Source organism: Schistocerca americana, chromosome 7 (assembly GCF_021461395.2).
Source record: "Schistocerca americana isolate TAMUIC-IGC-003095 chromosome 7, iqSchAmer2.1, whole genome shotgun sequence".
NCBI lineage: Eukaryota > Metazoa > Arthropoda > Insecta > Orthoptera > Acrididae > Schistocerca > Schistocerca americana.
The window spans coordinates 76,702,192-76,846,370 of record NC_060125.1 but is presented as its reverse complement, the minus strand read 5'-3'; the positions used below and the strand labels follow the sequence as shown (position 1 = coordinate 76,846,370).

At 42.7% G+C, this 144,179-nt stretch overlaps 1 protein-coding gene across 1 annotated transcript; it reads left to right on the top strand.

The window, feature by feature from the left end:
• The first annotated feature begins 46,957 nt into the window (after positions 1–46,957).
• On the top strand, positions 46,958–130,930 carry LOC124622722. The gene is made up of 6 exons (XM_047148512.1): positions 46,958–47,054; positions 68,645–68,771; positions 97,399–97,571; positions 107,466–107,573; positions 117,773–117,868; positions 130,771–130,930. The coding sequence occupies exons 1-6, from the start codon at positions 47,041–47,043 to the stop codon at positions 130,928–130,930; spliced, it is 678 nt and encodes a 225-aa protein (XP_047004468.1). The 5' UTR covers positions 46,958–47,040.
• The last annotated feature ends 13,249 nt before the right edge of the window (positions 130,931–144,179 follow it).

Genomic DNA, 144,179 nt, shown 5'->3' with positions numbered 1-144,179 from the left:
ATGACCACAGATGTTAAGTCCCATAGTGCTCAGAGCCATTTGCCATTTGTTACAGCGTGACTACCTGTAAATACCACATTAATGCAATAAATGCTCACAATGATGTCCGTCAACCTCAATGCATTCGGCAATACGTGTAACGATATTCCTCTCAACAGCGAGTAGTTCGCCTTCCGTAATGTTCGCACATGCACTGACAATGCGCTGACGCATGTTGTCAGGCGTTGTCGGTGGATCACGATAGCAAATATCCTTCAACTTTCCCCACAGAAAGAAATCCGGGGATATCAGATCCGGTGAACGTGCGGTTCGTGTTATGGTGCTTCGACGACCAATCCACCTGTCATGAAATACGCTGTTCAATACCAGTTCAACCGCATGCGAGCTGTGTGTTGGACATCCATCGTGTTGGAAGTACATCGCCATTCTGTCATGCAGTGAAACATCTTGTAGTAACATCGGTAGAACATTACTTAGGAAATCAGCACACATTGCACCATTTAGATTGCCATCTATAAAATGGGGGCCAATTATCCTTCCTCCGATAATGCCGCACCAAACATTAACCCGCCAAGGTCGCTGATGTTCGACTTGTCGCAGCCATCGTGGATTTTCCGTTGCCCAATAGTGCATATTATGCCGGTTTACGTTACCGCTCTTCTTGAATGACGCTTCGTCGCTAAATAGAACGCGTGCAAAAAACCTGTCATCGTCGCGTAATTTATCTTGTGCCCAGTGGCAGAACTGTACACGACGTTCAAAGTCGTCGCCATGCAATTCCTGGTGCATAGAAATATGGTACAGATGCAATCGATGTTGATGTAGCATTCTCAACACCGACGTTTTTGAGGTTCCCGATTCTCGCGCAATTTGTCTGTTACTGATGTACGGATTAGCCGCGACAGCAGCTAAAACACCTACTTGGGCATCATCATTTGTTGCAGGTCGTAGTTGACTTTTCACATGTGGCTGAACACTTCCTGTTTCCTTAAAGAACATAACTATCCGGCGAACGGTCCGGACACGTGGACGATGTCGTTCAGGATACCGAGCAGCACACAAAGCACACGCCCGTTGGGCATTTTGATCACAATAGCCATACATGAACACGCTATCGACGTTTCCCGCAATTGGTAAACGGTCCATTTTAACACGGGTAATGTATCACGAAGCAAATACCGTCCGCACTGGCGGAATGTTACGTGATACCACATACTTATACGTTAGTGACTATTACAGCGCCATCTATCACAAAGCGAAAAACATGGTCCAACTAAAACACTCGTATTTTTTTACTTACTACACGAATATGTAATAAAAATGGGGGGGGGGGGGTTCCTATTTAAAAAAAACGCAGTTGATATCTGTTTGACCGATGGCAGCGTCATCTAGCGGGCCAACCATAGCGCCATCTGGTTTCCCCCTTCAATCTAGACGAGTTTCGTTCTTTGTAGTTATTTCGTTTGATGCTTATTTCGTGACATATTTGGCCCGGTCATTATCAATGGACCACCCTGTATAATCCAATTCGTTACAATTGCATTATGTAAATACACGGTCCATTCCCACTAATGTGATCACCACAGCAGGTGGCAGCACTAGCAGTAGCGCGGGCATACAAAGCGCGTCTGGCGGTGAAGATGGGGGGGGGGGGGGGGGGGGGGGGGGAGACGCGGGAAACAGTGCAGTAGTTGTAAAGCGGAAACAGAGCGATTTATCAGACGTCCAAAGGAACATAATCACTGGCTTTCCGGCCAAGGATGGAAGCATTTGCGAAACGGTTAAATTTCTAAACTGAGAACGAAGCCTTCCGTATATCTTAATGCACAGAGTTTTCGTCATCCTATTCAGAAGAGAGCCGTTTTGAACACGTTGGTATATAGGGCAAAAGTTGTTTCTGACGAGGACCACTTGAAGTCCAATTAACCATCCGAAACACGTGTTCCGAAAGAATGGCTATGGTGCACGCGATGTAAATGCAGCGTTCTCCAAGAAAAGAAGCGTGAAAATGTAGCACACTGACAGGATGAAGCTCCGACTGTGGTTCTATCTTTTTGTGACGCTATATCCAGTAACATAGGAAGACTCCTGGGTAGACGGGGTTTAAGACCGATTTTCCGTCCTCCTGAGAAAATTAAGGAGTTGATATGCCCTGTTAAGGATAGTCTTGGCTTCAGGGTCCCTGGAATTTATAGTATCCGCTGTGAGTGTGAAGCGGTTATACAGGTCAGACCATTCGTACCGTTTGCTACCCTGTACAGAGCACAACAAGAAAAGCTTTAACCGTGATAGAGGATATTATCTGAGCTGTGCATGTAAACGGCCGCTCGATGCAGAGAAGCAGCAGAGACATTCCTTGCAGTGTTTCCCAGGGAAGCGGTGGCGCCACCAGCGCAGGCATTGACACCGTCTGCGACAGCAGTTCGTAATCGCCGACCAATCACAAGCGACCAATCACATGCCTTCCACGGGCTATATAAGACCAGCAGCAGTGAAGACAGTCGGTTGCTCCTGACGATGATGATGGAGGCTATGGCCGAAAGCTCGAGATTTTATCCCGAATTGACGCGGTAAGAAAACCGAGAATGTTTTACACAAATTTCTAAACTGTAGACACCATCCAAAACAGGGAGCTGAGGGAACTATGTGGAACCACGGGCCAAGGGAGACAGGTATAAAGATGGTATTTGTTCTTTCGGACATGTCCGACCGTGCAGCTCTCTAGAATTAAACGATAATTAAATCAAGACCCTAAGCTGACGACAGGCGTTGATATACATAAACGGGGACAGTGGAAAATGTGTGCCCCGACCGGGTCTCGAACCCGGGATCTATATCTACATCTACATGATTACTCTGCAATTCACATTTAAGTGCTTGGCAGAGGGTTCATCTCCCTACCATTCCACTCCCGAACAGCGCGCGGGAAAAACGAACACCTAAACCTTTCTGTTCGAGCTCTGATTTCTCTTATTTTATTTTTATGGTCATTCCTACCTATGTAGGTTGGGCTCAACAAAATATTTTCACATTCGGAAGAGAAAGTTGGTGACTGAAATTTCGTAAATAGATCTCGCCGCGACGAAAAACGTCTTTGCTTTAATGACTTCCATCCCAACTCGCGTATCATATCTGCCACACTCTCTCCCCTATTATGTGATAACACAAAACGAGCTGCCCTTTTTTTGCACCCTTTCGATGTCCTCCGCCAATCCCACCTGGTAAGGATCCCACACCGCGCAGCAATATTCTAACAGAGGACGAACGAGTGTAGTGTAAGCTGCCTCTTTAGTGGACTTGTTGCATCTTCTAAGTGTCCTGTCAATGAAACGCAACCTTTGGCTCGCCTTCCCCACAATATTATCTATGTGGTCTTTCCAACTGAAGTTGTTCGTAATTTTTACACACAGGAACTTAGTTGAATTGACAGCCTTGTGAATTGTACTATTTATCGAGTAATCGAATTCCAACGGATTTCTTTTGGAACTCATGTGGATCACCTCACACTTTTCGTTATTTAGAGTCAACTGCCACCTGCCACACCATACAGCAATCTTTTCTAAATCGCTTTGCAACTGATACTGGTCTTCGGATGACCTTACTAGACGGTAAATTATAGCATCATCTGCGAACAACCTAAGAGAACTGCTCAGATTGTCACCCAGGTCATTTACATAGATCAGGAACAGCAGAGGCCCCGGACGCTTCCCTGGGGAACACCTGATATCACTTCAGTTTTACTCGGTGATTTGCCGTCTATAACTACGAACTGCGACCTTCCTGACAGGAAATCTCGAATCCGGTCGCACAACTGAGACGATACCCCATAGACCCGCAGCTTGACTAGAAGTCGCTTGTGAGGAACGGTGTCAAAAGCTTTCCGAAAATCTAGAAATACGAATAACTTGAGATCCCCTGTCGATAGCGGCCATTACTTCGTCCGAATAAAGAGCTAGCTGCGTTGCACGAGAACGATGTGTTCTGATACCATGCTGCTTACGTATCAATAGATCGTTCCCTTCGAGATGATTCATAATGTTTGAATACAGTATATACTCCAAGACCCTACTGCAAACCGACGTCAATGATATAGGTCTGTAGTTCGATGGATTACTCCTACTACCCTTCTTAAACACTGGTGCGACCTGCGCAATTTTCCAATCTGTAGGTACAGATCTATCGGTGAGCGAGCGGTTGTATATGATTGCTAAGTAGGGAGCTATTGTATCAGCGTAATCTGAAAGGAACCTAATCGGTATACAATCTGGACCTGAAGACTTGCCCGCATCAAGTGATTTGAGTTGCTTTGCAACCCGTAAGCTATCTACCTCTAAGAAACTCATGCTAGCAGCTGTTCGTGTTTCAAATTCTGGAATATTCCATTCGTCTTCCCTGGTGAAGGAATTTCGGAAAACTGCGTTCAATAACTCCACTTTAGCGGCACAGTCGTCGGTAACAGTACCATCGGCACTGCGCAGCGAAGGTATTGACTGCGTCTTGCCGCTTGTGTACTTTACATACGACCAGAATTTCTTCGGATTTTCTATCAAATATCGAGACAATGTTTCGTTGTGGAACATATTAAAGGCATCTCACATTGAAGTCCGTGCCAAATTTCGCGCGTCTATAAATTTTAGCCAATATTCAGGATTTCGCGTTCTTCTGAACTTCGCACGCTTTATCCGTTGCCTCTGCAACAGCGTTCGGAACTATTTTGTGTACCATGGGGGATCAGTTCCATCACTTAGCAATTTATGAGGTATGAATCTCTCAATTGCTGTTGCTACTATATCTTTGAATTTGAGCCACATCTCGTCTACATTTGCATAGTCAGTTCGGAAGGAATGGAGATTGTCTCTTAGAAAGGCTTCTAATGACACTTTATCCGTTTTTTTTAAAATAAAATTATTTTGCGTTTGTTTCTGGTGGATTTATCAGTCATAATGGTCTCTATTAGCTCTGGATTGTTTGTGGCCATGAGGTCAAGTGTGTTTTCGCAACCATTTACAATTCGCGTGGGTTCATGGACTAACTGCTCGAAAAAATTTTCGGAGAAAGCATTTCGGACAATCTCGGAAGATGTTTTCTGCCTACCACCGGTTTTGAACAAGTATTGTTGCCAACATATCGAGGGAAGGTTGAAGTCCCCACCAACTATAGCCGTATGAGTGGGGTATTTATTTGTTACGAGACTCAAATTTTCTCTGAACTGTTCAGCAACTATATCATCGGAGTCTGGGGGTCGGTAGAAGGAGCCAATTATTAACTTCGTTCGGCTATTAAGTATAACCTCCACCCATACCAATTCGCACGGAGTATCTACCTCGACTTCACTACAAGATAAACTACTACTGATAGACACAAACACTCCACCACCAATTCTGCCTAATCTATCTTTCCTGAACACCGTCTGAGACTTCGTAAAAATTTCAGCAGAACTTATTTCAGGCTTTAGCCAGCTTTCTGTACCTATAATGATTTCAGCTTCTGTACTTTCTATTAGCGCTTGAAGCTCATGGACTTTCCCAGCACAACTACAACAATTTACAACTACAATTCCGACTGTTCCTTCATCCAAGCACGTCCTGTATTTGCCGTGCACACTTTGAGATTGCAGCCCACCCCATACTTTCCGGAGGCCTTCTAACCTAAAAAACCGCCCAGTCCACGCCACACAGCCTCTGCTACCCGTGTAGCCGCCAGCTGAGTGTAGTGAACTCCTGACCTGTTCAGCGGAACCCGAAACCCCACCACCCTATGGCGCAAGTCAAGGAATCTGCAGCCAACACGGTCGCAAAACCTTCTGAGCCTCTGATTCAGACCCTCCAGCCGGCTCTGCACCAAAGGTCCGCAGTCGGTTCTGTCAACGATGCTGCAGATGGTGAGCTATGCCTTCATCTCGTAAGCAAGACCGGCAGCCTTCACCAAATCAGAGAGCCGCTGGAATCCAGAGAGAATTTCCTCAGATCCAAAGCGACACACGTCATTAGTGCCAACATGTGCCACCACCTGCAGCTGGCTGCACCATGTGCTCTTCATGGCATTCGGAGGGTCCCTCTCCACATCAGGAATGACTCCACCCGGAATGCACACGGAGTGCTCACTGGATTTCTTCCCCTCCTTAGCCGCCATATCCCTAAGGGTCCCCATTATGCGCCCAACATTGGAGCTCCCAACTACCAATAAGCCCACCCTCTGCGATTGCCCGGACCTTGAAGTCTGAGAATCATCCTCTGAAACAGGGCAGGCAGCTGCATCTGGCTCAGCCAGCGACAGTACCTGAAACCTGTTTGTCAGACGCACCGGGGAGGCTTTCCGATCAGCCTTCGGGGACGTCTTTCGCTGCCTGCCACGCCTTGGAACGACCTCCCAGTCAACCACAGGCGAGGGCTCAGCCCCACTGAGGGCAGCAACCGGGGCAACCACAGCGGCAGACCGATCTGGGGACAGACGGGACGAGGTTGACATCCCCGTGATACCCAAGTCCGGTTCCCCACAGTGGTGCCCATTGGCAACAGCCTCAAGCTGTGCGACCGAAGCCAGCGCCGCCTGCAGCCGTGAGCGAAGGGATGCCAACTCAGCCCTCATCCGAACACAGCAATCACAGTCCCTTCCCATTCTAATCGATGTTGAACAACAGTTACTGAAACAAGAGTCCATGCCTAGATAACGCAAGGGAAACAAGCAAAGAATGTATGAACTAACCTGTACAAATGCCTAACGAATGCGCTACAATCTGCCTGAATTTACGATTACGGTAACTAAAACTCGAAATTACACCTCCTATACGAAACTAAGAAACAAATAAGTGAGCTAGGAGTATACGACTTGCTGCTGGCAGCTGCTTATCCAACGGCGGCAGGGAGCACACTGCTTACATATCCGGAAGAACAGATACCATCTTCTTATAGTTAAGGCTAACCGGCCATTGACCCTCTTCTGTGCGGATGCAAACGCATTGCCCGAACTCTCATGCGAGTGTAATGAGTGTAATGGGCAGGGGCGCTACGAATGTAGTGTGTGGACATTAAGTTGGGGATGTGGGTCTCACGGGGAGTATGCAAGGGATAAGGCCCTGCAGTCGCACTATCCTCTGTGCCCTCGGTGGCTCAGATGGATAGAGCGTGTGCCATGTAAGAAGGAGATCCCGGGTTCGAGTCCCAGTCGAGGCACACATTTTCAACTGTCCCCGTTCATATATATCAACGCCTGTCGGCAGCTTAGGGTTTTGATTTAATTATTGTTTCATTCAAAGGCGACAGGGGTGAAGGACATGCAACTGTTGAGCAATTCCTGTCCAGATTGATCAAGGGGAAAGGAACAATGCCTCCTCAACGAACGTTGCTGTGTACTGTTCTCTGGAACAGACAGCTGGTTCATACAATATAGGCTTTCACGGCCGGTACTGTCTTCACTTAAAACTTCCAGGCTGATAGGCCGTGCCGGCCAGGGTGGCCAAGCGGTTCTACGTGCTTCAGTCTGGAACCGCGTGACCGCTACAGTCGCAGGTTCGATTCCTGCCTCGGGCATGGATGTGTGTGATGTACTTAGGTTAGTTAGGTTTAAGTAGTTCAAGTTCTAGGGGACTGATGACCTCAGACGTTAAGTCCCATAGTGGTCAGAGCCATTTGAACCAATTGACAGGCCGTGGTCGAAGTATAAAACTCTCCCCTGACGTTTCGTCTCCGACTGCGCGAGACATCCTCGGAGGTGCAGCGGCGAACTGCGAAGAGAACTCGAGTTTTATACTTCGACCACGGCCTATCAGCCCATAAGTTTTAAGTGAAGCTGGTTCATGCACGCATGCTGACCTCTGTCCATCGACGACGGAGGCTGGAAATCGCACGCCAGCACACCGGGCCCCAAAGATGTAGCGCGTAGATCGATAGCAGGCGGTGGATCGAGCGCGCCTATTACGAGAGAGGCCAGAGGCACACCGACAAGCGACAATCCGCCAACACCCTCTCGACAACATGCACTTAACCGGCGCCGCTGACCGGAGAGGTCTAACTCACTGTCGCTAACTCACTGACTCAGCATCCACACTGCCGCCTGCCAGTTTGTTGCAGTGCGGGCTCAGTTCACATCATGGCGTATGACAGTGCATAGCGACCGGATTAGTGACTAAAGTTTGTAATAGCAAGATTATCAGTAGTGCCTGCAAGAGGACTATTACGGATGAGCTTGTACCACGAATGTGGACTCTGTTCAAGATAAATAAATACTTCAAGTTAACGTAAATAAAGAACCGTGATAACCCACGTGTCCATTTATGTTATAGGAAGAGGATACTGTCCACCCTCAACAACTCAGTTCCGCACTGTCGCTTGCTACAAAAAGTGCACGCTTACGGTCTGTCCAATGACATATGCGGTTGGATAGAAAGTTTTCTAACAGGCTTTACGCTTTACATAAACGATCTGTTTGATGGTATTAACAGCGGCCTTAGACTGTTTGCCGATGATGCTGTAGTCTACAGGAAAGTAGTATCACACGAAAGTTGTGAACAGATCAATGAGGATTTGCAAAAAATAAATACGTGGTGTAATGACTGGCAGTTATCTCTCAGTATTAGTAAGTGTAACCTACTGCGTATATCAAGGCAAAAATCCCCATTAATGTACGACTACAAAATAAATGTTCAGTCTTTGGAAGCGGTAACATCCATCAAGAATCTTGGTGTGACTATTCGAAATGATGTCAAATGGAATGATCAGATTACACAAGTAACGGGTAAGGCGAACTCTAGATTTCGGTTTGTTGGTAGAATCCTGAAGCGTTGCAGTCCTTCAACAAAGGAAGTAGCTTATAATACGTTAGTTCGTCCAGTCTTAGAGTATCGTTCGTCTGTATGGGACCCTTACCAGTTGGGTCTGATTCAAGAGATTGAGAAGGTCCAAAAAAGAGCGGCAAGATTCGTGACTGGTACATTTAGCCATCGCGAGAGCGTTACGAATCTCACAGAAAGTTTGGAGTGGGACACACTTGCAGATAGACGGCGCGCTAAACAGAAGGGGCTGCTCACAAAATTCCGAAATCCAATCTTCACCGAGGATGTAGAGCATATATTATTACCACCAACTTTCAAATCGCGTAATGATCATCATTCAAAGATGAGGCGTTCAGACAGTCGTTTTTCCCTCGCGCGATCCGCGAATGGAACAAAGGGGGGAAAATTGACTTTGGCGCGAATTGTGCCCTCCGCCACACGCCGCTTGGTGGCTAGCGGAGTATATATGTAGATGTAGATCCACTTCCTTGCTTCCTTGGTACAAGACTCCGCAGTGGCAACGAGGACACTACAAGTACCACAACTTGATGTCTGCTGTGTGGCGACAGGTAGCCTTTTCAGATGAATCACATTTCGTGCTCCATCGGACTGAAGGAAAGCACCGTGCCAAAATCGTCAGCAGCGTACAGGCCAGAAGAAAGAACATTACGGTCTGCGGAATGTTTTAGTGCCCTTCCTTGGCTGATCTCGTCATTCTCAAAGGCACAACGGAACGGATCAACACAAATATGTATCTATCCTTGTGGACTATGTCCACACCTACTAGCAGTTTGTTAGCAGAACAACGCTACGTGTCACACAGCTCGCCGTTCTGATAGTACCAGGATGGGTTTACCGTACTCTCCTGGCCACCAGACTCCACAGATTTAACTCAATTGGAAATTTGTGCTACCACCTCGACCGAGTTGTTCGCGTCACGGATCGTCAGCCGAGGAACCTATCGCAAGTGGCCACGGCACTCAAGTCGGCGTGGTTCCAAGTCCCACTCGCTGACGTCCGGAACCTCACCGAATCACTTCCTGGACGTTCCGCCAACGTCTTCGTTGCGTAAGGTGGTTATTCCGGCTTTTGACAGGTGGTCACATTGATGTGACTCGACCGTATACTCGTATGTGTGTGTGTGGTCATATTTTTATACTTTGGACTTCATGATAGTTAAAGCAATGTGTAGAAATTAATTTAACTTAATCTTACCTCAGTCCTTGTAAAATACCTTTCGTAGTTTTTTTGTAATGTGAAAAGATGTAATTTTTATAACTTCCATTCAAACTAGAACGTAGTGATTTGTATAATATTAGAAGAATTGTCATCTTATTTTGTCACAATTGTAGGCAAGTTAAATAATAACTTAATTTTGTTTAAAATTAACATTTTGTAATACTCACGATGTAGTCTTTGGAACAGAGACCGCTTCTATTTGTCAAAACAGTCCATAAGAGTTATTTTTATGTTTCTCAATGTGCGTGATGTTACGCTTAAATAATTTCATGTGTGTCTTTCCTAATCTCAAATTGATTGAAATATTATCTCCTATAGCGTCTGTTATATACGTAACGGCGACTGCGACCGCATGACAGCGGTACTGTGAGTGTAGTTGTTGTTTTTGTAGTTACTGTTTGAGAGTCACTTCACGACGGTTGCTATTGTACCAGAAATTCGGCAGTGCGTATTTACCACTTGTGTTCTGGCAGTGGAAGTTGTTTTATGCGTCTTTGGAGGAACGGAGGCAATTGGTGAAGTTTTTTCATGAGTAAAATGTACAACTGATTACACATGGAGTTCTCCTTCTTCTTCCGAAAAACTTACTATCGCCGAACACAAAGTAAAATACTGGCATATTTCTGCAACAAGAATTCGAGCTATTTGTATCGATCAGAAACTGACATCATTTTCAGACGATTCATTACAACACCTAAGTACAAATTATAAATGTGACTTCATCCGTTCTAATAATTTCTAATTTATATTGTACACATGTTGCGCTCACAACTTGAAGCACACTCAATCAATAAAATAAAAATTTAGAATTTTATTAATTTATTCTCATGACTTGCTTAAGAACTAGGAATGTTTACACTCCACAGCTGAATAATGTAAATGTTAATAAAATCCACCACACTTCAGATCCATTAATTACGCCATCCGTTAATTACGCCATTCGTTCCAAATTATTTCAGTCTGGTCGTCCTGTCCCACACTGCTATGTATGGCGATTTATTGAATTTGAGTCATGACACCTAGAAATTTCTGCAACTCTGTGAGAGTTTTTTACGAAGACTGTTGCTAAATTTTCAACCGCCTAAAGATTTTCTTTGAGAAAGGAACCTGTTATGGCGCAGTGAATACAAATTTAGTTAGTCCCTAGCCTCACCTCCCACCGTCCCTCCAAATATAAATTTTCGGCATCACCACCTTACTTTTAACGAGACAGAGAGGCCCAAGACTTTAAAAATAATAATAATAATAATAATAATTCCCGTGGAGGCCCGGGAAAAGAATAGGCCTCCGGTATGTTCTGCCAGTCGTAAAAGGGGACGAAAAGAACAAACCACTAATAGGGCTAACTCCCGTTGTAGTGTGATTAGTTGGTACAGGACAGAACTAAAGAAGCCTCGGACAAGCGCCGTCATGGTCGGGGACGACGCTTGAACCCTATGCCCGCCCACAATGGTAACGACACTGCTAGCCAACTGGAAAATGATTCAAATCCAAATAGAGGTGTTTTGCAGGATATGCTTCCTGCAACCACCCTAGAAGGAAAACAAAGGCAGAGGATGAGATGGTCAGATGAAGTTAATCGACACCTCATGTTCTGTTATTACCAAGCAACAAACCTAGGAACCAACACAACTGGATACAGATCACAAGTATACACAACATTTATTACCAGATACCCAGAATTAAAATTTTTAACAGAACAACGACTAGCTGATCAGATCCGTGTAATAATCAAAAATAACAGGATACCCCAGTCAGAATTAGAAAACATCAAACAACAAGTACAACAAATACTGGAACAAAATAATGTGCAATCAGAAGACGAAGAAAATACAGTAATGGATTCAAACATCCAAGAGCAAAAAAACAAAGAACAACACACATCAATTAAACAGTCAGAGGAAAACGAAATCTTAAGACAGCCACCAGAACAAGCACAAATAGAACACGAAGTGACACACATGTTAGATATAGAAGAAAAATTTCAGCTGACATATATAGAATACAAAGACACAAATACAGACATTAGACCATTCTTGCATAGACCGCCAAATAACCCACAAGTCGAAACAACAATAAAAACTATCAACACAATCTTACACAACAAAATAAATGAAAACACAACTATGGAAGAGTTACAACTACTGGTTTATATAGGAGCACTCACTACACTAAATATACACACAAGGCAGAGATCAGAACCAACCAACACACAGAAGAAACCCACAAAACCAGCATGGCAACACAGGCTACAGATCAGAATAGAAAGACTGAGAAAAGACATCGGACAGCTAACACAATTTATAAGAAATGAAATGACAGAAAAAAACGAAAAAGGTTAGGTAAAATCTCACAACAAGAAGTGATAGAGCAATTAGATGAAAAGAAGCAGAAATTACAAGCATTGGCCAAACGACTTAGAAGATACAAAAAAAGTGAAAATAGAAGGAAACAAAACCAAACATTCAACACAAACCAAAAGAAATTTTACCAGACAATAGATAAGACACACATTAAAATAGACACTCCACCAAACATAGAAGACATGGAACACTTCTGGAGCAACATATGGTCAAACCCGGTACAACATAACAGGCATGCACGGTGGATACAAGCAGAAACAGATACGTACAAGTTGATACCACAAATGCCTGAAGTGATAATTTTGTAACATGAAGTCACCCAAGCAATTAATTCTACTCACAATTGGAAAGTCCCTGGAAAAGATAAAATAGCAAATTTCTGGCTAAAGAAATTCACCTCAACGCATTCACATCTAACTAAATTATTTAACAGTTACATTGCAGACCCATACACATTCCCTGATGCACTTACACATGGAATAACTTATCTGAAACCTAAAGATCAAGCAGACACAGCAAACCCAGCTAAATATCGCCCCATAACATGCCTACCAACAATATACAAAATATTAACTTCAGTCATTACACAGAAATTAATGACACATACAACACAGAACAAAATTATAAATGAAGAACAAAAAGGCTGTTGCAAAGGAGCACGAGGATGTAAAGAGCAACTGATGATAGACGCAGAGGTGACATATCAAGCTAAAACTAAACAAAGGTCGCTATACTATGCATACATTGATTACCAAAAAGCTTTTGATAGTATACCCCACTCATGGTTACTACAAATATTGGAAATATACAAAGTAGATCCTAAATTGATACAGTTCCTAAACATAGTAATGAAAAATTGGAAAACCACACTTAATATCCAAACAAATTCAAATAATATCACATCACAGCCAATACAGATTAAGTGTAGAATATATCATGGAGACTCATTAAGTCCTTTCTGGTTCTGCCTTGCTCTGAACCCACTATCCAACATGCTAAATAATACAAATTATGTATACAATATTACTGGAACATACCCACACAAAATCACACATCTGCTACACATGGATGATCTAAAACTGCTGGCAGCAACAAATCAACAACTCAACCAATTACTAAAGATAACAGAAGTATTCAGCAATGATATAAATATGGCTTTTGGAACAGACAAATGTAAGAAAAATAGCATAGTCAAGGGAAAACACACTAAACAAGAAGATTACATATTGGATAACCGATGGAAAAAGCAGATGCCTATAAATATCTAGGATACAGACAAAAAATAGGAATAGATAATACAAATATTAAAGAAGAACTAAAAGAAAAATATAGACAAAGACTAACAAAAATACTTAAAACAGAATTGACAGCAAGAAACAAGACAAAAGCTATAAATACTTATGCTATACCAATATTGGCCTACTCATTTGGAGTAGTGAAATGGAGTAACACAGACCTAGAAGCACTCGATACACTTACACGATCACAATGCCACAAATATAGAATACATCACATACATTCAGCAACTGAAAGATTCACATTAAGCAGAAAGGAAGGAGGAAGGGGATTTATCGACATAAAAAACCTACATTATGGACAGGTAGACAATTTAAGAAAATTCTTTATAGAACGAGCAGAAACTAGCAAAATACACAAAGCAATCACTCATATAAATACATCGGCTACACCACTGCAATTTCATAGCCGCTTCTACAACCCTTTAGATCACATAACATCGACAGATACGAAGAAAGTAAATTGGAAAAAGAAAACACTACATGGCAAGCACCCGTATCATCTAACACAGCCACACATCGATCAAGACGCATCCAACACATGGCTAAGAAAAGGCAATATATACAGTGAGACGGAAGGATTCATGATTGCAATACAGGATCAAACAATAAACACCAGATATTACAGCAAACATATTATTAAAGATCCCAATACCACAACAGATAAATGCAGACTTTGCAAACAACAAATAGAAACAGTAGATTACATCACAAGTGGATGTACAATACTAGCAAACACAGAATACCCCAGAAGACATGACAATGTAGCAAAAATAATACATCAACAGCTTGCCTTACAACATAAACTTATAAAACAACATGTTCCCACATACAAGTATGCACCACAAAATGTACTGGAGAACGATGAATACAAATTATACTGGAACAGAACCATTATAACAGATAAAACAACACCACATAACAAACCTGACATCATACTCACCAATAAAAAGAAGAAATTAACACAACTAATCGAAATATCCATACCCAATACAACAAATACACAAAAGAAAATAGGAGAAAAAATTGAAAAATACATCCAACTGGCTGAGGAAGTCAAGGACATGTGGCATCAGGATAAAGTTGACATTATACCAATTATACTATCAACTACAGGAGTCATACCACACAATATCCACCAGTACGTCAACGCAATACAGCTACATCCAAAGTTATATATACAACTACAGAAATCTGTAATTATTGACACATGTTCAATTACCTGAAAGTTCCTAAATGCAATGTAACATATACCGTACAGTTAAAAGGAAGTCACTCTCCATTTTCAACCAGACATAACGTCTGAGAAAGAAAAGAATAATAATAATAATATATTATTAGTGTATTAAGACAGTTTGTATAATTTGTTTACATTAGTGCTTACTACATCGCTTCAGCATAATTTTAAATGTATTGCAACTGAAATAAATCAGTTGAGTAGCATTTATTGAAAAGAAATTGAGAATTAATCTCTGACATGCCGGAAAAAGCTTTCACATCTCTGACAATAATTTATGCGGTATATATTTGATCTGTGCACTCTCCTTTACCAGTATTTCACTTTGCTCTAATATTGTGAACACAGGTCTACAGATTTCGGCTGGGCGTACACATAAACCATCGTACGAACGCCGGAATGGCAGATATTGACACAAGCGATCACGGAATAGAAAGGTAACTACAATCGCTTAGTAGTGGAAAGGAGTTTGGATAAGATACTCGTAAGATTGTGTGAAATAATTTGCTCCCTTCTAGTAACAGTTTATCGTGGATCGCTGGGCAAAGAATTGCATCTGGCGGCTGGAGAAAAGCTCAAGTCACTTCCATTTCCAAGAAAGATCATAGGACAGATGCATGTAACTCAAGGCTTACATCTGGTGACGTCAATCGGTTGTAGAATTACGGAACATGTTTTATGCTCAAGTATTTCGGCGCTTTTGGTGAACGAAACAGAGACCGCGGGAAACTCAGCTCGCTCTGTTCCTCTGTGAGATACAGTACGCTGTAGACACTGGCGCGCAGATTCATGGCGTGTTCCTTGACTTCATGAAAGCGTTTGGCACAAACCTACTCTATCGTTTGGTCACAAAATGCGAGCTTACCGAGAATCGGACCATATTTGCGATTTGATTCTCGACTTTCTGGCAGATAGAACTCAACATGTCACTCTTAACGGAACAAGATTGACAGATATAAAAATACTCTCGGAGTATCCCAAGGAAGTGTGATAGGCCCGTTACTGTCTACAGTGTATACAAATGATCTGGCACAAAGCTTCGGAATCTCTTTAAAGCTGTTTGCAGACGATGCCGTTGTCTATAACAATATAGAAGCTTTAGAAGACAGTATCGATTTGGAGACTGACCTACAGAGGGTTGATAAATGATGCAGTCTCTGGCAGTTGACTATGAACGCAAAAAAAAAAAATACAGGGTGATTCAAAAAGAATACCACAACTTTAAAAATGTGTATTTAATGAAGGAAACATAATATAACCTTCTGTGATACATCATTACAAAGAGTATTTAAAAAGTTTTTTTTCACTCAAAAACAAGTTCAGAGATGTTCAATATGGCCCCCTCCAGACACACAAGCAATATCAACCCGATACTCCAACTCGTTCCACACTCTCTGTAGCATATCAGGCGTAACAGTTTGGATAGCTGCTGTTATTTCTCGTTTCAAATCATCAATGGTGGCTGGGAGAGGTGGCCGAAACTCCATATCCTTAACATACCCCCATTAGAAAAAATCGCAGGGGGTAAGATCAGGGCTTCTTGGAGGCCAGTGCCACATTTTCATCACTCGTTCTCGGCCGTCCAGAACTTTTCCCTTTGCACAAACACCCATTCTCTGTAAATTGTTTATACCAACGTTTAATACACCACCTATCAGGAGGTTTAACACCATACTTCGTTCGAAATGCTCGCTGAACAACTGTCGTCGATTCACTTCTGCTGTACTCAATAACACAATAAGCTTTCTGTTGAGCGGTCGCCATCTTAGCATCAACTGACGCTGACGCCTAGTCAACAGCGCCTCAAGCGAACAAATGTACAACTAAATGAAACTTTATAGCTACCTTAATTCGCCGACAGATAGTGCTTAGCTCTGCCTTTTGTCGTTGCAGAGTTTTAAATTCCTAAAGTTGTGGTATTCTTTTTGAATCACCCTATATATTGCGCATATATACGAAAAGAAATCCACTACTGTACGACTATACTACTGATGAAAAATTGCTCAAAACGGAATCTAGCGTAATATATCTTGGTGTAGAATGAGATTTTCACTCTGCAGCGGAGTGTGCGCTGATATGAAACTTCCTGGCAGATTAAAAGTGTGCCCGACCGAGACTCGAACTCGGGATCTTTGCCATTCGCGGGCAAGTGCTCTACCAACTGAGCTACCGAAGCACGACTCACGCCTGGTACTCACAGCTCTACTTCTGCCAGTACCTAGTCTCCTACCTTCCAAACTTTACAGAAGCTCTCCTGCGAACCTTGCAGAACTAGCACTCCTGAAAGAAAGGATATTGCGGAGACATGGCTTAGCCACAGCCTGGGGGATGTTTCCAGAATGAGATTTTCACTCTGCAGCGGAGAGTGCGCTGATATGAAACTTCCTGGCAGATTAAAACTGTGTTCCCGACCCAGACCCGAACTCGGGTGCTAGTTCTGCAAGGTTCGCAGGAGAGCTTCTGTAAAGTTTGGAAGGTAGGAGACTAGGTACTGGCAGAAGTAGAGCTGTGAGTACCGGGCGTGAGTCGTGCTTCGGTAGCTCAGTTGGTAGAGCACTTGCCCTCGAAAGCCAAAGATCCCGAGTTCGAGTCTCGGTCGGGCACACAGTTTTAATCTGCCAGGAAGTTTCATATCAGCGCACACTCCGCTGCAGAGTGAAAATCTCATTCTGGAATCATCCCCCAGACTTGGCTAAGCCATGTCTCCGCAATATCCTTTCTTTCAGGAGTGCTAGTTCTGCAAGGTTCGCAGGAGAGCTTCTGTAAAGTTTGGAAGGTAGGAGACTAGGTACTGGCAGAAGTAGAGCTGTGAGTACTGGGCGTAAGTCGTGCTTCGGTAGCTCAGTTGGTAGAGCACTTGCCCGCGAAAGGCAAAGATCCCGAGTTCGAGTCTCGGTCGGGCACACTTTTAATCTGCCAGGAAGTTTCATATCTTGGTGTATCTATCCAGGGCGACCTTAAGTGGAATAATTTCACTAAGCAAATACTAGGAAGAGCAGAAGCCCAACTGAGGTTCATGGGAAAAGTCTTAATGAAATGCATTTCGTCCACGAGAGAAGTGGCTTACAAAACATTTGTTCGGCAAGTTCTTGTGTATAGCTAATCAGTCTGGGAGCCCCACCAGATTGTATTAATAGAAGAGATAGGCAATGCGGTGTCTACGGTTCTATGTCGACTGCACACGCTAGCTACAGGGCTCGTCGTATTCTTCTGGGTGGCGCTACGGTCGCCATCAGAGAATGTCGCCGTCAATTCCACTTGCTTCATCCAAATGTATTCGTCCGCTCGTCTTCTTACGACGACGCTCACCAAACTCAGCATTCAGATTTCAGGAGACTCTCACATACAACGAATAGTGCACGTCACTCCTAATCTTCAGACTTTATTCAAAACTACCATTTAGCGATCGAGGATTCATAGACATTATTGGAACAGACTCAGCCCGTCGAGTTTGTGTATATTTCATTTTCCGTACATGCTGTAAATAAAAAAAGATGTACTAAATGACTGCAGGGTTCATACAAGGTGAGATTCAAAAGTTTCAAGACTTAACCCAGAACTAGAAATTTATTGGACATTTAAGTACAGCGGAGTAATATTCTTCAAAATATGATACTTCACCATCAACACAGCACTGTTAGTGCGTCTTCCACTGTTATCAGCCCTTCTGGAAGGTCTCGGGCGTCATGGTGTCAAGGGCTCTCGTCGAAGCCTGCTGGAAGGCGTCGATGGAGTCGAATCGCTTCCCTTTTAGGCCTGTCTTTATTCGGGGAAAGAGGAAAAAGTCACTTGGAGGCAAGTCGGGGCTGTAGGGTGGCTGCGGCAGTGTTGTCACGTTGAACTTGACCAAAACTTTGGCCGCGGCGAGCGGCGTGTGAGAGGGCGCGTTGTCGTGTTGGAGGATCCAATCGCCCTTGATTGCCGGGCAGACGCGTCGAACTCGATCCCTCAAGACGATGGTCATTGTTTAAATGTTCCCGCACTCTCTCCACATTTTGATCCGTTCCGCTTGATGATGGCCTCCCAGAGCGGTCGTCGTCTTCAGCATTCCCGCGGCCATCTTTGATACGTTTGTGCCACATGAAAACCATAGCATGGGACATGGCTTCTTCTTTAAAGGCCTCTTGAATCATACTGCGAGTCTCTGTGATGGTATTGTTCAGTCGCACGCAAAACTTAATCGGATAACGCAGCTCCAAGTGCTGCTCCATTTCCGCCTCTCCCACTTTACGACCGAGATCAATGAAACGCACTCACGCTGCAAGTGACGCGCACTCTCCAGGGTTCCGGAGGCAACTGCCGCAGCTTCAGTTCGTTCCCTGAGACACCCCACTACTTCCCCCACCCGGCGGAACCAGTCCGCACGCGCTCCCCTCCTCAGAAATGAATCAGTCTTGAAACTTTTGAGTCACACCCTATAGATAGATGGGCCACCCAGTACCAACTACATCCCACTACAGACAAGATGCAATGCAGACTGGCACATTACATCACAGGATCATTTAATCAGCGCGAGGGCAGGACGGAGATCATACGTAGCCAGGGCACCCCATCACTGGATATTTTATTCAGTCTGAGGGCGTTATACAGATCACAGTTACCCTGCCACCTCAAACAAACTGCGGACCCAACAGATAAGATCCAACATGCAGCAGCGCGTTTCATTACTGAATAGTTATTCAATGTGAGGGCATTACAGAAATTATAGTTAGTCAGCCCATACCATACCAACTACAGAGATCACAGTTAGCCAGGTCACCCCACAACAACTAAGGACACAACAGACAAGATCCAACGTGGACTGGCATGTTTGATGATGGGATTCTTTACTCAGTGTAATGGTGTTATGGAGATCATAGTAAGCGAGGCCACCCATTACCAACCATGGGCACGGCACAATGTGGAGCGGAATGTTTAATGATGGGATTGTTTGTTCAGAGCTAGGGTGTTAGAAAAAAAATGGTCCAAATGGCTCTGAGCACTATGGGACTTAACATCTGAGGTCATCAGTCCCCTAGAACTTATAACTACTTAAACCTAACTAACCTAAGGACATAACACACATTCATGCCCGAGGCGGGATTCGAACCTGCGACCGTAGCGGTCGCGCGGGTCCAGACTGAAGCGCCTAGAACCTCTTGGTCACAGCGGCCGGCTATGGTGTTAGAGAGATAATAGTTAGCCAGGCCACCCATACCATCTATGGACACAAGAGACAAGATCACATGTGGAGCGGAATGTTTGATGGTGGGTTATTTATTTAGTGCGAGGATTTTATAGAGATCATAGTTAGCCAAGCCACCTCATACCAATAACGGACACTATAGACAAGATCCAACTTGGAGTGGGATGTGTAATGATGGAGTAGTTCATTCAGTGTGAGGGTGTTATGCAGATCATAGTTAGCCAGACCACCCTATACGAACTGCAGACGCCACACTCAAGATCCAACATGGAATGGCCTGTTTCATCATTGTATAGTTCATTCAACATGAGAGCATTATGGAGATCAGAGTTAGTGAGGCCACTCCATGCCAACTGCGGATACAACAGACAAGATCCAACGTAGACTGGTGCATTTCATCGGGAGTTCGTTTATTCGGCACTAAGGCGTTACAGAGATGCTCGAAAACTCCAGTAACATACGCTGCAAGAGAAATGCTGTGCATCACAGGAAGGTCTACCATTAAAACTGCTGTAGAGCACGTTCTCGGAAGAGTTGGACAAAGATGTAACTTCGTTCGATATACGTCTTGTGAAATGATCGCAATGAGGAAATACGATTTTCGTGTGCATCTGTCGATTCAAGGACCAATTTAGATTTGTAATTGGCAGTAGCTATTGTCAATATGCGAATGGGAAATTTTCCTGCTTGGAATGTTGTTTACAGACAGTTTGGTCGGAAACCGATCCACTTTTGCTAATCCCTAAATGAATAGTATCCTGTATTAAACGAAGTTTGTATTTTTTCCGAATTTCTTCTCACTTTCGAGACACATTTTTCTCGCAATACCGTATTGTCCGAAAGTTAGCTAAATAAATTCGAAATTAATATATCTAAAAAGATAAACGCTTTTAGCACAATGTAGATCGGCGGAGGATCACCATGTCAGTCCTAACCGTCATGTCTTTCCCATTGAAGCGCGCTTGAGCGACTTTCACACGACCACCAGCGACTGAGGCGATTGCGATCGTACAGTCTTCCGCTCGCTACTCCCGTATGCTGCAACTACGCAGCCCTATTAGGAAATAGATAACCGTGCAATAAAATTTCAGAGGCAGCAAGGAGAGAGTGCAAATTTGCTTATTGTGCGATTCGCTATGTCGGTCAGTGTTGGCTTGGTAGCCGTCAGAGATGGAAGTGTTCATCGCCGCTCCCACCAAGTGTGATGTTCGAGCAGTACTCCGATTTCTCCACGCAAGAAAGTTACAGCCTGTGGAGATTCATGGGCAACTGACTGAGGTGAAGAGTGCATGTCCATTCAGCACGTCCACAAATGGTGCAGGGCTTTTGCTGAGAGTCGCACGTAAGTTCACGATGAAGAATGGAGTGGAAGACCGCCGGTTTCGAATGCGATTGTCCAGAAGACCAACAGTCAGCTGCTCAAAGATCGGAGGGTCACTGTGAGTGAACTTGTTGAACGCATTTCTAAAGCTTCCCATGGCACAGTTGAAAGAACTTTAACAGAGACGTTGGGTTATTGCGAGGTGTGTGCTCGCTGGGTCCCCCAGATGCTGACTGATGGACACAAAGAGCAACGCCTCGACTGTGCTCGTAAGTTTCTTCAACAATGTGAGGGGGGAGGCAACAACGAGAACTTGTTGGACTCTGTTGTCACAGGAGATGAAACGTGGGTGTTTCATTACCTCCCCCGAAACAAAACAACAATCTCGTCAGTGGCTTCACTCTGGTTCACCGCCACCAAAGAAATTCAAAGAAACGCAATCGGCAGGAAAGTTTATGGTGACTGTGTTTTGGAATCTGAAGGGGGTACTCCTCATCGATTTCATGCAACCTGGGACGACAGTAAACTCAGACAGATATTGTGAACATTGACCAAACTCCGGCGAACAATCCAGACTCGCTGGAGAGGACGACTGACGGAGGGAGTACTGCTTCTTCACGATCATGCTCGACTCCACGTCGCTCGTCACCCACAGAGGTTTTTGAAGAAATTTTGGTGGACTGTTATGCCCCATCCCCCAAACAGACCGGACTTAGCTGCCAGCGATCATCACCTCTTCCCCAAACAAAAGGACACTTAGGTGGCAAACGCTTCAAGAGCGTCACACGCTTCCTCAACCGGTTGGCGGGAAACTTCTTCGACTTAGGAATACAAAAGCTGGAGCATCGTCTTCAAAAGTGTGTCGAAAAAAGTGGAGACTATGTTGAAAAATAGACAAAAGTAAGCTTTTCAAAAATGTATAAATTAATAACAATAAACAACGTCTTCTATTTGTAAAAAATATGGGAACCTTACTTTTGGTACAGCCCTTCTATCTTCCATTAGTCTACCTCCTCCTTCCCCCAATTCTCTGTCCATGTCCTTCGTCCCTCTCTGTCCATCTCCTCCACTTCCTCTGTCTGTCCACCTAGGCCACCTCTCCCCAACCTTCCCACTCTCTGTCCATCTCTTACTGCTCCTACCCCTGTTCATCACCTCCTTGTCCCTCTCTCTGTCAACTTACTCCTCCCTCTTCCCTCTCTCTGTTCGTCTCCTCCTCGGCCCTGTCTGTGTCCATTTCCTTCTTCCCCCCTCTCCCTCCACATTATCACACTCATTCTAATAGGATTCTGGTGGTTTTTATCCCTGCAATACTTCTTTCCAGATCGTAATTAATATGTGTAGCAAATGTAGTTGAAATTGTTCCAGGTATTTAAAACGAGCTTTTCACCCGTGGCTTTGCCCATGTACACAGCTGTCACATATATTTCTCATATATTTAACAATTTTCACACGTATTTGTGCACATATTACACCTGTATCTCTAGCTAAATTGCGCCCAGCAATTTCATTTTCACGCACTCAACGTTTTTGATGTTGTATCTCTTGCACTACGTGTGGTACAGTGATAAATTTTTGTAGATTCATTCATCGAATATGTGGATAGTGTCTGAAAAATGTGACACTAATTAAGTTGGGAAGAAGGGGCAACATGCGGTTTATATTGTTGGAAGATAACGTTACTCAAACCTCCAAGTTAGGGCACAGCCACTGTCCTAAACTCGTTAGACATGTGGCGCCTGCTATCCAAATCACCTGCTTTACGATCCTGTTGTGTACCCGCTGGCACCCTTTACTATCAAGGCAGTGATGAGCCGCTGTGCCTCAGGTACCCAAGAACCAACAACAATGCTGTATTCCATTTGTTTACGTATACTGCAACATATACAACACATTACCGAGCATCATCGGAGGTGAAAATTTTGTACCTAGAGGACAATTTACTTGGGTACACATGATATTTTTAGTCTGTACTTCAGTCCAGTTACTAATTTTAGAATCGCATGAAGGATTTCGTACTAGATGCCACCCTTAACAGTTTCCACGATTTTCTATAGTTTTTGTTGTTGCTGGACACAGGCTGTGTTTCGTGCAGGATTCCTAAATATTTCGAGTTCTATTCATTTAACTGCTTTACATTGTGTTAAAGCTATTTGGAACATATTATATCCTCAGTTACGGAATATTATGCTAAGTAAAATTCTATGTGTGGAACATATTATATCCTCAGTTACAGAATATTATGCTAAGTAAAATTCTATGTGTTCTTAAAACTAGTTATATAATGTGTGCACAGTAAAGCCATACACGGTTTGTCGTGCGCCATGTTATACCTTGAAACAGAAGAAGGTCTTTTCCCATAGAACACTGGATAATTGCAAATTAACAGAGTTTGAATAATGCCTTAACTGTTTCATCTGTCTAAAAATGGAAATTTGGGTTAGTTTCCAATAGCTGCAGTTTGAAAATGTATTTAACTTGTAACTGGTTTTCGATAGTAATTCTACTTAATTTGATTTCATTTATTGATTATTGATGTGTAACAGACTAATAATGTAACAGGTAGACGTCTAAATAGAATAATATTAATATTTTCCCGGGTGCAACGCTTTTGAACTTCAATAGAATATTCGTTCCTAAGCACATGACCGTGTTGTACCTTGGAACCTTAATTTGATGGAGTAACTTTCGTAATTTCAGAAGAACACTGCAGCACATAGAAAGTGAATGACATCATTTAAAAAACTGGCCCGGTGCGAGTAAGACTCGAGAACTGAGGGTTCTGTACAAACTTAATTGTGTACATAGTTTATATGTTCAGGGAGATCGAGGACACTGACAAATTTCGCCTGTTACCGACACTGACAATACTAAGATATCTGTCCCAGGGATGCCAAGACTTCCGAGAATGTTTTAATTTCAAGTTTGAGGGTCGGACAGCAAATGAGAAATATTTTCTCATGTGATACAATCGCAAATTAACAATTTTCGGAATTTTCCCTTTACTTGTACTGTAAAATCTTGCTTCTTTCAAAGTTTCATGACTCTAGGTCTACGGGAAGCGCCCTATATATTTTGATGAATGAGTTTTTGAGTATCAAAGTATGTCATATAATTAGTCAACTGTTTTGACTGGATGGACTAGAAGCTTAAAATTTTTACACGGCCAAGGGCGCATCCATTTAGCATTTGATATAAATTAGAATTTGATACACCAATGTGTTACAGAGAAAAAGGGACAGTCGGACAGACAAACAGATAAACGGATAAAAAAACAAAAAAAATCTTTTCGCGTTATATAATTGCAAACGGACAATTTTCTGATTTTTCCTTAACTTGTTTTGTGAGAAATTGCTTCCTGCCAAATTTCATGATTCTAGGTCAAAAGGAAGCACCCTACAGGTTTTCATGAGTATGTGACGTAAACAGCCTCATATTTCGATTGGACTATACCACGAAGGGATCACAGACCTTAATATGTGACATAAATCTGAACTTGATACATCGATTCTTTCCTGGTAAAAAGTGTTATTAACAGTTGGACAGACATACAGATGGACAGATGGACTAAAAGGCGATCCTATGATGGTCCCGTTTTTATAGACTGAGACGTAATTGAAAACGGAAACCACGTGTGTACGTGTATCTCACCCCTCATGGTAATGTACATGTGCGTCAGTGAAAAAGACCAGTAAAAGGTGTTAGCATGTGGACGTAATGTGCTGTTCCAGTCTCTGCTGTACCTAAGGTCCATCACCGTTCCCTTTGGATCCCTACGTAATTCGGTGCTCTCCGATACACACGATCGAACAGCGGAGGAGTGGTACTCAAGCGTCAACTTTAGGTTACAATATCTCCGAATGTAATTAACATTTTACAATGCAGCAAACGGCAATGATTACGTATTTGTTTATACGTTCAGATGTGCTAACAAAACTAACGGGGTGCCATTTAAAAAAACGTAGGTTTGTGTTAAAAAACATACTTTCGTGCATTTTTTTATGGTTTGCATTAACCAATTACACCAGCCCCTCTCCTCACGTTCGGTCTGTGGAATCGATTCGTCAGTATTTGATGTGGTTTACGAGATATATCAAGCGGTAATGTTAGGTGATTCACCCTGTATATGGAAAGCTTTGGCAGCATACTAAAAGTTAAATTCAAGAAGAAGAAGAAAAAGGTGATCAACTGCAAGTGATGGCGAATCTTGAAAAAATGAAGCCTGCAACTTTTTAATGTGACAAATAACAAAGAAATCTTTATGTCTTACTTAATGTGAATATGTCAGTATTATGTGGATAAATTGTATAGTTACTATTAACAAATTATGCTTGAAAGAAAAATGTGACGATAAGGAATGCAATCTGGCAACCTTACATTCAACTAATAACTCCCACACGCAACTATGTCAGTCGTAAAGTAGCGCGCAAAACCGAGGACTGCCTAAAAATACAACATGGCGACATCATGCTACCTAAAAATACGGCATGGTGATATCACGTGCGCAATGGTGTCGTTCGGCGTACCACTGGTGGCATGCCTCTTCCTGCTGCGGAGTCAAGAGGAGCCGCAATAGTGGCCGCTGCACTAACAGCCAGTGGTGCTCCACTCCCATTAATGCTAACCTATTTTTGTTATTTGAAACGTTTGTTTGTAGCTAGACAGCATCTTCTCTCAATCTCATTCCCCCTCCCCTCCCCCCTCCCGCTCCACCATCCTTGTATCTTTCCTCCTCCTCCACTTCATATCCATTAAATGATATAATCTTTGCTTTTAAGCTTAATTGTTTTTATTGTGCTAAACGAGAAAATGGCGTTATTTAAAGTATTTGTAGAGGCTGTGGTCTCGCATTACGAGAAGTTAATGGACTTCATTCTCATGTGTTCTTTTTCTTTTTTTAAGTAGTTAAGCAGAGCAATTAGGTGTTTCATTTTGGCACCGTACAGATAACTACTTGTAAAAAAGGAACACACTTGTACTTATGAATGAGGCAAAGTATATCAATAAAAGAGAAGAATTTATAGAACAGGGCAAAATAATCAAGTTAATCAATGACCCTACCATGATTTATCAAAGGCATATACAAAAACTCTTAAAAACCGTCTAAGTCACCATCACGAAACTCGAGCCAAATAAATGACACAAGAGAATCCCAAAGCACCCAACCTCAATAGTTTACCAAAGATACATGAAAATAACTGTCCAATCACGCCCGTAATAAATTTGAAAAATGTATCATCTTACCACCTAACTAGACATTTACGTATAATACTACAGAAATTATACACTTTCACAAACAACAGAAGCATAGATAAAACAGTGAACTGATAGAAAAGATAAAAGATATCAACATACCGTCAATAGCAACCCTGGTATCTTTTGACATTACATCCATGTACACAAATGTGCCAGTAGAAGAAACAATCATCTGCAGTATCAAGAGGACATAAGGCGTGCACACATAGATGAAATAGAAACCACCCTGAAGATTATAACAGAGCAGATCTATTTCTCTTTCAAGGAGTAGTTCTATCTACAAAAGGATGGCCTACCAATGGGCTCATCCTTCAGCAGTCTAGTTGCAAACATATTTCTAAACCACATTGAAAACAAAATATTCACTTAAACCGTACATCCAAAACAGTACAAGGAAATATACTGGTACCGATATGTAGATGACATCATTTGCGTAACTAATGAAACAGCCACCCGAATAAAACAAATACACAGTGACATAAATTCAGTTCACCCAAAAATAAAATTCACCATTTAGACAGAAGAGGAAATGAAACTTAATTTCTTAAACATCACCATACACAGAATCAATAAGAAAAATAATTTTCGAATTTTCAGGAAACCTAGAGGCACAAGTACACCCATTCATATCAACTCCATCCACCCCGCAAGCACACAAACTCTAAAGATTCAGACATATGCTACATAGGCTCAACAAAACTCAGCTGGATAGACTCATCCACACACAGAGGATCCAAACACAATACACCAGATAGCCAGAGAGAATGGGTACAACACACAAATGGTAAACAAACTAAACAACAAAATTACAAGAAAAAAAAACAAATTAAAGAGAAGAAACCATGAACAAATCATCAGCCACAACAGAGAACCAAGAACACAAACTGCAGACAAACACAGGTAACCAGGAACACCCTACAAAGAGTGCAGCATGGCACATACTAAGATAGAGTAACAGAAACGTCAACAGTATGGGAAACATACTGAAGAAAGAAAGGCTACAAATATCATTTCGGACAAATAACACAGTTCAGAAAAATCTAACACTGAGAACACCTGGGCGGCCGGTGTGGCCAAGCGGTTCTAGGCGCTTCAGTCTGGAACGGTGCGACCACTATGGTCGCAGGTTCGAATCCTGCCTCGGGCATGGATGTGTGTGATGTCCTTAGGTTAGTTAGGTTTAAGTAGTTCTAAGTTCTAGGGGACTGATGACCTCAGATGTCAAGTCCCATAGTGCTCAGAGCCATTTGAGAACACCTATGCAGACAAATCCTTCCAAAGCTGAAAAATGTCAATTAACCTGTAGTCCATGTCCGCCCCCGGTAGCTGAGTGGTCAGCGCGACAGGGCTAAGGGCCTGGTTCGATTCCCAGCTGGGTCGGAGATTTTCTTCGCTCAGGGACTAGGTGTTGTGTTGTCCTAATCATCATCGTTTCATCCCCATCGACGCGCAAGTCGCCGAAGTGGGGTCAAACCAAAAGACTTGCACGCAGCGAACTGTCTCCCCGACGGGGGGCCCTAGTCACTCGACAATTTCATTCTTACCTGTAGTTCCTGCCAGTCGGTCTGTATAGGCTAAACATGCAGAAATTTCAAAACTTGGTACTCTGAACACCTTCTTGCCCTAAGAAGTGATAGTACACACTCCACCTTTGCAGGTCACCTAACGCAAGGAAACCACCATCCAAAAAATATGGGCATTGATCTTAAGATCCTTAAGGAGAACTACCACATACAAAAAGCAATAATACAAGGAAAGAGAGTCCTGAACGAAAACGGAACACTGTGCAATAATACACTGTTTGGAACACTCAATGAACTATACAAAGGCACATCCCCGCATAAAACATAACAAACAGTCTCAAATATCGGAAAAACTTAAGTTTTCAGGGTTTCCTCCCAATCCCTCTTTCCATCTCTTTACGCATTACATAGATTCTGCCGTCTCCCAGCAGCCACACCACACTCCTTCTGACGAAAAATTAGCGCCAAAACAGATACAAGACCAACGATGAACAAGTGAGCAGCGACAATAACATAATACTCTCACTGAGTGTGGAATCAAAAGTGTCTGCTCAGGCCACGTTTCGCCACATTTTATGAAAGTACATGTGTGGTGAACCAGTGAACGAAAATTTTGTGAAAAACTGTGTGGAAACAGTGCACTGAGTAGCAGTTGACAGGTACATCAACCAGAGACACGCAACAGGACGAAAAATATAATTACAGAAACGCACATAACCTCTGCCCACGAAAATGTTCTTCACTATTACACAATAATTTTCCTCATAGATAGTTTGCAGATGACATACTGTAAAAAAAAAAAAAAAAACGGTGCACACCGATGTACAATAATGCAGTTCATTTAGCGATGTAATTCTAAGGTGAGCATCTAAACCAAACAAAGCAAAATATGCACTTAAAGTGCCTCTAAGTTATCATAAATTTGACACTGTACTTGACAGAAATAAAATTTGACCTACCGAAGACGACACATAAGTGTCGAAACATGTCTGGGTAAATATAGAAAAAATAGTGTTTGCATAAGGCTGATTTTCAAAACAATCTGACGGCAAATGATGGAAACAATGTTACTAATGCGCTGTGGATGCGCAACTCTTTTCCTAAACCCCGTAATTATTTCCCATTGTGACTCATAAGTTTGAAATTTTCCTCAGCGGTGGCTACAGGCGTCCTCTGTAACGTTACAAAAGTGTATCGCCCTGCGGCGTCACCCTCTGGCTCGGCGACGGTTCGAGAAGCAAGGTGCCGACACAAAAAAAAAAAAAAAAAAAAAAAAAAAAAAAAAAAAAAAAAAAAAAAAAAAAACCTCAGAAGTTCATGCGAGGTGTAACATGTGTTAATGATGTTACATTGACACCAAATTTCACCGCATTCCTGCCCAGTGCCACCGTGGACGTGTCGCATGATGGTAAGGTCGTTGCATACCCTGTTATCCATATTTCACTCCTTCGTTAGGCCCCTCCGCGATGGAGGTTAACATCTCGACGCTCAGAGTTGAAATCACGGCCTCTTCTAATGTGTGGCCGAGGAAAACGTTTCAGACATATCGCAGCTCAGAACTGACAAGAGAAAATCTCAGGGGGTGACATAAAGGGCGTCAATGAAACAACATCTTCCGCTGAGATCTTGCGATCGAAAACGATAGTTCACAGTGAAGATGTTCTTCACAATCTTTGACATTGCTGACACTCTCGGACTTTTCAACCCTTCTCCGGACACTGTGGAGCTGCATCCCCGCTGAACATGACTGTAGCCTTTGGAGTGCAGCGGGACCGCAATGTTTACAAATCAGTGTGGAACTTCTTGGGGCCGTTGAAAATCATTCGACGAAATTTGACGTGATCCGAAGCTGTGCCTATGCCATCTGAGCCTTCCTGTTTTGCGCGTCCTGTGGCGTGATCACGGAGGGATCTGACGCTGACACATCCACGAATAAAACGGCAAAGGATCACTCTAAGACTCCCCAGTCCGGCAACACGCTCAGTGTCACCGGCTCACGTATAATGAGCACTTTAAATGTACCTGCACAGAGAAAATCTGTGACTGGAGACCTAGGCACCTGCAGGTGGGCAGATACTCGACACATCTCCATTCCAGCGTGCCTACTAGCAGGCGGCCAGGATACTCTCACGGGTTTTCTCTGTGCAGATACACTTTGAAAGTGCTCCACAAACGTGGGCGGCTGGCACGGACAGTGTTGCCGAACGGGGTGGTGTTAGAGCGACCCTCTGCCATTTTATTCACACTTGTGTCAATGTCGCATTCTCTAACACCACAGGAGAGCCCCAAACAGGATGGCTGAAAACGTATTAGAACCCTTCGCTGCTTCGGATCATGTTTAAATTTTGTTGAATGTTGTTGAATAGTCCCTAGTAGGGGGGGGGGGGGGGGGCGTTGAATCGTCCGAGTGTGTCAGCAGTGTCAAATGTCAAATGTTGTGAAGAACATCGGCACGTTTCTCACCGCACTGCGAACGGTTGTTTCGACGGCGAAATCTATGGGAATCAACGCCCCAAGGGAAGGAGTGGTTTCATTGACGCAATCTACACAACCCCCTGTGGTTTTTTCATATCCATTCTGCGCGTCGGTGCGTCTGAAATGTCTTCTTCGGCCACACATAAGAAAATCACGCGAATTGAACGTTGGGCGTCGCCGTTATGGCCAACATCCGAGAAGCGTCAGAAGGAGGTGTGAAGTGTGGGTAAGAGGAGATGTGAGTATCTTGTGATCGCGCGACAATTCCAGTGTGGCGTTGAGCAGAACTGTGTGGAAATTTGGTGCCACTGTGACACTGTTAACTCATCTTACATCTCACATGAATTTCTGAGCTCTGGCCTTTTTTTGCGCATGTGTTGACGTCTTCCTGTCTGAAGCGTAGTCGCAGGCCGTCACACTTTTGCATTATTACAGAGGAAGGCTGCAGGCACTTTTGAGCCAAATTTCAAAGTTATACATGTCAATGGGAAATAATTAGGGTGTTTCTAAAAAGTGATCTATTAATTCTGTTCCACAATGAAGGTTTATTAGTGGTGCAACATGGCCTCGGGTTGCTTCTAGGATGCAGGTCATAAGTAAAAACAGCAACTGATAAATGAATAAATACATAAATGTTCGTGTCGATACTTGCCTTGCTGCAAACAAGAACCTCCCACCAAGGCCACTCAAGTTACGTGATGTGGCTGTGTGGTCCTACACTGCTCAGCAAACAGTGTTTCGGTCTTTTCGGGCGCTAGTTGCTTGGTGCCGTTGAGTTCACGCATGCCGTGGTGTATGGCGATTCTGAATCCATCGATGGCATTTTCGGGTGGCAGTCGTGGGATCCCACCCAATGAGGGCAGCAGTACCACAAAATGATAAAGTCCTCTCTAAATTGGCCGCGTTCCTGCTGCAACACACTTTCGACAGGTGCTGGTAGACGCTTTCACTTCCCACACGAGGTATGACACTGTATCGTCACAAACAACCTACATTTACACACAATTTCAGAACTGGAAGCCCTCTGTGCAGTAATCCCATACAGGGGGGCTTATCATAATTAATGGCGTAAATGCATACATTTGAAACTACACGATACAAGAAGCAAAGAAACTCTACTAAACATATGCTGTAAATGCATACCTTAAACATCGCTTCATCTTTGATACTATTAAACAAGCTTTTTGCTTTCCATATCTTGGGAGGAGGTAATATAGACCAAAACAAGGAAAAATGTCCAGCAAGTGTGGGCTCTTAATGCATACCTCAATTGTTGTGAGAATTTGCCTAATACAAGCGATGTGTTTTACAGTAACAAATATGAGCAAGTACTTATGGCTGTGAAGTTATGCACTTTAGAGCCCATGTTTGCTAGATATTTTCTCTGAAAATGTGGAAAGTGAAGCGCTTGCAGTAAAATTTCTTTCACAATATCAAAGATGAAGAAGTGCTTGGAGCTCTTAAGGTATGCATTCAAGAATCTCTGTTTACTGAAACTTTTTTTGCTTCTAGTATCCAGTACTTTCAACCGTATGTGTTTACGGCTTTAATTATGATGCACGCTGTACACAGAACGTTATTAGCGTTCCTCCTATCTGCCTTATGTAGTTGCATATCCAACGATGTAGTATACTGCATGTGATTCAGTGTTTGTTGCGTGCTACCCTCGTGCTGTTGCAATTTTAATGGTCAGCATTGTATTAGTCTTGTCTCATTCAAACGACCTACCACATTCCACTCGTTCAACTAGGACGAAAATATTTATCTTGAGGATAAAGAGCACTCTTGTGTCCATGTTTGCTTATAAATGAACTTGATTTCAAGTAGGTTCCGCAATGAGCAATCACAGTATTTTTCTTATTTGTTTGCTGGGACATGTTTAACTGAAGATAAATGTGTCACTTTTCAGGCGCAGAACACCTTATGGATACGGACAACAAACCAAAAGGTCTCAAGACTAGCCCAATGGATTAACAGCCTCCCACAGAAACTAAGAACTGAATGACCATTTCAAACGGATCAGCTGAATCAAAGTTAGGAGCATCTGCTGCTGTAGCATATAGGCAGTGTTTAATCCACGACATTTCACTCCGTACCCGTACATATTATAAAAATGCATGTATGTGTGTATGTTCCACATCTCCTCCTAAACCACTGGGCCGATTTCTACCACAAAAGGTACACACATCCGTTACCGTCAGGCAACAATCACTGTTGACATAAGAACCACTTGCCTATCATAGTCAGGAGATAGGACGCCATAAACAATGAGATGCGTGAAAAACTGTCGCATCATGCATTAAGTTTTGATACTTTTATTGTTTCCTAATAACACACTCATACAGTAGAGTCAGCTTAACGAAACACCTGACACGTGACAGCGTTTTTGACAGCTTTCAACCGCGAAGTGCAAACGGCTGTAGGCTAAAACAATAAGCTACGTATAGAGTTACGAAGAGGCATTGCAATAGAGAGCTTCACAAAATCGTGTTGTAAACACACAAAGCAGCTGCGCCCAGTGTTCTACAAATGTTGTTTGTAAGCATGTTCTGAGTTATATGAACATTACAGAGAATTTGTGTTTTGTATACTATGTTTCTTACTTTCGATACTGTACTTACACATATGTATGTTATGCATATTTCTTTGTATGACTGCTTCAGAATCGCAAAGGCGTTTTCACGAATGCATGGAAATGAAATTTTTTCGATATTACGCAACAAATGCAGTTCATTCATTGTTTTCGTTTCTAATAGAAAATTGACAATGATGCGAAGCATAGAAACGACTGCAAAAGAAACGGGTAAGGCTCTCAGGACTGGTTGTTGCGCGGATGAAATTAATTCACACGTGTTGACATTAACTGTAGCTCATCAGAAGATCAAAACAAATTACAAAAAAAATTAGAAAAGATATGCGAATGGTGCAGAAATTGGCAACTGACCCTAAATAATGAAAAGTGCGATGTCATCCGTATGAGTGCTGAAAGGAATCCGTTAGTCTTGGACTACATGATAAATCAATCAAATCTAAAGGCCGTAAGTTCAATGAATTCACTAAATACCTAGGATTTACAATTATGATAAATTGAAATTGGAAAGAATACAGAAAATTTTCTGGCGAAGGCAAACCAAAGACTGCATTTTATTGTAACACTTAGAAAATGTAACAGATCTACTAAAGAGACTGCCTACACTACGTTGGTGCATCTGCTTTTGGAGTACTGCTGCCCGGTCTGGGATACTTACCAGATAGGATTAACGGAGTACATCGAGAAAGTTCAGAGAAGACCAGCACGTTTCGTATCATCGCGAAATAGGGGGGGCGGGGGAGTGTCACTGACATGATACAGAATTTGGGGTAGACACCATTAAAACAAAGGCGTTTTTCGCTGTGGTGGAATCTTCTTACGAAATGTCAATCACCAACTCTCTCCTCTGAATGCGCAAATATTTTGTTGACACCGACATACATAGGGATGAAACGGTCGTCAAAATAAAGTAATGGAAATCAGAGCTCGCACAGAAAGATACAGGTGTTCGAGCCTGAAGTAATAGAGAATTATTGTGAAGGTGGTTCGATGAACCCTCTACCAGGCACTTAAGTGTGATCTGCAGAGTATCCATGTACATTTAGTTTGTCCTGCTGTTCAGATGAAACGACGTTATTCCTTGTGCCAGCAATGTAGACTTCCTTACCCATTTGCAGGAGGCGTTTGTGTCCTGTAGCTGTGATGGCAATGTCGTTCATACTGAGGCATACAAAGGATGACACAGCTCCAATCTTCGGCAGAAACAACATAAAAAGCTATATTAATAAGAAGAAAAACTTGGAAATTAATTACGGCAGCGAGGACAAAACGGTACTATATTTGCCAGAACTGTGTGATCTAAATTAACGATAGCAACTAGCTGTCTAATTTACGTCCTTTCTCCAATTTTTTACTTTCATTATTTAATGGAGCTGTGATCGGGGAAAGTTTAGGAAAGGTTTGAAATTATGTTTCAGTATTGTTGGAAGTCACTAAGTGCTCCGAGAAGAAGTTTTTCGTGCATCCCAATGTTTACGACGTCGTATCTCCTGAATTAATGTGTCGTACAGTGACATAATGTTGCAGGTACGTTAAAAGGTGTGCGTGGAGACTGTCAGCAAAATGTGTTGCGCATAGCGTTTTTCTTTCATTATTTTGTCGGGGTGTCAGCGAGAAGAAGATTCCTAAAGGTTTGAAAGGACATGTCAATTTTTTTGGGAGTCACTAGGAATTTTCATTCTCACATAAAGTACTATACAAATATACTGCACTCCATGAGTTTGGCCACCGCAAGACTTACACAGTTTCTGACTTTAATATTTATCTTACTGTATTAAGCCTTTAAGAGTTCATCCTCCTCAACCGGCCTACAATATAAGCAATTTATGTGATTTTGAGAAACCTAATGTAGCAGTTAACGTAAATCTTTTTGCACATTGTTTATTGATTCTTTAAGTCAGTCATCATTTAGCCACCCTCCATCCGAGGAGATAAAACTAATCTGTCCAAAATGAGGTGGGTCCATGACGAAAGTCCTGCAGTTTGCCAATCGTATCTGAAAAAAGGAAAAATAGAAAAAAAAGGTTTTCTTAATCTATAGGATTTTGCTCGGTGTAACTGCACAGTTTTTCGAAATTTACCGGAGTAATAAGATGTCGGACGTTTGAAACAAATATGTAGTTTTGCCGCGTGTTTTTGTCACGTTTTCTGAAATAACTAATGAATAAACGAAAATAAAATAAATCGGCTAATTCAGCCAAATTTCAGAAAGATGTCTTTATTAGTTCAAGCTGATGGAAAGGATTGCTGGTCCTCTAACAAAGATAGGTTTCTGAAATTTGGCTAAGTTACTCCCCGGACATGTCTGCGAGGAGTAATGGCTAATTTATTCATTAGTTGTTGTATAAAATCAGACTAAAAGATGCAACGACTGCCATTTTACTACGTTTATAGTTCTTAATCTTTAGTAAACTGTTCAGAAACATATCCGAATAAAGTGTGATTCACCATCGGAAACATGGATTTTAACAGGATATATCAAAATGGGAATGTATAACCCAATGAAATCACCCAATCGGATGAATTCTGCTGCCCTACTGATGTTTTATGCAAACCCGCCAGGGTAGCTGAGAGCGCTAACGCGCGGCTTCCTGGACTCGGGTAGGCGCGCCGGCCCCGGATAGAATCCGCCCGGCGGATTAACGACGACGACGACATCGTCAACTATAGACAAACGGTAGATACTGTTATTCTGAAGAAGGTTGGGTTACCCCGACTGAATCCTAGGTAAATTCTGAGTAAATGGTGCTACTGAGGCTGTTCATTATTAAAATTAAAGTTAATTGTGGGATGCATTCGTTGTTTGTTCATTTGTTTATTCTGATACTGGTGGAGGTGTCTACTAACGCTGTTAGTGTTTATATTTTCCGCCGACAAGAAAGACTGAGAGAGAGAGAGATTCATTTTAAATTTTTTAATTATTCAACTTTTTTATTAATATTATTTTTTAAGTGGAGGTGATTATCTTTGTGTGTGTGTGTGTGTGTGTGTGTGTGTGTGTGTGTGTGTTGATGTGTTGGTGTTGATGTGTTACCTTAACCTCTAGAATACTTTGACTTTAAGGATTTTACGAAGGATGCTACTTCTGTGGGAGAAGTGAGAGTCATTTCAATTTTAATGACGTTATTTGTAGAGACTCGTCTCAGATATTCCATTACACTGTTTACTGAGCCCAATAACCCCAAGTTATTAGTAACAGAAACAAAGTATTTGTTTAAGAGGTTTGCAGCACTACATGTATTTGTTACAAATGTCTCATTTATTTTTAGAGCTATTTGTTCCTCTTCTTTTCTGGCTCCACCAACTCTGTCTTCACTATATCCCATGTTGCTGTGGTCTTCAGTCCTGAGACTGGTTTGATGCAGCTCTCCATGCTACTCTATCCTGTGCAAGCTTCATCATCTCCCAGTAACTACTGCAACCTACATCCTTCTGAATCTGCTTAGTGTATCCATCTCTTGGTCTCCCTCTACGATTTTTACCCTCCACGTTGCCCTCCAATACTAAATTGGTGATCCCTTGATGCCTCAGAACATGTCCTACCAACCGATCCCTTCTTCTAGTCAATTTGTGCCACAAACGTCTCTTCTCCCCAATCCTATTCAATACCTCCTCATTAGTTATGTGATCTACCCATCTAATCTTCAGCATTCTTCTGTAGCTCCACATTTCAAAAGCTTCTATTCTCTTCTTGTCTAAACTATTTATCGTCCATGTTTCACTTCCATACATGGCTACACTCCATACAAATACTTTCAGAAACGACTTCCTGACACTTAAATCTACGCTCGATGATAACAAATTTCTCTTCCTCAGAAACACTTTTCTTGCCATTGCCAGTCTACATTTTATATCCTCTCTACTTCGACCATCATCAGTTATTTTGCTCCTCAAATAGCAAAACTTCTTTACCACTTTAAGAGTCTCTTTTCCTAATCTAATTCCCTCAGCATCACCCGATTTAATTCGACTACATTCCATTATTCTCGTTTTGCTTTTGTTGATGTTGATCTTATATCCTGCTTTCAAGACACTATCCATTCCGTTCAACTGGTCTTCGAAGTCCTTTGCTGTCTCTGACAGAATTACAATGTCATCGGCGAATCTCAAAGTTTTTATTTCTTCTCCATGGATTTTAATACCTATTCCGAATTGCTATATTCTTCTTGAAGTCTGAGGGTATTTCGTCTGTCTCATATATCTTGCTCACCAGATGGTAGACTTTTGTCAGGACTGGCTCTCCCAAGGCTGTCAGTAGTTCTAATGGAATGTTGTCTACTCCCGGGGTCTTGTTTCGACTCAGGTCTTTCAGTGCTCTGTCAAACTGTTCACGCAGTATCATATGTCCCATCTCATCTTCATCTACATCCTCTTTCAATTCCATAATGTTGTCCACAAGTACATCGCCCTTGTATAGACCATCTATATACTTCTTCCACCTTTCTGCTTTCCCGTGCAAAGTTAACAGTAGGAATAAAAAGGAATGACAGTGTTACTAATTGCAATAATTGTTCACCGATAGAGCTTTTCAATATCAACATTAAAATCACCAACAACCTCTATTTCCTTTTTTTACTGTGAGATGTGAGAACAGAGCTTGCAGAGTTTTTTATGATGACGTTACAGTTCCTTGACGGTTCTCTGAGATTACTTATTGTCATAAAAGGCTTATTATGAAATACTACTCCTGCTGCACAAGCTTCTAAGTGCTGCTCTGAGGAAATCTTATTAATATCAGTATTCTTGAAATTGAAACATTTTCTGAAAAATATGGTAACCCCTGCTTTCTCTACATTTTCTCTACAGAAGTAAGACGCAAACTTAAACCCTGTAACATTTAACATATCTATACCAGTGGTCACATGATTTTCAGAGAGGCAAATTATATCAGCTTGTTTACCCAACTGTAATTCTTCAAGAAAAATAAGCAACATTTTAAGTTTACCCCCCCTCACACCCCATCGCAGAACTAACAGTCCTAAGAAATATCATACACTTTTCACTCGTGGCAAACAAATTTCAGCTTTAATCCAAATTACTCAAGAATAACTTTATAGACTACCAGATTTAGATACTAAATTTCTTAGAAAGCTTAGACCTAAAGTTTAGATGCTAACTTCCGGAGAAATAGAAACGATTAAATCCGTATTGTTTACGTGAGTAAACAAAGAACTGAGCCTAAACTATATGAACTTTTCACTTATTTACGTACTCTTTCATTTCAGCTACTTACTAATGACTCAGATGAGTTGCATGGTAGAATACACTAACAACACAAACTGTAATTTATCTAAATAATCACAGAATACGATAATGTAAACAAATCCTAGGCAGAAATTCGCGCCTTTTTCCGAAAAACACGCAAATAAAAGTGAAACTTTTATTACAGAATTGAACACCTGTCTTTACGAGAACTCTGAATGTACATGACTCCTCGACTAAAGATGTTAGTAGCGTGGAAGACCAGGAACGAAGTGCTCGGATTAAAACTGGCGTAAGACAAGGATTTATGCAGTCTTTAGTCCCTACTGTTCAATCTGTACATTCAAATTCAAGGTGAAGGGATATCAGCGATAAGATTCGCTGATGACATTGCTGTCCTCAGTGAAAGTGAAGAGGAATTGCATGATTTGCTGAATGGAATGGTCTAACGAGTGAATAATGTGGACTGAGAGTAAATCGAAGAAAGACGAAAGTAATGAGTAGTAGCAGAAATGGGAACAGCGAGAAACTAAACATCAGGATTGGTGATCACGAAGTAGACGACGTTTAGGAGTTCTACTACTTAGGGAGCAAAGTAACCAACGACAGATGGAGCACGGATGGCATAAAAGGAAGACTAGCACTGGCAAAAAAGTGCATTCCTGGGCGAGGGAATCCTAGCAGTGCTAAAGATAGGTCTTAATTTGAGGGAGAAATTTCTAAGAATGTGCATTTAAAGTACAGCATTCTATAGTTGTGAAACATGGAATATGGGAAAACCGGAAAAAAAGAGATTCGAAGCATTTGAGATGTAGTGCTACAGAAGAATGTCGAAAATTAGGTGGACTGCTAAGGTAACGAATGAGGAGGTTCTACGCAGAATCGGCGAGGAAACGAATATGTGAAATGCACTGACAATGAAAAGAGTCAGGATGGTAGGTCATCTGTTAAATCATCACGGAGTAAGTTCCAAGCTACTAGAGGGACCTGTAAAGAGTAAAAACTGTAGAAGAAGACAGAGGTTGGAATACATCCAGCAAATGATTGAAGGCATAGGTTTGCAAGAGTGCTACAATGAGATGAAGATGTTGGCACAGCCAGTCAGAAAACTGATGACTCAAAAAAAAAAAAAAAAAAGACATTGGTATCGGCAAGACATCTGTTACAGAGGTCCGAAGATTGCCCACAAAGTTTTAATTTCGAATTTGAAGCCGGATAATAAATGACAAAAGAACTACATTTTTCGTGTGATACAACTAAAAATTAACAATTTTTCTCATTTTTTCCCATTGCTTCTACTGTGAAACGTTTCTTCCTGCCAAATTTCATGATTCTACGTCATGGTAAATACCCTATAGTCTTTAACGACTGAGTTTGTGAGTATCAAAATATGTGACATAAAAGACCGTAGTTTCTGATCGCACTGACTTAAAGTCTTAACTTTTTGACACCAGCTAAAGATATAAATTTTAACTTAATACGTCTAACCTATGCTGAGAAAAGGGGACGGACAAACAGTTGAGTAAAAAAAGTTATGATGAGTGAATTTGCGAGTATCAAACAAAATATGTGACATCAAAGGCCGTGTCTTTTCATAACATTGACTTAGTCACTCCACTTTTTTACCTTGCCAAAGGACGGTAGATCTTAATATGTGACATAAATTTCAACTTGAAACGTTCCTCAAAAATGAGTTTTTACAGTCGGACAGACAGACAGAAAACAAAGTGATCTTATGTGGGTTCCGTTTTTACCGATTGAGGTACGAACCCCTAAAAACAACAACTTTCACCTAACAGCAGACAAAGACCACAAATTTTCGACACATCCACTTAACTGGATCGTCGAGCTTCTCTGATGACGTCACGTATACTGCGACAAATAACTAGGTGATAGGTGCATGCCATGGCATGTGGACCCTGTCCTTGTTTAGCACGTCGCCGAAGCAGTTACAGACGCGCTTGTTGCGTTATTACTTCGTTGAGTCTAATTTACAGTCAAATCTAACCTGCCTTTTCATCATTTGTGACTACCTCGAATCCAATTTTTTGGTTTGTTTACCATAGCAACATAAGTGAAAAGGTGCACATGGTTGTAACGGCAGACACCATTCGTAATCCGGCAGGTATCTTACACCCTTATAGAGACAGTAAAGAGAAGTTTGGAATCCAACACAGGGGACAGCTGCATCTCTTTGTAATATGGAATTTTAAGCCTCCGCCTCTCGTCCCCTTAATAGTAGGAATATTGGACTATATTCTTACCTCACTATTCGAACACCCTACCTCTACCTACTGCTGGTGATATAAACCAACATCTTTAGTGATACAAACCTAATTCTGAAACAGTATTTGTACAAAGAAATGTTAGATAAACTGCTATAAGACGAAACCTTGCAAACAAATAAAACGGCGACAAAAGCTCGGTCTTCAAACATCAACTACGAAACCACAAACCGTGAATACATCTACATACATACCGGTACTCCTCAAGTTACCGTACCGTTCGTTGCGGAAGATAGCCTGTACCACTACTAGTCAGTAACTTTCCTGTTCCACTCGCAAATAGAGAGAATGTAAAACGACTGTCTGTACGCCTCCGTGTCAGCCCTAATTTCTCATGTCTTATCTTCGTGGTCCTGACGTGAAATGTATGTTGGCGGCAGTAGGATCATTCTGCAAATCGTCTTCAAATACCGGTTCTCTACATTCTCTTTAAAATTGTCAATAGTGTTCTTATAAAACGACGTGGCCTTCCCTCCAGGGATTCCCATCTGAGTTCCCGAAGCACCTCCGTAAAAGTAGCGGTGACAAATCTAGCAGCCAGTCTATCAATTGCTTCGATGTCATTCTGTAATACAACCTGGTGCGGATCCCAGTACTCGAGAAAAGGTTGCACTAGTGTCCTATATGCTGTCTCCTTTACAGATGAACTACGTTTCCGCACCACATTCCATACATGCTCGTCCCATTTCATATCGCTTCGCAACGTTACGCTCAGACATTTAGACGAAGTGACTGTGTCAAGCAGGACACTACTAACGCTGTATTCGAACATTACGGTTTTGTTTCTTCTACTCATCCGCATTAACTTCCATTTTTCTATATTCGAGCTAGCTGCTTTTCATCACACCAGCTAGAGATTTTGTCTGAGTCACCTTGTATCAGCTATTCAACGACACACCTTCCCGTACATCACAGCATGATCAAATAAAAGCAGATTGCTGCCCAGACCATTTACGTATACAGAAGAAAATAGCAATCCTATCACACTTTCCTGGGGCACTCCGAGGTTACACTTCTGTACTAAACACCCGTCATCGAAGAAAATGTATTTACTGGATGTGGTGTCTAGGAAGTCTAATTACTCGGTGCGCTAGACAAACATTCAAACAGATCGTATTAATCAGTTTTATTACAACAAGTAAATTCCAATACTTAACTTCTGCAATTACACAGATGTGTCGCAAGCAAAGGGCGACATACAGAATAAGCAATCTTCTTCAGTATAAACAATTCCAGGTCTGTGCTACATAGAGAACACAAGCGAAATAAATAGAGTTGACGCTGCTGCACAAGTCGCTGATCTTGAAGCTACTATTGAACTGGTTCGTCACCAGTCGCTTATGTCCTCTTCACACGGGGACTGCTGCTGTCGCGTTGTCGTTCTAGAGGGAGGTCCGGTCAGCTTGCGATTGGCTGACTTCTTCCCACAGCCATCTCTTCCCTGTCGTTCCTGACTGGTGTGCCTGCGCGTGACTTTAAGCAGTAACATCGGGTTCTGTTGGTTAAGAAGTCTTCGAGACACACTCGTACCTGGTAACCTATCCCATATGCTCTTACCTACGTTAACAGTCTGGAATTGGGCAACGTGCCGAATGCTTTTCGAAGATCTATAAATGAGTCCTTCATCCACAGTTCATAGTATGTGATGTGAGAAAAGAGCAAACTGAGTTTCGCACGAGCGATGCTTCCTGAAACCTTGTTGTTTCTTGCCAGAAGCTCTTCGGTCTCAATGAAATTTATTGCATTCGAACTCAGAATATGGTCAAGAATTCTGCAGTATACTGTTGTTGAGGATATTTTGCGGGTCCGTCGTTTACTCTTCTTATATACAGGAGTCTCCTGCGCTTTTTTCCAGTCGCTTTGGATTGTCCGTTGGGAAAGGACTTGCGATAAATTTATCACATGTAAGGAGCCAATGACGTAGAGTACTCATTGTAAAATCTAATTGGGATTCCACCCAAAACTGGTGACTTATTTATTTTCAACTCTTTTAGTTGTTTATCTAAGTCAGCGTCGCCTATTACTATTCCTTCATACGGGTCTCTGCGACGGTCAAACGACGGTATGTCTGCGCGATTCTCCTGCATAAACGATTACTTAAACGCGGTTTAAATCTTCGTGTTTTCTTTTACTATCCTCTTCTGCCTCACGAGACGGGTCAACGAGAGACTGGGTGGAAGCCTTAGACCCCCTTAACGATTTTACGTGGGACCAGAATCTTCTCGTGACGGTGGTAGTTCTTATATGCTTCGCGCATAGATATTCTTATAGACACATAATTTTCTACTAACCTTCGCCTGAGGTCATTTGCACGTTCTCCTTCGAAACGAGAATGGAACAGCCTTTACTTCCTCACCTTTTTCCGAACTTTGCTGCCAAATCACTGCTAGTCTTTTCCGTCCTTAATCCAGTTACTGGGTGCATTCTTTTCCAGAGCGTGATTTACAGTCAGTTTAAACTTCGCCAATAATTCGTCTAGGTCCATCATACTGGAACTGAATGACGTCATTTCACTGTCTAAGTGCCATGCTAACAACGGGCTACCTTGCTCTTCCTAGAAGAAACATCCTGCTAGTCTTCTTTAGTGATTTCTGAAACTTTAGTAACCATAGTCACTATGATGGCATCATAATCTCCCCGTCTCTGTAGTGAAGCCTTAAGGTCCTGCCTGATTATGGCTGTAAGGTCTAAAATATTTCCATTGCGTGTGGTCTGTCGAACTACCTGCTCAAGATAGTTTTCGGAAAACGTGTACAAATGTACGTCGCAAGACTGTGTCTGTACTCCCTGCAATTAATCCGTGGAGGTAATTACAGAACGCAAAGTTTGTATTCATTACTGGTAAAACACTAAAATACATGCCGAAAATCACGCAACAAACATGACTGCAACGACAGTTCCAAGAAACGCTGTGTCCGTTTGAGTAATGAGGGGCTTTTAGAGAAAAATGTTTCGTGTTGCGTAGAGCTCACCGATAATCTAAAATGACTCGGTGTACACCATTTGTTACTGACGAGACACGTAATGGACTCCAGTGAAGAGGACCGGAATTAATTGCTTCAGACGCACATTAATGGCAGCAATTTCGGGTAAACTGCAAGTCATTTAAGTACGAGGTATTTCTTGTGTCAGTGGAAAACAGACAAATGACCGTGGCCGGAGAAATACCCTCGCGATTTTGAAGTAGAGAAAATGGGTGTTTAACACGCACTCGTTCGGCGAGGAGTCTAAGCAGTTTTTGTCGGTACGGAGACGCACAGTTATCTGCGGCAATTTATTCCCGAAAGACGTGTCACGCACAATCCTGATAGCCGCTTTATTGATCAGCTGCGAGTCGGCGTTATCACACCAGAGCTCGCTGAGTATAACGTCTTCCTTTGCCTTCATTTCCTTGTTATTTTTGTTGAACGATAATTTCTTGGTCGTAAAGTGAAACGTCTTAACTCGACAATAATTATTCTAGTTGTTCTGTTCTTGCCCAGATATTAACACGCATATATATTCTTCACTCTTTCTATCGATGTACGCTGCCAGTCCCTATCCTTGCGAAAACCAAACCACCTATTGTGCAGTATAAAAGAGTTACTTTGTAACTAAGAGTAGAGATCCCCGACAAATCCACGAACTTTTCATTGCATCAATGTCAGGGAAGTAGTACAAAAAATTATTCACTCCTTTGGGACATCACGGTAACACAGCGTTTGTTTGTTAGCAGGTATTATTGCATGTGGGGGAGAGGGCGCTTCTGCCTGCTTACCGTGAGATTTTATCCTGATATTTCACGAGGACACCCTGAAACACACGATAGTGTATCAACAGCTGTCTTGAAATAATTCAAAGTGCGATGCCTTTTATTTAGTCACCACTGTACTTGTTTACAGTAACTTCACACCATGTCCCGGATAACGGTCACTGGAGGCCAAGTGCAATAATATTGTGGTCGGTTAGACGACGCCAGTAGTCCTGAAATCCTCGCGCCGCTGTACCGTAGTACGCCGATAGAGTAGTCAAACAAACTGGCGCAGTCCATTCAAATTGGAATGTGTCACTGTACGTTTGCATTAAACATTCATATGTAATTATAGATACTTGTTGACATTTACAAGTGGTTTTCTTATTTTTTGTTTTCCTTTCAAATTGTTTAAAAAATACAGATGTGAAATGGTAATTCCTGCTCACCAAGTTTTCCACATTACAAAAATAGAAATTCTTCTACGGTATAGAAAGAGTTCTTAAGGAGACAATTTTTTAGTTGTCAGACATTTCATATCATTGGGTAAGTGAAGTTTTGGTGGCAGCATTGTGCATCTCATTTTAGGGTTTCGTATCTCAAGGGGTAAAAACGAAACCTGTGTAGGCTCGCTTTATTGTCCGGCCGCCTGTCTGTCTGATTGCTAAGAATCCTTTCTAACCGACGTCAAAACTAAAACTATCAGCAGTTCTGCATTCAGGCTGACTGAGTCGCAATGGTTAAAGTCAAACATTAGGCAAGGAACGATTTTATTGTCCATATGTCGCGTTTCTGAATTTATCCATCATGAGATATCCAGCAGCGATTACTGCTTGTAAATATGGCATTTCAACTTCTATGGGAAGCAAACATTCGCAGCCTTTGTTTCACGTACGACTTGAAACGCCATATCTACGGGCAGCAATCGCTGTTGGATATCTCATGATAGATAAATTCCGAAACACGTCATTTGAGCAATAAAGTCATTTCTTGCCATTTTACATTGCGAACCAGTCAGTCTGAACGCAGAACTACTGAACATTATAATAATGGTCGCTTGTCTCCTGAATGGCTTTATGTCATGTTTACAATATTGACATTAAAACATTCTCGAAAATCTTGAAATTCCTGTGGCCGATGTCCCGCCAGTATTACTGTCGACAAGTGGCGTAAATGGTTGAGATTCTCTGTCCTCGGAATGGATGAGCTGTCTATATACATAACTAAGTTTGTACGGAGCCCTCAATGCGCAAGCCCTGCTCACGCCTGGCCAATTTTTATTGTGCTTCAGACAGGCTTAATGTTGATAATGGTATAGCAGTTCTGTAGCTCACTGTTCCTTTTGAAGTGTAGCTGGTTGTTTCGAATCAAATTTATGAGACAATAAATATACTATGTATTAATACTGTAAAATGGCTACTCCTTAAACAGATGCCCACAAGATAATCGTGAGTAGGCAGCATACATTATTTTATCAAAACGTTTTTGAGCAACGAAGACTCTTTCTCCTTTTTACATTATTGACTGAAAGTACACAAAATACGATAACCAGTCAATAATACATCTCAGAACATTAGTTACCATGTCTTCTGTTGTTGTATCTATATTTGGATTGATTACAATAGTAGTATCACCTGGAGAAAGAGCTAATTCTGCTTATCGTATATCAGACAAAGGGTTAAACAGTAGTGGACCTAGAACTCAGCCCTGGGGGATCCCATTCAAAAACTGCCCTGCACACAATGATTCAATTATTAATCAGAACTCTGTACATTATTTTGCTCAGACCTGGCATTATCCACTCTTTTGCTGTACCATCAGTTCCATAAAAGTTTATAACTCGATTTTAATGTTATAATTAAAGATTTATGAATAGCCCTCCTATAGTGTCGGCAGTGAGGTAATTCAGTGATTGAGACACTAAACTCGTACTTGGGAAGAGCAAGAAGTAAATTCGAGTCCGACTATTCTGACGCCAGTTTTCCGTGTTTCCCCTTAAAGAATTGTCTAGACAATGGAGGAACATACCAATTTCCTATCGTATTCATTTCCATTCCGAGCTTCTACCCAACCTCTAATGACATCGGCGTCAACGAGACGTTAGATTCTAACATAGCTTTCTACTGTTCTTTAAAACTCAGGGATGAATTGCACAGCTAAACGTGCATTGAACCATTACTACTTTTCAAGAATTTAAGTAACCATCATTATAATACTGTCCGCAGCTCGTGGTCTAGTGATTGGACCTCAGATGCGGTCTCCCGGCCAAAAATTGCATACGATCATTTAGCTTTACCCCAATGTGTGGAGTCCTCCGAATCTCTTGCGCTGCAGACAAATCCAGTTTCTGAACACGCCGTCCTGACAACAACATTTAGCAAAGAGTGTTTGCTGTTCGTGACGCTATGCTGAGCGCTAACTGGTAGCGCGGCAGCGGAGCCGCTAAGTCCTAGCGCTTATTGCCAGTCACGTAGCGGTGGCTACCCGTCATGGCTGCCACTAGCTGAGGATCGGCGTTTACTACCCGTCATGGCTGCCACTAGCTGCTGATCAGCGTTCACGACCGATCATGGCTGCCAGCAGGTAAGGCTCACATTCTCTCGTTCTAGAGGCAGAAGGAGCGTTACATTTCATTGAAAGATATTGTCTCTAGTTATCAACCGGTACTGCGAAGTTCGTGTTAGACGTCGCATGAACACTGAAATTGAAGTTGCATTCGTACTGACCCGTAAGTATGTTGTGTCTTAGGAGCGCTTACGTCGCTTTTTGCTTAATATAACCCAATACATTATAAAGCGAGATGAATGTTCAACAGAAACGAGATTAATAATGGGTCTGCCTCAATACAGAGTAATAGAATTTTTAGTGTATTTTCCAATATACATTACGATTTTCCAGAGAAGGTCAGCAGCCCTGCCACGTTGCTGATGTGTTCAGGAAACTGTCGTCCTTGGACGACAGTAAGCAGTCGCAGAAAGATTGAACATAATTTCTGCTTCTTGCAAGGAGTGGCTGCTTTCTTTAAATGTAGATAAATGGAAGATAATGCCTTTAACGAAGAAACTGAATCCGGCAGTATCGAAATACAAAATTGTTGTTCTCGTGATTTTGAGCCCGAAGACTACGTTGATGCATCTCACCAAGCTGCTCTGCCCCGTGCAAGCCGCTTCATCTCCAAATAAATATTGCAACCTATATCCGTCTCAATCTCCTTTCTGTATTCATCTCTTGAACTCCCTGCACGATTTTTTTACGCACACACTTTGCTTCAATAATATACTGGTGATCCCTTTATGTCTCAAATGTGTCCCATCAACCTATCCCTTCTTTTAGTCGAGTTGTGCCACAAATTTCTTGTTTTCGCAATTCTATTCATTACCTGCTCATTAGTTACGTGATGTACCCATCCAGTCTTCAGCAGTCTGCTGTAGCAACACATTTCAAAAACTTCTGAACTCTTCTTGTGGAAACTGTTTACCATCCATGTTTCCCTTCCACACATTTCATACCATACTTTCAGAAAAGACTTTCTGATATTTAAATCGACACTCGATGACAACTAATCTGTCTTCTTCAAGAACGCTTTTCTTGCCACTGCCAGCCTACACTTTATATTCTATCTACTTCGATCATCATCTGTTATTTTGCTGCCCAAATAGCAAACTCATCTGTTACTTTAAGTATCTCGTTATTTAACCTAATTCACTGACTTAATTCATCCATTCATTTCACCATCGCCGGCCGCGGTGGTCGAGCTGTTATAGGCGCTACAGTCCGGAGCCGCGCGACTGCTGCGGTCGCAGGTTCTAATCTTGCCTGATGTTCTTAGGTTAGTTAGGTTTAAGTAGTTCTATATTCTAGGGGACTGATGACCTCAGATGTTAAGTCCCTTAGTGCTCAGAGCCATTTCACCATCTTTGTTGTCCTCTTGCTGACGTCCATCTGAAATACTTCTATCAAGATTCTGTCCATTCCGTTCATCTGCTCTTCCGAGTACTTTGCTATTTCTGACATAATTACAATGTCATTTCCAAACCTCAAAGATCTTATTTCTTCCCCCAGAACTTCAATTCCTACTTCAAATTTATTTTTTGGTTTCCTTTACTGCTTGCTCAAGGTACAAATTGAATAATATCGGGGGTAGGCCGAACTCACTCCCTTCTCAAGCACTGCTTTCCTTTCATGCCTCTCCGCTCTTATAACTGCACTCTGGTTTCTATACACGTTGGAAACACCCTTTCGCTCCTTGTATTTTACCCCTGCTACCTTCAGAATTTCAAAAACTCTGCTCCAGTCAACACTGTCAAACTTTTATGAAAGTTTACAAATGCCATAAACGCATGTTTGCCTATCCTTAACCTATCTTTTAAGTCGTAGTGTCAATATTGCCTCGCGTGTTCCTGCATTTCTCCGGAATCCAAACAGAAATTCCGCGAGGTCAGCTTCTACCAGTTTTTCGGTTCTTCTGTAACAATTAGTGTTATCATTTTGCAACCATGATTTACTAAGCTGATAGTTCGGTAATATTCACACCCGCCATCACCTGCTTTTTTTGGAATTGGTCTTATTACATTCTTATACGAGTCCGAGAGTATTTCTGCTGTATCATACATGTTGCACACCAGCGTTTTGTCATGGGTGGCTCTCCCAAGATCGTAAGTTGTTCTGACGGAATGTTATCTACTCCCGTCTTTGTTTCGACTTATGTCTTCCAGTACTCTGTCAAATCCTTCTCGCACTATCTCTATCTCCCCCTCATCTACGTCCGATTCAGTTTCTATAAAATTGCCTTCAAGTTCATCTCCCTTTTGTAGAACGCTGTATATACTCCTTCCACCTTTCGTCTTTCTCTTATTTGCTTAGGACTGATTTTCCATCTGAGCCCTTGAAATTCAAACATCTGCTTCTTTTTTCTCCAAAGTCGTCATTAATTTTTCTGTAAGTGATATCTGTATTTTCGCTAGTTATACGTATATGCTTCTAAATCCTTACATTTGTCCCCTAGCCATTACTGCTTAGCAATTTTGCACTTCCTGTCAATCTCATTATGTTTGTATTCCCTTTCGCCTACTTCATTTGCTGCATGTTTATGTTTTCTCCTTTCCTCAGTTAAATTCAAAATCCCCTCTGTTAGCCAAAGATTTATACTAGGCCTTTTCTTTTTACCTATTTGAGCCTCTGCTGCCTTCACTATTTCATCTCTTATAACTACCCATTCACCTCCTAATGTACTCTTTGCCCTGTTATAATAACCTTTGGCAAATACTCCCTTTGAAACTCTCAACAACTTCCGGTTCTTTCAACTTATCCAGGCCCCATTTCCCTAATTTTCTTCATTCCTATAATTTCTTTAGTTTGAATCTACAGTTTAATCTACAGTTCATAACCAACAAATTATTACTCTACTATTAGGTTGGTGCTCAGGTGTGTAGCGTTTTTGTTTCGGGTGTTGGTATTCCGGTTGCTACAGGTTTGTTTATCGATTGTCATAGTTTATTTGCGCACTCACGTTCGGGAAAAACGCAACACTTTGAACTACTGGAGACAGGACGTTCTTATTCACAGGACATTTACATTAGTATGTTCTGCAGAAATGATTAGCATTTCAGTCGCCTCGATTCAGTATGTGTCCTCCTGCAAGTAGGCACAAGCTCCATCATGAGTCCTGATAACTTGTTTCAAGTGTGATGGCATCGTCCTGTGACATAGCTGTGTTGCATTCACCAGGTTGTGATGGTTGGCGCAGCACCCGTCTTTTCACCGTATTCCACACCTTTTCGACTGGCGACAAGTCTGGTGATCTGGCGGACCAGGACAAAAGGCTGACATCCTGTGACACCAAGGAGGCACGTGATCGTGCAGCGACATGTGATAGTGCATTATCTTGCTGAAAAACGGCGTCTGGGGTGCTGTGTAGAAAGGGTGCGACTACAGGTCACAGGGTGTCATTTACGTAGGTCACACTGGTCACAGTGCCCTGGACTCCCACCGAATGTGATTTGTGGTTGAGTTGACGCTGTATGCCATGTGCGAACACAGTCACTGTGATGTCGCTACCCTTTGTCTGCGGCGAACCAAAATGCGGCTATCACTTTCAAACAAATAGAATCTGGACTCGTCCGAAAACAATGTTTAATGCCATTCTTGTTCCAGTGACGTCGTTACACACACTATTGCCATCTAGCATGTTTCTGCATATTCACCAAAAGTAGGCTCAGAAGTAGATATTGCGCACGTAACCCATATCGTAATAAACGGAGACGAACTGTCACTCCTGATAGGTTATGATGTGTTGTACTGTTCCAATGATGCGCCGGAGCCGAGGAGGTGTCGATCTTCTCACGGGGTGGTCTGTGTATTTTGACCTGATCCATTTCGTCGTGGTGAAGCATTCGGCACCCATTGTAATGCCGAAACACTTCTTCCCACACGGGCAGCAAGTTCCCGAATTCTTCACGCCAATAATGCGCCCTCTTTCAAACTCACTGATTTGACAGTACGGTCCGCACATACGTCTAAGAGGCATCCTGCATATCTGATCGAGTACATTGATTCATTACTTTCGGTTTATAGCGACATCGAGAGCCGCAGGCACATTTTACCGGTACTGATGTTGCACCACGATATCGATGTTGACCCTGAACCCGCAGGCCGACATGGTTCAAATGTTAATCATTTCTGCAGAAGTTATTGATGTAGATGTCCCGTGAATATGAACATCCTATCTCTGGTCATTCAAGAAGATTTTTTTTATGAGCGTGAGTGTAGTTCATTCTTGATATATGGTTTTACATTTTCTCATTTTGTCATTTGGCGATAAAGAGTGAAACTGCAGACGCTAGAAAATGATGTGCCAAGTGGAGAAATGGGAACACTTCTGACATATTCTTCTGTCTGAGTTCAGCAGAGGACTGATAACGGCAGAGGCAACCAGAAAGATTTGTGCGTCTATGGGATTAATGCCATTGGACAGAGCAGGGGAAGAAAATGGTTTTCTAGTTTTAAGGAGGATCGATTTGACTTCAGTGACTCTCCACGATCAGACAAATCTTTGGGGTTTGATGAAGGTTAATCGACAATGATCCTCATCATTGTACTCGAGCACTGGTAAATGAGATGAGCTGTGACCATTACACCACCGTGCGATATTTGCATGCAATGGGGGAGGTTCAAAGATTGAGTATCAGTACCGTATTCTCTAAGCCGAAATCACAAAAATCAGCAGGTGGCCATGTGTGTGCATCTGCTTGTTCGTCGTCAATTGGCTCGCGAACAACACCGACCATTTCTAACCTGTACCGTTACTTAGAGAAAGCTTTTGACAATGTTGACTGGAATACTCTCTTTCAAATTCTAAAGGTGGCGGTGTAAAATACAGGGAGCGAAAGGCTATTTACAATTTGTACAGAAACCAGATGGCAGTTATAAGAGACGTGGGCATGAAGGAGAAGCAGTGGCTGGGAAGGGAGTGAGACAGGGTTGTAGCCTATCCCCGATATTATTCAATCTGTATACTGAGCAAGCAGTAAAGCAAACAAAAGAAAAATTCGGAGTAGGAATTAAAATCCTTGGAGAAGAAATAAAAACTTTGAGGTTCGCCGATGGCGTTGTAATTCTGTCAGAGACAGCAAAGGAGTGGGAAGAGCAGTTGAACGGAATGGACAGTGTCTTGAACTGAGAATATAAGATGAACATCAACAAAAGCAAAACGAGGATAATGGAATGTAGTCAAATTAAATCGGGTGACGCTGCGGGAATTAGATTAGGAAATGAGACGCTTAAAGTAGTAAATGAGTTTTGCTATTTGGGGAGCAAACTAACTGAAGATGGTCGAAGTAGAGAGGATATAAAATGTAGACTGGCAATGGCAAGGAAAGCGTTTCTGAAGAAGGGAAATTTGTTAACATCGAGTATAGATTTAAAAGCCTGGAAGTCTTTGTGCAGGTATTGTGTGGAGTGTAGCCATGTATGGAAGTGAATCATGGACGATAAATAGCTTAGACAAGAAGAGAATAGAAGCTTCCGAAATGTGGTGCTACAGAAGAATGCTGAATATTAGATGGGTAGAGCACATAACTAATGAGAAGATATTGAATAGAATTGCGGAGAAGAGGAGTTTGAGGCACAACTTGACAAGAAGGGGGCGGTTGGTAGGACATGTTCTGAGGCATCAATGGATCACAGATTAAGCATTCGAGCCCAGCGTGGAGGGTAAAAATCGTAGAGAGAGACCAAGAGATGAATACACTAAGCAGATTTAGAAGGATGTAGGTTGCAGTAAGTACTGGGAGATGAAGAAGCTTGCGCAGTATAGAGTAGCATGGAGAGCTGCATCAAACCAGTCTCAGGACTGAAGACCACAACAACAACATCAACAACAATACCGTTACTGGTGACGAGAAATGGTGTCTTTATGATAACATATGAAAAAGAGGCAAATGGTTAAGACCGGACAAAGCATCATCTCCCCCTACAAAGGCCTGAGCGCATCCATAAAAGATCTGTTGGAACAGCGACGGTGTGTTCTTCTACGAATTGCTTCCCCAGGCTGTAATAATCAATGCTGACATTTAATGTCACCAGCTGAGACGTCATGCAGACGCAATGCAAGAACAACAACCAGAAAAACAGCGCGCACTGATGCTACTCCACAATACCGTCAGCATGCATTCTGCTAGACTGACAAAAACGACATTCACCTTATTCACCTGATCTTGCTCTAGCAGCTTCAAATTTTCACCTTTTCCGCTCTCTATCGACTACCTTCAATGAATTTCCTTTCTGAACGTAAATGCTCTCCGAATACGGCTCTAAGTGTTCTTCGCCTCAAAAGCAGTTCTGAGTGCAGCCTCCGTTAGTCAACTAATGCACGTACGTTTACAAAGCCAGCAATAGTGTGGGCAACAGTGTTACATGGTGTCGGCCTCTATACATGTACATTGGTGACTTACGGAAGCAGCAACCAGTATATAAAACTGACGGATTGCTCTGAAACTGTAGTGATATCACATACACTTTTAGACAGGGTTGGAAAAAATGGCCAGGAAAATAATTCGAGTACCTTAAGATAGGCAACCAGAGCTACATCTATAGCAAATGTGGTGTATAATGTAAAGTAGGTTCCGTATCTAAAGAATTTTATTTTGGTCATCCAGTGTTTGTTATAAGTGAGTTTCAGATTACTTATGTAAGATGAAACATAGCAAGTCTTTTATTTGTTTTAGCAGATCTGACAGTGTTCGACATTTGAACGAAACAAGTAATTATAAAGACCAGTGTGACATTAGATTGTAATAAAAGTATTAGCATGATAACCATTTGTATCGAGTATTATCTCCACTTCACATCACGCAAGCTTCGTTCAAGTTTAGTGCCATATCGTTTAAATATGTACGGTTAATACTAAAAGGCGAGGTGTAATGGAAGGACCGCGTAAATTCAGTGGTCGGGAAGGCGAGTGGAAGGCTTTTATTTGTTGGTAGGTTTCTGGGAAAGCGCGGTGCCCCTGTAGGGGGAAATCACATACAAGTGGGTGATGCCACCATATCTACAATATAGCTCCAGCGTTCGGAGTCCTTATCAATTCGGCATTACAGCAGACATGGAACGAACTCAGATAAGCACTGTTAGCATCGTAACAGGTCAGTACAGTGCGTATGTAAGTGTAAAATTTATGCTCAGGGGACGTGAATGGGAATGTTTAAAAGAAACGCGATGTTTTTCTCACGAAATCCTGTTTTGTATGTTTAGATAAGCGGCATTCGAGAAAAATTATGCATCATTTCTGCTGCCTCCAACGTGTCTATCGCTCAGGGATCATGAGAATAAGATGGGAAGGATTTAGGCGCGTGTATGGGCATACAGAGTGCAATTTTTTCCTCGCTGAGTACGCAAATGGAATAGGAGACCAAACAGCTAATAGTGGTACGATATACACACAGCCACGCACTATGCTGTATCTATGTAAATGTTGATCAGAGACTAGCAGTTTCTACACCAGGTATACAACTCAAATGCCGTCTTGACTGCGGATGATCGCTGACTCGCTGTTACCTTGTGTAGCATGGATTTTGCACAAAACCGGAGTCACAGCTTTATGGGAATACACCTTAGTTTATATATAATATAGAGCGTGCAGGACATCATTATATTGAAACAATATCTGAATCAGCTGACTAGTGATGGCGTCGAAATATTGTCCACTGGATCTTTTTTAAACCTCAGTATTTTCAGTAATATTTCTTCGGTAAATGACATTGTACAGTGTATATACTAGCTGAGTACTGGACGTTGTCCAGGTATGTATTTATTTCAACCTTCATGTCCTCCTTCCCCATCTTTGGTCCATCTTCTCTTCCCCCCTCTAACTCAATCTCATCCTCCCCCTCTATCTCCTCGTCACCCTCTAAGTCAATCCTCTCCTTCCCCACCTCTCCCATTTCCTTGACCTCTCTCTCTCTGTTCGTCTGTTACTGTGATTTCTAACTGTTTCCTGCTTCCCTCACCCCCCCCCCATCTCTACCTTACCCTCTAAGTGCATCTCCTCCTTCTCCTCCTCCTCCTCCTCTCTGTCCATCTCCTCATCTTCTGTTTCTGCCCGTTTACCCGTCCCCATCACTCAGTCCATCTTCACCTCCCACTATCTCTGTCCATCTCTTCCTCCCCCTCTATGTCTGTCCCCATCCTCCTACCAACTGCGCTCTCTACGTTATCGTCCCTACTCAAATAGGAGGTTGGTGGTTGTCACTCTCACTGTATTTCTTTCCATAAAGTAAGTAGTAGGTGTACCAAGTCTGCTTGAAATCGATCCAGAGGCTTAGGAGGATTTTTCCGCATACACACGTGCACACATATTTCATATATATTAAAAATATTTCACACATATTTGTACACTTGCATCTCTAAAAGATTTCGTCCCGTAATCTCGTCTTAACGCAGTTCAATATTTATGGGATCGTGTCTCCTCGATCATATTTCGTATAATGATATAATTATGTAGGTACATTTAACAGCATATGTCGATACTATTTGCGAAATACGTTGCGAATATTTTTAGTAGTAAAGAAGTAATATATTTAAATGCCATTCCTTATACGCAGTTCTTCACGCATCTCAGTATTTATGACGTCATATCCCCTGAACTATGTGTCGTACAGTGATGTAATTTCACACGTATATTCAGAGGTACGTGTGAACAGTGTCTGCAAAATATGTCACGAATACAGATAGTAGTAAAGAAGCAATAAATTAAAAGGCCACGCGTGATGCAGCAGTTTTATTACACGAAAAGCGAAAATTTGGTAAGTAATGTTACTTTAAATCCGTCTTGATTGCAAATTTTTTTTATTATTCATATGACCGGTTTCGGTTCATTCAGAGCCATCTTCAGATCTGATATTTAAGTTACAGGAGTAACCCGTCCAATTCAGCAACTTTCACATGCTACGTCAGCATGTGAAAGTTGCTGAATTGGACGGGTTACTCCTGTAACTTAAATATCAGATCTGAAGATGGCTCTGAATGAACCGAAACCGGTCATATGAATAATAAAAAAAATTTGCAATCAAGACGGATTTAAAGTAACATTATAAAATCACTGATTGCTGTTATCCCTTAAGACATTATGTCTGTTTTTGCAAAATTTGGTAAGTGATAAACGTTTTTCCTTTTATCATTTTATGGGGATTGCGAACGAGAAAAAGTTTCGCAAAGCTTTGAAATTATGTGTCAACTCTGTTGCAAGTCACAAAGTGCTCTCATTCTCAAACACTAGGTGAATGAAGTTTGGGTAACCGCGCATCGTGGGCTACACTACTTTTTCACCACCAGCGCAGTGGTAGCTTTCATTCCCACGGCGATTCTTTTCAGGCAGTAAGAGATACTTGTAACAAATCTAGCTGAAGTCGGCCTCGTGGAACATATACGCACACTTACATTTTTGTTAAATGTGTGGATCTACAAGGTGCCCCAAAGAAGCACCGACAATATTTAGGGACAGGTTGCTCATACGAAAACAAGAAAAATATCTAATAAATATGGACTGTATAATGCATACTTTAACAGCTATGAGCACTTGTTCATCTTCTTTACTATGAAACAGAACATCCTACTGCAAGAACTTTGTTTTCCATATTCTGAGAGGAGGTAATAGGGGCCAAACCAAGAAAAAAATGTCCAGTAAAGATTGAGTCTAAGCTGCACACCTGAAGAGCTATGAGCACTTTTTCATCTTCGCTAGAGTGAAACAATCTTTTTTACTGAGCAAGTACTTACAGCTCTTAAGGTATGCATTTTAGAGCCCATGATTGCTAGACGTTGTTTATCTTGTTTTGGTGTAAGGAACCTGTCCTTACAGCTTTGTCGGTGGTTTCTAGGTCAACCTGTATATACAAGGTTGCTTATAAATTTTCACTTGAGGCAAAATTATAAGTATATATAAATTTCATAAAGGGTGCAGGTCACAAAGAGTACAGAAGGTATCGTTATTACAGTGGTAAAGACTTGCATAGGGTTTAGTTGCATCGAAAGGTTTGTGAACGGCAGTGATATATCGCACCACAGATAAAATTGTTTTAAAGATACAAAAAAACATGCGAACAGTTTTTTGAAAGGTAGGATGTATCGTGGTCCTCAGACCTAAAACGCAATAGATGACGGAGATTTTGAGAGAATAGAACGCTTATATCTGATACTAATATAGTGCAAGAGATTTATCTTTAGGCGAAGTTATCTAATATCTTGATAGTGTTTTGATATTTGTACCGCGTTAAGTAAAAGATATAAAATAAAACAGCTTATCTGTGTACAACCTGGACATTATAGAGAGAAACGGATGTCATTTCCTATAGCAGCATCATGATACATTGCGCGCTTATTGTTGCGGAATAGCTAAAAAGCTAAATCCTTCTTGCTAAACTAGTATTTCATGTTGTACTCCCGTGGAAGCAGCGAGCTATGTAATTCACAGAGCAACAAAAACAGAAATCACTGACAACTGTAATTCTTTCGTTTGCAACAATAAAGAACTATCAATACAATGTTTCAATCTGTTTGCTACCTCTTCAGCCGCACAAACGTAAAAGCTACAATTATCGTATTAATATGGAGGATTTCGGAGAAATTAGGTTAACTGTACTACTACAAGTGTAACAATAATACAAGGAGGCTGTCAGCTATTAAAAACTGTAACTGTCGTCTCCACTTGTCACAGTGGGAGTGATTTAGATGTTTGTTTTAAACCTCAACACGGCAGAAATGTGGAGGCGCGCTGCGTATGAGTATCTATGATCTGGAGGGTAGACCTGAGTCATTTGTTTAACCATAGAAATATATTTAGGATCCATGTGATACATAAAAAAACCTGACCACTTTCGTTCATCCTACAAACATAAAATTATGTCGTGTGAGAACTAGTAATGTACGACTCAAAACAAAGTGATAACTACTTCCATTTTTTCTTAGTAATAGGCAACTGTACCATTGTCATACAGCTAGTTTTATTCGTCTCCGTTCAGTGGCAGCGTCAGTTAAGACTGGTAAATTGCCGATAGAAATGTATAGTTATCGATAAAGATGCTCCCAACTTTTAAGCTATGACATTCGAAGGGTGACTGGTTAGAAGTTTGCGTTGGGGCTGCTAAATGTGGAGACATATTTCTGGCCAATTTCATAATGACCTTTTGAGACGGAAAGACCCAATTGCTTAAATACATTTGGATAACAGTTTTAAACAGTAAGGTACGCACGCTTCATACTGATTCTCGGTTTGGTGGTGGTGGTGGTGGTGTGTTGGGGCTTATGGGCGCTCAACATCGAGGTCATCAGCGCCCTGACACACATTAAAAGGAACGAATGTGGACAGACCTAAGAAAACTAAAGCACACACTCAAAGAAAGCAGGAAAAGAAGGAAAATGCTACATAAGAAAGTAAAACCTAAGGAAAGGGGAAACATAGCAACAAGAATACCACAGGAAATTGTTATTGGCTGGCCACTTACTTAAAATATGGGCGAGCTTGTCGCACAGTGAGCAAATTAAAATCCTCTCCCTAAAATCTTTGTAAAAACATTTGACAGGGCACAGAACTTTAAAACTTTAACCACATTCGTCCGAGTGTTGCCTAAAAGAGATGGCAGGTCCGCTGGCAAGTCAGCCGCGACCCGCTGGTCAGAAAATAAAACGCAATCCAATAAAACGTGGCGCACAGTGACCTGGACGCCCCAAGCACCACACATTGGAGGGTCCTCTCGCCGGAGCAGGAAGCCATGCTTCGAATCTAAGTTTGTCACACACGTTGTTTAAAGTTCTCATGTAATACTTTATTTTCGTTTACGAGGAAACAATGCAAGGTAGGACGTGGTTCTAATTAAACTTTCGCTATTTGAAAGAGCCCGCATGACAAACGACTGATCGTAGGACAATGAAACTTCGTGGAAACATTTGTAAAGACATGCTGAACAGAAAAAACGAATAAACCATAGGAAGAAACACATTTTAATTTTCCTGTGAGAGCGTAACACTTGATAATCCAAGTTGATGTTCCAGGCTACACATGTTGTTGAATGTGACGACCATGCGCACCTACGAAAACCTGGAACCGCACTAGAGATGGCTCAACTGCTACCCGAAGCAGCGGTGGCCCACGGAATGGTCAGCTATCGTGCACAGGTAGTGCGCAACTTGAAGGTCGCAGAGTGCGTCCAGCATTCTCAGCCGCGACAACAATAACTTCAACATTTGTGGCGCAACTGGCCACCGGCCTCTCCGAGGGGTAATTCCTGAATCGCCAACTGAGTCGAACTTCCAAATCACGTTCTTCAACCCCGGGGAGGAAAGAGAATTTTCCCGTATTGCTTTAAGCGGCGACACTCGCGACGGGCAGCAGCCTATTGCTGTTGTTTTGATAAAACAGCGTTACGAGTGAAACCCTGCTCGCCATGTCCAGACCCGTGTTGACTGTCTGCAACTGTAATCCACACTGATCCTCGTGTTTCAAACCTACTTCGCCATAGCAATACCGGCAAGTCGTGACACTAACATTACTAACAACGCAAATCCCGTAGCGCACAGCGTGGACATCACTTCTATAAAGTTGTGTAGACATATGGTAAACAGTTTTCCAACTACACTGGCTCAAATAGCGGACGTTTAATTGTAGTCACCCTAGTAAACGAATAGTTGAACAGTAATAAGCATCGCAACAAAGTTTGTCCTTCTGGATAATCCAGAATTTTATCACATATATAAACTTTCGTGACATTTCCCGGGACGTAAGACGAGTAAAATCAAGCAATACATGCACTATCGATCCAACTAATGAACGTAGGCCTCAGGTCGCCAAAGCAGAAATGTTTATCTCATTTGTAGCATTTTTCTTTGCCAAATAAGATCAGGACAGCTTTTCAGAAAGAATACGCGTATGTTTTTCTTGCAACAGTTGAAAAGCACACAAGTTATCAACAAATAATTATTGTATTTCGTTTATTAAAGTACATACATACGTAGAAAACAGGACACTGAGTTTCACAGAATAGTTTCGCCCGTTCTGCATAATTTCCGCTTGTGTTTTGCAAGGAAAGCAACTCACAAGGCAACATGCCCAGGTGTAGATAAACAATCTTCATGAAACTCAGCAGGTATGTAGTGAAATCAAAATAACTTAATACGTAATTTTTCGTTTTTGTCCAATTTCATTTTTATGGTGTAACACACAGTCCGAAGGTAGTTTCGCGTATTAGTTTCAGAGGGAACATCTTCGAAAATATGATATACAAAGAATGTTTTCACATCAAAGCTGAAATATAATTAACGTTCTGAAAAACTATATAATCAACTTATGCAATAATTTGAAATTCTGAAAAATATCCCTCCAAAATTAACTAATTTTGAAAAATGAAATCTTTGTTGCAAGGTAAATTAAAGAAGCTTTCATTCCACATCCTTCCATGTGTAATGAAGCTGGTTTCTGAAATCCCGTTTTCGGAAAATAACCCAGAGGTATACACAATTGCTGTCAGAGTACACTCACGACAGCCATATTAAAACACCAAACCGTTCATTTATTTTACTTACTTTTGATTTATGTTTTAAACTTATTTTACGTTGTACATTCTAGTTTTTTTGTTATTTAGGTTACTGCTTCGCATGTTGTATTCCGTTAACTGAAAACAATAAGTATCTTATGAGCCGGCCGCTGTGACCGAGCGGTTCTAAGGCGCTTCAGTCTGGAACCGCGCGGCTGCTGCTACGGCCACAGGTTCGAATCCTGCCTCGGGCATAGATGTGCGTGATGTCCTTAAGTTAGTTAGGTTTAAGTAGTTCTAAGTCTGGGGGACTGATGACCTCAGATGTTAAGTCCCTTAGTGCTTAGAGTCTTTTGAACCATTATTGTGATACAAAATCATTACAGTACTGATAATCTCTACAGAAATGCTTAGAACTTAACGTTTCTTTTTACTCCATGCACACAGAATGAACGATATTTCTTCACATAATACACCTGACAGACAACACAATATGTAACAAAATTCAGCAGAATTCTCAGATTGCAGCAGGTGGCCATGTAAATATCCTGATTTGTACAAGACATGGAAATCATCAGTTAAGAGATTTCATTATATACTAGTACCTGTAACTTGATTACTTTCTTTGTCAAGTGGAGATTGACCATAATCATTCACCAGAACTAGATCCGAAAATGTTCTCACAACTTTCTTCGAACATCATAAACCATATGTGCACCATGGGTGTATACAGGGTGTTACAAAAAGGTACGGCCAAACTTTCAGGAAACATTTCTCACACACAAAGAAAGAAAATATATTATGTGAACATGTGTCAGGAAACGCTTACTTTCGATGTTAGAGCTCATTTTATTACTTCTCTTCAAATCACATTAATCATCGAATGGAAACACAGCTACAGAACGTACCAGCGTGACTTCAAACACTTTGTTACAGGAAATATTCAACATGACCTCCGTTAGCGAGGATACATGCATCCAACCTCCGTCGCATGGAATCCCTGATGCGCTGATGCAGCCCTGGAGAATGGCGTATTGTATCACAGCCGGCCACAATACGAGCACGAATAGTCTATACATTTGGTACCGGGGTTGCGTAGACAAGAGCTTTCAAATGCCCCATAAATGAAAGTCAAGAGGGATGAGGTCAGGAGAGCGTGGAAGCCATGGAATTGGTCCGCCTCTACCAATCCATCGGTCACCGTATCTGTTGTTGAGAAGCGTACGAACACTTCGACTGAAATGTGCAGGAGCTCCATCTTGCATGAACCACATGTTGTGTCGTACTTGTAAAGGCACATGTTCTAGCAGCACAGGTAGAGTATCCCGTATGAAATCATGATAACATGCTCCATTGAGCGTAGGTGTAAGAACATGGGGCGCAATCAAGACATCACCAACAATGCCTGCCCAAACGTTCACAGAAAATCTGTGTTGATGACGTGATTGCACAATAGCGTGTGGATTCTCGTCAGCCCACACATGTTGACTGCGAAAATTTACAATTTGATCACGTTGGAATGAAACTAAATTGAGCTCTTACATGGAAATTAAGCGTTTCCGGACACATGTCCAAATAACAAGTTTTCTTTATTTGTGTGTGAGGAATGTGTCCTGAAAGTTTGGCCGTACCTTTTTGTAACTCACTGTATGCACCGTCGAACCTTTTCGGATCACTGCATGAACCACTTCCAGGTCCTCAGTTACGACGCTCAAAACGGTTTTTTCACATTGACGTCTCCCCCCTACCCCCCCCCCCCCCCCTCCCCTGCTTTTCATAGTTTTAAAATTAACTGATGGAGAGTTTGAACCCAGAATTCGAGAATATCATTTTTGAAACCCCGAAGGTTGTTGTGCCAGCATCAAAAGCTGTTAAACTAACGTGCGACCGAGGCAAAACATGTTTGAAAAAAAAGCTGTATTGTTTCTAGATTCTTGGGGAGGCCAATGTGAAAGAACCGTTCTGAGCACCGTACCAGTGGACAAGGAACTTTTTCATCTGATGATCCCAAAAGTGCCGATGTGGCAAGTACATCCGTTGATGATGAATATGACATTCGATGCTGGAAGAACACTGTGAGAAGATTTTCAGGTCTAGTTCTGGTGAACGATTACGGTGTCGACCACCAGCTAAAAAACAATATGATCATTCTGCAGTCACTTTACGTAATTATTTCTGTTCGCCACGTTTCCCAGTGTACTGAAACATGCTTGATGCAAATCAGGATAAGAAGAGAATCGCCAGTCACTATTTGAGAACCCTGCTTAATTTTGTGTTATATTGTGTGCCCACCGTGTTTGTTAGGTGAAGAAACTTCGTAAATTCTTTGTTCTTGGTGCATAGAAAAGTTATGTTTTAAGCATATTTTCATAGATTATCGTTTTTGCATTGACTTTGTATCTTCATGATGAGCTACTTATTATTTTCAATAAATAAAATACACGTATAGGAAACAGTGAACTAAAAAAAAATCAGAAAGAAAACATGAATATAAAACATAAAATACCAGTTTAAAACCTAAAACGGAAGTAAGTAAAGGAAATAATTAGAATAATAGTGAATGTTTAGAGATTTCAATTAGGTGTGTTGACAATACTCACACAGCACATCTGCGTACAGCTCACGTTCCAAAACTGATATTCCAGAAGCCAGTTTTATTACACATGAATGTGCACTGATGACTCAAGACATTATGACCACTGCCCACTGCGACACTGAATGCTTCCTGGTGGTGGTGGTGGTGCGGGCACATGACGCTGTAACAGAGAGTAAGTGGAAGAGAAACGGATGGGCAGCGAAGATACGGGTCGCATATGCGCAAATCCACTGACACATCCTGTTTTTGACAAAGGTCACACTGAGGTCACATTGTCGTGGGGCTTTGGCCGGAAACGGGAATCTCTGAAACGGCGAACCTGATCGGATGTTGGCGTATTAATCTAGTGAGATTCGATGGGATATGTGGTGGTGCACCATGACAAGAGCTAACTACGTGAACTTTATTGTGGACCACCTGCGTCACTTCACGCTTGAAGTCTCCCCCAATGACGATGACATCTTCCAGGACGATAACTGTCCGTGTTGAAAGGTCATAACCGTGCTACAGTGGTCTGAGGGGGGGGGGGGGGGGGGGTAATTGGGTGCCAGCTGCTTGCCAGTAAACCCCCATCCCGTAATTTGAGCGAACTGTTTGATCTGTGCGGAGACATCTGGTGCTACACACTTCTGGAGTCCTGTCAAGGACTTTTAGAATCCATGCCAAGCACAATCTCTGTGGCACGGTGTTTCAAGAGTGCAACAACACGCTATTAATAAGGTGTTCATGATACACTCCTGGAAATGGAAAAAAGAACACATTGACACCGGTGTGTCAGACCCACCATACTTGCTACGGACACTGCGAGAGTGCTGTACAAGCAATGATCACACGCACGGCACAGCGGACACACCAGGAACCGCGGTGTTGGCCGTCGAATGGCGCTAGCTGCGCAGCATTTGTGCACCGCCGCCGTCAGTGTCAGCCAGTTTGCCGTGGCATACGGAGCTCCATCGCAGTCTTTAACACTGGTAGCATGCCGCGACAGCGTGGACGTGAAGCGTATGTGCAGTTGACGGACTTTGAGCGAGGGCGTATAGTGGGCATGCGGGAGGCCGGGTGGACGTACCGCCGAATTGCTCAACACGTGGGGCGTGAGGTCTCCACAGTACATCGATGTTGTCGCCAGTGGTCGGCGGAAGGTGCACGTGCCCGTCGACCTGGGACCGGACCGCAGCGACGCACGGATGCACGCCAAGACCGTAGGATCCTACGCAGTGCCGTAGGGGACCGCACCGCCACTTCCCAGCAAATTAGGGACACTGTTGCTCCTGGGGTATCGGCGAGGACCATTCGCAACCGTCTCCATGAAGCTGGGCTACGGTCCCGCACACCGTTAGGCCGTCTTCCGCTCACGCCCCAACATCGTGCAGCCCGCCTCCAGTGGTGTCGCGACAGGCGTGAATGGAGGGACGAATGGAGACGTGTCGTCTTCAGCGATGAGAGAGTCGCTTCTGCCTTGGTGCCAGTGATGGTCGTATGCGTGTTTGCTGCCGTGCAGGTGAGCGCCACAATCAGGACTGCATACGACCGAGGCACACAGGGCCAACACCCGGCATCATGGTGTGGGGAGCGATCTCCTACACTGGCCGTACACCACTGGTGATCGTCGAGGGGACACTGAATAGTGCACGGTACATCCAAACCGTCATCGAACCCATCGTTCTACCATTCCTAGACCGGCAAGGGAACTTGCTGTTTCAACAGGACAATGCACGTCCGCATGTATCCCGTGCCACCCAACGTGCTCTAGAAGGTGTAAGTCAACTACCCTGGCCAGCAAGATCTCCGGATCTGTCCCACATTGAGCATGTTTGGGACTGGATGAAGCGTCGTCTCACGCGGTCTGCACGTCCAGCACGAACGCTGGTCCAACTGAGGCGCCAGGTGGAAATGGCATGGCAAGCCGTTCCACAGGACTACATCCAGCATCTCTACGATCGTCTCCATGGGAGAATAGCAGCCTGCATTGCTGCGAAAGGTGGATATACACTGTACTAGTGCCGACATTGTGCATGCTCTGTTGCCTGTGTCTATGTGCCTGTGGTTCTGTCAGTGTGATCATGTGATGTATCTGACCCCAGGAATGTGTCAATAAAGTTTCCCCTTGCTGGGACAATGAATTCACGGTGTTCTTATTTCAATTTCCAGGAGTGTATTTTGGCTCATGCGTGTATTTCTGTGTCATGTTGACGTTTGGTTCAAATGGCTTTGAGCACTAGGGGACTTAACATCTGAGGTCATCAGTCCCCTAGAACTTAGAACTACTAACCTAACCAACCTACAGACATCACACACATCCATGCCCGAGGCAGGATTCGAACCTGCAACTATAGCGGTCGCGCGGTTCCGGACTGAAGCGCCTAGAACCACTCGGCCGCAACGGACGGCTTATTGACGTTTGCTGCGGCCCTCACACGCTCAGTAATATTGTACAATATCTGGCGACTATGTCAGCACTCGACTATAGGGAACTCGCGTATACTGCGACTGACAAGGGAACATTATAGGGATGGGAAAAACCGATATTCTAAGACCAATACCGGTGTTTTTGTTGTGGTTGGCAGGAGAGCCAACACCGTGATACTAGAGGAGGCCGAAATGCACGCGTTTTTGCTCACGCAGGCTGGCGTGAGGTCTGGAACAGGACAAGGAAATTAGAATTTAAAAAAACGGACGTAGCTGGTGGAATTCTTAACTTTAATCCATTTATGATGAACGTCGCTCTTGACGGTACATGATTCACAATAAATAGTAACTGAATATGGCGCCTTGCTAGGTCGTAGCAAAATGACGTAGCTGAAGGCTATGCTAAACTATCGTCTCGGCAAATGAGAGCGTATTTTGTCAGTGAACCATCGCTACCAAAGTCGGTTGTACAACTGGGGCGAGTGCTAAGAAGTCTCTCTAGACCTGCCGTGTGGCGGCGCTCGGTCTGCAGTCACTGATAGTGGCGACACGCGGGTGCGACGTATATTACAGGACCGCGGCCGATTTAAAGGCTACCATCTAGCAAGTGTGGTGTCTGGCGGTGACACTACAGTTTTATTTCCGAATTACCGGTGTCTTTCCGGAATTTTTCTGGTCTCGGTAACGAAAAGACTTTTTTAGTTTTTACTGATAACCGGCTATAAAATAAAACGGTATATAAATTTGCCACAGCAGCGGCGTTCAAATGTTTAAAGTTCAAGTAAAATTTCTTTTAATGAGGGGTAACGTTCATTCGTAAAATTTCCGTTGCTTTGAAATATTTAATTATAGAAAATGGGAAAAACATTTAGTGCTAAATTAATAACAACGTTAACGGAAACGAGACAGGAGCACGTAACATAAGAATTTCCAGCATGGCTCGGACAGTACTGTACTTCCTGCGACATGTTGTAGTCTAGTAGACAGTACGCGTTTATATACAGTATTCAAGATTTACCCAACTTGATCTTTATGACAGTTTATCGCTGTCGTCCTTGCACATGGGTTGTACTGCAAGAATGCCACGCTCTCTAGTATTGAAGTATTTTATGAAGTGCAGTAGCGATGAAGCACAATGCTCCACTCGCTTCAAAAAAATTTACAAACGGGAGGAGGCACAACAAATATACTCATATATGGAGAAAACATCCAAAATGTTCTATGGAAGAAAAGATAAACTTGGTTGATATACTTACAATATTGTTGATGTACTATAAACTTGGGACAATAATTGAATGACTCAGTCCTGTCGCCGCGCCCATCGTCTTCATCTTCGTCATCTTTGCCGAAGACACTCAGACCGATTTCACTTGATTCATTTATTCACAGTTTATAATAAAAATATCCTTATATACAGCTTATCTGTTGCCTGCGTCTACCTAATATGGCTTTATTTGCAACGTAACACGATAAATAGTGTTCATCAAAATCGGCTTTCACCCTTAAACACGGACTATTCGTAAAGACCAAATAGGAGTATGAGCCTTGATTAAATCAAGACTTTTAGGCAGAGCTCAAAAAATAAAAAAATAAAAAAACTGAAATCAGTAGAAGAAACTAGTGATTTCTTTGTAGTATTCAACTCCTCCTTACTTATCGAGATGAGCAGCGAACGGTGGACGGAGTAAGTTCTCTGTTATTTACGTACCCCTATTCGGTACTTTGAGTGCACGTATCTTTAAACGCGTAATGCTAAATTCTAAGGGAGTCTTAGAATTTTTTAATCTTTCTTCGATGTCTACGTTTATTACTGGGAACCGAACATCGGTTATTTATAAACCGGTTATTTTGAGCGGTTTTAACAGTCAGGTTAAAGTGAAAACGAAAATAACCGTTGTAACCGGAAACCGGTTGTTTCAGTGATAATCGCCATCCCTAGAATATTCGCAATTGTGAATAAACGGTCTTTATGAAACTTGGCACGTACATAGAGAGATCAAAATAAGATAATACGTAATTTTTCCTTTTTTTCCAATTTCGATTTTAAAAGGTAACTCACACCCCAAAGGTAATTTGGCGTATTAGGTTTAGAGGGAATCAGTTAACTTTCTTGTAAACTGTGTGAACAACTTTTTTAATGATTTGAAATTTTGCAAAATACCCCACCAACATTAACTGATTTTGAAAAATTAAAACTTTTGTTACAACGTATATCAAAGAAGCTTTCACGCCACGTACACGGATGGGCCAAAACGTTATGAGTACCTGTTTCATAGCGTGTTGGTCCACTTTTCAAACACAGTAAAACAGAGATCCTGCTTGGCATGGATTCTACATGTCCTTGACGGGATTCCAGAAGCAGGTGGCACCTGATGTCTACGGAAAGGTCAAGAAGTTCCCGTAAATTAGGGGGTGATGGCTTACGAGCATACAGCTTGCTCCCTATAAGTGTTCCAGTGGGTACAGACCAGATACGTTTGTTGGCCAATACATCAATGTGAGTTCACTACAATCCCCCTCAAACCACTGTAGCACGATTCTGACCTTGCAACACAAACACTGCTGGAAGATGTCATCGTCGTAGGGGGAGAATTCAAGCATGAAAGGATGCAGGTGATCTGCAATAATTTTCACGTGGTTTTCAACCGATTACCAACACGAATCCCTTGGCGCCTATCCTGAGTTACACAATGAGGAATCCTCCGACCTCTACGTTTTGTGATGGGACGTGGTCTCCAATACCATTCGGCCTGCACGTTATTCCACCGTCCTTCAAACACTTTCCATAGGTGCTCACGGGGATAGTACGCCAACAGGCGACCGGCTTCACCGTTTCAGAGATTTTCGTTTCTAGCCGCAGGACTATAACATTGTGCCCTTTGTCAATAGCGCTTATATCAGTGGATTTCTGGAAATGCGGACCGTACCTCCGTTATAATGACTGCCCATTCGTCTCTCTTCCGCTTCCATTCTATCCTTACTGCAACACCATCAGCAGGCACTCAACCTCACGTTAGGCAGTGGTCGTAATGTTTGGCTTGATCAGTGTATATAAACAGACAATGATTGATGGCACTTTGTGTTGTAAAGAACTGCTTCAGATACGATGTGGGGAGACTGTTGACCCAGATTTGCCTGTCCTGCAGGGCTCTCGCAGTGCTGGCCTCCACCTGCCTTCTGCTGTTGCTGGGACACCACCTGGTGTCCGCTTCTGCAAGGAGGACGGCCAGGAATGTGCCGCTGCTCGTCTTCCCCAACGGCGGCACTTTCAAGGTAACTGCTTTGCGCCACAAACACCTATTAACGACTCTCCGTCACCTTTCATGTGAACTCATTTTCCATGAGAAGTAATTAATCTGCTCATAATTAATAACTCCTTGAAGGCACATCCGATTTCACCATATTTAATTCTGCTACAGTGTGCTGAACTACACATCCCTGCAACGTGTAGCCATACGCCCATGTAAAAGAAATGCGGACATTTTGAGGCGTAGCGCCGTATACCGATCCTGCCTTGGAGGCGGTTAAGTGGGAGATGTGTCTCAGAGCTGGATAGTGACGGATGGTGACGCGAGACTGGACGCGCACGTAGTTTATGTATCAGCCGATAGAGGACAGTATTGGATAGGGGACTGTGATTTAGTTTCGATTGTGCCCACTAGAGTGCACTAAAGTTGGTTGGTTGGTTGGTTTGGGGAAGGAGACCAGACAGCGAAGTCATCGGTCTCATCGGATTAGGCAAGGACGGGGAAGGAAGTCGGCCGTGCCCTTTGAAAGGAACCATCCCGGCATTTGCCTGGAGTGATTTAGGGAAATCACGGAAAACCTAAATCAGGATGGCCGGACGCGGGATTGAACCGTCGGCCTCCCGAATGAGAGTCCAGTGTCTAACCACTGCGCCACCTCGCTCGGTGCTGCACTAAAGTAATAGAATGTTTTTCATAAACTGTTCTAGTATTTTCATTAAGTGTTATTATGTCTTTTTGTGTAGGTAAAATGTTATAAATGTGTTTTAGCAGTATGAATGATGCGTGAGTGTGGTTTAAGGTTAATATGAAGATAATTGTTTAACGAGTTATGTAGTGGGATTTAGTGTAGTAAAGTAAGTTTATGGTAAAGGGAAAGTTAATTCACGTATAAATAACAATAATAAATGACTTTATGCATAACCAAAACTTCAGCATATTAGATAATTACGTCGGTAAAAAGTGCAGTCGTTAGGTTTACTATTTTGCGATTGGTTATTAATGAAAAGCGCGGACTGATGCGGGAGAATGTAGTTTTGCTATTGGCTGTTGAGTAAACTGACTAATGGTAAAGCAATACTCTTCGCGCGCCTTTCTCTGCTGAGAGTATTCTAGAGAGGAGTTGGAGCCTAGCCATGAAACAGTTCGGACGTGTGTAGTAGTAGTTCCGATGGAAATGATAAGTTGTCGGATCTAGCAGTGTTTCATACATCGAAAGTGTTGTAAAGTGACGGCATAATTATTCCAATGGGTGTGTAGAAATTTCGGAATTTTTAAGTGAATTTTGTGACGTGAAAAGACATAAATTCCGCGTGGCGTATTGAGCAGGTCGGTGACTAAAAGCTGTGACTGCATTAGGTACCGACTGACTTAATATTTGGCGAGCATTTTCAATCAAAAACAATTCGTATTTTTTGTAGCTATTACGTTTTCAGGAAATGCAACGCCATAAAATTGCTAACGTGAGGGAAAGGGATTGTGAGTGACTGTGTTAAGACTAGCACGGGCTTGGCAGTGATACTTGTTCACCTAAGTTTCAGACTATATTAATTAAGGACAAAATTTCCAACCTTTCATTTCGTGTAAAAACTTTCTCCCGAATTTGGTTCACGTCGAAGTACAGTAAGTTTCGCTCGGCTTCCCTACAAATGATCTGCTGAGAGAATGTTCACAGGTAGGTGCAGGTTCGTCGTAAAGGGATGGAAGAAACCGCGCCGCCGCAATGTTGTAATGAAGATCCTTACGTTTAGTTATATTTTCATTGTAACAGATCTCTTTTTAAGAGGGGAAACCAAATTTCAGAGTCGTAAAACGTACCAGTTTGATGTGAACTTGCTGTCTGTCGATTACTCATTGCTACGAACTGGTCGGGCATGGAAGCCACAACCTGTCACTGAGCTTCGATGATTCAGCCCGCTTACAGGAAGATACTGAAGCCAAATAGTTGTATGTAGTAAAAGTATTCATTATTTCATGTTAATAGGCGGTAGTTACACGGTCGCGTGTATAACTAATAGTCAGTGATGTCTCCTTTGATCCTTATTCATTGTCGGATTCCGTGAACGATTTGAGTCAATCAACCGAAAATTCGGGTACACACTGTGAATTGTAACTGCTACCTTGCCTGCTTGAGAAGGTGGACGGAAGATAGGCAATGCAAACAAAATAGTTGTAATCACTTACCACTTCCCAGCAGAAAGTCAACTCAAGATAGCCGAGCATTGCTTGTTCATTTCTACCGTGATTTACTGTAGCTCCAGACTGATGGTCGAGAGAAATGATAACTTACACACGTAGTCAAATTTAATTTTGAATAGTCGAGTGCATAACTCGATCGGTCAGTCACGTTATGCTGTACGGTTAATTTAGTGTCGGACTTCGTTTCTGAAAAATTGTGGGTTCATTGGTGCACGACAAAAGATATGACAATTTGCCCGTCACTATTTGGATCACGTCGATGGCGGACGGGCTCCACGTCAGCGCTTTTGAATTTCATTCATGGATAGCTGCAAACAGCTGATAATTAGAAAAAATTAACAGAAAATGACACTTTTGGATTATTAATTAAATAAATCTGAAAGGTACACATTTAAATATGTGTAAAAATATTCACGATTATAAAGAGTAACAAGCTAGATGCTTACATAGAGTATGTTGAAAGACAAAAAAAAAAAAAAAAACAAAAAAAAAAAACACTGAGGATTGCGCCTTCCTTTAGTATCACAGAAAGTTTTACAAGCACTTACTAACCATTTGTGTACTCTCTGGTCCATACATTTCTTATTTTATAAACAGAAAAATTTCTTGGGGTCTTATAACAGCTACTTGCTGTCGGAGAGCGTGACAGCATGTTCTAATCTTGCAGCATTTGCTGGCTTAATTCTTCAAATTTGTTTAAAGTAGTATTTTAAACCGGGTTTACAGTGAAAAACGACGCGTAACACAAAGTGTGCGCTACGCAACTTGTGGGCGAAAAGGATCTTAGCCAACATGAGTAGCCAGACATTTAATAATCGACCTAGTCGACAGCATGCTTTGACAATAATGTTTGAACTGATCAATAGACCTCCAAAAACTCATTTAAACAAACGCACGCCATACGTTCCGGAATACTTTTTATGTAGTTGCTAGAGAGTATTTCTTCGTATGCTTGTGACAGCTTGAAGCCCATGCGAAGAATGTCATCTGTAAATCTGTTCTTTTATAATTAATTCTTGTTCCTAGGAATGTAGGTTTTCGCTACGAAACTCAAACAGAATATTCTATAACATTTCGACCACAAAAGATAAATACTTGATACAAGTAAAAATGTTTGATACAAGTAAAGGATTGTTGCAATTAGGTATAAATACATCACAACCAGCAGACTGAACACACCTCATTTCACAGAAGCAATACCAACTTGAACACAGTCTTTAGGTGACATTCAGCAGGAACTAAGTACATATACAACACACACAGAGAACTAAGGCCGTGCGTACGTCAGCTGGACATAAATGGAATGGGGACCGTGACGGTCTCTGGCGGTGATCTCTCTCTCTCTCTCTCTCTCTCTCTCTCTCTCTCTCTCTCTCACACACACACACACACACACACACACACACACACACACTCACACACACACACAGACACAGACACACACACACACACACACACACACACACACACACACACACACAAGTCAGAGGCGCCCTCTGCGGACGGGCACAGCACAGCCGCACGCAAGTCTTTTTGAAAATACGTGCACACGTCACTACAGAGACATTACGTTTGCAGAGAAGTACCACATGTACTACACAGTACTAAACTGAAGAAATTATTTTTTATCATTACAGATTTGCTGTCATCCAGTATGCTACCAAAATATTCCACTCGTGATGCGGATCATAGTTTTACCTTCTTCGGGCGCGGGTGATAAAAGCTGTTTGCTCAAAACTAATCAACGAAGTAACAATGAAAATTATTTGAAACCTTTTGTCCAAGAAAGGAATTTTTTCTCGAGTACAATACACGCAATTTTTCAAGTGGTAATAGAAAGCAACACGACGGCAATCCAAAGTCAATTTTCTAGTATAAATTTAGGGTGTACTCCATGAATTTATGAGCATTTATCCTTGGGATTTTGCGGAGCAGTCTGAATATTGACGGCATATTAAACAAATGCAAGGAACTGTGTGAGGAACTTCGTTCTTGGATTCTGTTATCCATCTGCCGAGGTTACATATTAACAGCTGCTCTGTGAGGTCTAAGTACTCGTATTTAAGCTGTTACCTCAAAATGTGGCCTATATGCGTGAATATTAGGAATGATTTTCCGGTTTTGGGCGTCTGCTGAAGTAGGTGTAACAAAGTTGTCACGAAGGCGCAAAAAAAAGGTCAATCGCAGTTCAAATACTGGGCTAAAACATCAAGACATCAAGAGCATAAAGATGGACGTACAGACAAATAAACTGCCGGAAAAAAATCAGTACATGCTTTTAGAGGTTTACAATTAATTCACAGATTTATTGTTGCAACAATGCATGTGAGGTACATGAAATGATTACCTTCACAGACCAATGGGAAAAGAGGTTCTAATGTACCATGTATCTAGCGATGCTGAAACATCCATTTGGTATGTGGTATAGCCTCCATGACGGCAATGCAGCCGATGACGCTGGCACTCGCTGAATCGTAAAGATGGCGAACAATGTCCTGGGATACGTTAGGCCACGCCTGCTCGATCTGTTGGCGAAGTTCTGTAAGAGATGTTAGTTGACGAATCGCATGAGTCACTGCTCGTACCATCATATCCCACACGTGGGCGATTGGAGACAATTTCAGAGATTGTGCTGGCCAGGGAAGTTGCTTGAGGAGTACACTAAATTTCACAGGCAGTATGTGGACGAGCATTATCCTGTTGGAACAACACATCACCTTCCAGTTACAAGAACGGAAAAATAACGGGTGTAACAACATTCTGGACATACCGAGCGCTGATTTCCATCCACTGCAGAATCACCAAAGGTGAACGGGAGTTGCAGTTCATAGCACCACAGGCCATAATTCTTGCGGCGGGCTTAGTGTGTGTTGCACGAATGGATTCTACGAGACAGCGCTCACCAATCTATGTTGTGTGCGCAGACGACCTTCTCCTGCAGGCAGAATCTGTTCTCATCGCCGAAGACCACGGCGAGCTAGTCTATCTTCCAAGCGATCCTCTGACGGCACCATTCGAACCGTGCACGTCTGAGTGGGAGACAGGCTAGAGCTGAGCGTACCCGTAGGCCCACTGCTAATAACCGGTACCGTGTTGACACTTCTGGACTCACAAGACATCTTACCTGCCACTGCTGCCCTTACAATACGGCGTTGCACAACTGACGCTGCACGTCCAACTTGTGTGGCAGTTCTTCGAAAGGGCCAGCCTCCTACACAAAAGCCACAATTTGACTCAAACTCACTCAGTTAGGTATAGGAATCAAGAACGGTCTCCATGGTATCGCTAGCTGCTTGTTTGACTCATCTGCAGCAGACTGAGACTTCTAGTTGCGCGCATTCTGTATTACAGAACGGACACAGATGGCTCTCTGGTAGCTATGCCGTCACGTTATCTGTTGGCGGACAACGTTGAAACCATTATCAAAATGGTGCAAATGGCTCTGAGCACTATGGGACTTAACTTCTGAGGTCATCAGTCCCCTAGGACTTAGAACTACTTAAACCTAACTAGAACCGCTCGGTCACCTCGGCCGGCGAAACCATTATCGTTACATCTACTATCCCCCAAGTGGCATATGTCGTCGTTGGTTCAAAATCGACTTCATGTTCCCAGGTGTACCCTTTTTTTTCTGTAAGTATAAATACTTAAAACGAGTTGATTGTCAAACTAGAATATAGGGATCCGAATGATCGCGCCTGGTTTCAAAATGTGAGGCATGGTGAGGACTGTGCTTTACCTTTAGAGTGGTCTGCCGCAGCAATAAGCGCAACAGGACAGCGAAGAGCAGAAAACTACTCTAATTAATGACGGAAAACAATCGCGAGCGCGCACATAGGTAATTGAATCTGCGGTTGCTGTTTCTGGTCCACTTAGTGCATGAGGAGGGTGGGGGAGGAGGGAATGTCAATTTTCATGTAGAGAGGTCTGCATTCTGTTGCTAGTTACACGTAACGCCAGTGGTTGGCATCATATCCCATGTCGATCACACGTAGTAAACTCCACGATAACTAGTGGAGGATAAAGGTGTAGGAATAAAGAACTGAGTTTGCTCCCCATCCCCCCTTCTTCAGCTAAATATCTTCGAAATGTATATTAGAGACAGATATATGTGCATATTTGTTGCTTCATAGCTTCTGAGCCACCTGGAGAAACTCCAGTCAAATTTAGTACACATATTATTTACTATGTCGAATGGAAAGTACTGTGGGTAACTAGTCCTGTCACTCATGGGGCCGGCCGGAGTGGCCGAGTGGTTCTAGGCGCTTCAGTCTGGAACCGCGCGACCACTTAGGTTAGTTAGGTTTAAGTAGTTCTAAGTTCTTGGGGACTGATGACCTTCGCTGTTAAGTCCCATAGTGCTCAGAGCCATTTGTGACAATAGTAATCATTCATGGGAGGCGGGGGTGGAGATGGGCTTCCAAGAAGGTTATTTAAGCAAGACTTGGTAGATCTAAGCCCAGGGGTCTGGAAGTGTCTGATTACAAGTAGACATTGACGAATTCAGACGAATGTAGCTACATTTATTACACCAGCGGTTTGACAGGACATTACAAATGTTCCGTTCTCTTAAATGGGAGTCCTCGGAGCGAAGACTACGATGTTTTCGCGACACAAAAGCAACGTTGTTTGGAGAGGTTTCATTTGCGGCAAATTGGAGAATATTGCTGGTAGCCCCAAAGTTGATCTCGCGCAACGACCGTAAAAACATAATTATGGATATGAGAGTCCATACACTGACACATACAATCTTTATTTCCCTCGCTCCATTTCCGAGCAGAACAGGAAACGGAATGACTAACAGTTCTACAAAGTACCCTACGTCATAAATTTTACGTCTACATCTACATCTACATACATACTCATCAAACCGGTGCGTGGCAGAGGCTACCCTGTAACATCACCAGTCATTTACTTTCGTGTTCCACTCGCAAACAGAGTGACAGAAAAACGACTATCTATATGCCTCCGTGTAAGTCCCATTTTGCAGTATCTTAACTTCGTAGTCCTTACGTGAATTGTATGTTGACGGCAGTAGAATCATTCTACAGTCAACTTCAAATTCCGGTTGTCTACGTTTCCTCAATAGTGTCGTTCGAAAAGAACGTCACCTTCCTTCCAGGAATTCCCATTTGAGTTCCCGAAGCGTCTCCCAAATAATTGCGTGTTGTTCGAACCTACCAGTAACAAATCTAGCTACTGAAGAATAGATCGCACCAGCGTCCTATATGCGATCTCCTTTACAGATGAACCCCACTTTCCCAAAAATCTCCCATTAAGCCTCAGTCGAGCATTCGTGTTCCCTATTACAATCCTCCCATGCTCGTTCCATTTCAGGCCGCTTTGCAACGTTACGCCCAGATATTTAAACGAAGAGACAGTGCCAAGTAGACACTCCTAATGCTGCATTCGAACATTACGCCTTTTTTTTTACGGTTGCTTGCGGAGTATGCACGTAGCTACGTATATAAATACCGAAGTTAAAAGAACCCACATTGCCACAAACTTGGAGGTACGCGTGGGAAAGGAGTTAAATGTAAGTAAAGGGTACCTACGCCGTGCAACAGTGAAAAGGTACACTGAGTGAAACTAGATAATTCTTGTCAACCAGTAAACAGACGACTCCTTAAACAACTGAAATGAGTAAATGTGTTAAATATTTGGCTTTAAATATGTAGGAAAGTGGTAAAAGTTACGGGAAGGTTTGAAATTAGCCTTAGAGACTGTTGCAAGCCGCTGAAAGCTCTCATTGTGAATCACCGGATCTATATAGCCTGCTTAAATTGCGCAGTTTTTAAGGAAAAGCTAATTATTCAAGCATATCGACGTTTATACCGCCATACCATCTGAACTATGCGTTGTACCATGACGCTAAAAGTACCCGGACAGTTGCCGAAAATGACTTACAAGTTCGTGGCGCTCTCCATCGGTAATGTTGGAATTTAATATGGTGTTAGACCACCCTTAGCCTAGATGACAGCTTCCACTGTCGCAGGCATACGTTCAATCAGGTGCTGAATGGTTTCTTGGGGAATGGCAGCCTATTCTTCACGGAGTGCTGCACTGAGGAGAGGTATCAATGTCGGTCGGTGAGGCCTGGCACGAAGTCGGCGGTCCGGAACATCCCGAAGGTGTTCTATAGGATTCAGGTCAGGACTCCGTGCAGGCCAGTCCATTACAAGGAAGTTATTGTCGTGTAACCACTCCGCCACAGGCCGTGCATTATGAACAGGTGCTCGATCTTGTTGAAAGATGCAGTCGCCATCCTCGTATTGCTCTTCAACAGTGGGAAGCAAGAATGAGCTTAAAATATCAGTGTACGCCTGTGCTGTGAGAGTTCCACGCAAAACAACAAAGGGGGCAAGGCCCCACCATGAAAAACACGACCACACCATAACACCACCGCCTCCGAATTTTACTGTTCGCACTACACACGCTGGCAGATGACGTTCACCGGGCATTCGCCATACACACACCCTGCTATCGGATCGCCACATTTTGTACCGTGATTCGGCACTCCACACAACGTTTTTCCACTGTTCAATCGTCCAATGTTTACGCTTCCTACACCAAGCGAGGCGTCGTTTGGCGTTTACCGGCGTGATGTGTGGTTTATGAAAAGCCGCTCGACCATAAAATCCCAATTTTCTCACCTCCCGGCTGACTGTCGTAGTAGTTGCAGTGGATCCCGATGCAGTTTGGAATTTCTGTGTGTTGGTCTGAATAGATATCTGCCTATTACACATTACGACCCTCTTCAACTGTTGGCGGTCTCAGTCGACAGACGAGGTTGGCCTGTACGCTTTTGTGCTGTACGTGTCGCTTCACGTTTCCACTTCACTATCACATTGGAAACAGTGAACCTAGGGATGTTTAGCAGTGTGGATATCTCACATACAGACGTATGACACAAGTGACACCCAATCAGCTGACCACGTTCGAAGTCCGTGCGTTCCGCGAAGCGCCCCATTCTGCTCTCTCACGATGTCTAATGGCTACTGAGGTCGCTGATATGGAGTACCTGGCAGTAGGCGGCAGCACAATGCACCTAATACGAAAAACGTATGTTTTGTGGGGGCGTCCGGATACTTTTTATCACATAATGTATATGTAGATACTTTGTGAAAAGTGTGTTACGAATAGCGTTCGTATAAAAAGTCGTGCGCGATGGTGAAGTTTTACTGCGTGCGATTTTAAGTAAAAACTAGTTTTCCATCCATCTCAGTGTTTTTGAAGTCATATATTCTGAACTATGATATAATTTTGGAGGTATATTCACTGTCATATGTGAACAGTGTCTGCAAAGTACGCTGCGAATGTAGTTAGTAGGAAAAAAGTAATAAATTAAAAAGCCTGTTGCTCAAGTCTGAGTGCATGATCAATGAAAATGCTTTTATCATTTTGTTCGGGTGTCAGTCAGAATAATATTCGTAAAGGTTTGAGATTATGTATAAAGTTTGTTGGTAGCCGCTAAGTGCTCTGATTCTCAAATACTGGATGAATATATTCCGGGAAGTTGCGAGCCATCTGTTACTCTGCCTCAAACCACTAACACACAGTTTCTAACTGTACTGCTCGTCTTATTGTGTTACACGTTTATCATAACGTTGAACCTCTTAATGAGGCCAGAATGAGATTTTCACTCTGCAGCGGAGTGTGCGCCGATATGAAACTTCCTGGCAGATTAAAACTAGAGTTCGAGTCTCGGTCCGGCACACAGTTTTAATCTGCCAGGAATTCTCTTAATGAGTGTCTAGGTTCTTATTAATTAAATACTTTTCATTCTCTTACGAAGCTGTAACGGGAGTATGTGATTATTGTACTGAATTACAGGCTCAACTGTTCATTTTATATGAAACTTCGTTGCACAAGCATGTTTTTATCAAAACTTACATTTATGCACGTAGAGGACGCACTCGGAGTGATTGGCCCGACACTATCTATAATCCTTACAGTAAGATGATGAAAAGCCAGACAGTGTTTGACTCGACCCTGCTGGGAGCAATGGACGAAGCCAGGGACGTATTGATTCTCATTACTGCATTTTAAAGTTTTTAATTCAGCTAACAGCTACGCGACATAATGAAAATCACGTTTTCGTTACCTCTGGGAGCCACAGATGCTTTTCAGAGATATGAAATTTAATGAAACTTTATATGGAGATTAGATGGCTGACTGGAAAAATTTAAAGAAAAATGCTTAATTTTCTTCGGAAATAATATATAAACAGGCTGTCGGTGGACTATTGGCATGTTATGAAAGTTTGGTTGCAACATGCCCACCTAGACTTCTGCTCTGTAAGTTGCGGAGCAGGTTCTGACTAACATGGCGAGCGATTTCCTCAGGATACCGCAAGTCACGGAGAAGATGTGTGCAGGGAAGGGGCTCCCTGGTATTTCGCCAGTCTGCTGCTGGGCCATTGCTAGGAATGCACCAGGCATGATTTACAAGCAACAAACGAGGGGCAAATGCGCAGGCGGTTCATAATTTGATCAAAAATTCTTCAAAATGTCAGGTCAGAACATTGATAATTGTATACGCATTTGCCGTACTCCAGTTGTCCCTACCATTGTTTTAGCTGTTCTTTATAGAGTAAGGCATTGTTTACGTATGTTTGATAATGTCTGTATACAAACACACGGAAAATTCTTGTTTCCTTTGGTTCACTTTACTAATTTTATGAATTAACGTTTACTGAATTTTATCACTGCAAGCGTTTCACATTGTTTGAGTGATACTTCATCTCAAGGATCCACAATTATTAACAATATTCCCTTATACTTAACATTTCTAGGGTATACAGGGTGTTACAAAAAGGTACGGCCGAACTTTCAGGAAAGATTCCTCACACACAAAGAAAGAAAATATGCTATGTGGACATGTGTCCGGAAACGCTTACTTTCCATGTTAGAGCTCATTTTATTACTTCACATCATATTAATCACGGAATGGAAACACACAGCAACAGAACGTACCAGCGTGACTTCAAACACTTTGTTACAGGAAATGTTCAAAATGTTCTCCGTTAGCGAGGATACATGCGTCCACCCACCGTCGCATGGAATCCCTGATGCGCTGATGCAGCCCTCGAGACTGGCGTATTGTATCACAGCCGTCCACAATACGAGCACGAATAGTCTCTACATTTGGTACCGGGGTTGCGTAGACAAGAGCTTTCAAATGCCCCATAAATGTAAGTCAAGAGGGATGAGGTCAGGAGAGCATGGAGGCCATGGAATTGGTCCGCCTCTACCAATCCGTCGGTCGCCGTATCTGTTGTTGAGAAGCGTACAAACACTTCGACTGAAATGTGCAGGAGCTCCATCGTGCATGAACCACATGTTGTGTCGTACTTGTAAAGGCACATGTTCTAGCAGCACAGGTAGAGTATCCCGTACGAAATCGTGATAACGTGCTCCATTGAGCATAGGTGGAAGAACATGGGGCCCAATCGAGACATCACCAACAATGCCTGCCCAAACGTTCACAGAAAATCTGTGTTGATGACGTGATTGCACAACTGCGTGCGGATTCTCGTCAGCCAACACATGGTGATTGTGAAAATTTACAATTTGGTCACGTTGGAATGAAGCCTCATCCGTAAAGAGAACATTTGCACTGAAATGAGGATTGACACATTGTTGGATGAACCATTCGCAGAAGTGTACCCGTGGAGGCCAATCAGCTGCTGGTAGTGCCTGCACACGCTGTACATGGTACGGAATTGAGGAAGTACAGTACATACTGACGAAACTAAAATGAGCTCTAACATGGAAATTAAGCGTTTCCGGACACATCTCCACATAACATCTTTTCTTTATTTGTGTGTGAGGAATGTTTCCTGAAAGTTTGGCCGTACCTTTTTGTAACACCCTGTATTACAACTAGAATAAGTATGTGTTATGACAGTATAGAACAGGACACGTATTTCTGAAACTGGAACTAAATTTTTAATTTAACAGCTGTTTTTGATCACGTTATATGTAAATAAATGTAGAAACCTTAAATACAGTGCAAGTAATTTGCAAATTTTCAGGGACAATTTGTTGCACAATGTTGTGGAACACATCCAGCGATTTCAGCCGAATAGTAAAGATATTAGTTACAAACTGAAAAAAAATAATGCCTGGGAAAGGGGTGGAGGAGGAAAGACGATGACGTGTGAAAACAAATGTAAATACGGAACCTTCCATGACACACACATGACTTACTTACTGAGATACTGCGTGAGTGAGATACTGGTTGCACCTCTTTGAGTGGGAAAAGGAAGGGAGTGCCGTACGCAAATAATTGAGCACCAGCGATGTTGGTGTCGACTCCCTAGTTTTGATGCTCGCTGCGCTAATTGTGAACACGCCACAATACATTTCATTCCTGGAAATGGAAGTGGGAACGGCAGCGTCTAGAAGGCATCGAAAATGACCGATTTTAGTGTCGTGTCCACATTTGTAGAGTTAGTAATAATCTCAGTGATACTAAAGTACATGTTTCATCGAATCGAACGCTGTAAAACATTTCTGGACTTTTTTTTAAATAGATAGAAGCAAACTAGACATACATTTCACTCTCCCTTAAAGTTCTCGGAAATAATTCGCCTTTCTATAAACAAAGATACACCGGTATTTATATAAAGAGGACTGTCGGATAGAAGTAAGGAGCCGTTGTTATAATCAGTTAATTTTCTGTGCCGAAATACTAGGTGTATTGTACGTGGGATTTGATGTGTGTGGAAGCGTTGCCTACAGAAATTGTATTTAATTTATAGACGAAAGTTTTTCTTCCAGTTTTTCTTTAGCCAATGATTTAGTCAAAAAACAGTAACTCCACCCCGAGTCTTTAAAGCACTAAATTCTCATATGTAAAAGAGCTTCAAAGGTCTGATTGCTTTACAAATGAGTTAATGTGTTAAATATTTAGTACTCAATTTTTTTTGAAGACGTAATTTCGTACGTATCTTCAGTGTTACGTGTGAATACTATCTGTAAAATGGGTAGCGAATATAGTGACCAGTAAAGAAATAACAAATAAAAGCGTCATGCTTGATGCTGAAACTTTACCACATGAACGACGAATATTTGGTAAGTGATCAAAAGATTTCTTTATTTTGGAGACCTATAAAAGCAAAAATCTTAAAAAGGTTTAAAATTCTGTGTAAATTTGAAGCACGTCGCTCAATACTCTCATTATCAAACAGTGAATGTGTCTATTCCGGGTGATTTGGGCTTCGTTTTAAGAAAAATCTAGGTTTTCAACGTCTCAACGTTTATGGATTCACATCTCCTGAACTATCCGTCGTACAAAAATATAATTTTGCTGGTACATTCAGCAATATACGTGGATACTCTCTGCAAAATATCGGGTGACTAAAAGGTAAGTATAAATTTGAAAACTGAATAAATCACGGAATAATGTAGATAGTATAAATTTGAAAACTTAATAAAAACCATGGAATAATGTAGATGTAGAGGTAAAAATTGACACACATGCTTGGAATGACATGGGGTTTTATTAGAACCAAAAAAATACAAAGTTCCAGAAATGTCCGACAGGTGGCGCTTCATCTGATCAGAATAGCAATAATTAGCATAACAAAGTAAGACAAAGCAAAGATGATGTTCTTTATAGGAAATGCTCAATATGTCCACCATCATTCCTCAACAATAGCTGTAGTCGAGGAATAATGTTGTGAACAACACTGTAAAGCATGTCCGGAGTTATGGTGAGTCATTGGTGTCGGATGTTGTCTTTCAGCATCCCTAGAGATGTCGATCGATGACGATACACTTGCGACTTCAGGTAACTCCAAAGACAATAATCGCACGGACTGAGGTCTGGGGACCTGGGAGGCCAAGCAAGACGAAAATGGCGGCTGAGCACACGATCATCACCAAACGACGCGCGCAAGAGATCTTTCACGCGTCTTACAATACTTTTTTTTGTTCTAATAAAACCCCATGTCATTCCAAGCATGTGTGTCAATTTTTACCTCTATATCTACATTATTCCGTGGTTTTTATTAAGTTTTCAAATTTATACTGCTGACTCTTTGATCACCCGGTACATTGCAAATAGACCTACGGCACTCGTAAAGAATTAATAAATTAAAAAGTCATGCCAGCTGACAAAATTTTACTTAATGACCAGCGAAACTAGAGTAAGGGATAAAGTTTTATGGTTTTATGGATTATCAGAGAGAATATGTTTCGAAAAGTTTTGGAATTACATGTGAAACCTGGGAGTAGAAAAGTGCTCTCATTCTCAGATAGTGGACGAATGCGGGGTGTTAGGGGTACAAGTGCAGATATTTCTGTTGCTGACTGCCGACAGTGTTCTGAACAACATGACATCAGTATTCACGTCAATTGCATGTGGCAGAGCAAACCATTAATGCTTATTTTTCCCTCCCAGCACATCAGGTATTGAAGTGTCGATGCGTGGACAGACAACGGTTAGTCTGTACTGACAGGCATAGTCCTCTAGTGGTGCAGTACGATCGTGCAGAAAATATCAGATTGTAAAGGCTGTGACATGTTTGTGGGAAGACAGTTCGATGCAGAGAAAAAAGAACCATCACACTGACGTATGTACGTACTAAAGTAGTACATATAAAAATGTCTTTGCTTATACCTATACTGGTGGCTTGCACGCCACGTGTCAATGCTGTCTCAAGACGTAAGAAATATACAGTGTTTCTAATGATAGCATGAATTATTGTGTCAAACCTTTAATGTTAGATTATACTACCGAGTGACTTCATCATGACAGTATTTTATATTTTAAATTCTGTATATAATCATATTTCATTATCCCAGGATGCCACTGCATATGCCACCTTTAACTGGGACTGAGCGTTCTCCCTAACCCTTTAGTAACACGTATTAATATCAGTTATATTCTTTGTATACAAACATGACTTTCGGAAACTATTTTTATTGTTAACCGGAACCGGTAGCTGCGTACAGATGTCCCAACAACAAGGTGCTGCGCAGGACACTTCCTGGTTCGTGTTGAAAGTACGTGCAAGGAAAGCTATGTGACTCTCACTCACTCCACGACATTCACCATGCAGCGCTCTAGGCCGAGACCCCTTCTCGCTTCGTTTACCACAGAAATATTTCATACGTTTGGCGTCATTTAAAGGAAGCAGCTCAACAGAATGTTTACAGTGTGATAATTTCACGTTGGAACTAGTAGGTTTTATATTTTTTCTTCTTTGCCAGATGTGAGCTAAACAAAAGGAAGGTCGATAAACACTGATTTACGTGAAAAATGGTACCAATATTTTGATTCTATCCGTGTGTCACCACTACGAACAGATCTCGCTGTTAGCAAGCAACAGAGGAAACCAGAGAAAAATTTTGAGAAGGAATTAAAATTCAGGAAGAAGAAACAAAAAGTCTTTGGCTTGCCGATGAAATTGTAATTCTGTTACCGATTGCTAATGATCTGGAAGAGCAAATGAACAGAACCGATAGTTTCTTGAAAACAGGTTATAAGGCGTACATCAAGCCGGCTGGAGTGGCCGAGCGGTTCTAGGCGCTACAGTCTGAAACCGCGCGACCGCTACGGTCGCAGGTTCGAATCCTGCCTCGGGCATGGATGTGTGTGATGTCCTTAGGTTAGTTAGATTTAAGTAGTTCTAAGTTCTAGGGGACTGATGACCACTGCAGTTAAGTCCCATAGTGCTCAGAGCCATTTGAACCATTTTATTTTTTGCGTACATCAACAAAAATGAAACAAATGTAATGGAGTGTAGTCGAATTCAATCAGGTGAAGCAGACGAAATTTGGTTAGGACATACGAAACTAAAAACAGTAAATGAGTTTTGCCATTTGGGCAACAAAATAATTGATGGTTGCCGAAGTAGAGATGATGTAAAATGGAGACTGCCAATAACAAGGAAAGCGTTTCTGAAAAGAGGATTTTGTTAACAAACATTATAAATTTAAGCATTAGGAAGTCTTTCCTGAGGGTATTTGTCTAGAGTGTAGTCTTGTACACAACTGAAACTTTGACGCTAAGCAGTTCAGACAAGAGGAGAATAGAAACTTTTGGAATGTGACGTTGAAGATTACATTGGTAGTTTGCATAAGTAATGACGGGTTACTAAATTGAACTGGTAAGATAAGAAGTTTATGGTATAGCTTGTCTAAAAGAAGAGATCAATTGACAGGATACATTCTAAGACACAAAGGAATCTTCGATTTGGTATTGGGGGAAGGTGAGGGGGGTCGTTTTGGGTAAAAATTGCAGAGGGATAGCAGTGGATGAATACAGTAAGCAGATTGAAATGGATATAGGTTTCTAGGTTGGTGCGGAGTAGACTTCTGTGGGGAACTGCATCAAACCAGTCTTCCGACCAAGACGAGTTACTGGGAATCATAACGGATATGACTATGTTAAGCAGGGAAGGAAAAGAGTCAGACAATTTTTATCCTATGCGTAACATTCATCCAAATAAGATCTCCCTTTTAACTAAAAGATACAAAATTTTTGAGAAGGAGAGAGAGCTGCATTCTCGGCCAAGACTAACAAGTTGCATTGGTGATATATTAAGTACAGAGGAGTATTATCCACGAACAACTTAATGTTTTTTGCTGAAGACTTGGTCTTCGCTAAGGCGAGTGCCGTAATGGCGCGTGTGAAGAGGCCCAGACCGTTTCACTCCTCCATCCCTGTCTGGTGCGAGTTCGTCCTTCCTCTCCTATGACGCCGTTGTTGTGTATATGAAGTCAGACTATGTAAATTCTGTCTCATGGACTCTCAAATTTAATAATGGTTTACGGTATTTTAATGTTCATCAAATTTCCTTCCTTTAGAAAAACGAATATTTGTATGGGTTATAGTTGATACAGAGTGCAACAAAAGACTTTTTAATGTCCCACTTGCGGCATATGTATTGGTTTTTTGTATTTGTGAGGATCCACAGTCCATAGATGCTTAATGAACGTAAACATAGTCCGTAGTAGGCTGTAATGAGATGTTTATTTAATCGTGCGATTGGCTAATTTCGATTAACCGTCATCATCAAGCAGTTCTGTAACATGTGTACGTCATGCCATTTTCAAATAGTTCAAACGGCTCTAAGCACTATGGGACGTAACATCTGAGGTCATCAGCCCCCTAGACTTAGAACTACTTAAACCTAACTAACCTCAGGACATCACACACATCCATGCTCGAGGCAGAAGTTGAACCTGCGACGGTAGCAGCAGAGCCGTTCCGGACTGAAGCGCCTAGAACCGCTCGGCCACAGCGGCCAGCCATGCCATTTTCATATCACTCTTAATTACAATTAAAAAGTAGCCATAATCCGTCATTTTACGAAAGGATCCACACTAGAGTGACACCTTTTAAGATCGTATTCCGAGCTTTGCTTTACGTACAGCATGGTAACTCAGTAAATGTGAAGCATATTGTCAAAAGTTGCAAAATATCTGGTAAAGTATACGAAGACATCGTAAACATACTGTACAAATTTTGTTTGTGACACCACTTTAGTACATTAACGCAGCGAGTCATATATTAATCTTTTCATTATGATACAGGCCGGGAAGTTGTTATTTCCCTGCTTCTCAATTTGATGTCTACTGTTAATTTCGTTGTTTCCGATGATGGAACATACTTAATAAGGCAACGTTTCTGATTCATTTATGAAAGATTAAGTACTATAAACGGATTAAACTTAAATAGGCATCCCAAAGATATATAATTACACTGCTAATTACACAAAGAAAGATTGAAGAGAGATGGATAAGTATGGCAGAAGTAACGTACAGCTTGGTACAAAAGCACCGTCTAACTCGTGGCCAATCCTAACCTGTGTTTTTGACAGTAACATTCTGTTTGCTAACAGTCGCCCGAAGCTCTGAGAGGGAACGAATGTCGATTACGTGGCTATCGCCTGTCTGGATACCTTCCTGATGCATGCGTGTAAAACATTGATAGGGGCAGCTGACTCACCGTGTCCTCGTATGTACTGCATTGTGGTCAGTAAAATGCGTCATTAACCTTAAGCTGCAGGGAAATACACTTACATGATGACAGGCATGTGACTAATAGTTCACACATATTCGCTTGCCTTAACCAATAATTTACGAAGTAATGGAGGCTGTAACGTAATGAAAATAACTACGATAATGTTGCACCCGCACCCAATTCAACGAAATGAGCTTTATTGTTGCCACTTACTGCTGGGGACTGTTTTATTGCACTCGAGAAAATATATCGCTGTTAGATTCATTTCTGCACAGTGCGCGATGGGCAGTGAAATGGCCCTGAGCGTTAATCTTAGAGACATGTCTGCCTGGTAATGACAGTTGGAATTTGCCATTCGAGTCAGAGCTCGATGTTTTGGGTCAACGGCTAACCAAAGCGCGTTTTCATAATTTTCTCCGCCAGTTTCGATGAATGGTGTCAGGAAAGAAATTACACTTGGGGAAATACTGGCAACTCAAACGATAGACTCGTCGGGAAATAGCGAACACATATCAGACTGGAGAAACAAAACAGTTAAAAACTCTTTCCAAAGCTATGTGCAGTTTGAAGTTGGAACCTCTTCTACACTCCTGGAAATTGAAATAAGAACACCGTGAATTCATTGTCCCAGGAAGGGGAAACTTTATTGACACATTCCTGGGGTCAGATACATCACATGATCACACTGACAGAACCACAGGCACATAGACACAGGCAACAGAGCATGCACAATGTCGGCACTAGTACAGTGTATATCCACCTTTCGCAGCAATGCAGGCTGCTATTCTCCCATGGAGACGATCGTAGAGATGCTGGATTTAGTCCTGTGGAACGGCTTGCCATGCCATTTCCGCCTGGCGCCTCAGTTGGACCAGCGTTCGTGCTGGACGTGCAGACCGCGTGAGACGACGCTTCATCCAGTCCCAAACATGCTCAATTGGGGGACAGATCCGGAGATCTTGCTGGCCAGGGTAGTTGACTTACACCTTCTAGAGCACGTTGGGTGGCTCGGGATACATGCGGACGTGCATTGTCCTGTTGGAACAGCAAGTTCCCTTGCCGGTCTAGGAATGGTAGAACGATGGGTTCGATGACGGTTTGGATGTACCGTGCACTATTCAGTGTCCCCTCGACGATCACCAATGGTGTACGGCCAGTGTAGGAGATCGCTCCCCACACCATGATGCCGGGTGTTGGCCCTGTGTGCCTCGGTCGTATGGAGTCCTGATTGTGGCGCTCACCTGCACGGCGCCAAACACGCATACGACCATCATTGGCACCAAGGCAGAAGCGACTCTCATCGCTGAAGACGACACGTCTCCATTCGTCCCTCCATTCACGCCTGTCGCGACACCACTGGAGGCAGGCTGCACGATGTTGGGGCGTGAGCGGAAGACGGCCTAACGGTGTGCGGGACCGTAGCCCAGCTTCATGGAGACGGTTGCGAATGGTCCTCGCCGATACCCCAGGAGCAACAGTGTCCCTAATTTGCTGGGAAGTGGCGGTGCGGTCCCCTACGGCACTGCGTAGGATCCTACGGTCTTGGCGTGCATCCGTGCGTCGCTGCGGTCCGGTCCCAGCTCGACAGGCACGTGCACCTTCCGCCGACCACTGGCGACAACATCGATGTACTGTGGAGACCTCACGCCCCACGTGTTGAGCAATTCGGCGGTACGTCCACCCGGCCTCCCGCATGCCCACTATACGCCCTCGCTCAAAGTCCGTCAACTGCACATACGGTTCACGTCCATGCTGTCACGGCATGCTACCAGTGTTAAAGACTGCGATGGAGCTCCGTATGCCACGGCAAACTGGCTGACACTGATGGCGGCGGTGCACAAGTGCTGCGCAGCTAGCGCCATTTGACGGCCAACACCGCAGTTCCTGGTGTGTCCGCTGTGCCGTGCGTGTGATCATTGCTTGTACAGCCCTCTCGCAGTGTCCGGAGCAAGTATGGTGGGTCTGACACACCGGTGTCAATGTGTTCTTTTTTCCATTTCCAGGAGTGTATTAGAGTATACTAAATAAGTATTTTTAATAGCGTACCGGTTTTAAATATGATCTCGGCAGCTGGTTAGGAAGCCATTCCGCAACTATGTACTGATTAGCTGCATCGACTGGCTGACCAACACATGGTAAAGAAAGCAGTAGTTTCTGCTGATCTGCAATAGTTCGGTCAGTTAAAATTCGTCCGACTGTGAAATATACACAGTGATTTGTTCTTTGTGTGCAAAACACGTGAAAACTGACGGAGTTTATCGGCAGATTGGAGAAGTTTGTGTAGAGAACTCTACAAGTGATGGAATCTATCCGCATAAGCCACACACATGGTACTACACATAGTTCAGTAGATATGACGCCATAAGCCGGCCGTTGTGGCCGAGCTGTTCTACGCGCTTCAGTCCGCAACCGCGCTGCTGCTACGGTCGCAGGTTCGAATCCTGCCTCGGGCATGGTGTGTGTGATGTCCTTAGGTTAGTTAGGTTTAAGTAGTTCTCAGTCTAGGGGACTAATGACCTCAGATGTTAAGTCCCATAATGCTTGGAACAATTTGAATTTTTTTACGCCGTAAACAGTGAGATGCGTGAATAACTGCCATATCATTCATGACTTTAAATTTATTATTTCTTCGCCACTAGCTCTATTCGCAACTTAATTCGCTGACAGTATCCACATACGCCGCTGAATGTATTTACGCGTATATATTGGTGCACGACACATGGCTTAAGAGATATGACGTCATAAGCACTAAGATGCGTACACGAATGCCACGTCATGCATTAAGTTTTAATACGTTTTTTCTTCACTAGTACTCCTACATTTGACTCAACTGAAGGAAATCCCTGACACCTGGCAGCCCTCTGTCAGCTTTGAACTGCGAAGCGCAAACGCCTGTAGGAGAAGACAATAGCCGTCTATAGAGCTATGACAAGGCATTCACATAGAGACGTTTACAAACTCATGCTGTAGACACGGAAAGCAGTTGCGCCCAACAGGCTGGATATGTAACTATGAGTACTATTTATAATCAAGTCCTAAGTTAAAATATGCATTACAGGAACCTGCGTACTCTGTTTCTTCATTTCCGTGTTGTACTTGCTATGCATATTTCATTGTATGACTGTTCCATAATTTGGGAGGCATTTTCATGAATACATGGGAATGAATTGTTTTCGATGTTACAGTACAAACATAATTCGTATTTTGTTTTCGTTTCTAATGAAAATTGACAATGCCGGGTTTGCGAGCTGGTGGTAAGAAACTGGGTGAGAATGTTTAACGATGGTCATACGGAGGTTCCGGGTAAAGTACGACCATCTGTTATCATTGAAAACGTGTTGCAGAAACGTGATGCAGTTAAAGAAAAGCAGTGTTTTATGATTTCCTCTTTGTCAAGTGAGTTCGCTTAGGTTCCAAGAAGTGTTCTCTATGGGATTCTTACGGTTCACAAAACTAATCTCACTGAGCATTGAGAATCCTGAGTGAGCTGCACGAAACCTCCTGATTAGCCAGCGTTTTGAATTGCCTCGAGCAGAATATTAATGAAGGCGGCGAATATTAAAGCCCAAATGTCACGTGTAGCTAGCTGTATTTGAAACAACATATATGCGGTCGTCACGACGAGGACAGCGAGCATGTCAAAACGGCAAAATAAGTAAACTGCGACTTTAGAGTAAAACATATATTTTTTTAGGGTTCCATACCTCAGTCTATAAAATCTGAACCCTATAGGCTCACTTCATTGTCCGTCTGTCTGTCTGTCCGACTATTAAAAACCCTTTTCTCAGGAATAGACATATCAAGTTGAAGTTTATGCCAGCCACGTTCTGAGGTCTACACTCCCGTGGAGTTCTAAAAAATTGAAAGTTCTACGTCAAGATACGTCCATGTCACATATTTTGATATTTCAAACGCGCATACAAAAAGCTATACGATACTTCCGTTGATCTAGAATCATGAAATTTGGCAAGAAGTAAGGTTTTACAATAAAACTAATGGAAAAATCCTAGAATTGTTAATTCGTAATTATATTACACGAAAAAAATTTTTCATTTGTCATCTAAGTTTCTGTCCCTCCGTCTATTAGGGTCCCCTTTCCTCAGGAGCCTGTAGACATATCAAGCTGACATTTATGCCACATACTAAGGTCTATGGTTCCTTAGTGGCGTAAAAAAGTTAAGCGTGTATGTCAACGCAGTCAAAAGATAGGGTCATTTACGTTACATATTTTGATACTCGTAAACTCGTTCACCTTGTTTATTGCCAAATTTCGTGATTCTAAGTCAACGGGAGTACCGTGTAGCTTGGCCTAGAATCTTGAAATATGGCAAGAAGCAAAGATGCACAGTGCAAGTCAAGGAAAAAAATCCGAAAATTGTTACTTTGTAATTATAAAACACAGAAGAAAGTTTTTGTCATTTCTTATCCGACTGTATGTTCGTCCGTCTGTTAATACCCTTTTTTCTCAGGAACCGGTGGACGTAGAAAATTGAAATTTATGTTACACGCAACGATCTACAGTTTATAAGTGGTGCAAAAAAGTTAATCTTGTATGTCAATGCAATCAGAAATTACGGCCAGTTTTGTCTCAGATTTTGACACTCGTAAACCCACTCGTCAAAGGTTATAGGGTACGTCGTTCTGGCCTAGAATCATGAAATTTGGCAAAAACCAAGGATGCACAGTACAAGTAAAGGCAAAAAGATGCGAAAATAGTTAATGCGTAATTATATCACTCAAAACGTATGTCTTTTGTCATTTGTTATCCAGATTCAAACTTAAAATTAAAACATTCCCGAAAGTCTTGGAATTCCTGGGACCGATAACTTGCCATTATCAGTGTCGCTAACGCAGAGTAATCGTCGAGGTTCTCTATTCCCAGTATTGATGAACTATCTGTATACGCAACTAAGTTTGTACGGAACCATCGGTGCGCGGGTCCCATGGACACCCGGCAAGTTTATCACTACCGTACTGATCACTGTTCCACCGACTGTATGTCAGGAGTACGTAACATTTTTCCTAGTCAGTTGAACCAAGTACTTGTTATATCAGGTTAATGTTCGTGTCCGGTTAGAGGAGCACGAAAGTGTACTCACATTGATGTGTTGGCCACGAAATTTGCCTGATATGAACGCGAAGGAACACCTGTGGGGACGCTACCGGACACCAGCTCTGCGCTCACTGAGGACCAGGCCGTAATATGTGGGAACTGCGTGGCCTGTGCGTACACATCTGGTGTCACGTACCTCCGGAATCCTACCGAGCATCGTCGAATCTACGCTACGCGAAATCGCTTCAGTTTTGCTTTCCAAACGTCGACCGACGCGCATAACGCTAGTTCTCTTTGATAGACACTCTTACAGCTGATTTTTGTCAGCACTTCAGTATTCCAGGACGACTTATGTGTTGAGATAATCCATTCACCTAGCGTTCAATACCTGAAACGTGAGTCCACGAATAAATTAAAATATTACATTACCTTTCATGGAAGTATGTTCAGCCCTTGCAACTAAATGGAAGGCATATGTGTTTTGCTTCTTTTAATTATGAAGTATCTTCGGTAGCCTGTAGTACATGTTTGTTTTTAAATGTATAATAAATGCACTGTGTAGTACTTACAAGCATGTTACTATGCTACGTTTTCTCTTGCTTTGCTCTTCTTCTTCATGTTAGAAACAACTTTTGCAGAACAAGTTTAGTGAGTTTAAATTATCGTTTGGTGCTATTTAACATTTTCAGTGTAGAAATTATTCCAATCCATATGTGGCATACAGCAAACCAGTGGTTAACAGTATTGGTTAAAAACAGTCATGGTTGCAATTTTAGTTTTTTTTTTTTTTTTTGTTTTTCAACGACGAGTTTCGCCTTATTTAGGCATCTTCAGGTTATCTTTTCTAGATGAACGCGAGAGGCACCAAGATCTGCATAACGCGTTCCCACGGGAGCGCCTAAATAACGCGAAACGCGTCGTTGAAAAATAAAAAAACTAAAATCGCAACCAAGACTGTTTTTAACCAATATTTTCAGTGTAATTAATACATGTGGTTTGTCCTGGAGATGTATTTACTCGGTCTCAACACTCCAGATGGTCCTGGTTCAAATGGCTCTGAGCACTATGGGACTCAACTGCTGAGGTCATTAGTCCCCTAGAACTTAGAACTAGTTAAACCTAACTATCCTAAGGACATCACTAACATCCATGCCCGAGGCAGGATTCGAACCTGCGACCGTAGTGGTCTTGCGGTTCCAGACTGCAGCGCCTTTAACCGCACGGCCACTTCGGCCGGCCCAGATGGTCCTGTTCGTCGTTTTTTTTCGACCACATTTATTGCAACACTGCATTTGTATTTCTTTCGCCTTTTGTTTGTGTTGTATGGTATGATATTTGATCTTTTATTATGTATCTATCTGTGTGTGTGTGTGTTTGTGTGTGTGTGTGTGTGTGTGTGTGTGTGTGTGTGTGTAAGTGCCTGTCGTGTGTTATATGTTTTGTGCGAGTGCGTTATTCCTTGTGTGAATGCATTCTCTGCTCTCTGTCTCTCTCTTTCCCTCCCTCCTAACCCCCCCCCCCCCTCTCTCTGTGGGAGAGTCGGTGAGGGGTGGGGCAACCGCGGGTGAGTGTGTGTATGTGTGTGTGTGTGTGTGTGTGTGTGTGTGTGTGACAGAGAGAGAGAGAGAGAGAGAGAGGGAGGGGGGGGAGGAAAAGAGATAGAGAGAGAGGGGAGGATTAATTAATTATCTAGTGGGGTTATGTTTTACATTTCTATTTCCTGTTGTTTTAGTGGATAAAATGATTAGTGAGATATTGCTTACATTGATTTGGTCATTAATTACTTTCTTTTTCATTGCAAGGCCTCTTTGTCTGTTAAATATTTTGTGTAATGTCAGGAGTTTTTGGATGTATTTGCTCGCCCATATAATTTTCGTGTCCTGTTCCATACTGGACATTTTATCAGGTTTTCAGGAAAGATAGAATGGCTATTTTCATACTTCCAGCTTCTTTTATGTACTTTATACCTAGTTTTGAAATTACTGTCTGTCATTCCTAGATGCAATGATTTACATTATTGGTATTCTGGTATATAGCTGTATATACATACTCCTTGATATTTATGTGGTTTGTCTGTTACTGTTTCTAAATGTGACGGAAATGTATGTAGGAAGCGAAACACGTCCGGGAAAGTAAACAAAAAAAAAACTGACTTTCATTTAGTTGCAAACACAAAACATACCGCCATGAATTTTGAAGCAACTAAGGAAGGATGGAAAATGAAAATAAAATTACGATTTAACTTTCTTTTAAACAGTCATAACCAAAGACTGCACTTTGTTGGCAGAACACTTAAAAAAATTCAAGAAATCCGCTGAAGAGACCGTCGACACAATGCATGTCCGTCCTCTTCTGGAGTATTGCTACGCGAGAAGTCGTCCTTAGCAGGCAGTATCGACGGATGTTACCAAGAATCTTCAAAGGAATGCATGGCGTTTGGTATTCTCACGAAATATGGGAGAGAGTGTCGTACAAATGATAAGCAAGTGGCGGTGTCTGCCATTAAAACAAAATTGTTTTCCGTTGTGGGGAGATCTATTCACAAAATTACAATCATCGAATTACGTCTACGAATGCCAAATAATTTTCTTGACTCCCAGTAACAAAGCCAGAAATAATCATCGTGATAAAATGAGAGAAATCAGAGCTCACACGGGAACATTTACGTTTTTATTCTTCGTGCATGCCCTTCAGAAGAAGGGCATGGTCGAGAAATAATGTGAAAGTGGTTCTATGAACCCTCTGCCAAAGACGTAAGTGTTAACCGCGGAGTAATGAGGTAGGTGTAGATGCACATACCTTTCTCGCACTGTGTGACAGTTTGAAGTAAGCATTTTCGAAAATACTACATTTTGTCGTCATATACGACACCCTTGGCGTTCGCTCGCTGGTTGCACTCTGATGCCTTGTTGTTTGACGTTTTCTGGAGAACAGAAGCCAATGTAATGGAAATTGTTTAGCCTGAACAAGGTCCACACCGCCTGCAGAGCTCAGACGCAGACCGAGCACTGTTTATGAAGCCGTCGTCGGTCGGTCTGTTAGGTCCTTACCGACAAGATGGTGACAATTTTATGTTGTCGTTGCGGCGTGAAAGCTTCTTCTACTTAATGGTTTTGCAAACGTGTTGTTACATTCTGATTCGTTAGAACTTGTCACACATCCTGGTAATGTCCCCCTTCGAATTGTACTGGCACTTCCTTTAACTTTTCCACTTCACATGACGGTTCTTTATCGAATGAGATGGAAGGCTCCTACACTGTATCGTGTAAGTTATTCCATGACATCTCAACACATTTTCAATGACCCTGTCTCATCTTCTTGTCAGTGTTTTCTAGGTGTCCCTTTCTTTGCTGATTCTGCGAAGAATTTCCTCATTCCTTACATTACGGTGTACCTAATTATCAACATCCTAGTACAGCACCACATCTCAAACGCTTCGTTTATATTCTTTTCTGGATTTCTCACTGTTCACTTCCAAACAGTACTGCGCTCCAGACGTTCGTTCTTATAAATTTATTGCTCAGATTAACGCCAACGTTCAATCTTAGGATACTGGTAGACTTATTTTGGCCTGCGCTATTCTGTGTTTCCTGTGCTGCTTGCTTCTTCCTTCACGTTTTATATTGCTTACGAGGTATCAGAATTCCTTAACGTAGCCTACTTCGTGGTCACCAATTTCGTTGTTAAGTTTATAGTTCATCTGATTTCTGCTGGTCCTCGTCTTTCTACGATTAACACTCAGTCCACAGTGTGTGCCGATTAGACTGTCCATTCTTTACTTCTTCTCTGTCACTGACGATAGCAGTGAGTCTTATCGTTGGTATTCTGTCACCCTGATCCCACTCATGATCCGTTATTTTATTTCCCTCATTGCTCCTTCACTGTTGAGATTGAACAGTCGGAGAGAAAGACTGCATCGCTCTCTTAGACCCTTTTTAATCCGAACCCATCGTTCTTGGCATTCCATTATGGTTGCTTCCTTTTTGTTATTGTACGTACTGGTTGGTTCAAATGGCTCTGAGCACTATGGGACTTAACGTCTATGGTCATCAGTCCCCTAGAACTTAGAACTACTTAAACCTAACTAACCTAAGGACATCACACAACACCCAGTCATCACGAGGCAGAGAATGTACGTACTGTACAGGGTGTAATAGGTATCAGTGGAGATATTTCTATTGGTGATTGACGAGGGTATACTGAACAACATTATCTCAGTATTTACGTCATTTGTAGACTAATGTTCAGATGTGTGTGAATTCCTAAGGGACCAAACTGCTAAAGTCAAAATGGTTCAAATGGCTCTGAGCATTATGGGACTTAACGTCTGAGGTCATCAGTCCCCTAGAACTTTGAACTGCTTAAACTTAACTAACCTAAGGACATCAAACACATGCATGCCCGAGGCAGGATTCGAACCTGCGACCGTAGCGGTCGCGCGGCTCCAGACTGTAGCGCCTAGAACCGCTTCGCCACACCGGCCGGCTTCTAAGGTCATCGGTCCCTAGACTTACACACTGCTTAGACCAACTTATCCTAGGAACAACACACACACCCATGATCGAGGGTGGACTCGAACTTCCGGCGGGAGGGGCCGCGCAATCCGTGACATGGCGCCTCAAGCCGCCCGGCCGCTCCGCGCGGCGCAGGCTAATGGTTATAGCCATTAGAGGTTGGTTGGTTAGTACCTCCAAGTAAATGTAGCAACAGCAAGCTATTAATGTTTCCTCTCATCAGCAGGTCAACTGTTGAACTGTGGATGAGTGGACACAAAACGGGTAGTCTCTACAGACACGCGTATGACCGTGCAGAAAATATCAGGTCGTACAATTGCGATATATTTGTGAGAAGACTATTCGACACAGAGAAAAAACAACCAACACACTGATGTCAGTACATCTTAAGGCAGTACATATAAAAAAATCTACACTTGTACCCTCTGCATTCTGGATACTACTTTCTTTCTTTGTAGCTTACTCAGATTTTGAACAGAATTTTGAACATCTTGCACCATTTTAAATTGTCACACGCTTTTTCTAGTTTACCGAATCCTGTGTACCGGTCTCGTAAACTGACATACGGCTGGGAGAGCGGTATGCTGGCCACATGCCCCTCCATATCCGTGTCCAGTGACGCCTGTGGTCTGAGGATGATATGGCGGCCGGTCGGTGCCATTGGGCCTTCATGGCCTGTTCGGGCGGAGTTTCTTTGAATCCTATGTACGTGCCTGGCTTCCCCTGTCAACTGCAGCGCCAGAACCGGTTCTCTAGTGCCTGTATCTTTCCAGAAAGCCACACTGATCGTCATATAACAGATTCACAATTTGGTATATTTGTGCGGGAGTATAATGTTGTATGGAATTTCGATTGGTGGTAAGCTGCGACGACCGTTCTTCGCAACTGCATTAGCATGCCGCGTGTGGCAGTTTGTCGTAGGCATAACGACGCCGGTGAAGCTGCCCAACCGCACCATGGTGATGCAGCTGCAGTTCCAGTGGCTGTACGCCGAGATGACCAACATCAGCCAGGCGGAGCAGGACCTGCAGGTGACGGTGGGGCGGGCCGCAGCCTACGGCGCCATCTCCTCCATCATGGACGGGTACGTACCTGCGTCAGCGGTGGCAGAGCATGCTTCGAAAACACTTGTCACTCGCTGAAGTACTGACGCTGGTGCGATCACACTTCTTTGTGGAGCTCTTCCATGAGAAAGGGAATTAGCTTTTCAGACAGTGTGTAGCGACAAACACCTTTACACCCTCACGATTACGTCAGCTTACTATTTTTGCTATTCGTCACACCATGTTTATCTTTCAGCGCAGTTATCAACTTTCAAGGAGTTAACAATTTCCTGTCTCGTGTTACTGTGTATTCCCTGCGAACATTGCTTTAAAGTTGTTGTGTAACAATAAATTCAGATTTTTTTATAAGGATAAATCGTAATTTATAAAAATTCAGCTTTGAAATTTTGGCACAACGTTGCGTGTGCGTACTCGCGTGTGTTTGTATAACTGGTTTTCTTAAGTATGCGATATATAAACAAATATAAAATTCGGAAGGGAGAAACTTTGTTACAAAAAAACTTGTTAACCAATATGCTTCGGATTTTTACAGGACGCTCTAATGCATATTCGAACGGACATAATCTATATATTTCTACTAGATATAAATATGTATGTGATGTGTAAGAGGGGGGACCTTGCAAGAAACCTCGAAGCGATCTTCACAAATTTATTTAAAATTTTACACAATACTCTAATGAACGTTCAGCGGATAGATACTGTCATTATCCGCAGACGGATTATCCACTTTGCGAGTCATCCGCGCCCTGCGTCTCCCATTTATTTCTGCTGTTGGAAATTTTTCTTTCACCTGGGAGTGGTCAAGGATGAGCGATAATGCCACAGTACAATACGAGTGTTGTAAACAATGTGTTGCACGAACATTGGAAGTACTGGACTGTATTTTGTTTCAAAGTAGTGTAAGGTAATGTGTCACTGGATTGTTCTGTCTTCTTTGTAAGTACCGAATTTTCACATATACATTATTAAAGTAGAATTTATTATAAACATGCGTTAAATGATTTTAATTATGACATGGTAATTAATTTTTGCTTTCGAACAACCGTAATACGTTACTTCGTACTTTAATTGCGGAGTGCCGGCTGTTTTAAGTCCCCAGTTACCGCGGATAATCGTTGGTTTACAGCATATACGAGGGTTGGAACTTTAATAGTGGCAACTATTTATTTACAGCTCGTAGAGAATAGATACGTGTTTCAAAGTTTTACTGACGTAGCCACCAATATTGTGTGTAACCCGTTTTCAGCGATATGGAAGTTGTAGAGTACTCTTAGCAATGCCAGTTGTGTTGACAGTCCGAGAGGCGCGGTCGATTGCCCGACGAATTTGTAGGAGTTCTGAAGTGAATGCCGTAAAGTGTTTCCTTCAGTTCAGAAATCGAGTTGAACTTACGAGGGCTTAAGTCAGGGGAGTGCAATAGGTGGTATAGCACTTAGCAGTCCCATCAGTCAAACAAATCAGTAACACCTTGCATTGTACGTGCTTGAGCATTGACCTGAAAAATGATGGTCAGGTCCTGCAGAAAGTGTCATCACTTCTGTCTCTAAGCTGGTCGTAGGTTGTGTTCCAAAACTGAACAGAATAGAGACAGAAGTGATGACACTTTCTGCAGGACCTGACCATCATTTTGCAGGACAATGTTCAAGCACGTACAGTGCAAGCTGTTACTGATTTGTTTGAGTGATAGGGCTGCTAAGTTCTATACCACCTACTGCACTCCCCCTGACTTAAGACCTCGTAAGTTCAACTAGATTTCTAAACTGAAGGAAACGCTTCACGGCATTCGCTTCAGAACTGCTACAAATTCGTCGGGAAATAGACACAACTGGCACTGCTAAGAGTGTCCTGCGACTTCCACATCGCTGGCAACAGGTTATACACAATAATGGTGACTACTTTCAAGGCCAGTAATACTTTGAAACACGTATCTATTTTGTACGAGCTGTAAGTAAATAGTTGCCACTATTAAAGTTCCAACCCTCGTATAATACAGGCTGACAATTGAACTACATGGAAAAAACGTAAATTTGTTACAAACTACGACGAGCACACACTTTATCCAACATGTGAACTGTGGTGTCACCGCCAGACACCACACTTGCTAGGTGGTAGCCTTTAAATCGGCCGCGGTCCGTTAGTATACGTCGGACCCGCGTGTCGCCACTGTCAGTGATTGCAGACCGAGCGCCGCGACACGGCAGGTCTAGAGAGACGTCCTAGCACTCGCCCCAGTTGTACAGCCGACTTTGCTAGAGATGGTTCACTGACAAATTACGCTCTCATTTGCCGAGACGATAGTTAGCATAGCCTTCAGCTACGTCATTTGCTACGACCTAGCAAGGCGCCATTATCATTTGCTATTTATGTTGTGATGCATGTACCTTCAGACCGATGTTCACCAATTATGGATTGAAGTTAAGTATTCCATCAGCTACGTACTTTATTTGCTACTATAAATTCCCTTAATGTTCCAGACCTCACGCCAGCCTGCGTGAGCTTAAACGCGTGCCTTTCGGCTACCAATCATAGTGGCTTGGCTGTCTTGCCAAGTCACAACATGAACGTCACTACAAACATTTGGATTTAGATTATGACATGTTCGATACGCCTGCCATCATTGGCGATGATGTGGCACAAATGAATAGCGAAATTCTGCATGCCGCACTGATGCGTCGGAACATCGATGCTGTCAATGACCTCCTGAATGGCTATTTTCAGTTCAGCAATGATTTTGGGGTTATTGCTGTGCACCTTTTCTTTAATATAGCTCGAAAAAAGGGAGTCGCGTGTGTTCAGATTCGGAGAATATGGCGGCCAATAGAGACCCATGCCAATGACCTTTGGGTACCCCAGAGTCAGAATGCAGTCCTCCAGGACATCACTCTCCTGCTTCGATGGGGTCCAGCTCAGGCGTGCACAAACTACATCTTGTCGAAACTGGTGTCAGTTTGAATAATGGGGATGAAATCATCTTCCAAAACCGTCACGTACTGTTCGATAGTCACCGTGCCACCAACGAATATCGCACCGATTATTCCGTGACTGCACACTGCACGCCACACAGTCACCTATTGAGGGTGAAGAGACTTCTAAATCGCGAAATGCGGATTCTCAGTCTCCCAAATGCGCCAATTTTGCTTGTTGACGAACCCATCCAACTGAAAGTGGGCTTCGTCGCTAAACCAAACCATGCATGGGCATACTAATTCCCATCATGCCCCGCGGTCAACCGTGCAGTTTGAACGTCGTAACGCAAACCGTTAAGAAGTTATGACGCTTTTGTTTCGTATATGTAACAGTGTAAATGCGGTTTACAAAAATCTCGAAACGTTCTTGACGGATTTACATACTTCAAATTTTAAACGATACTCTATCAAACATTCAGACGAACAAACACTAAATGTTTCTTTTCAAATAACAACGTACATGTTTAATTTCGAAACCGTTTCTGATGAAGGAATCGCTCTGCTGTAAAAAATGTGCAATTTTGTTCTCTTTGACGCAGCCAATTGTAACTACGATAGCGGGACATTTTAAACACTAGCCAATTTCATTCTGTCATATATATTCTCTCTCATTATATTATATATCCTTAAACATAAATTGTATGAACAACAATGTGCTGTTTTGTTTTCTTCCTCCCACGAGATTTTCACAGAAGAGTGGAAAGTTGTATTACTGGTTTATTGGTTTACGACTAGAATGCTACTACAGAAACGTAACTTGCAATGACGATAAACAAGGCTCAAGATCAGAGAGAGGAGTGGTGAAAGAGGAAATGGTCAGAGGGGTGGGAAACAAATGTCAGTCAACAACGCAAGGGGGGTGTTTCTGTTAGACAGAGCAGATAAGCAGTTATTAACATCTCACTTAAACAGTGAATAGGATTTATGTAGACGAATTATGGGCAAAGTTTAAGCAGATTATAAATCGTGGTCTGGAGACCTATGTGCATAGTAAGCTGATAAATGATGAAAAAGACCCACCATGGTTTAACAGCGAAATTCGGGTGGTTCTGAGGAAACAGAGGCTGTTGCACTCTCGGTTCAAAAGGGAACACAGAAATGACGACAATCGAAGTTTAGTAGAGATTTGTAAGTCTGTGAAAAGAGCTATGCGCGAAGCATACGACAACTGCCACCGTCACACCTTAGCAAAAGAACCCGAGAAAATTCTGGTCTTACGTAAAATCGCTATGCAGGTCTAAGGCTTTCATTCAGTCCCTTGTTGGCCAGTCTGATGTGCCAGTTGGAGATAGCAAAACGAAAGCCGAAGTTTTAAATTTCACGTTCAAGAAACCATTCACGCAAGAGAATCGTACACACATACCGTCATTTGACCATCGGACAGACTCCCGTGTGGACGACTTAGGAATAGGCGTACCTGACATTGAGAAGCAACTGCAAGATCTGAAAGCAAGTAAATATCCAAGTCTAGATGGAATCCCAGTTCGATTTTACAAAGAGTACTCTACGGCACTGGCCGCTTACCTAGCTTGCATTTATCGTGAATCTCTCGGCCAGCACAAATCCCCAAGCGACTGGGCAAAAGCTCAGGTAACTCCTGTGTATAAGAAGTGTAAAAGAACGGACCCGCAAAATTACAGATCAACATCCCTAATTTCTGTTTGCTGCAGAATCGTTGAACATACACTCCTGGAAATTGAAATACGAACACCGTGAATTCATTGTCCCAGGAAGGGGAAACTTTATTGACACATTCCTGGGGTCAGATACATCACATGATCACACTGACAGAACCACAGGCACATAGACACAGGCAACAGAGCATGCACAATGTCGGCACTAATACAGTGTATATCCACCTTTCGCAGCAATGCAGGCTGCTATTCTCCCATGGAGACGATCGTAGAGATGCTGGGTGTAGTCCTGTGGAACGGCTTGCCATGCCATTTCCACCTGGCGCCTCAGTTGGACCAGCGTTTGTGCTGGACGTGCAGACCGCGTGAGACGACGCTTCATCCAGTCCCAAACATGCTCAATGGGGGACAGATCCGGAGATCTTGCTGGCCAGGGTAGTTGACTTACACCTTCTAGAGCACGTTGGGTGGCACGGGATTCATGCGGACGTGCATTGTCCTGTTGGAACAGCAAGTTCCTTTGCCGGTCTAGGAATGGTAGAACGATGGGTTCGATGACGGTTTGGATGTACCGTGCACTATTCAGTGTCCCCTCGACGATCACCAGTGGTGTACGGCCAGTGTAGGAGATCGCTCCCCACACCATGATGCCGGGTGTTGGCCCTGTGTGCCTCGGTCGTATGCAGTCCTGATTGTGGCGCTCACCTGCACGGCGCCAAACACGCATACGACCATCATTGGCACCAAGGCAGAAGCGACTCTCATCGCTGAAGACGACACGTCTCCATTCGTCCCTCCATTCACGCCTGTCGCGACACCACTGGAGGCGGGCTGCACGATGTTGGGGCGTGAGCGGAAGACGGCCTAACGGTGTGCGGGACCGTAGCCCAGCTTCATGGAGACGGTTGCGAATGGTCCTCGCCGATACCCCAGGAGCAACAGTGTCCCTAATTTGCTGGGAAGTGGCGGTGCGGTCCCCTACGGCACTGCGTAGGATCCTACGGTCTTGGCGTGCATCCGTGCGTCGCTGCGGTCCGGTCCCAGGCGACAACATCGATGTACTGTGGAGACCTCACGCCCCACGTGTTGAGCAATTCGGCGGTACGTCCACCCGGCCTCCCGCATGCCCACTATACGCCCTCGCTCAAAGTCCGTCAACTGCACATACGGTTCACGTCCACGCTGTCGCGGCATGCTACCAGTGTTAAAGACTGCGATGGAGCTCCGTATGCCACGGCAAACTGGCTGACACTGACGGCGGCGGTGCACAAATGCTGCGCAGCTAGCGCCATTCGACGGCCGACACCGCGGTTCCTGGTGTGTCCGCTGTGCCGTGCGTGTGATCATTGCTTGTACAGCCCTCTCGCAGTGTCCGGAGCAAGTATGGTGGGTCTGACACACCGGTGTCAATGTGTTCTTTTTTCCATTTCCAGGAGTGTATTCTCAGTCAATGGACAAGGAGAGGGCCACGAGATGATGGACAGCGACAGGGGGAACAGGTGATTAGGACTCATGTCGAATTACCGGACATACTGAAAATCTGTGCTTTCTCTTTTGTTTCTTTTACATTTAACCAGACTGAGCCACTCCTACGCGTGTCCAGGTACAGCTAGTACCCAAATATTCTATGAGTTTTATAAGATTACTAAAATAATTCTCATTTATTTGGTGTTACACTTCATTTTAACCAGTTAAACAAAGTGCTGTGTTTGAGTCTGCAGTAATTAAAATTTGAAAAAAAAAAAGTTATTTATTGTCTACTGAATATGTTGCAGACAGAAACAATGAATAATTCATTTATCCTGTACACCATGACTGAGGACCCCACGACAGCTATGAGTGAGAGGTGACCAGTTAATTAGTTGTGGGTCACTTTGTAAGGAACGACCGTTGCCCGTCAGTAGTATAATTAAAACGTTTAAGTAGAAACAATTTCCTTAGCACAACACAGTTTTGATCCCTACATAGTTTCTCGACTGACAATGCTCTTTATATATTTACTCACCAAATATTACAAACCTTAAATAAGAAAGTATCGCCATTTCACATTGCTGTGAACTTCACGAAGAGTTTATCTGGGAAGATTAGATTACTGTTTTACAAATATAGACGTTTTATGGGCTACAAAAGTAATTTGAATCACACTTAACAGAGAAAATTCCAAAAGATGTGCACAATAACTTTAATAACGTTGGAAGAAGAAAATGTTTTAGTGGTTGCAGGCAAAGCGTGAGGGGCGTCCCACAAGGTTCAATTTTGAGTCCGCTCCTATACTGCGTACAGTGTGAGTCAGGAGGGAACTTACATCCTTAGAAGGATTATAGTATGGGTGTTCTGAACCAAAAACTACAAATTAACATATACCATTATCTTAACCATATCCGACATACAGCTGTTTGCAAATCGTGAGTGTCAGTGACATGTTCTTCACCAGCACTCACGTGCGAATACAAGCAAAGCGACATTAGGCTACATAGTGTCGTATTTACTGACCATTTCAGTGCGCAACTCACTTGCGCATGACAGGGCAACGAATCTTGCATGTGTGTACTTAAGTAAAGGACCGTACAAATGAGCTAAGATCAGCAACACGGCAGCTGTCTACAAGAGCTGCTGGCCGTGGACGTTGGGCTTTTTCAACATTTTTGTGAGGAAATTTATACAATTAAATAAAACATTAGATCACAATGTTTCATCTACTATCATCTGCATTTGTCCTGTTCTCCATTGTTTTCATTAGTTTCCTCGGAAACGTAAGAAAAGGCATATGCTCATATGACGTTTTTTGTTCAAAATCACTATCACCATTTCCTCTGACTCACCCGGTAAATCTGAATGATCTTCCACCTAACATTCGTCGAGCAGAGTTGGTACTTCTTACAGATGATAGAGAAAGCAAAAGAACAAATTGTTAATGATATTTTTCAAATAAAATCTAAATAGTTCTCAGAAAATGGACTGTCCCTAAATTTTGAGAATAGACACTATATTCAGTTCTATGCAACAAATGGTGCCATACCAGCAACTGACGAATCGCATGAAGAAACAGGAGTCCGTGAACAGAGTAAAATGCTCCAAGTATTTGGGTGCACATGCTGATGAAAACTTGAACTGAAAGGAAGATATTGCTGAGTTACTCAAACAGTTAAGTTCAGGTAGTTTTGCTCTTCGTTTGCTAGTCCTGGAAACAAACGAATCAACCTACTGGCCTATCTTGCATGTTTCCACTGATTAATGTCTTACAGAGTGATATCCGGGATAATTAATCATTTACTAAGAAAGCATTGATTGTACAAAAGTGAGCAGTAACAATGATACGCGTTATTCACCTTCAATGCTCGTATAGGTACCTCTTCTGGGAGCTAGGCATTTTAAGTGCACCATCACAATACATATATCTGCGAATGAAATTCGATATTGATAATCCACCACAATTTGAGATGAATGGTGGTGTCCATACCTACAACACTAGAGCAGAAAATGATGTTTACAGTACATTACTGAATTAGTCAGTGGCTCAGAAAGGTATTAAATAAGTAGTAACAAATATTTTTGATCATTGGCCCCCTAACATAAAATGTCTGACAGTTAGAAAAGCAAATTTTAAACCTAATCTAAAATCATTTCTTCTTAACAACTCGTCCTATTCCATGAACAATTTTTTTGGAAGCTGGCAGCCTGTGAAACAGTCTAGTATTTACGTGTAGCTGTAGGAGTAGCGTTAAAAATAATGTGTTCGTTAATTTTAACACTAATCGTATATACATATCCTGTAGACTGGCTAGTTCCACATCATTTCGATAAAAAAACTTTCAAATTATCCGTGTAATGAGGAACTAACTAACTAAATAAGTATGTAAGTAACTAACTTATCATAATAAGAACGGAAGCCACAATGACTTAATGATCTCAATTATTGACCGTTATCTGATGCATTGGAAAGATAATGACATATTAGTGTAATGTTGTTCTTGCTTTGCCCCCTTTTCTGATCAGAAGACAAAGATTATTCCAGGCTTCAGCCATTAGTCTTTATTGACTATTAACTCTCTCGAAAGATAATTCGGTAAAAGTTACCAGATATTCCTCCAGTTCTCGCTGGACTTTTGGTTCTGTCAGGAGCTTCTTGCATAAGAATGTAACTGATTGGTAGAAAAAGCTTTTGTTCCTGATTGAATATTGCAGTATTTTCTGATCTTTCAGCAGGTTTTCAGCTTTCCTGCCTTTCTTCCATTTGGAGATGATACATTTCTCCGTGCAGTACAATCTCTGTGAAATCTCCACCTTTCAAGAATAATGTCCCCAACGTTTTTGCTTATCTGGAGAGTTACTGAACTTAAGGAGCAGTCTGGCGTTCAGGGAGAGGACTGGAAAGGCGACTGAAATATCTCCGCTGCCTTACTCACACGAGCAACTGCTGAATATTGTCGCTCTCCGACGTTCCTATAGAAATGAGATATGACACATTAGTACGTGGAGTATCTGACAGATATCAGGACATTTCAAGATGATACACGGGATAGGGAGATGGAAGAGGGAGAGGAAAGGAAAGAAAGAGAGAGGGGGGAAAGAATAGGGGGAAGAAATGAAGAAAATACACTAGCAAGTAGCAAGAGGAGGAAGGAAAGAGGAAGAGACTGAGGAAGTGAAGAACCGGTGAGTGAGAGAGGAAGAGTGAGGGGGGGAGGGGGGGGGGAGAGCGAGACAGGATGTGTGAGAGGGCAACAAGGGGTTGAGTATGAGACAGAATGTGAGCGAAATTAAGAGAAATAATGAGGGAAAATTATAGAGAGTATAAGAGGAGAGAGGATGGAGAATGTGAGAGAGAGGAATAGGGAGGAAGAGGAAAGAGAGACCAAGCACATGAATGTGGTTCTGCACATAGACCTTACGTCAGTTAACTGTTGATGAGACGTGCACTGTGTGAATAAAACTGAATGTCTCCAGATTGTCCAGCAACACTTAAGTGTGAATGACAGAGTGGATCAAGTTCTTAGTGCCAGGTGTCAGCCTATTATAGAATTAATAACTGTTTTCAGAATACTATATCCATTATTTTATCGACGGAGAGAGAACTGGTATGTTAAAGCCGCAAAGAATCAAGATGGTGGCAGTGTAGTGGAGAAAGACATTCTTGTAGTCAGTTTACTGGGGCGAAAAAAATAAATAAATACGAAACGTAATGGACTGAAATACTCCCACTGGTTGATTGTAGACCAAGTAGCAGTGGCAAAAGCTGATCCATTACTAGGCTACGTCGGTAGTTACTACACTTGTGTGCGGCGATGTATTGCGAAAACTTTTCTGCCTGCAGCTTGGGTGTGGACGGTCACTCGTGCCTGCTGAGGGCGATCTGCGAGGCTGCCGAAACGCCGCTACTGCACGACGGACTGCTCGGGGAGTTGGCACACCTGCTACTTTCGTAAGTACACATCGTCAGCACCTCTACAGTAACTCCCGCAACAGTTTTCGTGCTCTCATCGAAATGTTTTTCAGCCTCCGATCGCCCACGAAATTAAAACCATAGTGAAAATCCGACGACGCTGTGCGCAGATGTGTTGCGCAGTGTCTCCAGTATGACCGTCGATAGCGTCACGTCGCACTTTACAGTTCTACGCGTGCAGTGAGCACGTCAAAGTGCCTACAACAATAGTGTCTCCCGTCAAGTGCGAATTGCGTGTTGCCATTCAGCTTCTTCATGCTGAGGGGATCTACCTGATTTCATGCAAGTTTCATACCCTCCTACCAGTCGTGCAAAACACCACAATCTGACGATGACGCAGGAACTTTGAAGACGAACGTACAGGCGTTCATGATGCAGGTGGTCAGGAAAGGAAGCTAGTGTCGACCGACGGGCTTGTTCAGAGAGTGGATCAGGCGATACCGGTGGGCAGTTCACGACAAGCGGAGCTGAATGTTGTCATCAGGCTCTGTCCCTCCTCATGACAATCCTCGGCCGCCCACTGCTGCTGCAACAAAGACACTATCGCAGCGAATTCGATTGGAAGTGTTTGATCACCCGCCATACTCTCCTGAGTTGGCGCCCTCTGATTTTTATCTCTGTGTCCACATGAGCCGCTGGCTATGACAGTATTGTGGCACAGACAACGTGCTGTAGACTAGCGTAGAGTATTGGTGGTAAGCACAGACGACTGCATTCTATGACGAGGGTGTTGGAAAGTTGATACGACACTACGAAAAATTTATACGACGGAGTGCATGCTACGTAGACAGGTAGCTGAAAGCTGTAGCTAAATGTTTCAAACAAAACGTTTTTGATTGTCACTGTGGTTTCTATTTCGCGACTGAACCGGACTTCGAAAAACACAAAATAATCCACGTACATTACAGTGATACAGTTGATCTGTACGCGGCGTTTATCAGTGATTTTGCGGTTATAACAGTTAAGTTAATAACCTTTTCTTCCAGTCCCCACAACTTGTGTTTTACGAACTGGCGTAGGAAGCATCAGTTCTCCCCACTACAATTCCTTTTTTCAGTGTTTTCTTTTCTTTCTCGCTCTGTTTGCTTGTTTTTCCCTTCTTCTGTTTTCAAAAGTAGTATATTAAAGAAACCTCCTGTGAGATCTCGTGTACTCTTGTATTTCATTCCTCTTCTGAAAAAAGTGAGATTATCTAGCCCCATGAAATTTGTACTTCTCCGTTTCTTATAAATCTACCAAATGTACACACCTAAATCGTTAGTTTGCTTCCATAATTATGACGTAGTGTGCCGTGGTTGTAGGCTACCGTCGCCGACCAGAGACGAACGTGGGCACAATTTTCTGTCCGGTATACAGTTTTGATACTTCTACTTCGCCATGAAGTAATCCGTCTGATGTCTTTCTATTTTTTTCCATCTACTGGCCTCGCGATTTGAAATAATGAGTGGGCTGAAACTAGTGTAACGCCTGAACACATCAGGGTCGATCCATCAAGGTGGCTACACGTACCGCATCCGGGAAGTGAGCAAATGATAAAAACTTTTCTCATGTCCTGTAATATAGAGTAGCAGGCCTGCATATGCCGAAAAGAAAATGGACAGCAGTAATAATAATAATAATAATAATAAAAACCAACAAGTGCGACTAGAACCCATGCTACGAGGATTCCACACATACTTAATTATTTATATAGCCGTAGACAGTTCTTCCACCCCAGAAATTGAGATTCTCGACGATTTTTACCTGCTATCGATGTTGCTGCTGGTAACATATTGGTCCTGCGTTCGCTATTGTAATTTATCATTTATTTGATTAATTTTAGAGTTATATCAATTCTAGAGTTATAGAAACATGCTAGAATAACTGGAAATTGCAGATGCTTTGACTTCCTCTGCTCTGACCCCTTTACGATAACTGTTCAGATTTGATGAAAAACTCCAGAGAAGAAAACAATTCAGTCGGCCATAGGACTGTTGTCGTTAAAGAAAATGTAGAATTGCCCTGTAGAATGCCTCAATGAATGTTTTGTGAGATACCAGAACCTTGTCACAAACAGTGGAAGTGCATCCCAGCGTCAGTTACCATATTGCTTTGCTCAGAAACATTACAGATGCTGTACATGTCATAGGTAGACTGTCACGGAATGTTTGTACGTAGAAAAAACCGTTCGTAAACGAACCATGATGCTAGAGCCAATGTGGCACGACAGTCGGGGCAGGCAGCAGAGGATTTCACCTCATCGTAGTTCAGCCATTTAGTACGAAAAATTTGTAAATTAAACACACAAACCTCCTCGTGAATGACTCTACCTATTAGTGGTAAAGTAACCTGCGTTATGGCGCACTTTTGATATCAAATTGATATTCAAATTAATTAAATTGTGACAGCTGATTGTTCTGCTAAGTGGTTTTCATGTAACACCTAACCCTCCCCACCTTTGAACCTACTATTCTGCTAAGTGGTTTTTCCTACCGACAAACGCTCCACCCTTCCCTCCCCCATTCTCCTCACACACCCCCCTGGCAAATCCCCAACCATTCTCAACTCCCCCTCACCTATACAAGCACACTTTTTATATCAAATTACTTGATTAATTAATTAAACCAACCAATTAATTAACTCCTCCAGTGCTTGGAAGTCCTCAGACCTCACCTCCTCTTCCGAAACAACCAGACTTAGTCTCTGCTGGAGAGAAATGATCTCATTATATGAAATTGAAGTCAATGTCAATTACAGAGCAGAGAATATTCTGTTTATTTATAAAGTTCAGTTTTCAGGGGTTGAATCTCTTTATTTTGTGGGAAAAGCTCACATTCAGAAACTACGTATCCGAATTACATAATTACGTTGCTATAGATTGATAGTGTTATCTTGTTGGAAAATGTCCGTGCATGTGCTCATCTTGACATGCAGGGATTGACTGAGCTAGTGCACAACGCCACACCAGAGGACATTCAACACTACACCCTTCACCCCCTCCCTCCCCACCTCTTCCAGAAAAAATTGGCAGGAAAAGACTCACTCTGTGCTGTACAGGAAGGATCTCACGACATGGAAGTCGAATCAATATCAACAACATATTGATGCATTTTTTTTTTTTAATCGGTTGCGGGGGACACGGCTCCCCCACTTGGGTAGAGCTCATGTTTGCACCCTCCACCCACGCTTCCAAGTACGTAATAACTATAAGCCCTGAGAATGGAATGGAGTGTGGTATAGTAGCCGCCGTTTGGGGTATTCCACACGTGTGTGTGTCGTTTGCGTGCCAACACGGAGGTCAAGAGCAACCCAACGTCTTAATTACAAATCAAGATACTAAATACCAGGTACCGCGGACTGGATGTCGGCCTCCTTCGACGTTGCGACTTTAAACAAAGCATCAGGTGGCGGAAACTCTTTGATGTTGTCACCTGAGAAATTCCTGTCGAAACACACGCTCTCTCTCTCTCTCTCTCTCTCTCTCTCTCTCTCTCTCTCTCTTTCCCTCTAGAGGCGTTACTGCCTGCCCAGCGAACACCTACTGTGTACCACACTAACACCCATTTTGTCCCGAACAAAGTAGTGGATACCTGGTAGATCATCAGCTGTGGATGGCTTGGAAATATATCCTCACTCTAGCAGACTGATTGTTTAAATCGATACCTTCTGTGAGGGACAGTTCTTTCTTGCATTCTATTGACGGATACTAGAACTGGTATATTTGGCGTGATTTGATCCCACACCTGCTAGTTTCCAAACCCTTCTGGACTTTTCTTTTCCATGCCCCTTATTGGTCAATACTGGCACAGTTACATCGTTTGGTAGGAAGTCTATTTCGATGGAGGTAGCTGAGAATTTCAAATTTCACCTCAATTACACGCTATGTCCTCAAACAATCCGTACCGAAAGACTGGAAAGTTGCACAGGTCACACCAATATTCAAGAAAGGTAGTAGGAGTAATTCACTAAATTACAAGCCCATATCGTTAACGTCGATGCGCAACAGGAATTTGGAACATATATTGTGTTCGACCATTATGAATTACCTCGAAGAAAACGGTCTACTGACACACAGTCAACATGGGATTTAGAAAACATCGTTCTTGTGAAACACAACTAGCTCTTTATTCACATGAAGTGTTGAGTGCTATTGATAAGGGATTTCAGATGATTCCGTATTTCTGGTTTTCCGGAAGGCTTTTGACACTTTCCATACAAGCGGCTCGTAGTGAACTTTCGTGCTTATGGAATATCGTCTCAGTTATGTGACTGGATTCGTGATTTCCTGTCAGAGAGGTCACAGTTCGTAGTAACGGACAGAAAGTCATCGAGTAAAACAGAAGTGATTTCTGGCGTTCCCCAAGGTAGTGTTATAGGCCCTTTGCTGTTCCTCATCTGTATAAACTATTTGGGAGACAATCTGAGCAGCCGTCTTCAGTTGTTTGCAGATCACGCTTGACGCTGTCCTTTATCGACTAATAAAGTCATCAGAAGATCAAAACAAACTGTAAAACGATTTAGAAAAGATATCTGAATGGTGCAAAAAGTGGCAGTTGACCCTAATTAAGGAAAAGTGTGAGGTCATCCACATGAGTGCTAAAAGGAGCTCGTTAAACTTCGGTTACATGATAAATCAGTCTAATCTAAAAGCCGTAAATTCAACTAAATACTAGCCGGCCGTTGTGACCGAGCGGTTATAGGCGCTTCAGTCTGGAACCGCGCGACCGCTACGGCCGTAGGTTCGAATCCTGCCTCGGGCGTGGATGTGTATGATGTCCTTAGGTTTGTTAGGTTTAAGTATTTCTAAGTTCTAGGCGCCTGATGACCTCAGCTGTTAAGTCCTATAGTGGCCAGAGCCATTTTTGAGCCAGCCAATTAAATACCTAGGTATTACAATCACGACCAACTTAAATTGGAAGGAACACAAAGAAAATGTTGTGGGTAAGGCTAACCAAAGGCTGCGTTTTAATGGCAGGACACTTAGAAAATGTAACAGATCTACTAAAGAGACTGTCTACACTATGCTTGTCCGTCCTCTTTTAGAATACTGCTGCGCGGTGTGGGATCCTTACCAGGTAGGACTGACGGAGTACATCGAAAAAGTTCAAAGGAAGGCAGCACGTTTCGTATTATCGCGAAATATGGGAGAGAGTGTCACAGAAATGATACTTTCTCCTCCGAGCGCGAAAATATTTTTTTGACACCGACCTACATAGGGAGGAACGATCACCACGATAAAATAAGGGAAATCAGAGCTCGTACGGAAAGATACAGATGTTCATTCTTTCCGCGCGCTGTACGTGACTGGAATAATAGAGAATTGTGAAGGTGGTTCGACGAACGATCTGCCAGGCACTTAAATGTAATTTGCAGAGTATCGATGTAGATGTAGACAATCTGCACAGGCATTAGCTGATGTTTGTGTCTACAATACCACTATAGGAAAAAATAAACTGACAATCGGGAATTTGACGTCTTGAATGGGACTCGTGCCGTATGAAATGATAGTTCGACTTTCAAATTATGGCATGAATTTATATCATAACTGTTGTGGAATTCCCAACCACGACAAGTCTGTTAAGTGTAGTTTATAAATCACTATAGAATTCCTAATTTCGATCTCTCAACTACACGAGAACGAATAAGGAGGAGGAATGGGTCTACCACACCTTGGGAAAGTAACAACAAATACCACTACAAGACACAGTGCACTGCAATGTATTGACAAGCACTAAATCACGATCATAGAGGTTGTACTAGGTAGATGCCTGAAATCGCTGAAACCACTCTTACATGCAGCCCACTCACCTCCCAGATGCCCACAGCGCTCCCGTCCCCTCGACAACCACTAGCGCCAATGCTCAGAGGCCGGAGAAAACTGCTGCTGTGACGACAGCTGCAGTTGTGGACGTATGTGTCTGCCAGAGTGCACTATCCCAGCCATGGAGGGCGCCTGGGGATGATTGCAGTGGTAGGAGTTCGGATGTTATGCATGTGTCTGGCGCCAACACTTGGCAGTGATAGATCGATAGTGAATCGCTCAATTTTCCACAGAGAATACGTGCAACACATGTGATCATGGAGACAGCTCAATGCATACTAGGTATTAGTTCATAATTCAGATTGTAAAGTGTCCTTAGCTAAAGAGCGTTGTACTATCAGCTGGGGAACTGCGATATACAACTACAGAATGGACTGTGTGTTTGAACCTGTGCGAGACTGATTAGGTATTTTAAATCCTAACAAACAGTTTTTATAATGTGCTTCTCTGGGCTCTCTCCCAATCACAACCATGTGGTGTCGGCGAAGAGATGCCTTACAGAACAGTTGCTGCATGGTTTTTTAATAACATTCTGCTGTATGCGTATTGAGATGATAGGGATACATGTGACTGCTGTCTTTGATGCTTTCCTGAAAAAAGAAACATTTGCCGCTAAATCAACATAGATCTGCGTTAAATGATGATAGAAAGTAGATGGAGTGATCGGTTGAGACGGGTATGAACGTGGTATGATTTAGTGGTAGAGTGATGATGCATTCTAGAGAGAGGGAGATGATGTGGCATGTCATTTATCATGCATCTGACCATTTTTTCAATTGTTCTTTCAGGGTGCATCAGTTATGTGGTATAATTTGCGTTCGACTCGTATACAGTGGCGTGTTCTGTTTGTGAATTAGAGGGCTATCCACCTGCAATCGTTAACAGCAGACCCCTCCATACCACAGTCAGCATGATTCATGATGATGAATCATTTACATCGATAGAAAACCTCTTTCAACACCCTTCTCTAGATGAATGAAGATGTATACAAAGTACCCCATTTCTCTACCACATCGTGTACATAAATCGAGTCTTCAGATTCATAACTGCAGTGATTCTGTTAACTACAGGGGTTTGTGAGGTACTGCAGTCGCTGAGTATACATTTGCTTAACAAATGTTGCGTGTGTGGAAAGAAGTTAGTGCAGAATGGTGTGTAATTTGACATACCAAACACCACTCAAGAGTAGCTTCACATATCTGTAAAAATGAAGTACTAACAAAATGTCAGTTTGGTTTCCAGAAAGGTTTTTCAACAGAAAATGCCATATATGCTTTCACCAGTCAAATTTTGAATGATCTGAATAACCGAACACCTCCCATTGGGATTTTTTGTGATCTCTCAAAGGCTTTTGATTGTGTAAATCATGAAATTCTGCTAGACAAGCTCAAGTATTGTGGCATGAGTGGGACAGTGCACAAATGGTTTAATTCGTACCTAACTGGAAGAGTACAGAAAGTTGAAATAAGTAGTTCTCATAACATGCAAAGATCAGCACATTCCTCAAACTGGGGAACTATCAAGAATGGGGTTCCACAAGGGTCAGTCTTGGGTCCTTTGTTGTTCTTATTATATATTAATGACTTGCCATTCTATATTCATGAAGAGGCAAAGTTAGTTCTCTTTGCTGATGATACAAGTATAGTAATCACACCTGAGAAACAAGAATTAACTGATGAAATTGTCAATACTGTCTTTCAGAAAATTACTAAGTGGTTCCTTGTAAACGGACTCTCACTGAATTTTGATAAGACACAGTACATACAGTTCCGTGCAGTGAATGGTATGACGCCATTAATAAATATAGACCTTAATCAGAAGCATATAGCTAAGGTAGAATATTCCAAATTTTTAGGTATGTCCATTGATGAGAGATTAAATTGGAAGAAACACATTGATGATCTGCTGAAACGTTTGAGTTCAGCTACTTATGCAATAAGGGTCATTGCAAATTTTGGTGATAAACATCTTAGTAAATTAGCTTACTACGCCTATTTTCACTCATTGCTTTCATATGGCATCATATTTTGGGGTAATTCATCACTGAGGAATAAAGTATTTATTGCACAGAAGCGTGTAATCAGAATAATAGCTGGAGTCCACCCAAGATCATCCTGCAGACATTTATTTAAGGATCTAGGGATATTCACAGTAGCTTCTCAGTATATATACTCTCTTATGAAATTTGTTATTAACAACCAAACCCAATTCAAAAGTAATAGCAGTGTGCATAACTACAATACTAGGAGAAAGGACGATCTTCACTATTCAAGATTAAATCTAACTTTGGCACAGAAAGGGGTGAATTATACTGGCACTAAAGTCTTTGGTCACTTACCAAATAGTATCAAAAGTCTGACAGATAACCAACAAGTATTTAAGAAGAAATTAAAAGAATTTCTGAATGACAACTCCTTCTACTCCATAGAGGAATTTTTAGATATAAATTAAGAAAAAAAAATATTAAAAAAAATAAAAAAAAATAAAAAAATAAAAGTAAAAAAACACAAAAAAATAAAGTTGTTATATTAACTTAAGTATGTTGTTAAATTAACCTAATTATGTCATGTATTGGAAAATTTGACTCGTTCCACATCATTACGAAATATCGTATTCATGATCCATGGAACTAGTAGTAATCTAATCTAATCTAATCTAACTGCTATGCGTTTGTGTTTATGTCCTACGATCATTCCTTTCTTCCCAGAACCTGGTATGGAATCCAAACACTATAAAAATTCTACAGACTTGGTAGCACAAGTGATTTATGTAAAGTGTTTCAAAGTCCTTCCAATTGGAGTCCATTATGTATAACTCAAAGGTTTCCTATTAACCTTCTTAATCGTGTGTTATATTTCCACAACACTCTCAACTGTATCGGGCTCATACCTACTATACACTAATAAGGAGTGCTAAGCTCCTCAGCACGCAAGCATCTAGAGAGATTGTGTGTAACTGGGTGGGTGACGTGAATAAGATTGGTACTGAACAGTCTTGTAGCATGGCATTTACGGTATAGGAATGAAAACGCCGGTCTATCTCACTAGCGCCGGTCATTACAAGTTTGGAAGAGATGTTATACTTTTTGCAAAATAAAAATATCACAATATATTCATTATGTGGAATTCAGCCCTTTCTGTTCCTTCAAGAAATATTGAATGTAGCACGTATAGTAAACTCCTACTTCTGGCCTGTTTCAAACGAGATTCGCCCCCCCCCCCACCCCCACCCCCGCCCGTGGTTCGAGTCCTCCCTCGGGCATGGGTGTGTGTGTGTGTGTTGTTCTTAGCTTAAGTTAGTCTAAGTAGGGTGTAAGTCTAAGGACCGATGACCTAAGCAGTTTGGGCCCTTAGGAATTCACACACATTTGAACAAATGAGATCGGGTACAGTGTTGCAGCGAGGGCTAGTTGAAGACGAGGAAGAAACACGAGATGCACAGAGAGATGCCATATAGAATTTTTCTTGGGGACGTTAGCCTCTAGGTTCAACGAAGGGGCAGCTCGTTTCAACATAAAGGACTGAGTGATAGACCTTTGAAACTCCGACTGTATCCCACGAATGGGAGAATCCTTCGTGACTCCATCTACGTAGGGGGAGGTGGCAAATGGTAATAAATTTTTTTCGAATTTGTAAAGTGGTTCGTCTGCGAAACGTAGTATTTGCTCCTCCTCTCTGCCGATGGCTATATCCTACACTAAGAACAGTATTTCTGTCCTGTGATGTAGGCTGTGTAACTGGGTTCGCGATATTTCCATATGTATATGACCCTCGCAAAGTAATAGAGGGTATGGTTTATAAGTGATACACACATTGAGAACCATGCCGCAACGTCATTCGCTGATAGCTTCACAAGATCGACGGGATGAGACATTTTGTTGAAGTGACAACAAGTCGAGAATGGTGGTTAGGACTTCGAGTTATTGAGTAAAATGCATTGAAACTACGGAAAATCTGGTGAAAGTACGAAGATTGATGGAAAACACGTAAAACAAAAAAATGTGGGGGGATTCTATGTTAACGGAAGTACCCTTCAGGTTTTGATGAGTGAGATTGCGAGTATCAAATAATGGCCATATCTTTTGAGTGCGTTGGCTTAGATGACTGAATTACTGACATCCCAAAGGGACCAAAGACTTTAATATGTCACATATATTTTAGCTTGATAACTATACCAGTTTCTGGGAAAAAGAGATCTTGGCAGGTGGACAGGCAGACAGACCGAAAGAGAGGCAGACAACACAGTGATCCTATAAGGGTTCCGTTTGTACGACTGGGGTATGCAACCCTATAAAGAAGGAAGGTCCATGCAGCAATACGTGTTCTCATGCTACGCGAACTACATTCTCAGCCATAAGAACTGTCCGTGCATGTTCAAGAGAAAAACTGGATTTACTGATCATGCAAGAGCTACGAGAAACAAAGTCGCTGTTGCAGCAGTCAGTGTGGCCAGAAAGAGCAGGTGGTAAAAAAAGGTAAGTTTACAGAACTTCCATACCCGAAGAAGAGAGTGAGCATAGATGCAGGGAACTTAGGGAATGAAAAACAAGCCGTATGAAAATGAAAATAAAAATAAAAAGCTACTCTGAATAAAAACACATCAATCATCGAAATTCAAGAATTGTTTTTGAAAGTGATCATCTTTGTGTTCCAGTGAATGTAAAATCTCCTGCTGGATAACACTAACAAGCAAGATTATCCTGGTTCATATCAGCGGATTCTGCAGCCCACTCCATGCGCTTGTTTCCTGTCTAGATGGGGAAAATGTTCTATGAATGACAATCTTTTCGCACAAACGATGACTGCACGGGCGGGAAAGAGGTTGCAGCAACAGATAACTGTAACGTATAGCATTCAAATTACATCGACAGCGTTGAGAGGCATCCTACATCCGCACACTGTCAGGTTCATACATTTCTACTTCCTGCTTGTGATGTGTCTTGCGAAAGGGAGCAACCAACAGCAACTTACGGCAAGTTGGGCAAATATACGGTCCTGTGTAGCAGTAGAGCGTCTGCTTCGTTTTAGAGGTGGATCGTACACCATTTCATACGTGCCCTACAGTTGTTCACATCAACGGTTTATGTAAAGATGGCATCGCTTCCACAAAGTTCTTTCAGGAACATTACTCCTCTCTACTCCTCAGTCCTACATATGCATCGATTCCACGCATGACCCAGATGTCATCAATCACATTACTTTCCGTGAGCAACCAGATTTCGTCTAATTTTGGACGGAACATATAACACTGCAAAAGAAGAAAAACCATCAACTGTTTAATCGATAACATCGTCTCACGCAGTCGCTACGGACGGAGTTTTATCAATTAGAAAGCTCCAGGTAGCGCAACGTTAGCTTCTCTCTGCATACGTTAAGCAATCGAAAAATATAGATAATCTTCAAGAAAATTTCTGCTGTAGTTTATTGTACATATTACAATGACAACCACTATAACCTCCTAGGACGTAATTTCAGTGACACACTTCACTGGCGAATGCAGGTTGTCATTTGTAGACATGTGAATAACATTTTTGCTGTGGAAGCTTTTTCTACCCAGACTAACTACCGAAAACTGTTCCACTATACCATTTGACCAGCTGCTGATTTCCAAAGTGTTCTTTTGGAAAAATGTAGCATGGACGCAAAAGATCCTTGTTTAAGGACGTCGTCATACTGGAACGCTACTGAATTCAATATCACCCCTTTGTACAGTAGCGTGATTGCAATTTTTGCTCTGGTATATTGAGTAGAGCCACTAGTGACTGTTCAATGCCATTCGGTGAAATCTGAACATAATCCGAAGCAGCAAGAGGTGTTTATACTTCTTTAGCCTGCTGTTTCGCACCCTACTGCTACGTGTGCATGAAGGGATGCGACATTGACATACATGTGAATAAAATAGCAAAGGGTTCTTCTAAGACTCCCAGTTGGCAACACCCAAGGTGCCACCAGTACAAATTTGTTGAACGCTTTAAAAATATACCTGTACAGGGACAACCATTTAGTGATTCCTAAACGCCTGTGGACAGGAAACCCCTCCTCAGATATTGCATGCCCGTAAGCAGGCACTACTGCAGTAGTGTAGTATCACCCCGCTGAAGGGTGCTAAAGGGATTTTCTGCCCTGCAGACAACTAGGAAGTAGTGAATGGTTGCCGCATACAACTACATTTTTAAAATGCTCAGGAAAGGTGCACCGATGGCACCGAGGGTTTTGCCGAACTAGTGGGGGGGAGGGGGGGGGGGGGGGAGAGGGAGGTCTTAGGGGGACTCCTCGCCATTTTGTAAACACATGTATCAATATTTCACCCATTCATGCACACGCCGTAGATGGACGTGAAGCAGGAGGACTGGAAAAGCATAAACACCTCTTGCTCCTTCGAATCATGATCAGATTTCGTCGAACGGATTTGAACGGTCGCTAGTGGTTCTACTCTCTATACTAGAGCAAAAACTGTAGTGACGCTACTCCCCATAGAGTGATACTGAATTCAGTAGAGTTTCTGTACAATGATAACCTAAGGGAAGGGTTGAATTATTTGCATGATGATAGCAGTGGTGAACGGTCACTAGAACATCGTCCTTTTGCACATCACACGGCAAACTGCCGTTTTGGACCGCGAAATGTGTGTAAACTAACGCCACAAGGGAAGGGGTGTTTCCATGGGTGCACCTTTATGCCACCTCTTGTATCGATTCTCAGCACCGGTGTGTCTGAAATACTTAGCTCAGCTGACGATAAAAATATCGCGTGATTTCAAAGTTGGGCGTCTCAGTTTTGACCTTCATGGCAGAGCCGTCAGGAAAGGGGTGAGATGTCGGTAAGGGGAGATGTGACGACCTTCCCATCGTGTGACACGTCCACGGTGGCATTGGGCTGAATTTTGGTAAAATCTGGTGCCAGTGTGACGTCATTAACCGATCTTACACCTCATGTTAAGAGAGTGCGAGAATGAAAAACTCGCTCGACGCGCATGCTCTGTAGCTTACGTACTATTGGTGGGCCAATTTGAGGTCGCTTCGCGACTTGATAGATCACAAGCGTCCCGTACCAAACTGTTCGTCTCAACTTGCTACTCCAATATGCTTACCTCAAACTGGCCCTTCCCACGCCCGGGTTCCCGGGTTCGATTCCCGGCGGGGTCAGGGATTTTCTCTGCCTCGTGATGGCTGGGTGTTGTGTGCTGTCCTTAGGTTAGTTAGGTTTAAGTAGTTCTAAGTTCTAGTGGACTGATGACCATAGATGTTAAGTCCCATAGTAAAAAAAAAAAAAAAAAAAAAACTGGCCTACAAAAACTACGTAAGCTACAGCGCATGTGCGACGAGCGAGTTTTTCAGCATTCTCGCGCTCTCTTCGCACAATCCATTAGTTCTAGAGAAAAAAATGAATAGGACCTTTTTTGTAGGAAATTTAATACAGTTTAATTTTGTACTGCGACACGTTTTCGCTGGAGGGTGCTATATATATATATATATATATATATATATATATATATATATATGGTGTTAAAATAGTGTCCAGAAATGCACACTTTCTGCTACAAACACGTATTTACAGGAGGTGTTCAACGTGGCGTCCTTTAATGACAATGCACCCCTCTACCCTCCGGCTCAAGGAATGACGCACCCTTTGAAGTATGCAGCGGTCCTGAAATGTCTGCGTCAGATGTTAAGTCTGCAGGTGCCTCATCATGTATGAACCATATGCGTATTCGTTGCTGCAATGGCACAGCCGCCAAGCACGTCTGCCCATACGTTGATTTAGTGTCGGTGTTAATGCACTCTTTCCTGACTTGCTTGGGGACTTACATCTGCCCATAAATGCTGGTAATGGAAATTCACATCATCATCTCTTGTGAACCCCACCTCAACGGTAAACAAAATCTTGGACGTGAACAGTGTATTTGCGGCACACTTTTGCAACAGCCATTGACAGAATCATCCGCGTTGTAATTGACATGGGGAGAGCAATTTTTCATTGAGTATCCTCGCCGCCTCCCCCCTCCCCATATGAGAGAGTGTGACACGATTTCTGCTGCTGCTGCTAATCGTCGCACACTAGTCGCCGGGGTTTGTTCCACCGAACGCAGCACACGCTACTACAAGTCAGGCGTGAGGACTGTCAGGGGCAGAAACTGTCAGTCTTCCGACACGCAAAGGTACCAGTGTTCCTCAGACGCTGGAAAAGTCTGCCGAACAGCTTATCCGGGGGCACTCTGCACTGCGAACATTGTTCAGCCTAGACGGCTCGCATTCTATGTCCGTTTGCTAAGCCACAGCAGAATATTATACCCCTTGTCGAGTAGCAAGCTTTCATTGCTAAAAAGTGGTGGAAGAGAGAAAATCTGAATGTACGTAGGTTGGAATTTAAATAGTGGCAACACTGCTGTGGAGACACTATGCAATGGAATCTAGTATTGTCGTTGATAGCACACGTTGTTGGCATACCTACCTTATCTCTGAGCAAATGGACTCGCCCGTCCCACGTCACCGGCGTGCGCACAATAGAGGGAAAAACAGTCACTTGTGAGCGAGCGGTCTAACGTAACGGTGTCACTATGTTTTCGAAACAGGAACAACGGAGTTGGATCAAGATTGAATGTGCCAGAGGTCGTACGGCACAACAGTGTCATCAAGGTCTTCATGAGGCGTGGAGGCAATCGGCATTGTCGTACAGAACAGTGGTACGTTGGGTAAAAGCCTTCAAGGAAGGTAGGCAAACTGTGGCAGACATGCATCTGCCAGGTCGTCCTAGCGTCTCTGAAGAAGAAGTGTATTCTGTTGCCGCGTTAATGGACAGTGACCGACGCCATACGATTCGTGAGCTCACCCACGAAACCGGATTAGCGCATACGACTGTGCTTCGCATCCTGAAGGAACGCCTGGGCATGCGAAAAATTGCATCACGATGGGTTCCGCATGAATTGACGAAAACGCAGAAATGGATGCGTTACGACGCTGCTCAGACGCATTTGGAGCGCTATGAATGGGAAGGATAGGTTTTCTTACGCCATATCGTAACACTGGATGAGACATGGGCCAAATCGTACGAGCCAAAACTGAAAAGCCAATCCAACGAATGGGGTCATTATGGGTCGCCGCGAAAGCCGAAAGTGCGTCAGAGTCCCAGTATGGTGAAAGTTATGGTGATTGTCTTGTACGACTGTGATGGTGTTATCCCAACGCATTACATTCCTCCACGGCAGACCGTCAATGCACAGTATTACTGTTCGCTTTTGGAGCATCACATGAGGACATCTTTGCGAAAGAAGCGGCGACACTTTCTGCGCAACTCACCCACCATTTTGCACGCAAGCTGTAGCTGCTCTGTTCGGTCGATGGGACTGGGAAGTACTGTACCATGCCCGATACTCCCCGGACTTAAGTCCTTGTGACTTTGATTTGATTCCGAAGATTAAGGAACCACTACGTGGCATTCGTTTCAGAACTGTTCCAGTGATTCGACAGGCAGTAGACTGCTCTACTCGCACCATCAACAGAACAGGCTCTTCTAACGGTATACTACGCCTTCCACATCGCTGGCAGGGAACGGGTTCTATACAACGCTGGTGACTACTTTGAAGGACAGTAACAGGTGCAAAAATGTGACTCTTTTGTATCGGTTGTGAATAAATAGTTGCCATTATTTAAGTTCCAGCCCCTCGTACTACACCATTTGTAAGTACAAACAGCGCAATAAAACTAAACACATAAGTGAGTTCGTGTTTGGAAGAAAGTAAAACACCATGGTACGTACCCAGGGTTGATAGTACTGTATAATAAGGCACACAGACCCGACGGCAACTAACGTAGGCTATATATACGAACCAAAACATTATGATCACCTGCTTAATAGCATGTTTGTCCAACTTCGTATCGAAATACATCAGTGGTGCTGCGTATCAGGGATCCGACAGTTTGTTGAGGTTTGTGGAGGTATGTGACACAAGATGTCTACGCACAGGTCATGTAATTCGCGTAAACAATAGGCGGCTGATTTGCGTACGCGTTTACGACGCTCGATAGCGACCCAGATGGGTTGCATAGAATTTACATTGGGCGAATTTGGTCCCGGAGACATCAACGTGAGTTCACCACAATGTGCCTCAAACCACTGTAGCACGGTTCTGGCTCCGAAACACGAATAATTATACTGCTGGAAGATGACATCGCGGTCGGGGAAGACACCAAGCATGAAGGAATGCAGGTGGTTTGTAGCTATCAGCGTGTCTTTGAATACTACCACAGGTCCCATGGAAGCGTAGGAGAATGTCTTTCATAGCAAAATACTGCATCCACCAGCCTGCGTCCGTGGCGCGTTGCACATTTCGAGCCATCTTTCACCTCTATGACGGAGTTTGTGGAGACAAACAGCGACCTAGTGCAGCAAAAATGCGATTCACCCGAAGAGCTAACACATTTCACTGTGCCCACTGCAATGGTAACTGACGCTATTGGGTCAAAATGTGAAAACGTAGGGGTGGTCTGCTGAGGAGCTCCATGTTGAACAATTTGCGATGAACGGTGTGCTCCGAAACACTTGTGAGTGCACCAAAATTGTGCTCTTTCGACAGAAATGCCTACTTTACAGAGCAGAGAAGCCTCCGAAGCCTACGTTCTGTGAAGAGTCGTGGACGCAGAACTATTTAGCGCCTAGTGGTGATTTCACCATTCTTCTAGCTCTTTCCGTAGATGCTCACGACAGTAGCACGTGAACATTCGACCAGCATCGTCGTTTTGAGATACTCTTCCACAGGCTCTGCGCAATAATAATTTGCCCTTTGTCAAAGTCGTTAGATTTGCTAATTTGCAGCCCATATCTTCGCTATTGTGATTCCCCGTCGGCGTCTGCTCCACTTACGTACTTTTGTTACCGCGCCACGTGCCCGCAACGCCACCAGGCGGCACCCATCTACATCTACGTGATTACTCTGCTATTCACAATAAAGTGCCTGGCAGAGGGTTCAATGAACCACCTTCATGCTGTCTCTCTACCATTGCACTCTCGGAAGGCACGCGGGAAAAACGAGCACCTAAATTTTTCTGTGCTAGCCCTGATTTCTCTTATTTTGTCGTGATGATCGTTTCTCCCTATGTAGGTAGTTGCCAACAGAATGTTTTCGCAATCGGAGGAGAAAACTAGTGATTGAAATTTCATGAGAAGATCCCGTCGCAACGAAAAATGCCTTTGTTTTAATGATTGCCACTCCAATTACCGTATCATGTCTGTGACACTATCTTCCCTATTTCGCGATAATACAAAACGAGCTGCCCTTCTTTGTACTTTTTCAATGTCATCCGTCAGTCCCACCTGATGCGGATCCCACACCGCACAGCAATACTCCAGGATAGGGTGGGCAAGCGTGGTGTAAGCAGTCTCTTTAGAAGACCTATTGCACCTTCTAAGTGTTCTGTCAATGAATCGCAGCCTTTGGTTTGCTCTACCCACAATATTATCTACGTGATCGTTCCAATTTATGTTATTTGTAATTGTAATCCCTAAGTATTTAGTTGAATTTACAACCTTCAGATTTTTGTGACTCATCGCATAATCGGAATTTAGCTGATTTCTTTTAGCACTCATGTGAATAAGTTCGCACTTTTCTTTGTTCAGGGTCAATTGCCACTTTTGGCACCATATAAATATCTTATCTAAATCATTTTGCAAGTCATTTTGATCATCTGATGACTTTACAAGACGGTAAATGACAGCATCATCTGCAAACAATCTAAGACGGCTACTCAGATTGTCTCCTATGATCAGGAACAATAGAGGGGCTATAACACTTCCTTGGGGGACGCCGGATATTACTTCTGTTTTACTCGATGACTTTCCGTCTATTACTACGAACTGTGACAGGGAATCACTAATCCAGTCGCACAACTGAGGCGAAAACCCGTAGGCACGCAGTTTGGTTAGAAGACGCTTGTGAGGAACGGTGTCGAAAACCTTCTGGAAATCTAGAAATATGGAATCAATTTGACATCCCCTGTCCATAGCACTTATTACTTCATGAGTATAAAGAGCTAGTTGTGTTTCACAAGAACTATATTTTCTGGATTCATGTTGACTATATGTCAATAAATCGTTTTCTTCGAGGTACTTTATAATGTTCGAATACAGTATATGTTCCAAAACCCTACTGCAAATCGACCTTAGTGATATAGGCCTGTAATTCAGCGGATTACTCCTACTTCCTTTTTTGGGTATTGGTGTGACTTGAGCAATTTTCCAGTTTTTAGGTACGGATCTTGCTGTGAGCGAGTGGTTGTATATAATTGCTAAATGTGGAGCTATTTTATCAGCATACTCTGAGAAGAACCTGCCTGGTATACAACCTGGACCGGAGGCCTTGCCTTTATTAAGCGATTTAAGCTCCTTCGTTACTCCTCGGATATCTACTTCTATGTTTCTCATCTTGTCACTTGTTCTTGATTGGAATTCAAGAATATTTACTTCATCTTCTTTGGTGAAGGAGTTTCGGAAAACTGTGTTTAATAACTGTGCTTTAGTGGTACTGTCATCAGTGACTTCACCGTTGTTATCGCGCTGTGAAGGTATTGATTGCGTCTTGCCACTGGTGTGCTTTATGTATGACCAGAATCTCTTTGGGTTTTCTGCCAGATTTAGAGACAGAATTTCGTTGTGGAAATTATTAAAAGCATCTCTCGTTGAAGTACGCGCCATATTTCGAACTTCTGTAAAACTTTGCCAATCTTGGGGATTTTGCGTTCTTTTAAATTTGGCATGCTTTTTTCGTTGCTTCTGCAACAAAGATCTGACCCGTTTTGTGTACCATTGGGGATCAGCACCATCACTTATTAATTTATGTGGTATATATAAATATATATACAACGTCGCGGTGGGCAGTGGTTATGACGTTTTCGCTTATCAGTGTATGTGTGTGTGTGTGTGTGTGTGTGTGTGTTTGTGTGTGTGTGTGTGTGTGTGTGTGTGTGTGTGCATATACACTCCTGGAAATGGAAAAAAGAACACATTGACACCGGTGTGTCAGACCCACCATACTTGCTCCGGACACTGCGAGAGGGCTGTACAAGCAATGATCACACGCACGGCACAGCGGACACACCAGGAACCGCAGTGTTGGCCGTCGAATGGCGCTAGCTGCGCAGCATTTGTGCACCGCCGCCGTCAGTGTCAGCCAGTTTGCCGTGGCATACGGAGCTCCATCGCAGTCTTTAACACTGGTAGCATGCCGCGACAGCGTGGACGTGAACCGTATGTGCAGTTGACGGACTTTGAGCGAGGGCGTATAGTGGGCATGCGGGAGGCCGGGTGGACGTACCGTCGAATTGCTCAACACGTGGGGCGTGAGGTCTCCACAGTACATCGATGTTGTAGCCAGTGGTCGGCGGAAGGTGCACGTGCCCGTCGACCTGGGACCGGACCGCAGCGACGCACGGATGCACGCCAAGACCGTAGGATCCTACGCAGTGCCGTAGGGGACCGCACCGCCACTTCCCAGCAAATTAGGGACACTGTTGCTCCTGGGGTATCGCCGAGGACCATTCGCAACCGTCTCCATGAAGCTGGGCTACGGTCCCGCACACCGTTAGGCCGTCTTCCGCTCACGCCCCAACATTGTGCAGCCCGCCACCAGTGGTGTCGCGACAGGCGTGAATGGAGGGACGAATGGAGACGTGTCGTCTTCAGCGATGAGAGTCGCTTCTGCCTTGGTGCCAATGATGGTCGTATGCGTGTTTGGCGCCGTGCAGGTGAGCGCCACAATCAGGACTGCATACGACCGAGGCACACAGGGCCAACACCCGGCATCATGGTGTGGGGAGCGATCTCCTACACTGGCCGTACACCACTGGTGATCGTCGAGGGGACACTGAATAGTGCACGGTACATCCAAACCGTCATCGAACCCATCGTTCTACCATTCCTAGACCGGCAAGGGAACTTGCTGTTCCAACAGGACAATGCACGTCCGCATGTATCCCGTGCCACCCAACGTGCTCTAGAAGGTGTAAGTCAACTACCCTGGCCAGCAAGATCTCCGGATCTGTCCCCCATTGAGCATGTTTGGGACTGGATGAAGCGTCGTCTCACGCGGTCTGCACGTCCAGCACGAACGCTGGTCCAACTGAGGCGCCAGGTGGAAATGGCATGGCAAGCCGTTCCACAGGACTACATCCAGCATCTCTACGATCGTCTCCATGGGAGAATAGCAGCCTGCATTGCTGCGAAAGGTGGATATACACTGTGCTAGTGCCGACATTGTGCATGCTCTGTTGCCTGTGTCTATGTGCCTGTGGTTCTGTCAGTGTGATCATGTGATGTATCTGACCCCAGGAATGTGTCAATAAAGTTTCCCCTTCCTGGGACAATGAATTCACAGTGTTCTTTTTTCCATTTCCAGGAGTGTAAATGACCCAATAGATAACGTCGGAGGTTCCACAGGGCATTTCGCGGATGTTGTTGTTGTATACAGATAAGTGGCAACGACAAAAAGTTGTAACGAAATGCAGGAGGATCTGCAGAGTATCGACACTTGGTGCAGGGAGTGGCAACTGACCCTCATCATAAACAAATGTAATGTATAGCGAGTACACGGAGAGAAAGACCCTTTACTATTTGATCACAATATCAGAGAACCATTGCTGAAAGCATTTACTTCCACAAAATATCTACGAGCACGGGTGCCCTGCGATCTGAAGTGTAACGCCCACATAAAATTAGTCGCGAGTAGGACGGATGCCAGGCTGGGATTCATTGAAAGGATCGTAGGAAAAATGTAATCGATAACCAAAGGAAGTATATTATAAAACACTCGTTCGACCAGTAATTTAGTTTAACATTGCTCGTCAGAACGGATTCCGTAGCAGAGAGGACTGCCGGGGAAATAGAGAAGATCCAAAGAACAGCAGGACGTTTCGTTACACTTTGATTTAGTGAACTAGAAATGGTCACGGAGATACTCAGCCTACTTTAGTGGCAGAGGCTGCAAGAGAGGTGTTCTATATCACGTTATGATCTACTACAAAAGTTCCGAGAGCGTACATTCCTAGAAGAGTCAAACAGTGTATTGCTTTCTCGCGAAAAATCCGCGGAGATAAAATCAGAGAGATTCGAGCCCACACGGGGGTTTACCAGTAACCGTTCTTTCCTCGAACCATATGCAACTGAAACACGAAGAAGGGAATGTGGCACTGGTATAGTAAGTGCCCTCCGCCAAACAACTCTCTAATGACATGCAGCATTTCTGTGTATGTTTATCTCTACTAGATAAAAAAAATGATAATAAACTATGCTTGACTGTGACCGGATGTTAATGACCAGTAACGGCTCCTCCCCCCCCCCCCCCCCCCCCCCATCCGCCATCTAATATAAAGAATCCAACCCCCACGTTTAAAACAGTTTCAGACGTCAGATTGCTTTACAAATGAGTTAATCTGCTGAATATTTGACATTAAGCATGTAAAACCGTTGCGGTTTAAGAGACGCAGAGCCCTGACTACGGTGATACTTCTACAGCTATCGATGGCGAAGATAATTGGTAGTAAATAAATAATAAATTTAAACTCAAGCTTGGTACTATATTTTTACAACATGAACAATGAAAATTCCATTAGCTTGTGGGGTGTAAGCGAGAAAAGTTTTAAATGTTATTTGAAATTCTGTTCAAAGTTTGTCAAAAGTCATTATCAAACACTAGATGAATATAGTCTGGTAATTTTACACCATTCTGAGTAAAGCTCGTTTTTCTCACATCTCAAATTTTGTAATGTATTTGCCGCGCGGAGTAGACGGAGTTTCGAGTCCTCCTTCGGGCATGGGTATTTGTGTTGTTCTTAGCATTAGTTTAAGTAGTGTATAAGTCTAGGGACCGATGACCTCAGCAGTTTGGTTCCTTAGAAATTCACACACATTTGAACATTTTATAATGTATTTCGTGAAATCATGTGCCACACAGTGTTATAATTTTGGAGGTTCATTCAAGGAAATACGTGGATACCGTTTGAAAAGTGTGTTGCGAATAGATTTTGTAGTAAAGAAGTAATAAATTAAAAGGTCATGCCTTATGCTGTAGTTTTATTGCATAAATACTAAATTGTAATAAGTGATAAATTTTTTTTCTTCATTATTTAGGGGTTGGTGAATCCCAGCTAGCAGACGTTTCGAAAAAGTTTCAAATTGTGCGTAAAGTTTGATGAGAGCAGCTAAGTGCTGGATGAATACAGGCTGGGTAATTTTCGCGCTGGGAAATGCCATGCCTCAACGCGTATGCAGAGTTTCTAACTTTTTTTTTGTCATCAGTCTACTGACTGGTTTGATGCGGCCCGCCACGAATTCCTTTCCTGTGCTAACCTCTTCATCTCAGAGTAGCACTTGCAACCTACGTCCTCAATTATTTGCTTGACGTATTCCAATCTCTGTCTTCCTCTACAGTTTATGCCCTCTACAGCTCCCTCTAGTACCATGGAAGTCATTCCCTCATGTCTTAGCAGATGTCCCTTCTCCTGATCAGTGTTTTCCACATATTCCTTTCCTCTCCGATTCTGCGTAGTACCTCCTCATTCCTTACGTTATCAGTCAACCTAATTTTCAACATTCGTTTATAGCACCAAAATGCTTCGATTCTTTTCTGTTCCGGTTTTCCCACAGTCCATGTTTCACTACCATTCAATGCTGTACTCCAGACGTACATCCTCAGAAATTTCTTCCTCAAATTAAGGCCGGTATTTGATATTAGTAGACTTCTCTTGGTCAGAAATGCCTTTTTTGCCATAGAGAGTCTGCTTTTGATGTCCTCCTTGCTCCGTCCGTCATTGGTTATTTTACTGCCTAGGTAGCAGAATTCCTTAACTTCATTAACTTCGTACCATCAATCCTGACGTTAAGTTTCTCGCTGTTCTCATTTCTACTACTTCTCATTACCTTCGTCTTTCTCCGATTTACTCTCAAACCATACTGTGTACTCATTAGACTGTTCATTCCGTTCAGCAGATCATTTAATTCTTCTTCACTTTCACTCAGGATAACAATGTCATCAGCGAATCGTATCATTGATATCCTTTCACCTTGTATTTTAATTCCACTCATGAACATTTCTTTTATTTCCATCATTGCTTCCTCGATGTACAGATTGAAGAGTAGGGGCGAAAGGCTACAGCCTTGTCTTACACCCTTCTTAATACGAGCACTTCGTTCTAACTTATGTAGTTGATTTAAAGTGTTAAACCCTTAAGGTATCTAAAGTTTTAAATTCGGGCATTAATTATATGAAACACTAAAAATCAAATTTTTGTTGCCCCTGAGAGACAGGCAACCTGCAAGTTTTAGTCGTCTGTTAATACAGATAGCCTCCCTACAGGATTGCAGACGTGGACAGTGATGTGATGTGTTGCAGCCCGGGCAACCAGGAGGAGGAGCTGCAGGAGCACAGGGAGGCGCGGGAGGCGGGCAGAGGCGGCGGGGGCGGCAGGGGCGGCGCGTGCCTGCGGCGCTACGACGCCTGCCGCCCGGGCCACGGGCTGCTCGACGCCGTGTCCAAGCTTTTCACCGCCTGACGCTCCTTCATCTGCCCGCATTATACCCTGTGCACTATGCGCCACCCAGACGTGGCAGTGGGAAGCTGTCGTCATTGCTACATACCGCTGGACCAAAAATTGCGACATCTTGCAAATGTTATCGTGATAGCTGGAGAGCACACTCATTGTCGATATGACGTAAGCCACTGGAGCGTCGTCACCATCCGTCATGGATGCGAGTACAAAACCACTGATGTGCACGAAAACATTGATGCAAGTTATCTGTCGAAAGACGCTCAGCACTAACCAGGAAAGTACATCGGCCAAAACAGAGCAACACCTCATTTATCATACTTGTGAAACTGCTGGTGCTAACTGTCTATTACTATCGTTTGCTTCTTCATAGGCTGAGCCTTCTGTAGTCTTCAGAACCGTTATCGTTAAACGTGTGTCGTACACAAAGCCACGGTTGTAGAGGTAAATCATCTGACAAGTGGCGTATGTCCTTACAGGAATGGATGCTTAGACTTACAGAGAGGTGCCGTTCTGACTATGAGAAAACAGTGACCTTGTTTTCTAACGTGGTGAACAAAGCAGACTCTGGAGCACATATTCGTATTGCAATGACTGGTTCTGGCCGAGTCAGAACATCTTGAGATGTGAAGCATAGTGGCTATCAGGTGCTGCGCCAGCTGATGCCGACGGAATATTCATCCAGTAGACCTGAAGACGGCCTCATCAGGTGTAAACTGGTCATTACAACAAAAATACGTCATCTAGATTGTGCTTTGCCCATGAAGCTCAGAATCTGGACATGGTCGGCCCTGTTGGTTTTGCGATTATTCCGATTATCAGACTTGGTGAACGGCAGCAATGCCTAAATACCACCTTGCTCGCTTTGTTTACACTGGACGTTCTAGTCCTCACTTTGTTCATATTTGTGGCGATACCATACCCGCCTTCTCAATGACGTCTTCATCATCATCATGACGTGGCAAGCCCCGCCCCCCTTTTGCCCTCTCTTCTCCCTTTCCTCCCCCCCTCTCCCGCTTCCCACTGGCCCTCCCCATCTCCAGCCAATCACAGTGTAGTATTAAATATTGTATAAAAATGACCTCACGTTCACATATATACAAATAAATTACGTAACCTTCACAAATTGCAAGGTCAAACATATTTACGTAAAATGGCATCTTTTCCAAAATATTTGCTTCTGAGTTTCGTGAATAGACACACAGACACGCATACACTAACGCACGCACCTAAGTATTTCATACTTCAAATCCTATACTTCTTGTATATGTCATCTCCCTTAAAAAGTAATCCGGTAATTGTATTTGAAATGATTTAGTTCCTTTCTTTTTCTTCGCGCAAATACACACAGACACACACACACATACACACACACACACACACACACACACACACACACACACACGACATACAAACAGAATGTGATCCTTTCCACATGTACAGTAATTTTGTATTGTGAAATAAAGTAAAAATATTACGTGTTTGACATTATGGTGATCCCGTGCTATGGTATTGACGTCATCTTGGAATTCAGGATGGTATCATATTCTACTATCACACGATAGAACTGAAGAGCAGTAATACACATTCATATTGGTAAGAAGCTGGATTATTATTCCTCCAAAGTCACTCAAACTTTTCGTGGAGTTGTCAGCAAGTCGCAGTTTAAGTTAGCATTATCAGCAATCGATACCAAACGGGTGGTACTAGAGCATAAGGTTAATATCCTAATATGGGGTCACTAAACGGTAAAAAACGATAAAGGTCATAGTTCATTATACTGTGCAAGAATAAATAAACTCATAATAATTACTGGTTTCCTTTTGTTTTCATAAGAATATGTCTTTTGCAACATCTACAGTCCAGTATAATACTATGTGAACTATCAGTCTCACACCTGGTATTCATGTTGTTATGCTCACAAAAATATGAATATTGAGAGGTAAAGTGATCAGTCAGAGAGACTAGCGCAACCTGGGAAATCTGTGTAAAATATCACATAAATATGGTAACAATTGTTTCGGAAACAAATAGTAGTGATTTACATTGATTTTATGACATTTTTCTCCAAATTTCTTATGAATAGTAGAAAATAATTTACATATATGTTTTGACTTAATCCATTCATACAAGAAATATGCACCGTTCGAATATGCAGCAACTTCCTCGTTCCCATTAGCACTGCTGAGTACATAGCGTTTCAGCTGTAGCGTTGTGCCATCCGTGGGATGAATTGGTTTCAGAATGTTGAAGACATGTTGGCAAAACATTTTTCGACAAAAGGCCAAAGCTTTAATGTGGGTGTTCTCTTTTAACAAAAATTGATTGGTAGATTGTAATGCTTTAATAGACGCTTCTGACTTCAGAAATTGTAATATACGTTCAGTTCCCCCATTTAAGTTCACAATTAATGCTGTCGCTGGGTGTTTATTAGAAGCAGCAGAACTTATGATAATGTTCTGTTGGTTATGTCTTTATCTGCAAGAATAAGAAGTATATTTCCAGAATATTGCAGTATAAGAAACGTCAATAAAATTTGATATTATTGGTGGTAATTTTCTTTACATCTATATTTTGAAGGTGAGGACAGTGATGTATATGTGTACACAAAATCTCTCTATGAGACATACACAGAGGAAAGCGGCATCAGTCGACTGACTTCTCCTATATCCTGACTTCCTTCATTAATTATCTTTTCTCTTAGTCAGCAAGCCAATACTTTCGCAGGTGAGAGTGAAGTGTTAAAAGATATAATTCAACAGAAAAAGAAACAAGAGACATACAACTGAAAGAAAAACGTAAGTAAAGGACATACATAACTACTACTCACTAAACAGTATTTTAAAAAATAAGCAAGTTCCTTCTCACTACTTTGCAGATGAGATCCAGTCAAACGATGAAAAGCACAAAAACGAGCCAAATTCTAGATATCGACTTTTCATAGGTAAATGTAGGTCCAGGCGAGTAATCGAAATACACTCCTGGAAATTGAAATAAGAACACCGTGAATTCATTGTCCCAGGAAGGGGAAACTTTATTGACACATTCCTGGGGTCAGATACATCACATGATCACACTGACAGAACCACAGGCACATAGACACAGGCAACAGAGCATGCACAATGTCGGCACTAGTACAGTGTATATCCACCTTTCGCAGCAATGCAGGCTGCTATTCTCCCATGGAGACGATCGTAGAGATGCTGGATGTAATCCTGTGGAACGGCTTGCCATGCCATTTCCACCTGGCGCCTCAGTTGAACCAGCGTTCGTGCTGGACGTGCAGACCGCGTGAGACGACGCTTCATCCAGTCCCAAACATGCTCAATGGGGGACAGATCCGGAGATCTTGCTGGCCAGGGTAGTTGACTTACACCTTCTAGAGCACGTTGGGTGGCACGGGATACATGCGGACGTGCATTGTCCTGTTGGAACAGAGAGTTCCCTTGCCGATCTAGGAATGGTAGAACGATGGGTTCGATGACGGTTTGGATGTACCGTGCACTATTCAGTGTCCCCTCGACGATCACCAGTGGTGTACGGCCAGTGTAGGAGATCGCTCCCCACACCATGATGCCGGGTGTTGGCCCTGTGTGCCTCGGTCGTATGCAGTCCTGATTGTGGCGCTCACCTGCACGGCGCCAAACACGCATACGACCATCATTGGCACCAAGGCAGAAGCGACTCTCATCGCTGAAGACGACACGTCTCCATTCGTCCCTCCATTCACGCCTGTCGCGACACCACTGGAGGCGGGCTGCACGATGTTGGGGCGTGAGCGGAAGACGGCCTAACGGTGTGCGGGACCGTAGCCCAGCTTCATGGAGACGGTTGCGAATGGTCCTCGGCGATACCCCAGGAGCAACAGTGTCCCTAATTTGCTGGGAAGTGGCGGTGCGGTCCCCTACGGCACTGCGTAGGATCCTACGGTCTTGGCGTGCATCCGTGCTTCGCTGCGGTCCGGTCCCAGGTCGACGGGCACGTGCACCTTCCGCCGACCACTGGCGACAACATCGATGTACCGTGGAGACCTCACGCCCCACGTGTTGAGCAATTCGGCAGTACGTCCACCCGGCCTCCCGCATGCCCACTATACGCCCTCGCTCAGAGTCCGTCAAATGCACATACGGTTCACGTCCACGCTGTCGCGGCATGCTACCAGTGTTAAAGACTGCGATGGAGCTCCGTATGCCACGGCAAACTGGCTGTCACTGACGGCGGCGGTGCACAAACGCTGCGCAGCTAGCGCTATTCGACGGCCAACACCGCGGTTCCTGGTGTGTCCGCTGTGCCGCGCGTGTGATCATTGCTTGTACAGCCCTCTCGCAGTGTCCGGAGCAAGTATGGTGGGTCTGACACACCGGTGTCAATGTGTTCTTTTTTCCATTTCCAGGAGTGTAAAACAAATGAAACATGAATGTTATAACTTTTAGGCCTATAGTAGAACAACCACGAAAGGTTTCACAATATTTTTTACGGAAATAAATCAAGAACCACAGAAGATCACTCGCACGTGTCGAAACACGTTGCTCTAGATATAAAAATAAACATTACGTTTGGCACAAGGCGGAGCTTAAAAACCCAAATTGAAATAAGTATCTCTCGGAGTAAAAAATGGAGAAAACTGAACATTTGTTATCGGACAATTTGTAGGGATTGACTACTATTTTGCTGTAACTACCTCTAGTTTCTAGTTGGATGACTTCCTTCTAAATACTGAAAATCCATAATATAAAGACGATACCAGCGTTGTTAGTCAACGTGCAAAATACACTGATGTGTAAAACTTAGGGACAAAGTAGCTTTCGCGTGACGTGTGACTGGTATGTAACACACGTCGATGAAAGTTGGACTACTCATAGAAACAAATGTTCAAATTGCGTGTGAATTCCTATGGTACTAAACTGCTGAGACCATAGGTCCCTAGACTTACACACTACTTAAAATAATTTACGCTAACGACAATACACACCCATGCCCGAGGGAGGACTCGAACCTCCGGCGGCAGTGGACGATAGGAACAAATGCGACAGTAAAGTACATGAGGTGTATGATACAAATACGCAATGAGACGAACATAAACGACACTTTTATTCAAATAAAATTACAGTGAAGATACCGTCTCTGCAAGAGACGCGCTCTGGATCGCGATGTAGCTTGCTGTCCAGTTTTCGAGAGAGTGCGTCTCTGGATGAGGAATCGAATATATTGCTTTCCCGTACTTATACCTTCCGAGGAGATCACGAATGTAAAATTAGAGATTCGAGCGCGCACGGAGGCTTTCCGGCGGTCGTTCTTCCCGCGAACCATACGCGACTGGAACAGGAAAGGGAGGTAATGACAGTAGCACGTAAAGTACCCTCCGCCACACACCGTTGTGTGGCTTGCGGAGTATAAATGTATATGAAGATGTAGGTGTAGGTGCTCTCATGCCGGCCACAATGTTGGTAAGGAGCTCTTGTGGTAGGGCGTTTCATTTCTACATCTACATCTACATCCATACTCCGCAAGCCACCTAGCGGTGTGTGGCGGAGGGTACCTTGAGTACCTCTATCGGTTCTCCCTTCTATTCCAGTCTCGTATTGTTCGTGGAAAGAAGGATTGTCGGTATGCCTCTGTGTGGGCTCTAATCTCTCTGATTTTATCCTCATGGTCTCTTCGCGAGATATACGTAGGAGGGAGCAATATACTGCTTGACTCTTCGGTGAAGGTATGTTCTCGAAACTTTGACAAAAGCCCGTACCGAGCTACTGAGCGTCTCTCCTGCAGAGTCTTCCACCGGAGTTTATCTATCATCTCCGTAACGCTTTCGCGATTACTAAATGATCCTGTAACGAAGCGCGCTGCTCTACGTTGGATCTTCTCTATATCTTCTATCAACCCTATCTGGTACGGATCCCACACTGCTGAGCAGTATTCAAGCAGTGGGCGAACAAGCGTACTGTAACCTACTTCCTTTGTTTTCGGATTGAATTTCCTTAGGATTCATCCAATGAATCTCACTCTGGCATCTGCTTTACCGACGATCAACATTATATGATCATTCCATTTTAAATCACTCCTAATGCGTACTCCCAGATAATTTATGGTATTAACTGCTTCCAGTTGCTGACCTGCTATTTTGAAGCTAAATGATAAAGGATCTACCTTTCTGTGTATTCGCAGCACATTACACTTGTCTACATTGAGATTCAATTGCCATTCCCTGCACCATGCGTCAATTCGCTGCAGATCCACCTGCATTTCAGTACAATTTTCCATTGTTACAACCTCTCGATACACCACAGCATCAACCGCAAAAAGCCTCAGTGAACTTCCGATGTCATCCACAAGGTCATTTATGTATATTGTGAATAGCAACGGTCCTATGACACTCCCCTGCGGCACACCTGAAATCACTCTTACTTCTTTCCCCACCAGAGCGACTGACTACTGCAGTATGGTCTTTGGTGCTTGTGGACATGCTACAATACGTCTCCCCAACGAATCCTACACGGGATCTATGGGATTTAAGTCGAGCGAACGGGTAGATAAGTCCATCCGCCGAATATCCTCTGGTTGATGCAGTCGCCCACTGTTATGCAAAAATGAAGTCGGGTCGGATGCAGCCCTGAAAAGACGCACACACACTTTGGGAAGGAGTGCAGTGATACAAAAACGATGATATGTTAGTGTATCGTGTTAAAAGATCTGGATGTCAGTACGCCGGTGCTACGTTATGCCTCCGCTCGCCGTATCCACTTCGACCATAGATCATGTCCTATAATGCTGGACGTACACTCATATAGCGAAAGGTGGGAACACGTAATGCTCCCAGGAAAAAGTTACAAAGAAATTTAAAATCTAAAGATACACAGTACTACGTGGAAAGAAAATGGACATAATGAAATATTTGCATCATATTTTTTTACACAAGTTGTGTCCGCTATTTGTCTACTGGTGGCACTAGCTTCAGCCTGTGCTGTTCGATCCTTATGCATGCAAAGGCGGCGCTTCATGGGATAACTTGATAGTTGTTCCTCGTCACATTCGCAAGATGAGTATTCATCATTGACAATGTAGCATTTCTTGTGATTGTCCTGGACATGGCAACGCCTTTGCGCAGTCTGTTTGACGACTTCCACGTACACTGTCCTTGCTCGTGATCAGATGGCTATTGTTCATCAGTTTTCATACCTTCCGGATTATCGGCATACCCCTCACTCGACTGTTTGAGGCGTCGCAGCTAGGGCGCGATCACCAATTTGTCTATTAGAGCTTTCTTGTATGAATGTATGTGGGCTCCAGTGTAAGCAGTCAGAATCTTATACGATCTGCAACGGGCGAGCTGTGTCCTGCACACGTGCGTCATGACCATATGACGTGAGGCACGTAATGAGTAGTTACATTCTCTAGAACTATCAAAATTAATAACTGATCTAGAAATAGTCTGAGGAACTTCATATTAGGTGCATAATCTTCTGTTGTCTAAAAGAACAATCTGTTAAAATCTGGTCATAACTCTCACAATTTGGAGGTTACAAAAAAAAAGAAGAAAGAACAAAAAGAAAAGTCAGCAAAAAACGTAATTATCCGACACTTAAGACTATATATATATATATATATATATATATATATATATATATATATATATATATATATATGTGTGTGTGTGTGTTAATAGTTCACCAACTGCGAGTATTTGAAAAGATATGATAACACCTTCAGTGTTTAGAATCAAATTTGGTAAGTTCTCATTTTAGAAATCCTTTCGTACTTTTCCTGTAGTAATAACTTTAAGAATTTCAAATAGATATTTATGTTTTGTGTTAGGGTGAGTGTGAAACAGAGTATTTGTGTGACTATATGTGGGGCATTCGCCAATATTAAATTTTCAGTTTGTAATTCTCTATAGGAACTTGCAAGTGTTCTAGCTTTGTATCGTCGGAACAAATCCACCAGTGGTTCCCCTACTAGTGGATGACGGATTTCCAAGCATGTTTGAATATGTAAGAGACAGCCAGAACATTCGCGATTATATAGTTAAATTCCAGTCGTAAAGTACAGCTTAAAGTTTATTTCACTTTATTTGTTTAACAAGAAAGTTTTGAGTTGCTTATTTTAATGACGTCAGTGAGCTGAGAGCAGTGGTTGGTTCTTGCTAGATTTTGGCGCGAGCTGCGCCCTGAAAGTCAGTTCTGATTGGCCGTAATTCAGTACAGCCAATAATAAGTGAGACGGCTTGCCACCTATCGCAGGTGATAGAGGTGCTTGTAGAGGCAGAGAGAGAGAAGAAGAAGGAGTTGGTGGACTAGCTTTCGAAGGAGACGGTCATGCTGAAAGTGTCCGCGTTATGTGTAAAATGAAGTGATATTGTGACTTCCGCGTTTCGGTACGGTGATAAAGGTAGCTGGTGTTTACCATTAACTATTTGTGAAATTTTAAGAGTCGAGCGATATTTTGTTCTGGAGAAAATCGCGTGTGTAAACTTTGAACTAAAAGCGTGGCGGTACTAAGCAATTTTTTTTTTTACTGAGTATTTAAGGCGAGAAAAAACTTTATTTAAAGACAACCACTGAATGCCGTGTGCAAAAGTAAACAGCAGTTTATTGACTGTGTTACTCTAGTAAATGGTTTCGGAATTGGATAGGAAAAGTTCTGGCTGTTTGAGTGTGACGAGCACTGTGAACAGAAACTTTAATGATTTGAGCACATGTGGGCTGATGATCTTGCTTAATAACAATAAAAAATCGTGATGCAAGTTTAAAAGGAACTTTGAACGTAGAAATTTGAACAGAAACCCATTTCCGATATATTCTTTAGATTTCACAAGACTATTTTCAGCTTTTTGTACTTATAGCGGCCTCCGACGTGTAGTTACGAAATCTCAGTTTCTTCAGCACTGCTTTTCTGAGATCTCTTAAGTAGCTGCAGTCAGGAGCTACGTGTGCAGATCAGCAGCAGTATAGAGGTAGGTGGACAATTTATGTTGCAGAACCGACGTCGATGTGCGAAAGAGCGCTTTACGTCGCATGTTCAGCCCTGGCTTTTGTTGGATTAGACTGACGTGGAGCAGAAGCTTGCAAGAAACTACTTCTGGACTTAACTCGAGCTGTCGTTCATGAAGGGGACGGGCGGTGATGTTATAAACCTGTTGCCTCCCCAAATCAGCAGCCACTTCACGTCTGATGTCAAGCGTGGATGTGCCTGCAAGTTAATGCAACTTCTGTGTAGCTGTCGATATGAACAGACTCCGATTAGCCTGTAGGTTTATTACAGAGCATATTGACCATTTTGTATGGGAAGATTTTAAGAAAATCAGTCCATGGTCAGTTTTCAGCGTCATACACCACTTGATGAGTGTGGAAAAGGTAAGACACTCACGACAGCTTATAAGCACTTGTCAAAAAAGGAGCAAAGCAAGCAGTGGAAACAGGTGCATTCACCACCGCCGAAAAAGGGGAATTCTCAACCAGCATCTGCTGAGCCTATGCTGAATTTTTATTTGTGACTCTATTACCGAATATATTGCCAAAATCTCTTGACAGGGTCCCAGGAGACAGTGAAGACGAATCATCGAGGGAAAGTGCCCGAAGGAGTCTTGATGCTCCGCAACAATGCCACAGCTAATTCCTGCACAGGAACCAGTCACACTTACTGCTACTATGGGCCATCAGATTCATCCTCTTTCCTCACATGGAAAATCCATTGCTTGCCAGGCATTTCCGGTATTGTAACGCCAAAAGATCGCGGTCCCACGCCACTGCTAGCAATGCGCATCAACACCACAGACATTAGCGATGACTCACTGCAATCCGAAACGACGACACTGCCTCTCTCCCATCACAGCAGGGCACTCACACGGAGGTCAATATAGAGCCGAGTGTGAAATAGCTCTGCCCCAGTTCGTGACCTCAGTTGAAGCAGTCATGATCGACGAGTAGTACTAAAGAATTATTCAAGTCTTAGAGGGAAATGTAGTTCTGTAAATACTGAACATTACTTCAAGAGAAGAGTTAGAAAATTACTGCGCCACACGATGTGACGTTGGCAGCCCTGACGCTGGCTATGAGCGCTTCTACATCTACATCTACATTTATACACCGCAAGCCACCCAACGGTGTGTGGTGGAGGGCGCTTTACGTGCCACTGTCATTACCTCCCTTTCCTGTTCCAGTCGCGTATGGTTCGCGGGAAGAACGACTGTCTGAAAGCCTCAGTGCGCGCTCGAATCTCTCTAATTTTACATTCGTGATATCCACAAGAGGTATAAGTAGGGGGGAAGCAATATATTCGATACCTCATCCAAAAACGCACCCTCTCGAAACCTGGACAGCAAGCTACACCGCGATGCAGAGCGCCTCTCTTGCAGAGTATGCCACTTGAGTTTGCTAAACATCTCCGTAACGCTATCACGGTTACCAAATAACCCTGTGGCGAAACGCGCCACTCTTCTTTGGATCTTCTCTATCTCCTCCGTCAACCCGATCTGGTACGGATCCCACACTGATGAGCAATACTCAAGTATAGGTCGAACGAGTGTTTTGTAAGCCACCTCCGTTGTTGATGGACTACATTTTCGAAGGACTCTCCCAATGAATCTCAACCTGGTACCCGCCTTACCAACAATTAATTTTATATGATCATTCCACTTCAAATCATTCCGCACGCATGCTCCCAGATATTTTACAGAAGTAACTGCTACCAGTGTTTGTTCCGCTATCATATAATCATACAATAAAGGATCCTTCTTTCTATGTATTCGCAATACATTACATTTGTCTATGTTAAGGGTCAGTTGCCTGCCACTCCCTGCATCAAGTGCCTATCCGCTGGAGATCTTCCTGCATTTCGCTACAATTTTCTAATGCTGCAACTTCTCTGTATACTACAGCATCATCCGCGAGAAGCCGCATGGAATTTCCGACACTATCTACTAGGTCATTTATATATATATTGTGAAAAGCAATGGTCCCATAACTCTCCCCTGTGGCACGCCAGAGGTTACTTTAACGTCTGTAGACGTCTCTCCATTGATAACAACATCCTGTGTTCTGTTTGCTAAAAACTCTTCAATCCAGCCACACAGCTGGTCTGATATTCCGTAGGCTCTTACTTTGTTTATCAGGCCACAGTGCGGAACTGTATCGAACGCCTTCCGGAAGTCAAGGAAAATAGCATCTACCTGGGAGCCTGTATCTAATACGAGGCCTGTTCAGAAAGTAAGCTCCGATTGATTGCCAAATTGAAACCACAGTGAACATCGGAAATGTTTTACTTGTAACAATTAGCTACACCTTTCAGCTACTTCTCTACGTAGTCGCCGTTCTGACTTAGACTTTTGTCATAGCGTTGTACCAACTTTTGAATAGCCTCATCATAGAAGGCAGCCGCCAGTGCTTTCCGCCAATTCTCCACGCTGGCCTACACCTCGTTGTCTGTGTCAAAATGTTGTCTTCAAAGACAGCGGTTCATGTGACCAGAGATGAAACTCAGGGGGAGACAATTGCGGACTGTATTGTGGGTAATCTCACATTTCCATTTGAAAACGATGCAGGAGCATCTTCATTGCCCCTGCAGAATGCGGCTGAGAATTGTCTTGAAGAAGAAACAGCACGACAGTTATGTAATGTTAGCTGCATAGCTTCAGGCGAAATTTCTCACCAGGCCCTCGTACTTGGCGGCAGACACTATTTTCTAGACATCTTTACGCACTCACTGCGAGCTCAGAAATGAGAAGAGCGACGTGATGCTAACTGGGGTTATACTAGAGACACTACCCAACACGTCTGTGCAAAGATTTATCGGATTTTCATAGTCGTTTCCATTTCGCGACCGATCGGAGCTTACTTTCTGAACGCCCCTCGTATTTTCTGGGTCTCGTGAACAAATAAAGAGAGTTGGATCTCACACGATCGCTGTTTCCGGAATCCATGTTGATTCCTACAGAGTAGATTCTAGGTTTCCAAAAACGACATGATACTCGAGCAAAAAACATGTTCTAAAATTCTACAACACATCGACGTCAGAGATATAGGTCTATAGTTTTGCGCATCTGCTCGACGACCCTTCTTGAAGACTGGGACTACCTGTGCTCTTTTCAAATCATTTGGAACCTTCAGTTCCTCTAGAGACTTGCGGTACACAGTTGTTTGAAGGGGGGCAAGTTCTTTCGCGTACTCTGTGTAGAAACGAATTGGTATCCCGTCAGGTCCAGTGGACTTTCCTCTGTTGAGTGATTCCAGTTGCTGTGTTACAAGATAAGTAATTTAGCTAGTAATTAATTGTTTTGCTGTATATTCTACAGTATTCACGTGCATTAGTGTCAGATAGACTTGATAAATTGAAGGTTTCAGTTTTTATTTGCGTCTGAATAGGAAAAGCGTAGTTTCTGTTTCTGACAGTTTCGCGTGTAGGCAAACGTTTGTTTACATTCCCAGCTAACGTTAAATACGCGTGATTATCAATTAAGTCAGTGCACAATACTCAGTATTCACGTTTATTAGTGTCATTTAGACTCGATTCGTTGCAGGTAGCAGTTTTTATACGTTTTATTAGGAAAAGTGATACTGACAGTGAATTCTAACCTGATTTGTATACACTTGACTAGCGCAACCTGTGAGCGTTAACAGTTAATCAAACGTAAAATACGTGGTAAATTAGTGTTACACTACAATATCTGAGTAAATCAGTGTTATAATACAACTTCTGAGACCATCTTACATACGGTTTAGTTAGCAGAAAGCTAAAACTCACCTCGCCGTCTGCTTAAATTCCTTAGCTTGTTGTGGGCTTCAGTGATAGTGTACTGTAAGCCCATCTGTTCCTATAGAGTAGAGTTAGTATTTGTGCTTTACATTCTCAACTCTTATTGTTAGCTAAAGGTTTTGTTTTGTACCTGCATCTATCAGTGTACAATACTCAGTATTTACGTTTATTATTGTTATTTAGGCTCGATACATTGAAGGTAGCAGTTTTTATAGTTTTATTAGGTCATTTTCGCATGCACGTAAACGTTTGTTTACGTTATAAATACGAGGGATAATGAGTAAGTGTAGCTTACCGTAGGATACTATTTAATTCTTTAATAATATTCACTAGATAGGCCCTAGCAGTTTACCGTACGTTATTGTTTTTTTTTCTTTCTTTAGTATTCACCTGCCCCTAGCAGGAAAATAAGCACCAGATCTAGCTTCTACCATATATTTTTATTGTTTTTCATTGTTGAGTGTCTGTTTCTCCCAACTAGAGTGTAGCTGTTAACCTTGTGTGGTGG

What these genes read in the sequence shown, in the direction of transcription:
- LOC124622722 (XM_047148512.1), top strand. An exon ending in CCAACGGCGGCACTTTCAAG is followed by an intron (nt 68,772 to 97,398) that starts GTAACTGCTTTG and finishes CGCGTGTGGCAG; the next exon opens with TTTGTCGTAGGCATAACGAC. An exon ending in ATCTCCTCCATCATGGACGG is followed by an intron (nt 97,572 to 107,465) that starts GTACGTACCTGC and finishes TTCTGCCTGCAG; the next exon opens with CTTGGGTGTGGACGGTCACT.